The following is a 144179-nucleotide window of genomic DNA, read 5'->3' as shown; positions in this document are numbered from 1 at the left end:
GCTCAGAGTGGCTAACACCATTCTAAAAACAATTTCAAAGTTTGGAAAAACATTTTAATGTTGGAGGGGATTCTTATACTTTTAAATTTTGCATGGTTTTTATATTTTTTAATTTTTATTTCTTATGCTAAGATTGCAATTACCTTTTAGTTTTAGCAACAAATAAACTGGTGTGATTATTCCACCCCAAATTATTAATTTCCATGTAACAATCCAAGTTACCTGTTACTGGGGGCTAACAACATTGCTACCACCTGCTTGTGAACTTCCCAGAAGCCTCTAGCTGGCCTCTGTTGAAAACAGAATGCTGGACCTTTAGGTTGAGCCTCATAGACAGTCATTATAGTCTTACACTTATTCTTGGAAGATTATTTCTTATCCCAATTTTAAATACTATAGCATCAATTAATTGCAATATTTCTAAGGAAGACATTTTAAGAGATCCAGACATAAATAATTTGTCATTTCTTTTACTCAGGGCAAGAAAAAAGAACACGAGCATTTTCCCGCGTATGCATCGGTATTTTCAGACAGAATCCCCAACACTAGTGGCCATATTATCGGCAGCAGAATGAATACTGATCTTGGCAAAACTCTGGTAAAAATGGATTACTTCTTCAACTATGGAAGAAGAAAAAATAAACTTGGACAGGAACTCCAGCCTTCATAGAATAACAAAGAAAGCCCTACTTTAATACATCGAGGAGCAGGGTTCCTGATTTTTTCCCCAGATGCCATACTTTTAAAGGTGGACGGTTCAAATTCTACCTAAATAATACATGTAGAGATTTAAAGTTGACACCAAAGCATACTAATGTAATCTTGTGGCATAAATAGGGTTGCCAACCTCCAGGTGGTCGCTGGAGATCTCCTGGCGACAGAGATCAGTTCCCCTGGAGAAAATGACTGCTTTGGCAATTGGACTCTATGGCATTGAAGTCCCTCCCCTCTTCAAATGCCACTCTCCTCAGGCTCCACCCCCAAAATCTCCAGGTATTTCCAAAACCGGAGCTGGCAACCCTAGGCATAAATATGGTTGTTGTGTCTGATACCAACTTTTTATGTTTCACCATTTGAGAAGCTGGGGAGCTGCATCACATTCTGAGGACTCTCAAAGGTTGTGTTAGACAGCCAGGCCCACCTCTACTGACTCCACAGCATTTCACTGGTTACATTTGTCTCACAAAAATTCAGAATGTATTTAATCATAACAAACAAGGCCTGCCTTGAAAAAGCAGGAAGTTATATGGAAGAAAATTTCTCAAAAATAAATAATTTTATTCAAGGCCTGAAAGATTATGGTTCACTCCATATCTGACCTTGTGCGCCACATAAGCCACTGCAGGAAACAGATTCTAGCAAGAAGACTAGCTGATGACCTTCGGGCCGATTTAGCTGCCCTATGTTAACTGAGCAACCTGCAATGATTCAGTAGGAGATTGCTTAGGGACCTGGAATCCTGGACAAAGCCACTCTCGTCCAAATGAAAAGAGTTTTCAGAGAAATATACAAGATTATCTCACGATTCAAAGACGAGAAACTCTCAGTGCTCCCCCCATTCTCATAGAGTCCAATGAGAGCAAATGAGGGCAAGGAGGTTGGTTTGAGCTTACAGCTTGCTTTATTGGCCAAGAAGTCATAACTGGGTGAGCCAGGATCCAGACAAACAGCTCTGTGATCCTGTCACCCCGAAGCAGGGCAAATGCAAGAGGTTTTATAGACATTTGACATTCCAATACAACAATGATACATTTTCTTAACATCTGATGTTAGCTTGTCAACTCAACATCATTAGTTTCTTCAGCGCGTGCGTGAGCCTTGCTACATTAACGAATGGAGCCTATCTTATTGAGCAGCTCAGAGTGTTCCCTTGCAGGGTGAACCGAAAGTATAAAAAAGGAGGAATAGGTGGGAGGGAGGCTGTTGGAGAGTTCCCTTATGCGAGAGGAAAGTTTCCAGCCTTTGGAATGTGTGTGCGTGTACGTGCTTGGTGCTAAAGGAAAGGGAGGGGGCACTGGGAAGCAGCTTCTGCCAGCCTACAGCTTTTGCATGCATGCTTGCCTGTATGTCATACCTGTGATGCAGGTATGATTACTTGGCACAACACTAGGAAGATGGGTAATCATAAATCATCTATAACTTTCAGCTCCCTGTTGCCAAGAAGTGATGGTATTTACCTTAATAGAGATACTTTTAGGGTTTAGGTTTCATGGTAATTGACATAAGCCCTGTACATAAATTCATTCCAGCTAGGGTTGAGTCCATAGAAATGGGTTGGGACTGCATTTACTGCCTTTGTCCCCAAATTTCTCGTAGGCTGCTTCCATGCAGAGGATTTGTTCTGCCTTGGCTCTTAAACTGGAACAGGGTTTTTGGAGCATCTACAGGCAGTAATTAATCCTCAATTTGTTCTCATTGTTCCTTTTGTCTGTGGTAGTCCCTTGGTTCCCCCACCCCCCCTTTCCCAAACATGCTTTGTTCCAACCTTTCTGGATGGATTTCTCTGCCCACATCAGAAACCATTTCCCCTATGTTTCCCCTTGTATCCACCGTTCCCACAACCACCAGAGGCGTTAAAAAAATCAGTAGCAGGTTTATCACTATAGTGTCACACCACTGTTGCAATATTTCTACCACTGTTTTTTTTTTTAAAGAGAGCAAAAAGCACAGGTGCATTTGAAGCAGATATGAGGAAACGATGGGGATCAGAAGCAGCATACTCCAGATGCCTTTGGTACAGAAGGCTATGTGCATTCACCCAGATGGCTTTTGTCATTGTTTTGTTTTGAGGGACTTTGCATTCTGTTGTTTTATCATTGTAAATACGGTAAGTCAGTTCAATTAATGGTTGAAAACAGGGCTGCAGATTTTAAAACAAATAAATACAAAATATGAAGGAAGATCAGTTGTGTGTGTTTGTGTGACATATCTAATCTGTTTTTCAAACAGCAAAGTAGTAGACCGTCATCCACCATCATCCAATTGGGGCTCTTTCCAACAGTAACTAAACATGCGGTTAATCCAGCCTTTTAAAAAAAATAAGATAAACTTTGAGCAATGCAAGTGACATTGCCTCTCTCCATATGCACACATGTTCAGAGCTTTCAATCAACAGAGTGCTCTTATGCGCATCCTTCAAGACTACATCTGCAGAAACTCACATTAAATCAATCGGAGCAGGAGAGCTCCAAAGTTTTAAAAACCTACCTGCATGTTTCTACTCTTACAGCAACTGACAATAAAAATTCCTTACCTTCTTCCTAGATGCTAGGTGGAAGGCAAGTCCTAGTAACCACAGGGTCTGACAACAGGGGTTCTCAGATCATAACCCAACAACACAAAGGCAAAGTCAGAAGGCAGTCCAAGATCTCAGTCCAGCCAGCATGGTGTAGTGGTTAAGAGCGGTGGACTCTGATCTGGAGAACCGGGTTCGATTCCCCATTCCGCCACATGAGTGACGGAGACTCATCTGGTGAACTGGATTTGTTTCCTCACTCCTATACATGACACCAGCTGGGTGACCTTGGGCTAGTTGCACTCTCTCAGCACCACCTACCTCACAGGGTGTCTGTTGTGGGGAGGGGAAGGTGATTGTAAGCTGGTTTGAGCCTTAAGTGGTAGAGAAAAGTGGCATATAAAAACGAACTCTTCTTCACATATTCCAAAGGCAGAGTCAAAAGCAGTCTGAAGGTCAGGTAATAAGAATGAATACACAGCAGGTGAAGCTACTGGTGGGAAATCAGGAAGATCACAGCAAGTTGATCCCACATTGGTTGCAGCCCAGCCTTATATAGGAAGCTTCACTACAAGGGCTACTAGTTCCCACATTAGGCTCTTCCCTACAAGCTGAATCAGCTCCTCCACTCATGAGGAGTAATGGCTCCCAAATCCTGTGATGATTTATTGGTGTCAGGAAGCCACAAGACACTGCCTAGTAGGTTCCTGTTTAGGTTGCAGCTTTTACACAAAATTGCCAAACACCAGGGGTATGAATCCTCACACCTCAGTCTTAGCAGCCGCCACCAGCCCCTTTCTCTGTCCCAAACAGTTGGAAACCAAAGGGGCAAGCCCTTACTGGGATTCTAATTGGGAAAACCAACCCTGCAACGTAGGCCACCTACAGCATGAGTTTCACAAAACAATTATTTGGTAAGGGTAGCCACTTAGGTCAAGGAACTGGAATTAGATTGAAGCCAACCTGAAGACAAAAACACCACAAGAAGTACAATTAAGGTAATTTATTAAAATTGTGCAGAACACTTTCAAAATAACATAAGCAGTGAGATAAGGAAAAACAAGAAAACTATTTCAAATAACTGACCACAGTAAACACACTGGTCCAAGCTTTAGCAATATTCAGAGTTACACAGATTCAGAAAGGCACAGATTAATTAATTGCATTATAATAATATAATTGCATGTGATTATAAGTCAAATTGACCATTATTCTCCTTTGTGACTTCATTTTGTTGCTCTGTAATAAATTTTCCCTTCTACAAGCTGTAGCCTTCTCTTATGCTGTTTGTAAGATGTGGTCCAGGTAACCCCTAGTGGCAAGATTTTGTTTAAAAATTCTTGCTTCCCTTTGATAATCTTCCATTTTTGTACAGTTCCTTCTAACCCTCACGAATTGGCTGTAAAGTAAATCATTTTTTATATGAGCTGGGTGAAAATGACCAAAACTTAAAAAAGGAAACTCTTATCTGTGTGGGATTTTTTGTATATATTTGTCCAAATCCTATTGCCCTTTTTATTAATCATGACATACAGGAAATTGATATGATGTTCATTGATGAACCTACGAAATTCTTGCAACTGAGTACAGCTGCCTTTCCATATTAAAAAATACCATCAGCATATCTTCATCATATAGATAAAAATATTTGAAAAGGTTTCCTCTCTGAATATACAAATTTCTCCTTAAAATTTTATCTCACAGTAAGCACTACAGCCAATTACAAAGCGTGTTTCAAGGGGCAGGGACTCCAATGCTTCTTGATTTGAGCTTGGAGACTGCTGGTGCATAGATTCACAACAGGCAAGTGTGGGTCCAGTGAGCAACGAACCTCAGGTTAAACTCCACTGCATGAACACTTAAAGACTCTTCAACAGTGTGATTTCCAAAAAGGTTTAAGCACAGGTACTTTTTTCTTCTTCTAAGAAAGCAATTAACAACTGGGAAAGTGTATAGCTATGAACTGTTACTGCAGCTCAAACAACTGGAATGTGTTACATCTGGACTGTGTTCTAGGGTTGCCAACTGATCACGAGAGGAACAAAGAAAGAAAAAGAAAACCCTTGCCTGACCTGTTGCTGTTTCTTGACGAACTCCTTGACTGGCCAAAATCAACATGATTGTCACAGCATGGAAATGAGCATTATCTGCTAATGTCTGCACAAGCTGCTGTTAAATGCACAGCTAGAGGGGGCAGTTGGAAAGTTGGCAATTCCTACTTACCCTTATGTTTCTCCTTTATGTCACAGTGAGTTCAGTGGGGCTTACTCCCAAGTAGTACTGCAGCCTTATTTATTCAAAATGATAAGAGAAGGAAAACATGCAATTTCCCCAAATTCTGAATCTCTGTTTTTGGTTCTACAGTAGAAGGTACAGCAGTAACCCTTTTGGTAAGGAGGAGGTCTTGTTTTGTAAAAGAAAGTGTGACGTAGGGCTGCCACCTCACCATTATAAAAGAACCTAGCTTTCTTTTTTGCCTTTAATAGTAGTTTGCTGGGCAGGAACCAGAATGTCAATTTTTTTCTTGTCTGACTCAGACTCTCCTATTAAGTGCTGCAAACATCTGAACTCACATCAGTATGCAAATAACTAGACAGAATCTTTTATTAACTCTCCCCCCACCCATCACTCTGCAAGATTAGAAACTGCTAGGGAATCTAAAACAACTACTTTGCGTTGAATCCTGATACAAAACACTGAAATCTGGTACTAAAGATAAATTAACTTTTCATTTACTGCACATGAAAAGTTACTCCCAATCTGGTAAATTCACCCAAAGGGGGTTAACATACTTATTTTATGTTAATAAAAGTACTGATGGGGAATTTATTACAGGTTCCAACCACGGCTGCCCAATGATGCACTCCAAACAAAACAGAGCTGTTGAAGTAATCCTTTATTAAAAGCTCGAGCTGAGAGTTTACCTAGTCTAAGCCACTTAAAGATAGGGAAGTTCTAATGAGCTCGTTATGCATACAACTTTTATAGTTTTAATGACATCACAGTGTTACTAAAGGAAGAACTGCAAAAGAAAAATTATCCCAATTAGACATAAGCAAGTATTGATGCATCCATGCAGCTTAGAAATTGTATCTTGTAGCTTCAGGGAAAGTAACTCAAAATTCTACTCTGTACCTTCTCATCAGTGCCCAAGGATGGAGGCCTTGTTTTCTTTGACAAGTCCTTTTTGCATAGCAAAGCCAGCATAAAAACTTGTCAGGATACAAAGGTCGAAAACGCACGGTCGCTTTATCCTCCTTTAATCCTTCTTTTAGCCAGGATCGAACGCACATTAAGTGAAACGCATGCATTCGATCCAGGCTGAATCTTAGCTGAAACAGGGATTAAAGGAGGATAAAGCGACCATGCGTTTTCGACCTTGGTTCATTTTCAGCCAGAGAACCCTCTTACGCCGAGTTAAAATGCACTCACAGTACTGATAACTTCAAACATCCATTATATTTTTTGGGGGGTAGAAACCGCTGATAGTTAACTGGGCGCGTCAAAGGCTTAAAATTTTTGTGTGCTGTTTAGCTCGTGGTTATATGCCTAGGCTTGTACATTTTGCTTAAGGCTGTATCCGTGTAGATGCGTGACTTTGGGAAATAAGCTTGTCCCAACTTTTTAAATTGTTTTTACTCCGCCAAGTTGCAGCAGCCCTCCCCCGCCCCCCAACTATCTTGTTGCCCTGCAACACCAGGAACAAAGCAGCAATTTTGTGTTTGCGAGGCAAGGCAGAGCGCGGGAGGGAAGCTGGGCGGCCGCCTCTTCTGGGCGAGGAAACCGGTCGCTCCACGTGGCTGCTTCCCCGCAGCCGCTCTTCTCCTGCAGGGCGGGGTTGTTGTGGTTTTTTGGCGGTGGGGGGGGGGCAAGCCGGAGCAGGAGGCGGCCTCTGCGCCACAGGCTCGGTATTCCGGGCTGGGTGGAGGCGGCGCGATGCTGGCGCTGGCCGACTGGAGCACCGTCGCGGTGTGCGCGGGGCTCAAGCTGCCGCAGGCGGCCGCTTTGCTGGCGGCCAAGTCCGCCCGGGGACTCAGCTTGGAGAGTTTGGTGCTGGAGCTGAGCGGGTAAGGGGATCCAAACCGAGGCAGGGGGATCCGACGGTCTCGGGCACTTTTATGATGCAATGGGTAGATAATCTCATTGACTGCCCAGACCTCAACAGTGACATATTTAGACATAATTCCCAGTGGGTCGCCCTGTTAGTCTGTTTGCAGTAGTCGAAAAGGGCCAGAGTCCAGGAGCACCTTCAAGACTCACAAAAATATTTTCTGGTAGGGTGTGAGCTTTCGGGAGCCACAGCTCGCTTCTTCAGATACTGAAGAAAAGCTCATCCCCTACCAGAAAATATTTTTGTGAGTCTTTAAGGTGCTACTGGACTCTTGCCCTTTTTGACATATTTAGACATAGTAGAAAAGGGCAAGAGTGTTAAGTCTGCCTGCAGTAGTAGAAAAGGGCACGAGCCCAGGAGCACCTTCAAGACTCACAAAAATATTTTCTGGTGGGGTAGGAGCTTTCTGAAGAAGCGAGCTGTGGCTCACAAAAGCTCCTACCCTGCCAGAAAATATTTGTGTGAGTCTTGAAGGTGCTCCTGGACTCGTGCCCTTTTCTACTACTGCAGACACGGCTACCCACTGTGAATTATATTTAGATATATTTTAGATATATTGATTAATATTCTTGCTTGTCATATGTATTGGATTCGACTAAGTTTATTTGTCTTATTGAGTCTGCTTTATTGTTTTTGTATGTTAAACGGTTTTTACCCTTCCCTTCTTTTTCCTTCTGTACCCCCCCCAATTATAAAAATAAACTTTAAAAAAAAACGATACAGGGGGGCGGGGGGGCTTCTCTGACAGTGCTGTCCTGAAGCGGATAGCTTCCGGTTGGAGGTTAGGGTTGCCAACCTCCCCTCCAGGTACTAGCTGGAGATCCCCTGCTATTGCAACTGCTCTCCAGCCGATAGAGATCAGTTCCCCTGCAGCAAATGACCGCTTTGGCAATTGGGCTCTGTGACATTGGAGTCCCTCCCCTCTCCAGACCCCTCCCTGCTCAGGCTCCACCCCCAAAAAAACCCCGCAACCGGATTGGATGCCCTGGGCCTCAAGGCTGCGGCGGCCTCCACGCCCACGTGGGTGGGGTAGTAGTGACTGTTCTGGCTCAGTGAGAGGAAAATACTAAAACCAAAAGCAGTATTCATTACATTTTCGTCAACCTGCCCAAACCACTATATAAGATTTCAAGCGCTCCAGAACGCTTCGTCAGACTAATCTCTGGAGCATTCAAAAGCCTGTTTTGTGGTTTTTATTCAGCCCAGCCCCAACAGCACAAAACGGAGTGAAAACTTTTGAACACTCCAGAAATCATCAGGCTGAGTTATGGAGCGCTTGAAAGTTTGTACATGCTCTTGTGTTGTGTGTGGCTTGGGCTTAATAAAAAGGTGTTGATTTGGCCAGCGTGTAGTGCTTAAGAGTGGTGATTTGGAGCGGTGGACTCTAATCTGGAGAGCCGGGTTTGATTCCCCGCTCCTCCAAATGAGCGGTGGAGGCTAACCTGGTGAACTGGATTTGTTTCCCCACTCCGACATGTGAAACCAGCTGGGTGACCTTGGGCTAGTCACAGTTCTATTGAGAGCTCTCTCAACCCCACCTACCTCACAGGGTGTCTGATGTGGGGAGGGGAAGGGAAGGTGACTGTAAGCCGGTTTGATTCTTCCTTAAGTGGTAGAGAAAGTCAGCGTATAAAAACCAAGTCCTCCTTTTGGATCTACCTTTACAGCTGTGACAAAGACACACTACAAGCATGCCCAGAGGCATTTACTTTATTCCGATTCACTGAATCCTTTTCCCACTGGGAGGATGAGCACAGATGCTTATCCTCTGCCATGTTCAGTCTTAAGCACATTTTCCTTCCAGAGAATCAGTCTTATCACAAGTAAAATAATAAGTGGTGCTGTTGAGCATAGGCAGAGTGCATTTCCTTTGCCACCGACATATTCCAGGCAGCCTCTGTGTATCCCTTTCTAGGCCAAAAGGTGTGGCTTCCAGTATGGACATTAGCAATTGATTTTGGTTGTTTAGAAAGGTATTTTGCACAGGGGCCTGCTTAGCACGGAGTAGCCACCTTACCCAAGATATTCCAAACCCACAACCAGGAGAATACAGCAAAAACGGTCAAATGCTGCCTAATCTAGAGCCAACTGTGATAAATGCACAAGTAAACCTTAGTTCCTCCAGTACTTCAGGGCAGCTGTGCTGAATTCAGAGGTGGAGCTTAAAGGTCAGGTGTTGTTTGCGAAGCAGTACAAGTTCCTATGCCTTCATGTCCCAGGGCTGATTGCCCTCTTCGTGAGGGACCATCTGAACTGAGCCGAACATACCACATTAAGTAGTCAAAAAGGGCAAGAGTCCAGTAGCACCTTAAAGACTAACAAAAATATTTTCTGGTAGGGTATGAGCTTTCGTGAGCCACAGCTCACTTCTTCAGAAAGCTCATACCCTACCAGAAAATATTTTTGTTAGTCTTTAAGGTGCTACTGGACTCTTGCCCTTTTTGACTACTGCAAACAGACTAACACGGCTACCCACTGTGAATTAACACCACATTAAGGCAAATGTTACTGAAGTCGGTTGCTAGCACTCACCTTCTCCTCCTTGAAGGCTTGTAACTGGCCACTTGGCATGAGAAACCTGTGGTGAGCAAGAATTTTCTCCAGGTGACTAGATGAGGAAGCTTTAGTAAGATCCAATAGAATTGATTCTGGCTGGGGTGTGTACGCTAGGACACTTCTTGTGGGTTAGCATCTTTATCTGGACTAACTTGTAAGGAAAAGCCCCATCCCAAAAACCCGAGAAGGATTCGGAGTAGATCAGTTTAGGATGACACTGTAAGAAGATCCTACATAAGAACATAAGAAAGGCCCTGCTGGATCAGACCAAGGCCCATCAAGCCCAGCAGTCTGTTCACACAGTGGCCAACCAGGTGCCTCTAGGAAACCCACAAACCAGACAACTGCAGCAGCATTTTCCCACCTGTGTTTCACCGCAACTAATCGAATAGATATGCTCCTCTGATCCTCGAGAGAATGGGTATGGATCATGACTAGTATCCATTTTTACTAGTAGCCATGAATAGCCCTCTGCTCCATGAACATGTCTGCTCCCCTCTTAAAGCCTTCCAGGTTGGCAGCCATCACCACATCTTGGGGCAGGGAGTCCCACAATTTAACTATGTGCTGTGTGAAGAAATACTTCCTTTTCTCTGTTTTGAATCTCTCACCCCTCCAGCTTCCTGCTCCTGGGGGATGCCGGTCTTGCACGCCGCTGAGATTATGCTATTCCCAGCAAGGCCTCAGTGGTGGAGGGCCTGCCGGGAAACTGACCGAAGACATACCTTTTCTTTTCAGCTTCCTTGTATGCCTGCGATACCACAGTTACTACAATTATCCTCTGTCAGCATATGTAGAATATCCCATCATCATTGCCCAAGGTAATGGATGGCTTTTCCCCTCCCCATCATCCTTCATTTCCCCCTCACTTTGTTTTTACTCAATCATGCTGGTTATAATGCCTAATGTTCTGTTTCAGATGTCATTCTTCTTTCGTTTGTTCTGCACTACAATGGCAAAATGAAGCATGCTTTGCCATACACTGTCATGTATCCTTTTGATCATATCTTCAGTCACTTTCATTTATATAGCATTTCCGATAAGTTTTTTGCATTTCATTTGCATTTCTGTCACCACTGATATTCAGCAGTTACTTTTCAATAAGCATTTCTAATGTAACATGTAAATTTTTTCGTACAAAAGTTTTCCCAGGGTTTTGCATTTCTTGTGATGGCGTTTATGGATTTTTTTTTGTAAAGTAAATTTTTATGGAGTTTATGGATTGAATCTTAATTTGTACCATAGACTTGCCGGGGGACAGGGGACTTCAGAGCAGTTTGAAGGTCTTTGTTTAATGCTTGGTACTCATTTTGTCTTTCTGTGACTGCAGTTAGCAACAAAATTCGGTGCACAGAAAGTCTAACTTCTATGAACTATGGATGTGTAAATTTGCTTATCTGTTGTTCTTTTGTACTCTCAGTATTCTAAAGTGCCTTACATATCGTCTTGTTCTAAGTCTTACAATAGCCCCATAGGATAAGCCAGTATTATTAACCCCATGTTGTAGAGTGGAAACTGAGCCTCAGAGATTTTTGGTAGAGCTCGAACTTGAACAAGGGACATCTACGATTACAGCTCATTCTCTTAGCTACAACTTACTTCACTTTCTGCAAGGAATCCTATCCAATTCCTGTTCTGAACCGCTCGGAGAGTATCTGCTTTTACGTCATTAGGGCTAGCAATTTGCTTGTGTATTACACATTTTACAAAACTCAGCCTTTATTCCTGTGTCCAGGGCCAAATCCCTGATTGCAGAATTGCCGAGTGAACACAGCCCTGGCAATATACAGTGGGGTGGACCCCACCTTCCTCCAAGAAGGCCTCTTCCAACCAAGTTAAATTTCAGAGAGGCTTCTTAAACTGGAAGAAGGCTTCAAACTTTGTTGAGTGAATAGGTGTAGGATCCACTGCAGTCTACAAATGTTGATGGAATTGGGCAGGTTGCTATTGCAATTTTACAGAGTTCTCTATAGCATCAGAAGTGTTTACTGAGCATAACTGAGGATATCCACATAGCAAAAGAGGACCATAGCGGAAGCAACCTGGGCTACTATTTCTACACATTATGACAAGGAAATTTGGTGATAGGTTCTTCTGCATCAAAAACTGTTTGGACCACAAAATCAGGAATAAGGGAAATTCCCCATTGTTTTTTTGTCAAACAGAATGCATTGCTTGTGTGTATTTTGGATAGGTAACTAGTCAAATTAATTATTATAGTTTAATTATTAATTATAATAGTTTACCAGTACAAAATGCTCACTTTTCATTCTTATGCAACTTAACCCACAAGGCTAGATTTGTGGTGGGATGGTATGTGCTAGGTCTGCAGAAATGGATAGTGGACCTGGCTATGGTAAGTAAGTGATAAATTGTCCCTATACATATAACTTCTATATAATGGCTCTGATTTTTGGTGGGAAGACACCAGTTATTGTGCTTTGAATAAAGGATGGAGATGAAAGACCAAATACTGGTTGTCAAGGGCTCTGTTCTGTTCCATCTTTCCTTCACCTACATAATGGAATATAGCTATGTAGTAGAGTATCATGAGCGGTTTGTTAAGTATGCAGTGATCCGTAAAAGGCAGAGCTTAGCTTGAACAAAGATTAGCTTTAGGAGGTTAGGGAGCCCTGATTTTGGAAAGTTCAGCATTGTGACTGGCAATAATAAGCTTATCCTGTGAGCAGATTTAATCCAGAACACATGGGACAAGGGATCAGTCCCCTCACATAGTCCTTTACCACCAGGGAGCAAAATATCCAGAACCATAGGGTGGCTATCCTGAGAAAAGTGAAGAAACTTTGTACTTGAAGAAGACATTTTTAGTGTTAAAAGACAGATTTTAGTCAGTAGAGGACATAGATGATTGGTGCACCAGCTGGATTAAACTCGGCCATCTGACTGGCTAATCACTGGGCAACTGGTCGCCTGCCATTAATACGGTAACTTTTCCCTGATCTGTGGAGATTTCTGCAATTCTTATTATCACATCTTCATTTTTTTTCTTGGCACTGATGAAAAAAAGAACATTTGGTTGTCAATCCATTTTAGCCATTTCTCTCGTTTACATCTAATAAATATAAATAAATTTATTTAATACAATCCAAGACCAATAAAAATTGAATCAATACAATTTAAACAAATAACTTCCAGTATATAAAATAACTCAGGTTAAATTTAAGAACAATTAAAAATTATAGATTCACAGAATTAAGCATTATGTTTATAAAAAATTATAGCTTAAAAGCCTATCAGTGCATTCCTAAGCGGAATGCCTGCACCAGGCTCAGGAGGCAACATGGCTGCGCTGCCTCCAAAGGAGGTTTCAGCCCTGCTGAAACCTCCTGGTGCAAAAAAATCCGTGCAACCCTATACGCCACCTAAAAGGTGGTGTATCTCTGCAAAAATTAAAAGGGGTGTTCCCGGCCCGAAAGGGCTTTGGAGGCCGCCTAAAGGTGGCCCCGCCCCCAGGCCAGAGCCAGAACGTCCCGGGAACGCCTCCTGGAACGCCGGCGCAGCCTTTGCCGACATTCGGATGCTGCCGGAAGGCCCTGTTAGCTGCCCGGACGCCAGCACAAAGGGTCCAGACGCCGGCGCAGGCCCTTCCTGGCCTCCTAAAGGACTTTCGCCCTGGATGCCGGCGCTTCTCAGGAATACACTGTTAATATGGCTTACCCAAGTTTTCCTAGTCTTATAAGCTATCCATCCAAATTTGGCGACTGTAAGAGTGAATTCTTGATCATTATCTTCTAGCATAACTGAGGGAAGAGTCCTTCTATTTTTTCCAGGATGGCGGGAAACTACATCTCATATTGTGAGGACAGGAGGTATTGAGAGTTGTTGTTTTTAACTGTAGATTGAACCAGGGGCCTTCTAAATGCAAAGCATGTGCTCTATTAATTAGCTATGGCCACTATCCATCCTTCAGTCAGTTCTGGGTTTTTTTGTTCTTTCTCCTCTGCTTTCCTACAGAATTTATCCACTCTAGTTAGTGCAGCAAGTAAATTTGCTCAGCTCAGATGTCTCTGGCAGACTAAAGATTCTGCACAAGTGAGCACCTTGACTTGGAGTTTAGCTACATACACCTGTGCAGGTAAGCATGTCAAAAATGTTTTTCTTACAATGTCAATTAACATTGAGTATGGTCCAAACAACTCCTAATGTGCCTCTGGATGCAAAATAAAACACTTTTCTTGTGCACAATTTAAAATTTAATAGTTTTAGTATCTAAATCTAAATGGCAGTAGAACTACTCTTGGTAACAGGAGTCTAAACTCAAAAAAAGATTAAGGTTAAATCCAGACACTCTTCTGTTGAGTCTTCTTGTACTGGAGGAAGATTCTCATCCTAAGATTTGTTCATCCTAAGGTGCAAGCTGCCAATCATTTCTGTAACCGTAGCAGGATATGCTCAGTTTGGAAAGAATACCTTAAAATATAAGGATATCATTACATGGGTAACAGTTTACTAAAGCAATTCTCTACCTTGACTGCTTTTTTCACCTTGTGTTACCGTATATACCCATGTATAAACTGACCCGTGTATAAGCCGAGGTGCCTAATTTCTCCCCCAAAATGGGGAAAAATTAGGCACCCGCGTATAAGCCGAGGGTCGGCTTATAACCCCTCCCCCCCGCAGGTTTACCTTACAGGGCTCTCCAGCGGCGAGGGTCTGGTGGCGGCGCGGCCCGAGAGGGGGCGGGGCAGCCTTCCTGCAGCTGCAGGAGGCTGCCCCAGCCCGCTCCCGGCGGGGAGAAGCGGCAGCGCGGCCCGGGGGGGCGGGGCAGCCTTCCTGCAATTGCAGGAGGCTGCCCCAGCCCGCTCCCGGCAGGGAGAAGAGGCGGCGCGGCGCGGGCGGGGCAGCCTTCCTGCAATTGCAGGAGGCTGCCCTAGGCCGCTCCCGGCGGGGAGAAGCGGCGGCGCGGCCCGGGGGCGGCCGGGGCAGCCTTCCTGCAATTGCAGGAGGCTGCCCCAGGCCGCTCCCGGCGGCAGGAAGCGGCACGGCACGGCGGCAGCGGTAAGTTTCCCCCCTTCCTCCCTCCCCCCGTATTGACCCGCGTATAAGCCGAGGCCGGCTTTTTCAGCCCTGAAAAACTCGGCTTATATGCGAGTATATACGGTAGTTCCAGGATTTCAATTTACAATTTTAGGGCATTTGCAATGGAAAGTGTAGTTTGTGTGTTTCAGGGAAAGCATTGATTCAGATATTTTTGCATTTCTGGAAAAAATAAGATGCAGTAATTAATCAAGGTGTGCCTTAGAAATTGTTCTTCCACGTCTGATGGAAACAAGGACATTTCATCACCTGTAGCCTCCCAACCAGCGCAGGTATTAGTCCATAGGGCTTCACGACCCTGGGACTAAATTTTCTCTGGGTCAGAAAGGACTGGGGGCGGGGGGGTGGGGAGACATCTGTGATCCTCACATCTGTAAACTGCAGAATCCAAGGTATATGCACAATTCTCAGGTTTCTGAACATTTAACATGTACTTTCTCAATTACAGCAAGAATATTCACAACATTGATGACAACAAAGGATCTCACAGGTAATATTGCTTTTATTTGCTAACTTGTTATTGTGTCATCTTAAGTGACAGTCAAGTGCCTTTTTTGGGTGATAGTTTTTAGTACGCTGTAGTGGCCAAGTATGTTTAATGTTTTAGTGTTAGTTCCCTATTTTAATATAAAGGATTGAGGGAAAGCATCAGCTGTTGTGGGGAATGAATGAGCTGATGACTAAATACTCAGCGCAAGGGGAATTAGTATTTGAAAGATAAATAGGAATACGCCTTCCAATCCAAACCCTACATGCATCTGAGATGTACATCCACTGTGCATTGTAAGCTTCCTATTCCAATAAAAGAATCTGCACATAAATGTTTACTATCATGTAGATTCCTCCTTATTGGATCAAGGCAGAGGAATACAGGATTTGGGGTTGCCATGTACTTCAGTATGCTCAGTGTACCTTTACACTGAATCAGCCTGGTGTAATGGTTAAGAGCGGCGGACTCTAATCTGGAGAACCGGGTTTGTTTCCCCACTCTTCCTCATGAAGCCTGCTGGGTGATCTTGGGCTAGTCACAGTTCTCACAGAACTCTCTCAGCCCCACTTACCTCACAAGGTGTTTGTTGTGAGGTAGGGAAGGTGACTGTAAGCCGCTTTGAGACTCCTTAAAGGAAAAGCGAAGTATAAAAACCGACTCTTCTTCTTTAGCATACTATATGATTTGAAATAGAAAAGCAAGCTGGGTCAGTTTAACTAAACTCCTTCTTCCCCTTCCTTCCAGTTCTTGTCCGTTTAGTGGTCATGATGGCTCTTAATATATGGGTCACAGCAACTATACTGCATTACAGGAAAACTGCTAAAAAGACTGACTAAAACATGAGCTCTTCTGCCTATTTTAAGTAGTCTGGACCAAAAGGAAGGATGAAGCCAACGTAAAGGCCTATAATTAGGACTGAAAGTATTAAGCTCACAGGAAATTGACATTCCGGTTAATAGGAAACTATTGATGTTTATACAGGGAAAATGGAACGCCATTATATTAACAACTCCAAAAGACTTTTGAAATATGCACATGCTTCCTATGTGGTTCTTCTAAATAATGTTCATATTTGGATTCTACCCACGTACCATTTTTTATTCTTATTTACTGGAATATGTGCCCAATCAACTTTTCAGAACTCTTCATTCCTGAATGATCTTTTGTCTACACACTTGGGCCAAGGTATGAGCATATCTTCTACCATACAGCAAGACCTATTGCAAAGTATGCCAAGGCTACAGCATCTGCAGATATTTCAGATGCCTTTCGTGTGTCACAGTTCAGAAAATTAAAGCACAATTAAATCATGGCAGACCAATGCATGCTGTATAGAAGGGACTTCCAAGCCCATTACAATATTTTGAGTAGGAAGGTCCTTGTTCTACCCAATTGTTAAATCAATGGCTCCAAACTGCCAGAAGTTAGCAGAGCTTATTTCTTACTGAAGTAAATAGGACTTAGGAGGATAGCCTGCCTTTCTCTGGACTGGGCTAGAGTTTTATTGAACATTTATTTGGACTTTTACTTCACCTGTTAACAGAGACTAAGACTCTTTAAACACAATTTTGGCACAAGGGCTCTGTTGAAACATCAAGTATAGTCTAATACAGGTTTGATGCAAAAACCTTCCTGCTTCTGAAGCCAACATAAATTTAGTTCTTGCATCCAGCAGCACACCCTATGAACAGCAGTCCCAGTACCGATGTTAGAAAGCCACTGTTTGGACTGGACATGTGGAACTTTTAAATACGAAATCCAAGCAGGAATCTGTTCCATGAGAAAAAGGCCAAGCCACTGAAGAACAAAAACTTCATGGTCAGAACTACTTTTAGCTACTCCACTGAAAGTAACTGAATAATGACAGGAAGACATTTTCATTGCACTTTCATAAAATGCATTTATAACCTTTTGAAGTCAGTCATGAAATTCTGTATCTTTAGGAATCCATGGAATGAAATTAAAGTTTTATATGAAATGTTTGGTTTATTTATATGTTTGGTTGTACTATATTGACAAAATATACTCTAACAAATTTACTTCACGGTGGTTGGACAAGTTAGTCAGCCAAGTCTACTTCACAGGATTTCCTATGTTATTTTCAAGAGAAGTCTGTTTACATCCTGAAATTCTTGAAAGAAAGGATATTTAACAGGCAGCAATAGATTGACCCAATGGGAAAATACAACATAAAGAATTATTTAAAGGAGGCACAAACCTATTTGCCCATCAACTTCACTGGGTGCCCCTGAGTTCTAGTATTATGGGAGAGGAAGAAAAAACTCCCTCTATCCACCCTATGCATAATTTTATAAACTTTCACCAACAGGCATCTCTTTTGTAGACTGAAAACTTCCATACTCTTTACCCTTTCCTCATAAAAAATACTCCAGCCCCATAATCATCTTGGTTGACCTCTTCTGTATTTTTTACAGCTCTGTAATACCTTTTTCGAGATACAGCAACCAGAACCACACACAGTATTCCAAACAAGCAGCAATTGTAGATTTCTATCCAAGGATGTTACAGTATTGGCACTTTTTTCAATCACTTTACTAAAATTCACAGCATGGTGTCTACCTTTTTTTACTGCTGTTGCACAATGAGTCAGATTTTCATCAAACTTGCTTCTACAACCCACCCACCCTGATCTCTTCAAATCTGTCCAGATCCATCAGCATTTTTGAAGTTAGCATTTTTGTTCTAATGTGCATCACCTTACACTTAGCGGTATTGAACAACATGTGCCACATTGTTACCCAATTTAGAGAGACTCTCCTCTAATTCTTCACTATCCTCTGTGGTTTTTACCATCCTAAGTAATTTGGTATCACCTGCAAACATGGTTGCAACACTGCTCGCCCTCAATTTTGAATCATTTGTGAATAAATTAAATAACACCGATCCTTGTAGGACCCCATTGGTCACTTCCTTCCATTGAGAGAACTGTCCGTTTATTCTGCTTTTTTGTCATTTAACCAACTTTTAATCCATTAAACCACCTGCCTGAATCTTATGTTGGCCACTGTGTGAAACTAAGTGGCTTATTGGTTTGATCCAGTGCAGCTTTTGTTACGTGGGCCACATTGGAAGAATTGTCTTGGGCCGCACATAAAATTCACTAACACTAACGATAGCTGATTCATAATGTTTTAAGTATGTTTACGATTTTGTGTTGGGCTGCATTCATAGCCGTCCTGGGCTGCAGTTTGGACAAGTCTGCTTTAAAGCTTGGGTTACAGAGAATAACTGGGCATTCTTAAAACAAAGTAAACAAGAACAGTACTTATCAAGGACTCTTCAGTTTAAAAAATACCCTAAATCAAATTTTCTACAATGAAAGGGAAATTAGCCGTGGCTCTCTAAACTGTGGTAGTGACAGTCTCAGCCTAGTCAGCAGTGTTATCTATATATCTAATTATGAAGTGAGTCCCTGACTGCGGATACTTAAATCTACTGATAGGGGGCACTCTCACCCCAAACAGATTTTTCTTCAGACTCGGAACTCCCTGGGTCTGCAGAAAAATCTGAAATTAACAAGAGTGTTGTCTGCACATGTGCAAACAGTCTTCAGCTGTCGCCATGGAATACAGTCGGTCCTGGCTGTGTCGGCAGCAGACACCAGCAGTGGCTCCTAGCCTGCATTTCTGCAGTAGTGGGTGCCTGGGGTCACTCTAGGCTTTTACGTAAGTGGGGGAGGGGAGGAGGTGGCCTGGCCATGTGTATTACCCATGATTTAGAAAAACAAACTGATTCCAACAGGCAGGTATTGGGGAAAACAAGGTATGCAGTCTTTATTTGACAAAACAAAATATACCCTTTTATCTAGGCTAAGTAGTCTTAAACCAAAATAACCTTTTATCCAGGCAAAATAATCTTACGAGGATGGGAACGGAGCCTTGTTTACTCACCGAGAAGGTTCCTTCCGCTCTGAGGTAGAAGGCCATCTTGCAGCTTGGGTTATTCTCGCCTGTTGTTCGGGGAGGCAGGAGTTAATTTTTCTAGTAGCCTCTCTCCTGTGGGCGGAAATAGCCCAAGACTCCACTTGACTATAAACAAGCTTCTTGAGACAGGAGTTATGAAAACAGGTAACACAGATGATAACAGTAATAACAGTAATAACGAGGTACTGAACTGAGGTAAGTAACTGAACAAGAGAAATTCTGTGTCAATAACTGACTTGGACATTATTACTTCCCAGGTAAGCGTGCCACCCTGTAACTGTTTGGGTGGGCAAGATGGCCTTCTACCTCAGAGCGGAAGGAACCTTCTCGGTGAGTAAACAAGGCTCTGTTCCCGCTCTGAGGGAAGGCCATCTTGCAGCTTGGGACATCGAAGAGCTAGTTCCTGGGTGGGATTTGATCTTCCACTTTGACGGCATGCTGTAGTAACTTTCTACCAAAACTCGCATCAGCGGAAGCGAGGGTGTTAATTTTATAATGCTGTACGAAGGTGAAAATTGATGACCAAGTGGCCGCTTTACAGATCTCGTCTATGGATGCTTTGTTATTGTAGGCCACTGTGGTGGCCGTGCTCCTAACTGAATGGGCAGTAATTCCTTCTGGAACCGGTAGCCTAGATGCGTTGTAGGCCTCTACAATGCACTGCTTAACCGCCCTACCTATGGAGGGACGAGACATTTTGCGACCTTTATTTGGAGCTGATATGGAAATGAATAGATATTCGGACTCCCTAAATGGTGCTGTTCTATTGATGTACGTCCCTATAGCCCTACGTACATCCAGTGAGTGCCACTCCCTTTGCTTGGTGGTAATGGGATTAGCAGAAAAGGCTGGAAGATGGAGCTCTTGCTGCCTGTGAAATAGTGTGTTCACTTAGGGAACAAAGGTGGGATCTGGGCGAAGCACCACCTTATCCCTGTGAAAGACACAGAGATCCTTGCAAATGGATAGCGCCCCTAACTCTGATATCCTCCTGGCTGAAGTTAGGGCTGTGAGGAAGATAACCTTCATGGAGAGAAAACGGAGGGGAATGTCCTTCAAGGGCTCAAACGGATGCCTTGCTAAAGCTGCAGGTACCACATTAAGGCGCCAGGTAGGAAATCTATGGACTACTGGTGGATTTGACTGAGTGACTCCCTTAAGGAAGGCCTTAACTTGAGGATGACCTGAAATGGGGATGCCTTCCATTAGAGGAATCACTGTGGATATAGCAGCCACCTGTTTGCGAAGCGTGGCTGGACGTAGTCGTTGATTTGCCCCTTCCTGCAGGAAGTAGAGTAGCTGTGGAAGGTCGATAGCCACAGGGTCCATGTTTTTCCGTCTACACCATTGGACAAACGCTTTCCATGTGTAGTCATAAATTTGCCTGGTCGATGATTTTCTGTCTTCTAATATAGTAGCGATGACTTGTTCATTTAAACCCATGTCCACTAGATGTTGCCTCTCAAAACCCATGCGGTTAGCTTGTACCAGCCAGGGCTGGGGTGCACAATGGGTCCCTGTTGTAGAAGGTTGGAGGGACAAGGAAGTCTCCAAGGCTCCTGAACTGACATTGCCGTCAGTGCCGCGTACCAGGGTCTTCTTGGCCAGTCCGGTGCTATCAGTAGTACTGCAGCCTTCTGTTCCAGGATATTTCTGAGGACTCTCGGTAGGATGGGCAGAGGAGGGAAGGCGTAGAGCGTTCCCGATGGCCAGGGTGCCAGCAGGGCATCTGTTTGCTCCGCCTGCGGCTGGAAGTAACGGGAGTAGAAGCGAGGGAGTTGACTGTTCTGGTGCGAGTCAACCATGTCCACTTGTAGAGGGCCAAACTTGCACTGAATCATTTTGAACACCTGTGGACATAGGGACCATTCTGCTTTGTTGATGGAGCGACGGCTCAACTAGTCTGCTTCGACATTCAGTGTTCCCTGGATATGTTCGGCTTTGATGATTAGGCGATTTCTCTCTGCCCAGGAAAGAATCTTGCTGGCTTCCTGATGTAGCTTGGATGACCTGGACCCACCCTGTTTGTTTAGGTGGGCCTTTGTTGCTACATTGTCCGTTCTGATGAGGACAGATTTGTTGGAGACAATGTGATGGAAGTGTCTGAGCGCCAGGTAGACTGCCCTGAGCTCTAGCAGGTCTTTTTTCCTCTGGAGACCAAGATCCCTGAACGATGCGTCCTTCTGTTGTGGCTCCCCAACCTTCCAATGAAGCGTCCGTGAACACCTGCACAGGTTGCGGGAGGATGAACAGAAGTCCTTTTTGGAGGTTGGAGTGTTGAGTCCACCAGAAAAGACTTTTCCGGACTGGAAGTGACACCGTCACCGCTCTGTCTTTCTTGTGAGCTATGAGCTGCTGATAGGGTCGGAGTATCCACTGCAGAGGCCTGGAGTGAAAACGTGCCCATCGCACAGCAGGGATACAGGAGACCATAAGTCCTTGTAGACGTGCCAAAGTCATCAGTCGTGTCTGTCGGGCCTTGGCGATGTTTTTTGCCATGCTGGATATTTTGACTACCTTGTCCTCTGGAAGGATGAGTAGATCGAGGGTGGTATCTACAATTGCACCTAAGTGACGAATGTGTTACATTGGAACAAGTTGACTCTTCCCGATTTATGATGTATCCGTGTTCCTCCAGGATTTGCATCACCCTGAGTGTGTGAGCAGATGACTGCTGTCGGGACTGGGCGAAAATCAGTAGATCGTCCAGATAGGGATGCAATTGTATTCCCTCCTTTCTGAGTTCCGCCACCAGGGTCACTAGTACCTTTGTGAAGACCCTGGGGGCGGGTCCCAGACCAAAAGGGAGTGCCCTGAATTGAAGATGATGGCCCATGTAGGCAAATCTCAGGTATTTTCGATGATCTTGGAGGATCAAGATGTGCAGGTATTGCCTCCTGTAGATCTATGGAGGTCATATATGCACCGTGTTGTAAGGCCTCTATGATGGATGCGAGGGTCTCCATCCTGAAGCGCCTGGTCTGCACAAACCTGTTGAGGTACTTCAAGTTCAATATTGTCCTCCAGTTCCCGTTCTTTTTGGGGACTGTGAAAAATATTGAGTAAATACCGACTCGGTGTTCCTCTGGCAGGACACTTTCTACTGCGCCTATTTGTTGCAGGTGGGTAATGGCACTGATGGTCCTTAAGTGTTTTGCAGTGGAGTGGGATGTCGGAGATGGAACAAAGTGATCCTTTGGGGTGGTCTTTAGTTCTATTTGGTATCCCTGTTCCACCACTTGCAGCACCCAGGCATCTGGTTGTGAGAGCCTCCACTGTGGGAGAAACAGCTGCAATCTTCCTCCCACAGGCGCAGTGATGGTGTCACTGCTTGCCTGATTTGGGGAATTTGTCCCCTTTGTCCCCTCTAAATTGTTGGTTCTGGTTTGTGAAGGGATGTGAAAAGCGGCCAGGTCGTCGAAAAGATTGGCAGTTGCCTGACCAGGAGGGGCGTCTTTGGTTCTGTCTAAATCTTGGCAGGGCATGATTGGAACAAAAGGACTGCTGAAAAGGTCGGTAATCCTTTCTATGAGGTTTTGGCATGATGCGTTTTTTGTCCCTTGTCTCTACTAACATGTTATCTAACCTCTCACCAAAGAATTTACCTCCTTGCAGTGGGTAGGCAAGTAAAGGGGTCTTTGCCTTGATGTCAAAAGGCCAAGCCCTTAGCCAGAGAGCCCTGCGTATGGCAGAATTTGAAGCGACAGCTCTAGCTGAAAATGAGAGAGCGTCCAAGGATGCATCAGCCAGGAAGGCAGATGCCTTAAGGATTCTATCCACCCCATCTGCCACTCTTGGGTCCGCCCCCATGAGGAGTTGAGATAATTTCTTAGCCCAAGCATGTGAGGCCTGTGCAATGATTGCTGCCGTGGTATTGGCTTGCAAGGTTAAGGTAGCAGCTTCATGCACCTTTCTGGACGAGAATTCCATCTTACGATCTAAGGAGTCCTTTATGCTTCCCATGCCCTCCTCTGCAGGGAGTTCAGGGGACTGTAGAGCCGCCACAGGGGCATCCACGACTGGTAACTTGAAAAGTTCCATAGCAGCAGAAGACATACGGTACAGCTTTTTAGTAACAGCAGGGAACTGTCTGTTAATGGTGGGTTTATCCCATTCAGTTTGTATCACCTGCCTGAAATAGGCTGGAAGGGGAACAGTTTTAATTTGTTGATTTATCCTTGGAAAATAATATTTAGTGCCCTTTGGCCAGACTTGTGGTTTAGATTCCTCCACAGTCTCGGCTTCATCATTAAGCTCCAGGGCAGAGAGAGCCTTAGAAAGGAGGGGCTGATAATCCTCCGTAGAAAATAAACGTGGGATATTCCCTTCAACCATTGTGAGTTCAGTATCAGAACATTCTCCCTCCTGTCACTGCCTTCAGATGAGTACTCTGAGGCATGATCCTGCATCACATTAAGTGGATTTTGATTGTAATTACATTTCATTGCTGCCTTGGTTAGCCAGGGTCCTATGCCCTCTGCATGGCTGCAGCAGGGTTCTCTCCCACTGATTATTCCTGGGGAACTTGCAGAAGTTGAGGGAGAGTGGGGCTGATTTTGGGCGGCAAGAGCCTGTGCAATCATGGCCGCCACTTGTTCTAACGTTGCCGCCTGTCCCCCCGCTGCCGGTTGCCCTCCCTCTGGGTCACCCGGGGGAAAGGACACCTTACCAATGGCAGTCTTCAAACAGGGACAAGAGCTACTGGTGTGCGGTTCTCCCTCCGTAACCACGGAGGTGGGGAGACCGCCACAAGCTGCTGCAGCGGCGCCAGAGTCAGCTCTGGAGGACTGAGGCTTTTTCGCGCCCTTTCTGTGGCGCCCTTCATTTTGCCTCTTTTTTGAGGCTTTCTTGTGAGGGGCCCGTTCTTCAGGTTGGACGACGGGCGCCCCTTGCCTCTCTGAAGGAACGCCGGGGCGGCCAACGGAGGGTGAATCAGATAAGGCGGCGGCAGCTGCTAGCGAACGCAGGGAACGATCATGATCCTCCAACAGAAAACTATCCTCCTCCTGGCCGCCTAAAGCAGCCGTTCCTAATGCAGCCAGGGCTTGCATTTTTAACGACTTAACAACTACCTAATAGCCTTAGGAGAAAAGGACAGAAAGGTTCTTTTTTTTTTTTAAAGATAGATAGAATTGAAGAACACAGAAATAGGAACAATAATAGCAACAATAACTAATTTCTAAGCTAGCCTAAGTTAAGGAAAGAGCGGAGCTCTACCAATATGTGTGCTCCCCACGCGAGGCAGGAAAAAAAGTGTGGTCTTGGGCTATTCCCGCCCACAGGAGACAGGCTATTAGAAAAATTCACTCCTGCCTCCCCGAACAACAGGTGAGAATAACCCAAGCTGCAAGATGGCCTTCCCTCAGAGTGGGAAGTCGTGTCCTCTTTCTGGCAGCCCGTCCTGGTTCTCCAGATGCTTCTTCTCAGTCTCTCGCTCCTTATCTGAAGCTCCGCCCTCCCTCAGCAGAGAACTAAATTTATTTCCCCACCACCAGGTGCTCATTATTTAGTGTGGTGTGACAATTAACTCCCTGAGATTGCTTTCACATGGAGAAGGGCTGTATTGAGCACCACCTATCTCCTCAATGGCCCTGGAAGGAGGAAGCTGGGGGGGGGGGGTAGAGGAAGCTGCAGCTGGCTCTGCACCTTGCTGGCCCCGGAAGTGGTGGTGACAGCAGCGATGGCAAGTGGGGGGGGGGGTAAAAAAAGCTGTAGCAGGCTTTGCAGGAGAGGCTAGGACCCTTGCCGGGCCCAGAATTGATGGTGATTGGGGGGAAGGAAGTCAGGGGGGAGGGAAGCTGCAGCAGGCTTCACCGCAGAGGCTGGGAGCCTCGCTGGGCCCGGAATCAGTGGCAGTGGCGATGGGGGTGGGGAGATGGGATTCCTCCCCTCTCCCACGAGTTTCGCGGGCCCCCATTTGTCTTTTAAAATGTCCATGTATTCAATGGTGTTCACGTAAGTGACATTGCAAAGAGCTGATCGTTCTTTAACTGTTTTCCTTCAGAGTCCTCTCAATCGTATAGGTGTCAACTGCATGGAGAGCAGTTGACAGAGAGTGATGTTGCAAGGCTGATTCCTTGGACCACACTAGAATCATGTTTCATTCCTCTTGCAAACAACCAAGTATTGTATAATATACCTTTTAACCGAGGTCACTGTTGATCAGATTCCTTCATGCTCCAACAAAAGGACCATTAGAAGACACTATAGTACTTGAGAGTCTTTTAAAGATAAGCAACATCTTTGTTACTAGAAAACTTGCCCACGTTAAGCTACATGTATTTTCTCCGTAATCATGGTGAGTGCTATCTTTTTGTCATTTGGCTTTGTAAGTTATTTACACACATACTTAACTTTTAAAAAATTAAGCATCAACTTGCCAACATCAGAAATAATTTTATCTTATTCAAATAAGTTTATTTAAAAATATATATATATTTTCCAATTCAGAACTTCTCACAATTAACAATTTATATATAAAATATGTATGCCTTCAGTGAATGGAAACAGTTTTTATTGTACATATACTTGAAAACAAGTTTTTGTATGCAAAATATGCATATTTTTAAAAATATGCTGTACTCTGGCTGTTCAAAGCAAAGCAGGCAAAGTGATAAAGCAATCCTTTGGTGCGCATTGGGGCTTCAAGGATAACTGAAATGATAAAAAGTATAGTTTAAATTATGGAATGCACGGCTTTAAAAATGTGCATAAATTATATAATTGACTATACAGTTGGTAAGTGTCAGTGTACTAGTGGAAAGAGGTGCTTATAGGTCCTGTCTACCAGGACCTTCTCCGTTTTTATTAATATCAATGGGGTTAAGCATGGGAATGGATCCCAGCATGCTGTGAACTTAAACCTGTTGTATCTTACTCCTGCTGAAGCAAACGGGAATCACAAAGGAGTCCTAATTGGTGAATTGTTCCCTATGGGACTCTAGGGAGAGCCCAAGTCTAATTTTTATAGCTGTGATGTTAACACAAGTCCTGGTTCTCTTCTTCAAAATACCTAATTTCTGTTACTAAAGAACACAAATCTAGTGAAATGTCTTATTTCCTTCATTGAAATTCTATATTTCATTACCATACTATCACATACAACATATGCATATATATGTATACATTAAAAAAGAGACCGAGGAGGAGGCTACAACATGTCTTTTACTGCTAACATGTTTAACATAGCATACCGTAGTTGTATAAAACATGCATTTTTCTGGGATAAATTATGGACATGGCTCCCAAATTATATTTTATACAGTTTTTAAAAATCAGATTTAAGTGCTTCCAAGGCCTTTTCTTTCCCAGCTATGTTCTCAAAAACACACAACTGAAATTATCTTCCTATTCCTATGCGCTAAGAGAACAGTTTTTTTTTTAAAAAAAAGTTTAAAATGCATCTACAGTATGTTTCAGCCATTAAGGAGTTTGTGACTGTCCTTAGCTATTGTGCAGTAAGAATGTAAAAACTTATTTTCCCCCCAGAAATAAAAATACCTTGATAGTTATGAGGAAGGGGAGGCAAGTGATGTTTGGTAGCACTCAGTTAGGGGCATATAAAGTTATTGGCTAATATCGAGGTGTGTAAAAAGGGTTCAATGGAAAAGCTATGCCTATGTATGAAAGCTATATATTAGTTCTAATACTACCAGTTCATTGTTTCTGAAAATCAGTATTTGACCCCCTCCTCCTCTTCCAAACCTTTCAATATACATTCAGAATAAACTGACATTGATATAAACTATTATATGTAAACATAGTGCACTATATTTTTCTGTAACAAAGCAAAATCGCATTCTAAGAGCTGGTAAACCTCTAATTTCTCTCTCTCTTAAATATCTATAATGGGCATAGACTTTAAAGGGAACAAAATTAATTTAAGGCATTCAAAAACCAGTAAAACAGGGCTTGCCCGCAAAAAAATAAATGAAATGAGCATCTGCTTGGAACCCTTATTATACTTAATCTGCTGAGTGCCGACATGCAGCCTTCAATATACATGAATCAATGATATGAACTTCAAAAATATGGCTTTATACAAGTGCATAGTTGCAACTGCAGTGAATGGTATATGATTAATATGTATAAAAATAAAGTGGAAAGTTTTTTTAAAACTTCTTGCAGCATTACAGTACAATACAATATACATATATACACATACACAAACACACATACAGTATATGGTCACTTCTTTTAGGATGCAGTCATCAATGTGACAGAATCTTCTCCCCCCCGTCCCTGCCCCCATTCTTCTGGCACCCCTGCTGGTGGCATTTCTCTACTGCAAGCTGGACAAGGGATGAATTCTTCTTGTATTCCTGCACTTTTCTAATCTTTTTTGTGAAATGTAGTGTTTTTCCAAGAAAACCAGAGGAGCAGAATTTAAGAGTATCTTTGTACAGTTACAGCTCATTCCTAATTTGATCAGTCATCCAAAGGAACTACATTTAAAAAAAACCTTCAAGAATTATTAGTAAATTGTACTGCAGAAAAAAAAATCTTCCCTGTAAACCTCTGCTATAGATTTATGTATAGCTGTCTTTCAGGAATATATCTCTATATATATTTCATTAGTTTTGGGATACAGTATTTCAGTCTTCTTTCAATGGGAGGAAAATCACCTTCAACAGTGACTGCATTTACAGAAGGCAGTTAGCTGAAAAAGAAAAAAGAAACATTTGGTTAGCAGAGTATTTTGTGGTCTTCAGACCATGATATCAGTTGCATTGCTCTTAAAATGAATAGCAAATAACCACATTGCTACAGTTTCTTCTCACTCAACTGAATGAGGCTAAGCATATAGCATTTCCGCTTTCATACATACACAATAAAGCTCTTGCAACCAGAACCAATCTGGGACTTCCTTTGCTGTGCACTCAGGAAAGAAAGTAATATGTAAATAAAAGTGAGCCACTGACTAAGTGGTAACTTAACATTCTGTTCATGTAACTACCTGGGCAAACTAATCATTTGTACTGGCCATCCTCTTAAGCTTCCTATCCTGGCCAACACAGACTTGCATTTGGTACAGACACATCACTGCACACTACTTTCATGCATTTGCAAAGCAGATTGCTCTTCATAAATGCACCGTTCAATAATTTTTTAAAAAAGACACACCAATGCAGAGAAAGCCAAGTCATATGCAGATACTACAGCACTAGTAGGAAACACAAGATGCAAGTCGCCAGCTAAAAGAAAGAGTGTACCATGCTTAAAACGGATATATGTTGCTGCCCAACTCTGAGGATGCAGAAACATAATGGACTAAACAGAACTACAGCTGATTGTTTAAAAGCTGACTGCAGACAGTTAGCAATAAATACTTGAAAAAGCATGTTGTGTGAAAAACCCAAGATGGATCTATGGATTTTAAGAAATGCTTTTTTCCACCTCCAAGGAACATATTTTTGAATGTAATTTTTAAGTATATAAAATGGCTTTTGAGGGTGGGAATTTTAAGCTCACACGCTTTATTGGGATGGGCAAAATCCAAAACAGCATGCTTTGAGAAATTCAATCCATTCTTATTGATATTCACCCCATTTTCCTCTTCAGAAATCAAACACATCGTTATCATCATCAACATCTACATCATCAACATCATCAAATGACCAATCCCAGTCTTTAAATGCCAAATCAAGCAATCTGGAAAAGGAAGTTTTAAAGTTTATAAACCAGTTTGCTAAAAACATTCTCAACCTGATAAAAGGCATTGCAATATGCATTTTTTTCCTATTCTGTGTTTCGAAGAAAATGTAAACTTAATTGAGCATGTAGGTCAAATAAAAATAAATTCTATTGGCATGTGTCCAATTATCCACACAATCTGAGGGGGCGGAACGTCCCTGCTTCACCTTCCAGTTGCAGCACGCTGGGCCTCCTGAAATTTTGCTCTTGCAAATCAGCAGACCCCCAGAATCAGCATGGGGCAAAATGGGGAGCTGCAGTGGAACAGGGGAATCAGCAGATATCACTATTTTCCGCCTGCTTTCCCTTCACCTCAAAGCTCCTCCTACCAGCACACCTCTCCTCCATTCAGCTTTTCCAGCTCCCCCTTCCCTGCCTCTCCCACCCATCTGCCTTTATGTAATTCTCCATGTTGTTCTCCCTCCTTTCTGCTGCCAGCCTCCACAACTCCCACCCCTGCTAACCCCCACAGCCTCTCTAACCCACGCACCTTTATCTGCCCCCGTCTTCAGCTTTCCCACCAGCCTTGCCTTTTATTCTCCCGTCCTGCAGCTTCTCCCCTTTCTTTGCTTCTTCCTCTCCAGTTCCATTTAACTTTCTTCTCTCCATCCCACTCTGCTTTTGCTTTTCAGCAACCACCTTCCTTTTGGCTTGCCTGCCTGCCCATTGCTCCTTCCTATACCAATACACCTCCAGTTTCTAAGAGAAAATGTCTAGGAAATAAAAAAAATACTACCAAGAGCTCATTCGATAGTTTTGTTTATCCTTTCCTTTTTTTCTGTAAATGAGGGTTGTTTTTTTTTGCCAATTTTCAACCCAAGGTCAGTTAAGAAGTTCCTCAGCACTGCCTCTAATTGGCACGTGAATGATACTTAAAGAAATTTTGACCCTTGAACATTCAAATATTTACAAGTGGGGGCCCACGATACTCATGGGGAGAAATCTTTCCCCCTATCACAGCTGATTTCCACACCCAATTTCCTACTTACTGCTGTGGAAGGGGGGGAACTCGCAGAGGGAATCCCATTCCCACCTCCATTTGCCAAGGCTGTCGTGGCTTCAGGACCCTCCAATGCTGCTGCTGAGTACGGGGCCTGGAGCAATGGCTCCCATCCTCCACAGTTGCCTCTGAGATCAAGGCGGCTGCTGGCATCCACCGCTGCAGCTGGCCCAGAGAGGTGGCTAGCATCCTCCTCTGCCACCACCTCTGAGGAAAGGGTGGTTGCCGGCTTCCACCAGCCCAGAGCGGCGGCTAACATCCTCCACCACTGCCTCTGAGGCCATGGCGGCTACCGGCATCCGCTGCCACAGCCAGCCTGAAGTGGCTGCTGGAGTCTGCCACCACCACTGAGCCCAGGGCAGCTGCCAGCATCAACCACCACTGCTCTGGAGGAACAATTGCCAGGGTCCTCCACCGACATGGCTAGGCCCTCTGTGGCTCTCAGTGCACAGACAATGCAAATGTATTTGGGGGGATCTACCCCCATAAATTTTATTGTTAATTTCAGATTTTTCTGCAGACCTATGGGGTCCCCAAAGTCTGCAGAAAAACCTATTGGGGTTGAGTCTGTCCCCTATCTGAATTTAGGTATCTGCAGGCAGGGGGGCACACTTGGGAATTAGATATATAGATTAAAAAACAGGAAAAGTAAGACTAGTATTCTTTTACCTCTTGTGTTCTCTAAAAACATGTAGACCATTTTATTATCTTACATGAACTGTAACTCCAATGCCAGCAGTACATAATTTGATATATGAACAGGAACTGGTTTCTTTCGTCAGAGATAAGCTATCGGCCAGTTCCGAAATTCAAAATCCATGGAGCTGATTGGAGCCAAAGACACCAAAGTAGACTGGATATATTACGTTTTTCATTTAAAATAATAACAAGAAATGGAGAGTCAAAGGTTTATGCTCAAAATCTTGTACTACCAACAAACATTCCTTTGTATCAAACAGAAGCAGTTCCCCTTTTACCATTACATAACTGCGCTAGACAGTTTTCTTTCTTTCTTTCTTTCTTTTTCTTTCTTTCTTTTCTTTCTTTCTTTCTTTCTTTCTCCCTGTTCTTAGACGGAGGTCTTGAACAGTAAAACCGTAAAACTTAAGTAAGACCCATCTCTAAAAACACCTCCCTTCATCTCTTCTCTGTTGCTTCCGAAAACGAGTAACAAAATAAGTATGCTGAGGGTCAGAGTCCCCACCGATAGACAGTATATGGTTTTTAATGTTGTATTGCTTTATCTCGTATCTCACCTCAAACAAAGTTTCTCCACGGAAAGCAGACTCCAATATTTGTAAATAAATACCACAGACTACTTTTAATTTCCCTTCCCTTTGAGCAGTCAACATATAACTTAAAAGGGGAGCCTGTTAAATGGAAATGTTGCTCTGTCCTTGGAACTGCAAGATTCAGCACCACTACCAATTTCTAGCAGCAAATTGTTGCTGATGGGCATTTGGTGCTTCTGCCTCCCTGAAATGGTTGAGAGGTATTATGGAAGAGCAGAATAGCTGAACAACATTGACCATGAAATTACGAAGTTTCCTTTAGTAAACATTATGGGAGCCCATCCAAACAAAGACGCAAGTTGCACTTAGATCCACTACCCATCGTATGTCCCGAGGATTTCAGCTCAACTAACTTCCTCTGAACACATCACAACAAGCGGGACCCACAAGACTCACTTGGGGGGGGGAAATCCCCTCCCTCATCCTCTGGGCCAGCCAGCCTGCCACTTCTCTCTCTTTACCTACTCATCTGACTCATGCAGGGGGCAGGTCCTGCTCACCTGCATGCTGGGGAGAGATTATGGTGGCAGGGCTGGTATTGGCAGTGGTGAGCAGCAGCAGCAGCTCCTGCTCCTCCTCCCCTGTCCACCAGCAGTGCTGTCATCCACCAGCTTGCCTGCAGAGAGGTGGTGGCAGGACCAGCATGAGGGGGAGCCTCCCCAGTGGCTCCATTCAGCTGGCTCCTCCCCCCTTCCTTGGTCACAGGAGGTTTATATTTTTGGCACAAGTACAGAGAAGGTTCTTTTGTTTTTTGGGGGGGGAGAACCACATTTTCCAGCAAGCTTGGGGATCCCCCAGCTCTGCAAAAAATTATCCCCTCTCTGAACCTAACCCCCTTCTCCATCAATCTGCACACAGGGCCAGGTTCAGCATTAGATAGAGGATACCTCTCACAAATCTTTTGAACATGGTTTTTTGACATCACATATTTAGCCATAAATCTGCAACATTATCCTATACGTATCAACTGGACAAAGCAAGAAATGCACAAAACCCGCCTTTCATGCAGTTCTGAACAAAAAAATAAATTTTGTGTGTTCGCTAAATGACAATATTGTTTTTTTATTTAAAAAAAACACAAATGGCGCATGAATTGTAAGATTTAGAGAGAATAAGAGCATATTGTAAGACATTACACATTCTGTACATGTATATGCTGATAACATGTTTACTATTTTTTACACTCCCTGTACCCCCAGTATCAAACTAATTATATAAATGCCTGACACGAATATTGTCATTTAGGCTTCCTTACTGTTAGTTAACGTGCATTTGTGCTTGAACCACAGGACCCTATTACTTACTGTTGAAATGTTAAAACACATAGTACAGAAAAAAATCAATGAAGAATAATTCGAAGAACAGGCCCAGAACTAAAATCAAAATAAATAAGTGATAAAAAGGTAAGAGCCAAAAGACATGGTAGACGGTGTGTGTTCATTCACATTTTTTAACAAGTGAAAAAAGGATTCAACTTCCTCTCTCCAGTTCAGACCTAGAAATCACCAATCATACTGTAATACCTTCTGTAAAGATTTACTCTTGAAGATTATTCCGAACTGGCGTATAGTGCAGAGTGTGGTGGATAACTGGAAGGACATTGTAGTAAAGCTGCACAGGTTACCTAAAAGACTTCTGAACCCTGTGAAGCCTGCTGGGTTGGCTTAACGAGGCTCTTAGGACCACAGGTCTTAGTGGATTGTTGAGAAAAGGCAGTGGGCACTACCACAGAATGGCTGCCACAGGAGGCAAGACCAATCCCAAAATATCAGGAGATTCCAAGCGAAATGTCTTCCTATAACAAAGACAGCTGCCTGTATCAAACAGGTACTCCCCTACAGACCCAAAGGTGATGCCTCCTGGGGTGGTTCTGAAGCTCTTCCTACTCCAGTGAGATGCAGGAAAGCAGGACAGGCTCTTTGCTTTGGAAAAGAAGGAAGTGGGCGGTAGGGAACACAACAGCAGGCACCACTGCTGTAAGATATGAACAGTTATAAACCATAGCAAATGTACATATTGTGGGGAGGGGCTGTGGCTCAGTGGTAGAGCATCTGCTTGACATGCCGAAGGTCCCAGGTTCAAACCCTGGCATCTCCAGTTAAAGGAACCAGGCAAGTAGGTGATGTGAAAGACCTCTGCCTCAGACCCTGAAGAGCGGCTGCCAGTCTTAGTAGACAATACTGACTTTGATGGACCAAGAGTCTGCTTCAGTATAAGGCAGCTTCATATGTTTATATGTACAGCATTACCAAATTGTTAAAAGCAAAGCATTCAGATTTTCAAGGTGGGACAAAATGATCAATCCTGGCAGGGATCTGATTTCTAACAAGAAAATAATTCTTTATTATGCGAAGCTGAAAAGCAGACAATATTTAATAGTTGATTTCATGCTGCTAATGTTAGACAGGCTTCTTATACCCACAGAACAAGATATACATAGTAAGAGGTTTTCACTATGTAAATCTTTTTTGTGTTTTATTTCTATGTTTTAATGTGGAGTTTCATATGTGTGTTGCTGTGATTCAAAATGCAGGCCTAGAGTGAGAAAGAGGGGGGGCTATATGTGTGTTTGAAATGCATTAGGATTGCATGATAGCGGTACCCTAAGGAATGGGGTTGACTGGTGGGTTCAGAGAGCAGGAGAAAAGGTTAGTGTGTTAGGGAGAGGGAAAGAGATTGAGTGAGGTGCTATAGGGTGCAAGAGAAATCTGAGTTCTGTGTGGAAGTTACTAGCCTAAGTGGCAAGTGAGAAAAATTACACTTTGTGCAAGTTATTGGTGGCAAGTGAGAAAGTAAGCCTTTGTGGCTAGGTTTATTTAAGGAATAAAGAAACAAGAAGAACTGTACACCTATCTGGAACCATTACATGTATGCACCTATCTGAAACCATTAAGCTTATTAACCATACAGAAATGGGTTTATTTATGAGAAAACAACTGTTTTATTTAGATCACGATGGGTAGCCATGTTAGTCTGTCACTAGCAGTAGAAAAGAACAAGAGTCCAGTAGCACCTTAAAGACTAACAAAATTTCATACCCTGCCAGAAATTTTAAGTCATTAAGGTGCTACTGGACTCTTTTAACTGTTTTATTTAGATCCCCTTTTACCTCAAAGCCACCCCCACAAGCTGCCCATTCTGTCACTCTTCCATATGTAACTAAGCCATCCTGTTCTTCAGGTCCAACTAAGTATTCTTAAGGTGGCAGTGAAAATAAGTAGGGAATGCTAAAGAAGACAAAGAGGCCGCATGACACACGGCACCTCAGAACATTACAGAGAGGTGCCTTTACAGAGGGGACACATAAAGGGGTCTCACATAGAAAGAGTAAAAACTTTACACATAAGATACAAATACAATAGCCACCATGTTGGCTATGTTCAGACATGACAAGCCAGGGGTTGCCACTATTTGAACAAAACTGTCATATGCAGCAATCTAATTAGATACTTACACTTTGTGACCAGGTTTTGGGGCCAAGATATACAATATGAGTGACACGAGTGGGGTCACGGGTGCCTAACTCGTGTCACACATGTTTTGGCCCATAATTTGCTGTTATATTCAAACTGGCAGTGTGTGTTGGTTCTCGTAGGTTATCCGGGCTAACCGTGGTCTTGGTATTTTCTTTCCTGACGTTTCGCCAGCAGCTGTGGCCGGCATCTTCAGAGGAGTAACACTGAAGGACAGTGTCTCTTCAGTGTTACTCCTCTGAAGATGCCGGCCACAGCTTCTGGAGAAACGTCAGGAAAGAAAATACCAAGATCACGGTTACACAGCCCGGATAACCTACGAGAACCAATGAACTCTGACCGTGAAAGCCTTCGACAATATTTTGGCAGTGTGTGGTTTGTGGTTCCCCTGCCAACCGGTATTAAGCCAGATTTTGAAATCCTAGAGCAACCACAGGATGGTACTTTAGACATAGGAACACTCTATGGCTACTGTGAATTAAAAAAAACCATGAAGGAGGGGGATCATGCCAGCCAAACTATTACCCAGGTGAATTCATCTAACATCTCCATTGTCTTAATGCTAGAAATCAGGAACGTGTTTGACAAACTCTGATAAAGTTTCTAGAACTATTTTAAGGGTAAAATGTTTGCTTCAACGTATACATTTAACATGCATTTTCTCACAGTACAGAAGGCCATAAAGGGTTAAGCTGATTCCTCCCTCCCCACCTTATGAAGAAGTGGTGATAAAGCAAACAGTCTGATCTGATATAACGGGAATTCTGACTTCAACACAATCTATGTGTCTTGAAACTTTGCAGCCGAAGGAAGTCTCACTTTCAAAGCTCTGGTAACTTTGCTTTAATGGAACACATCAGCAGAAGACATATAACTAATTAATATGGAATGAAAGTAATTAAAAACAAAACAAGTCTTTACTGAATAAACAGATTTTACTAGTAAAAATAAAAGCTTGGATTTATAATATAGTCTTAAACCTCCATTGGCAGTTTCCACAATATGCAGCGAACCATTTCTTCTCTGAGCATCTTTGAAAAGAAGATTTGAATAGAACGGCAGCCTTATTAAGACAAGCAGGGTAAATAAATAAATACTGCCATGATGGATGCAAACACAAACAATTTTCAGAGAAACGAGTCTATAGTTCATATGAGCTGCCCAAAGCAATCATCTGAAAAAGAACTATTTAAACCTGCCATATTAATTATTTCCTGTGCAGGTATTTTTTACCTTGGTTTGTTTGGAGGAAGCTGTCGACTTGGCCGTCTGATAGACTGGTTTGGCTGTACCTTCATGGAAGTTCTTGGAGAAGATCGTGCAAAAGGATCTGGTGCTGGAGGCTTTTTGGGAATCTTTTTTACTAGACGGCTCACCCATTTCTGCTGCTCCTCTGTAGAATTGGCTAACACTAGTAGATTCTTTGCCGTCGAAACATCATAATTTACTGAAATGTTAAAATTAGCATCTCAGAATGCAGACATGTAAATTTAATTCACTGTATTTTAAATAAAAAACAACATATTGTTCCTACAGACAACAGTTGCAACCAACTAAAGCTGAGCACATTTCACCTCACTTAAAAGGTGCTTATCTTTGGTTGAATTGTGCTTAAATCTGTCAAGAACAACAAAAATAGGCTGGATGCCAGTAAGGCATTGCTGTCAGTGGAACAGAATGTTTCTTCTTCCCCCACTGCAGACTACTGATCTCCCCAAAATGCTACTCCTGGAGGGGGAGATGGGGCCCTTAGGAACAGCATGAGAGGCAAATTGGGGATCTGTAGCAGGACAACGGAATTGGTGGAAATGAACCCACTCCCCCTTTCCTTAGCAGAAAATTAGTCTGGATCTACCCCCCGTGGTTAATTTGTTGCTGTGATATAGAACAGTGGAATTTTCATAGTAAGCTTCAGGGAACCTTGGAATTGTTGGAAGAAGAGAGTCATGACAGTCTTCCCTGAAAGACAGCTAGCCACCTGTCCTCAACTGTCATGCAAAGCCAGAGGACAATATTGGACGTATTCTAGGATGCATAATCAATTTATGCAGGACAACAATGAAGCCCGGCAGGCCGTCCCAACACCCTGAGTGAAGCAGCTGCCAACGCTAGAACTAGCTCCAGGTTTTTATTTTACAAGACACAGAGATTCCTTGATAGAGAAGTCTAAGTGGAAAGAGGCTCCCGAAAACTCTTGCTATAGGAGTCATGCCAGCATTTACCCTTGTATTCTGAAAACTGCATCCTGTTCTTCCAACTATATTTCAGAAGTTACGGAGATGTAAAGGCATTTTGAGTTAACAACACATATGAATAGACTCTCTCCCCCTCAATCAAAAGTAGGGGAGGTTTTGAAGCAACTCTGCTGGTACTACACAAGTCACACAAATTGCACTGGGTTTGTCCTAACAGACCAACTGAAGTTACACTAAGTACTTATTTCCTACGTACCTTTGCAAGGTGCTATAATCTCTTCTTTTTTATCCATATGATCTTTATGACACTTGATATGGCAGCGTCGGCATTCTAAAGCAGGAGGAGGTTTAAACATGTGCCACAATGGCTTCATGCAAGCTTCACAATTGGTTGGGAAGTGATAGAGAGTAGGTATGAACTCGTGTCCTTTGTGACAAATATAATTTGACTTCTCCCCCACTGGCTCTACAGGAAATTCTTGCTCCTTTTTGCTTTCTCCTTCATTAGCATACAGGATCTAGAACAGCAACAACAAAAGGCTTAAGATACAAGGCATACTTCCTTGAAAGAAAGTCAGTGTTGTTGCGAGAAGCGTGAGTAGAAATGAAAAATGAAGGTAGAAAAAGAACAGCTAGAAGGAAAAAGAGTAGTGACAGACAGGCAATTCAGACAATACTGCAAATGTCCTGCCCATACTTTAGTCATAATATTTAGTTAAGGCATATGCAAATAAAGCCCCCAATATGCAAAGGCCTGAACTAAACCACCATTTCCTGTATTTTTATGAGTTCAAATACTGTACTGTGTTTACATAATTCAGACCTATACAGTTTGAGATTTATGGACACAAGTCCAATTCACACAGAACATCCAGTGTGTGGATGTCAGGCATGAAAATAATGAAAGCGCGTTTGGTAGGTGGCGTGGACTTAAGTCTTACTCCCCAAATGCCTGTAAAATGTTATACACATGCAAACCTACCCAGAAGTATGACAAAATTGAGAAATGAGTGATACAGAAGGAAGCATCCTGTTCGCCACTCTTAGGTAAAGGTAGTCCCCTGTGTAAGCACCGGGTCATTCCTGACCCATGGGGTGACATCACATCCCGACGTTTACTAGGCAGACTATGTTTACGGGGTGGTTTGCCATTGCCTTCCCCAGTCATCTATGCTTTACCCCCAGCAAGCTGGGTACTCATTTTACCGACCTCGGAAGGATGGGAGGCTGAGTCAACCTTGAGCTGGCTACCTGAAACTAACTTCTGTCAGGATCAAACTCAGGTCGTGAGCAGAGCTTGGACTGCAGTACTGCTGCTTACCACTCTGCGCCATGGGGCTCTTACAGAGATACAAACCCTACTTGAGGTTCCAACAATCTGCACCACCAGAGAACTTATGCAAGAACAGATTTCTATTGGAAGTGTGTATGCAGGAGCAACCAATTTTTAAAAAATCTAAGCGTACACAAGTACATAATTTTGACGTAAGTTACAGAGTAATGCAAAGAATTTTTCTCAGTTTACAGACTTTTTTTAGAACAAACACAGAGTATTGGTTCTTGTAGGTTATCCGGGCTGTGTAACCGTGGTCTTGGTATTTTCTTTCCTGACGTTTCGCCAGCAGATGTGGCCGGCATCTTCAGAGGAGTAACACTGAAGGACAGTGTCCTCCTCTGAAGATGCCTGACACAGCTGCTGGCAAAACGTCAGGAAAAAAAATACCAAGACCACGGTTACACAGCCTGGATAACCTACAAGAACCAATGAACTCTGACCGTGAAAGCCTTCGACAATATTTTGAATACAGAGTATTTTAAGAGAAACTGCACAGTCAAAAACATCAATTAAATAAGTCCTAGCCATTGACAAAGACATACCACTTCGTTCCCCCACCAGTCTTTTGTTTTAGAGTTACGAGTTTTGAAAGCCGTACCTGGAAAATCCTAGGAATCTCTTTGGAATCTGCTCTGTATACATCCGTCTGTGTGACTGGCCGGACATGGAATAATTTACTGTACAAGCAGAAATATGATAAAAATGTAAATAAAACCTGAACTATGCTACAAAGCGAGCAATCCTTCCTAATCTACTTCAGGAGGGCTTAGCACAGCCTCTAAATTAAGGGTTTAAAAGCATCCATTAACAAAAAAAGCAACCTGTGTTTTAACGCTTTGCCAACAATTGACAATAATCATCATTCATCATATGGGATTAGCTGGTCCCTTCAGGGCAGGGCAGGAATTTTTGGAGACTGTCTCTTGCAGGCTGGGGAGCTATGAAAGAATCGTTTTTATTGCCTGCTTCATACAGTATCAGAGATCCTAAGTTTTTTTTTTTTTTTTTAAGTAGACCTGGTTAGGCTAGACTAGTGGTCCTAAACTTTTCAGGCCACCCCCCCTCCCCTGGTTCCACAAACTCAGCCCCAGCGCCCCCTACCCTATAAAAAGCATTATTCAATAGGGGTTTGCATGACGCACTAAAGAAGATAATAACAATAAATTTTCAAAACAGTAACTATTAATTAAACATCTATTCAAAACCAAATAAAAACTTTTTAGCTGAAATTTATTCATCAAAACTGATTTACTTGATCCAATGGTACCAGCTCTTCAAAATCTGGAAAAAAATTCTTATCGTTTCCACCAAATTTGCCAGCATGGTGCCATAGCTTGATCTATTGTAAATTAGTGAACAACACAGTTGAAGGGTCCCACCTCTAGCGCCCCCCTGCTGCCCCTTGCCTCTTAGTGGCCCCTAGGTAATCCCACCGGCCCCCAGGGGGTGGTACTTCCCACTCTGGGAACCACTGGGATAGACTGGTAAGGTCTTAACTGAGGGAGCAGGAATGAAGATGGCAGTAGTGCTCACCGAGTTCAGAACAGGATGGGCTAATCCCAAGTTTTTGTAGGCCATTTACTGACTCAACCAGAGTTAGGGGTTGTTTATTTGAAAATAAATAAGTAAAAATGCATGTCTTTGATTAGTTATTCAAAGCTTTTAAAAAAAAGTTAATAAAATTTTAAAATAAATGAGATGGGCAGGAAAACCTCGGCACCTATTGATGAAGGGAGTTCCCCTAAAACAGCTGTTGTACGACCAGGGGAGGGGGGAGGCATAGGCAGGTGCTAAGCATCATTGATCTGGACCCTAGTTGCTGTATAGCATGCAGGAATGCTGGTAGGACTCAGCACCTCTCAGCACAATTCTGCGCAGACAATAAATAATGCGCCAAAAACGTTATTCTTACCACTCTCATTTGCTAAAACAATAATCATTATGATAATAATAATAAAAAATAAAACACATCAAATTTAACTACCTACCAAAAAAATCCTAATAGTATCATTCTCTCTTCTTGTGTGTGTGTTCTCTGAGTGGCCAGCAAATGAATAGAGAGGGATGCAACAAGCATGCCCTCCCCTTAGAAGGAAAAAACATTATGCTCTTTGTTCAGTTAGAAGAAGAGTTGGTTTTTACATGCCGACTTTCTTTACCACTTAAGGGAGACTCCAACCGGCTTAATATCACCTTCCCTTCCCCTCCCCACAACAGACACCCTGTGAGGTAGGTGGGGCTGAGAGCTCAAAGAGAGCTGTGACTAGCCCAAGGTCACCCAGCTGGCTTCGTGTGTAGGAGTGGGGAATCAAACCCGGTTCTCCAGATCAGACTCCACCGCTCCAAACCACCACTCTCTATATAGGTACATAATGTCATTTGCTTAAGGACCCAGGTACTACATTGCAGCCAAGATCCAAAAAATCAATTTTACTTTGAGATTATTCTGGACAGGAGGGACAGATAACATCTGGATGCCTTCTCTTCCTCCAGGCCTTCCTTGCAGAGGCCAAGTAAAGTATCAGAGCATCGTATTCAACTTCTCCTTTCTCATTATCCATATACAGGCTTCCTGGTTGCACTTTTAAGTTACAGTTTACTCACATAGTACACAACAGCTTTAACCACTCATATTTGCTTGTCTGTTAAAAATGTTTTTCTAAGGTCCAAGATTATTCATCTAAATTGGTAACAAAATTTAAGCATTGAAAGAGTACTTACTCTATGTCTAACACCATGTAAGGGTTTGACTGCTCTTTATCTTGCTCACTGTCATAGAAGAGGATCTTCTTGCTGCTTACAACTACATACTGTTTTAAAAAAACACACAGGCACAGCTTGAGTACAGGCACAGGTTTTGTCACAAAGGTTCGCTTTTATTTATAAGCCATCTCTCTTCCATGACAACGTATTTATATAGTAAAGCTATATCACAAAATGAATTGAGATCAATTATTTGAATAGATTAAAACATTTTAAAGGCATTATCCTAGTAGCTATTAATCCATAATTTATGTTGCAACTACTATAATAGAATAAACAAGCAGAAGACCAACATGAGAATTGAACAAGGAAGAGAACAATCTCCTAAAGCTATGATGTGGCAAGGTTGATAAAAACTAGACCAAGGGAGGGAAAAAGCATCTACCTCTGATTTACAGCTATGATGAGATATTTTACTGCTGGATTATTAAAATATGCAAATCTCTGTCTCCCACCAACTCTAGCTCCCTTTCAATCTGTACCTACAGATAGAGAATCGAAGATTCGGTGAAGTGGATCCTACTATCCTCTGGTCTAATGAGTCTTCCTCCAACTTTCCCCCACTTCTTTGGAGGAAGAGACACTTAAATTGGAGGAAGGCTCCTTGGAGGATGATTGGATTCCCCCCCCCCAAAAAAATGGCCAAAAATAGTTTAAAATATTTTCAACTTTTAGGTTTTTTTTTCTTAGAGCCAGATATTTTACAGCAGCCTCATCACAAAAGACCTTTGCCTGCTGAGGATTCTAGTTTTCCATGCTCCTCCCTCTCCATACTCCTAGGGAAAGTCAGCCAGTAATAAAGAGAAATAAACATCAAATGGAGAAAGGCAGCAGCTCTTCCTTCACTGTTTGAGAGAGTTTCTATCCCCTCCAGCTTTCTCTGCCTCTTGGGTGTGTGTGTATGTGTGTGTGGAAACCTCTTTAGAGAATTTTGTGTTTAGAATTCTCAACAGGCCAGCCTCTCACATGGTCAGCAACCAGACATATAGTTATCCTCTAGAGAAGCAGCAAACAAACCTTGGGGAAATAACCTTAGTATATTATTGCTGGCTGCTGAATCAAGTACAAATAAGCACTGGATATAATGTCAGAACAACATGCCCAAGAATTATGCTTTTTACCTTTTTAACCCATCCAAATTTTTTAGTGTTGTTTCGAACAGGCAAAGAGAGCCAACCTTCCAATCGCGACTCTGGAAAAAAAATGGAAGCAAACACTGAAGCCGGCAATGATTATGCTCTCTTTTGTTTTTGAAAGTCATGTCAGAGCAAGAAAAATGCCTTTTCGAAGTGATGTTCATCTACAGTCCCATTCCACACGCAAACACAGCATTTCAAACAGCTGAAGTTCAGAGACACCCCTCTCCCCCCACAAAAAACAAAGCTCTAGTCATAAAACTGTGCTACTGGACATTTCTATTAGTAAAAGCATTTATTATTATAAGGCAATGTTTGCTGCCAGCCATTCATTTTTCATCTGCAAAGGCACTGCCAGTAAATACACATATTCTCCTGTGACCACACCTTCAGAATACTTGAAAACAAGACATTCCGACTCAAAATATGCAGTAGTGAAATTCTAGGATGTACTGAGGACCCAGAGAGGTTACTGCTCCTGAATGCCTCTGGTACTCTTATTCAAACATCTTAATGGTTTTGTTTTCAGATGGATTAATTGGTCCCTGGCCAATACTGGGGAGCACCTTTACCCACATTAAGATTTTAAGCGTCAGCAAAGACTCTAAGACTTAAGAAATCCATGAACACATTATGCACTCTATCATCAGGGTGTTTAGACTTAATAGTCCCTGTAGATAGAAGAGGTCTCTCAGTGGCCTGTTCCTTTTTTTGCTTTTCAGCTAGTAGTGAGTCTCCTAGTTTTTTGTTAATCTCTTTTGTGATCTTCTTAATTTGGGTATTAGGATTACCTAGAACAGGGGAAGGCACACCACACAAATGCTGAGCAGCCATACAACCAAGCCATTTTGCTTGGCATAAAGGGATCCAAGCAACCAAGGAAAACCCTTGAGGAGTTGGCAGTACCACTTGAATCAGAGGTGTGGGAGAAGGCAACTGGCACGGCTTAAGTCGGTAATTGCTTCCTGGACCCACGCAACCATTGCCGGCATGTGCCGGTAGACAATGCATGTGTTTTTTTCAGCACTCAAGACAAGATATATAATACACCACAGTTTATATACAAAAGGTAGTTAATGAATTACCTTAGCACCAAGTTGATAAAATCAAGTCCTATCGATCTAAACTAAACGTTATCGGTAAAATGCATGAGGATAAATAAATGTATAGGTCTCAATCTACAGAACTTTGTAGAAATTTGTAAGCTCAACAGATTTTCACAAAACATTTTCCACTGGGGTTTCAGCCTCAGTAAATATAAATCTTGGAGAAGATGCTGGAGTTTACAAAATTATGTTATGGAATCAATATACACACGTCAAAATTAAGTGGCTGCTTACGGAAGTAACAGAAACCATGCCAAAGAAAAAGTAAATCATTACGCAAATGTCTACGTGGAGAACTAGCAGTGAGGGGTTGTAGGCAAGGTCACAAACCTGCACAGCCAGTAGTAACAGCGAGTTTCCATGTTGGGGAATCAATGCCTCAAAGGGGACAAGAAGCAGCCTGCAAGCCTAAGCACACTTTCCTCAGAGTAAGTCCCATTAAATAAAATGGGACTTACTTCCAAGTAGACACACTTAGGAATTCTCACACAATCACTTAGTTTAGGGATATATTCTGTTCCCATCTCAAAGAGCCATTTTGAATGCAGTATACTAATACAGATTGCTGTGTGTTTAACACTTAAGTACACAAGAGGCACACCATATTTATTCCAGCATTGTTACCTATGAATCAGCTTTTCCTATAAAAAAATTCTCATGCTGGGGCTGGCAGTCAATTTAAGATTCTCAATTCATCATCTGGCTAGTAACCAATTATGTTTTAATTAATTTGAATACCAAAATCTCACTATAAACACAGGTGTCTGTGAGAATACAGAACAAAATTTGAAATGACATGCCATTTAATAAACCAGAGCCAAGTGTGCCTTTCAATCTCAGCTTCCAATTACAAATTTGCGTATTAAAGCTACTGGTTAGATAAATTAAAATTTGAAGCCCCTCACTTTCTTATCTGCAGCTCTTTTGCTGAGGATGGGAACTGCTGATGAGTGGAACAACTCTGAGTGCTGCATGCATCTCCAGATAGCACCCACAGCGTCTAATTAGAATAAGTATCAGTGGATCTTTTTGATAAAGTGCCACTCCTTTCCTCATGCAGCGTATGTCCCTTTGATTTCAACTGCTTTCCATGTTAGTCACAAATAATTAGAAAGATGGCCTTCAAGCTAGAGCGTTCTGCCACTAAGCGGTTTTCGGGCATGTCACCTGTGCTGTCAGGTTCTGAAGGAACTGGTGTGGAAGGCAACGGTTCTTCCTCTGAGTCAGAATCAGAGTTGAGAAACACACAAGAACTGGAAGGCTTAGTGGCAATACTGACAGAGGTAGAAGAACGTTGGTAGGTAAAAGACATAGACTCCGTAGTGTGGGATTGAGTAATACGAACTGAGCACCCAGCATAGGGAGGAGGGGGGGAGTGCAGAAAAAAAAAGATTAATGAAAAAAATAGCTGAATATAATAATTATTTTTCTTCTTTAGTCACTATCAAACTTTATGAACCAAGAGAAAATGAACACAATAACTTTAATCTACTTCTTAATCAAAAAAACATATTTTTTTGGCTAAAATGTTGGGTACAGAGGGAAGAGATGAGAAGGAAAACTATCGCTATTGTATTTTTTTTTTGCAAGTTACAGAAGCTATCACTTTAACAGTTTTAATTTTGGAGGCAAAATAGAAAGATGCTGATGAAGGAGGAACATTACCAGGGAATCCATCATCAGCTTCTGCATCTCCAGGGCCGCTGCCTATACTGCCACTGTCCATGCTGATGTGTATCATCTGAAGCTGGGAGCGAAGCTGCTCAATATCGCTATCCTTGCTGTCCAGGGCCATTTGCAGTTCTATTCTTACCTGACTCTCTTCTGCTATTTGCTATAAAGGGATAATAGAGAAGGAGAAGAAGAGTTAGTTTTTATATGCCCACTTTCTCTACCACTTAAGGAAGAATCAAACCGGCTTACAATCACCTTCCCTTCCCCTCCCCACAACAGACACCCTGGGAGGTAGGTGGGGTTGAGAGAGTGTGACTAAGCCCAAAGTCACCCAGCTGGCTTCATGTGGAGGAGTGGGGAAACAAATCAAGTCACCAGATTAGCATCCGCCGCTCATGTGGAGGAGTGGGGAATCAAACCCGGTTCTCCAGATCAGTGTCCACCACTCCAAACTAGTGCTCTTAACCACTACACCGCGCTGGCTCTCCTCAGTTCAAATCAAACCCCAGCTCAGTAATACATTTTTACCACATCGTTCAGAAATGTTTTTTCTTTGCAGACTTACTCAAAGAGCACTGTTTCAGCCCCCACCCATGAGGAATGAAATACACATCCCTAAAATAGATTCTTATGAAGTGGCCTGTATTTGAGCACAGACAAGTTGCACAAGACCCAGGGAATGAAACAGAAGGAGTTAGAGGCCACAGGGATTTTGGTCATTACAATCGGAACGCACTGAATAGACAAAATTATTTAAAATATAAAGACTGTTTATAAGGTCTGAGAAATTCTGAAGCATTATTCAGGAATAATTTCTCTTTCAGCAGACTATTATTATACTGGAATAATTTCTCTATTATTCTGGAATAATTTTTCTTTCAGCATACCATTTGCACGGGTACTTACTGCGTTCATTTCATTAATCTCCTTCTGATACTTTATCAACATCTGAGTTAATTTTTCTCGCTCAGATTTCAACTCCATATGCAGTTTCCTGTTCTCTTTTTCTTTCCTTCTGACATCAGTGTCAGCACCTCGTTTGACAGGATCCTTGCGATTCATAATTTCAGCCAACTTGTTCACAGCCTTTAAAAAGGGAAGAGGGAAGGAAAATAAAACTGCTAAATTAGAAATATCGAATCAGAGGTCAATTCTTCAGCTCACAGTAGTCACTATTAAGCCATTTTCTAACATAAAAGAACGTAATTAACGTGGCTATATTTGCCTTGGAAACCCATAAAGAGTTTAATTTGGGCAATGTTGCTCTCACTTGTTTGAGTGAGAAGGAATGGGGGGAACAAAGCACAGCCAAGTTTTATGAGTAAGTTAGTACATAAGGATCAGGTTAAGGGTTTAATCTTAAGGGCCAGCACAGTTTTATATTACTCAAGTGTAAGCCTGACTTTACAAGATTGGTGTGAAGTGGTCACATATTCAAAACTTGTAGATAGCATAGATTTGTTAAGCATCTACTACATTAATGTATTTGCAGACACTGTTCTGCCTATTCAGGGATTATGTTCCTACTTCAGTGACCAAATACTAACACAGACAGAAACCCCTAACATAGACAATGTCCACAATAAACCATTTGCTCTCTAAGAAGGAACAGCAGTGTATGTTTTTAAAACACAGCAATGTTAAGGACGCTTTCCATGATATTAGTTTAAAACTACGGACATTTACATGGTTTTAAAATGTCAACATCATCTCGCCCCTTCTATTATTCCTCTCTCCCTGCCACCTATGATGGTGAACTGTTTTCTTACTGCATTTCTGGTTTATATTTTACCTGTGTCTTCAGGGTTCTTTCAGTAAACAACTGTTTCTCATATTGAGTCTTAATCAGTCCTATACTTGTTTCCTCATCTTTCACTCTTGCAATTTCTGAAACAAGAAAACGTAATGATGTAAATACATTTTCAAAGTCAATCTTTGCTCAAATAGGAATTACTTTTTTGAAAAAATAAAAGAACACTCACGTTCTTGGACTTCCTTAAGTTTATTATTCAGCTCTTCTTTCTCATTTGCAAGGTTAGCTACATCACTGGTAAGAGTCCTATTCGCTTCTTCCAGCTAAAATATAGAAATTAACAGAGGAATGTGTTACTCATAGAATGGGGTAGGGGGAAGAGTAAAGAAAGACAGGAAGAACTAAGCTATTCAGAGATTGTTCACAAGAGGAAGAGTGGTCACCATTTGAGAAAAGGAATGTTGAATGAAAAAGCATAAGACAAAATGAACACGGGAGGAAGAGGCAGTTAAAGGATAAGCAAACGGAGCTCTGTGGGAAGCAGAGGAAACGTGAGTACAAAGCTTGACAGACAGAAAATATAACAAAGAAAGTTCAAAAGTACATGATGGAATGAGTAGTGAATCAAACACTAAAGAAAACACCTGATAAGCTGCAAAAAAGTTAGTGATGGTCATGGACTAGGATTCAAAAGCTAGAATAGACAGAAAAGATACAGATCAGGTTCAGAGGTGAATATTCTTTGGATCACAATGTATGAGAAGAGGAATAGAAACTGGTATCTCCCAAACAGTTAATAAAACAAACAGGGTGTATTAATGGAACCAACTTCTACACACTCTGCTGCGTAAGCACTCAAAATTGATGGAACATGTGTTTGTGTGACCAGCTGCAGAGCTGTCATTTGTTCTGCTGTCATTTATGACAGCAGGTCACACTTCTTTGATTTTTTTAAATTAGGGCACTGCTATAAGTATTTCTGATTCACCATTACATTTCCAGCTCAGTGATACACCTTTTAAAAAAGAACTACACCAAGGCCGAAAGATAATAATAAATTATAGGCCGTGATTCTAGTGAGGACATGACTGGATAGCTTCTCCCATTTGTTTGAAAAAGCTCAAAGTATGTAAGTATGAACAGTGCATACTCTGAATCCCAATCCCAGGAAACATTTTCTCTGAGCATTTATCAATTCGCTTTTTCATCGTGCAACACATCTTGCCCAACAGATATCTAGTTGTTTTACTTAAGAACTCAGTACTGTTTCAGGCTGAATCATAATACTAGAGGAGCGCCTGTAAATAAAGACACTCTAGCTGGCAAAAGAAAACCTACGATAGGGGCTTAATGTGCACCACTTACAGATCCTATTGTGGAATCTTTTTCAGCAAGTTCCTGTTTGTGCCTAGCCATCATTTCTTTAATCTCCAACTCTTTCATGATCTTCTCTTTTTCCAAATCTGAGTACTGTTCTTCAGCAATGGAACGAGCCAACTGTTCTGAATCTGCCTTGGTTAAAGTGATCTCAAGTTGCGCTGCCAAGGAATCCCTGCAAGTCAAAGATGTGGTTGAATAAATTATTCCTGCCATTTCTGAACCTGAAATATAGTCATACTGTTAAGTTTATAGGGTTGCCAACTACCTGGAGAAATAGCATCTGGCCCCTTTTAATAGAGGGTTAATGAGCTGTTATTTACCAGGGAATGGTATTTATCTCCATGTTGTGAAATTTCTGCTGCTCTCTTTTCCATACATTTGGTCGCTGTTAAAAGTCACAGGACATTTTTTCTCTAGGCCTGTTGACAACCCTACGTGTGGTTGAGAAGCAAACTGCTTGACACCTCACCTCTCATCTTGCAACTCTTGTATCTTTTGCTGAATTTCTTTACAAAGTTTTGTCTTTTCTTCACATTCTTCTTTAAGCTCACGAACCTGTGTCTTGTATAAAGTCTGAAATTTTTTTAAAAAAGAAAACGGATGTGATCAGTGCTGTAATCAACTAATCAAGAAAGCATGTGAGGTAGGTGGGGCTGAGAGAGCTGTGACTAGCCCAAGGTCAGCTGGGTACCCAAGGTTGGGTAGAAGGTTGAGTATTTATATAAATAAATACTGAAAATATAATTTATTCAAAGCGCTTTGTAAAGGTTAAAAATATTTAAAAACATTAAAATAGCACAATGGCATTTCCTAGGGTTGATATCTGTAACCACAAACCAGATGCGTTTCGGCCTATTGGGCCTTCATCAGTGGTCAGTTAAAACCCATGTTAAGCCTGCACACATTTACAGAAATACATACATATACAAACAGTTTAAATCAAACCAGGCATGTGTATAGGTTGTCTGAAAAGACAGAATAATAATGGGTTAGTTTCTATCTAATAAAGAGCCCATTATATAAGTCTTGCAAGAGATGTTTGAAAAATACTTACAAAATCTATTACCAATTACTCAAACATCTGATCAGACTGGTTCTAGTTTAATTATGTTTTACAGTATTACAACAGATTGGAAACCTCAGTTCATTATTACTCTAACTGGAATAATTACTTTCCTATGTATATTAAATATACCAATATATAAACACATACCTGGTTTGTATATGTCTCTCATATACGATGTGTGCAGTTATCAACTTAGTAGAGCAATGTCAAACTGGTGATCCTATCCCACTCTAAATAGTGTTAAAAGGGTGATGTAAGCCCATCTGTAATTTGACTCAGCCCATCTGTAATTTGGATGATGCACTCACCTGTATCTCTATGAGAAATGTAATTGCAACTGATCCTGTGCACTCAAGCTAAAGGATTTTACAAGTAAATCACAATGTTGTAAAGCTTGAAAAGGTCTCTTAAAGACAAAGCCAGTCAATATCTTCATTTAAACCTTTTGGAGCCAAAGTTCTCAAAGTATAAATCCAGAAAGTCTCTCTTTTCCTTAGAAGCCTCTGCTGTAGATGAGACGTTGCTGGTACTTTTTCAATAATCCAGAAGCGGAGGACCTTATCTGTGTGAGTGAAGGTCAGAAAGTGCTGTACTAATGGCGCTATCAACATCCTTGTTCCTACAAATGGACCGTGTTCTTGTTTGGAGGTTCCAGCAGGGGAGGACAGCTATCGTATACCCTTGACAGAAGTGCAGCACTTTCTGACCTTCGCTCACACAGATAAGGACCTCCGCTTTAATATACATAGGAAAGTAATTATTCAAGTTAGATTAATAATGAACTGAGGTTTCCAATCTGTTTAATTATGTTTTACAGTATTACAACTAGAACCAATCTGACGAGATGTTTGAAAAATACTTACAAAATCTGTTACCAATTACTCAAACATCTCTTGCAAGACTTGTATAATGGGCTCTTTATTAGATAGAAACTAACCCATTATGATTCTGTCTTTTCAGACAACCTATACACATGGCTGGTTTGATTTAAACTGTTTGTATATATATTTATTTCTGTAAATGTATGCAGGCTTAACATGGGTTTTAACTGACCACTGATGAAGGCCCAAAGGCTGAAACACGTTTGGTTTGTGGTTACAGATATCAACCCTAGGAAATGCCATTGTGCTATTTTAATGTTTTTTAAATATTTTTAACCTTTACAAACCCCTTCAAATAAATTATATTTTATATATATATTTCTTTTCTTCTACCCTACCTTGGGTACCCAGCTTCTGTTTTTAGGTTGTGTTTTATTCCCCCTTTTTTCTTCCACTAGCCCAAGGTCACCCAGCTGGCTTCATGGGGAAACAAATCCAGTTCACTAGATCAGCGCCTGCAGCTCATGTGGAAGAGTGGGGAAACCAACCCAGTTCACCAGATTAGTGTCCGTTCCTCGTGTGGAGGAGTGGGGAATCAAACCTGGTTCTCTAGATTAGAGTCCACCACTCCAAACCACCAATCTTAACCACTAAACCATGCTGGCTCTTAATTTAACAATTCTTAATTTCTCTATGTCTCACAATGTACCGTCATTACCTTTTCTACTAACTGCAAGATCAAAAACATGGCTTCAAATTTTTAACTTGACAAGAAATTGCAGTGCATTAACAAGGAATAATATTTCTGTATTAAACTAGAGAAACAGAATAATAATGATCCCAATGCAGTACATACTGAAAAATATTGTTCTGCTTCAAGCTGGTCTTGAAGTTCCTTCATTTGTCCATCAGCATCCTGGCGTTCCCTATTCGGAAGATAAAATAAATACCACAGAAATCATTATGTAGTTCTTCTGACAAGCATGAATGTATTATTTTCTACTTCCAAATTCTCCCTCTCCTGTTGTGTTTCAATGAACGAATTGAGCAAATTCATGAAAGGCAGCTTTAATGCCTTCTCCTTCATATTGCAGCCCCCCGTGTCCCTGAAAAACTGCTTCAGAGGACTGAGGACCCTTAAGAGCAGCATCAGATGAAACGTGGAAGCTGCAACATGGAATAGCCAATTGGCTGTCTGCACCCTTCTGTACTTGTGTAAAGCCTTCCTTGAAGGGAACAAGAGTTAACAAGAGTGGATATAGCAATTTCTGCTAATTCTTCTTTTCCGCTGCAGCCCAAACATATCCTCCTCTGATCCAGAAGGTCTACCCAACCTCATAAGAAAAGCCATACTGGATCAGACCAAGGCCTATCAAATCCAGCAGTCTGTTCACACAGAAGCAACCAGGTTCCTCTAGGAAGCCCACAAGCAAGACAACTGCAGCAGCATTATCCTGCCTGTGTTCCAAAGCACCTAATATAATAAGCTTGCTCCTCTGATCCTGGAGAGAATAGGTATGCATCACAACTAGTATCCATTTTTACTAGTAGCCATGGATAGCTCTCTCCTCCATGAACATGTCCACTCTCCTCTTAAAGCCTTCCAAGTTGGCAGCCATCACCACATCCTGGGGCAGGGAGTTCCATAATTTAACTACGCTTTGTGTGAAGAAATACTTCTTTTTATCTATTTTGAATTGCTCACCCTCCAGCTTCAGCAGATGACCCTGTGTTCTAGTATTAAGAGAGAGGGAGAAAAGCTTCTCCTTTTCCACTCTCCAAACCATGCATAATTTTATAGACCTCTATCATGTCTCCCCTTAAGTGCCTTCTTTCTAAGCTAACCTCTTTCTAACAGCCCTAACCTCCAAGAATGGCTGGGGGAGGGGGCAGAGGGGCTGCAGCCCAAGGAGGTAAAGATCCCTTTTGCTAATGTTCTGTTTGCAGTGGGTTGAATCCAACCTCATGTCACCCAGGGCCCTTGATGCGAAGTGGAGCAAAACACGACCTGGTTGTCCTTCACAACTACCAATTTACTAAATATTTCATATACATTTATATCTATTTATATATTTTAATCTGCTGGTCTTGGACCGTATTAAAGTTATTGATTGATTGATATACATGTATTTCAGTAATACTAAATGCTACTTCAGCATGACAAAAACTCCATCCCAGAGTGGTTTGTGAAGCAGCTGAGCTACATGCAAACTGACAGAGATCTGGAGTATTAAAAAATTGCAGATTCTGAGTGGCCCAAGTACATGATTTTTTAAAACTTAATTTATACATTGCCTTTGTCCCCAATGGGGACCCAAAGCGGCTTACAACATTCTTCTCTCCTCCATTATATCCTCACAACAAGCCTGTGAGGTGGGTTAGGCAGAGACTGGCCCAAGGTTGCCCAGCAAGCTTCCATGGTAGAGTGGGGATTTGAACCTGGAACTCCCAGATCTTAGTTTGACATTCTAACCCCTATACCATACTAGCTCACAACAAAATTATTCATCTCACTAGACTGCCAATTCTTTTCCAGTCCTTTGAATAATGATTGTTTTGGAATTGATTGTTTCCTGTGTGGCTACAGAACACCTTAAATTCCTCTTTGTAGCAAGTAATTTTCAGCTCTAATGGGATATCACACAGTAACGATAAACAACCTTATTGTTGAGTTGCCTTACTTGCGGAGTTCATTATTTTGTTTTTCCAAACTTAGTTTGATTTCAGCAAGATGATTATTCTCTTGTTTTAGCTGCTTCTCTGACATTTTCAATGCATTGACTTGTTGTGTTTGCATCTTCAGGTCATTCTGCGTGAGGCAGCGCTTTTGTGTTTCCTGTTCTATTTTCAATGTCAAGTTTTTAACCTGGAAAACAACAAAATTAATTCCTTTTTAACAAACATGTTACATGTATGTACACTAAGAAGGAGAAAGCTATGTCAAAGGAAAAGACAGGCAACAGTTAGTTCCCTTGAACTAATAAGTATTACTACACTGCTGCAGAGAAACCAGTAATGCTTGAAAATTGAAAACCTGCAGAGAAAAAAAACACCATATACTGCTCAGATGTTTTACAGAATAATTAGGAGGAAGCTTAATTCAGAAGACTGAGACTTGAAAGGACAACCATGAAGGAACTAGAAAAGAACCTTAAGTGTAAGGAAGTGGCACTGAAGACCAAGAGCAGGATAACTCATACTATGGTATTCTCCATTACTATGTATGGGTGTGAAAGTTGGATGATGAAGAAAGCTGACATGAAAATAGATTCATTTGAAATGTGGTGTTGGAGAAGAGTTTTATAGATAATGTGGACCACCAAAAAAGACAAGGATTCTAGATCAAACCAAGCCTGAACTCTCCCTGGAAGCTAAAAAGACTAGATGGAGGCTACCATACTCTGGACACATCATGAGAAGACACGGCTCATTGGAGAAGATAATAATGCCAGGAAAAAAGCTGAAGGCGGTAGGAAAAGATGACTCAACATGAGATGTATTGACCCTATATAGGAAGCCACAGCCTTCAGTTTGCAAGACCTGAGCAAGGCTAGTAATGATAGGACATTTTGGAGGTTATTAATTCATAGAGTCTCTGTAAGTCAGAAGCAAAGGGATGGCATATAACACACAAACACACAGTTGAAATAACAAGCTTACATGAGAAGCAAAGGTGCAGATATAAAGTGCAGTCCTACATAGAAGTATTCCATGCTAAGCCAATTAAAACTAATGGCTCAGACTGTTGCCCAAGACTGCACTGCTAAAAACATGGGCTTGGATCTAGTCTATGAGCCTATCAGATCTGAAATCTCTATCCTCACACACACACACCATCACATCATATGTCATTCCAGTAAGGCTCCCAACGTGTAGGTGCTTGGTGTGCATGCACACAAATGCACAAAGACTGCTTCACGAAGGGAATGTCTTACCTTATTCTGCATTAATTTTTAGTAAAGAACTAATATGAAGCTAGGAGAAAGCTAAACAGAAATTTGTATATGTAAATAATCATGGGTTATCTTACCACAAAGGTAACCTAAAACAAAAGCCCCAAGTAGATAACAACCAGGAACAAATCTAAGAGTACTGCACGTTTCTTACTCATACTTACATCCTCATTCAACTTATCTTTTTGCTTAAGTAGCTCATTTATTTTCTGCTGAGATTGTTTTAGATCACAGTCCAACATAGAGCATCGTTTTTCAACTTCCAGCAAGCAGTTTTCTACTTTTTGCTTTGAAACTCTTTCCTCTGAGAGCTTCTTTTCCATTTCTATAAAATAAAAAAATACAAGCAAAGTCAGCATTTATCATTTTATAACCCTTTGACGCTCATACAATTTCATTTGGAAGTACCATTGATAATTGGACTTCTGTGAAGAAAAGTGATATAACTGAAGTTGAAAATAGTTATTACTGAAGGTCTTACATAACTGGAATCCTCCTAAATTGAAGATGCAACTCGTGTAATACTTTTAGATCATCCCCAGTCAGCTTGAAGTGAACAATTATTTAAGATGCATTACATAAGCAAGCCTCCTCGCCTTCCAAATTCACTGTCAGTTTCCCATTACTCTACTTCAAGACACGTTCTGACTCATTTACGGCCTACACAATCCTTTCTGAAAGCAAAATTACTTTTTGATGCATTGGTGCCACACAGTTTTATGCCTTATTTGTCTCTGACTAGACAGCCTGGAAACTTTTGTAAGCTCCAATGCAAGTCAAATTGAAGCATTAGGACCTGCTAACAGTCTAAGCAGTTTTCCGAGTAAAGATCTACAGGCAAAAAATGATTTCCCCACCAAGTGACGTCAACTCATATGTGGTATCTGCTGTGAAGCTGGCAAAATACCCTCATTTTGACTTCACTGATAACTATTCTATAAAAACATTTCAAATACCATTCACGTTAATTTTCTCTGATAAAACTTTTTCTCTTCTCCCCCAGTCACCCACTTGCTGGCTCATGCTGTTCCTGCTTCTGCAGCTCAGTAAGGGGGAGCAGTTCCAATACTTCCCTCCTTCCCTCTCTCGATGGCGCACTCAGGCCTCCACTGAGAGCCACTTCTCTCTCTCTCTCGGCACCCCCTTACAGTGATGCGGTGGTTCCCGGGCTCCCCTGCCATGGACAGGCTCTGCTGCCACTGCAACCGCTGCTGGGCTCTAAGGAAGTAAGAGCGTTGTCCACGCATGTGCAGACAATGCTTTATTTAGTTGGGGGGAATTTAACCCCCCCCCCCGGTTTATTTTTTAAAAACGTTCTGGATTTTTCTACAGACTCAGGGGGTCCCAAGTCTGCAAAAAAAACCATTGGGCAGAAGTGTGGCCCCTATCTGCAGATTTAAGTATCTGCAGGTAGGGGGCACACTTTATAATTACATATATAGATAAATACAATCATGAGTACATAATATATCATGTCTTTACCTTTCATGGCTTCAGACTTTGCTTCTTCAATAGACTCGTAGATTTTATTTTTGTCAGCTAGCCGGGCTTTTGTTGCCTTATGTTCAGCTTCTTCTTGTTCCAAGTTCTGCTGCATCACTTTTAGCTTGTACGTCATATCTATTTCCATGTTGTTCTTCTCCTGTTAAGGAAACATACAGGAATGCAATTGTTTGAATATAATCCCACAAGTATTTTTAAAGTAAAACTAGACACTTTAATAGGAAGACCTGACCAGTGGCAGGAGAAAAAAGATGGTCTGTGTTTAAGATTTCTAGTTTGATCATATTCTCTATCTTGTAATAGGAGATAACATATTTAAAATGCTAATTTGGCTACCTACCAGAAGTGTTATATATCCCCCATAACAGAAAGCAACTGAACTGTTTATTACTGCACAAAGAAAATAGTAAAAGCTGGAAAGAATTTGACTCTTCATAACCTCTAGCTGGCTAGCAAGATGGGCTGTTATGCTTGGAATGTGGGTAATGCCAGTACTTGACAACCTCTGGGAACTGCAAAACTCTTCCCATATCTCATTCCATGTCCCGATACACTTTCAGTTTCTCAGCTTTCATTGGAAAACTCCTTCCATCCAATTGATCACCTGTCCTAAGCCACAGCTTTCATCAACTGTCACCTCCAAGCCTACTAGAGCTCCCACAAATCTATTCCACAATTCCCTATACCAGGGGTGAGGGTTGGATACGACATAAATATCACTTGGTCGGGCCGGCCATGCCTTGCCAGCCCAGATTGAGTGTGTGTAGGGGGATGGCTGCGTTGGCTGGCTCGGGGGCCGGATAAGAGCTATCAAGGGGCCGGATCCGGCCCTTGGGCCTCACGTTTGATACCCCTGCCCTATATCCTTCATTTATTCGCTGATTAAAGCTGCTGAGGAAAAAAATACTTCAAGAAATGGCATTGCAAGACTATAGAATATAAATTAAGTATTATCACTCATAATTGCTGTGTGCGGAATGGAGCAAAAACTTGTAGAAGCCTTGCTTGATAAAAATAAATTGGACTACAGATATGATCTTTCAGGCTTGTTCTCTCAACAGAAACTCTAAGGAGGCCTATCTACTATTTCTCCAGAAGTGAGAGCATCGGCTATCTTCAGAAAAATATATCCTAGCAACAACTTATGGTTTAAAGCCAATGTAGAAGTCACAAGCTTAACAGACAGATTCTTTCATGGGAAAACGCCATCACTTAATTTACTGGTAGCATGTTATATAACTTTAAAGAGAGTGAAAAAAATAATATAATTACAACTATCAAGGTATGCAAAAATCAGAATGTCAACAGAATTGACTGTAATTTGCAAATGCAAGCTATTATATACTTCTTTTCTTTTTTTTACCTTTTCCAGATCTGTGAATCTTTCCTGTAATTGTCTTTTCTCTGTCTCAATTTTAGCTAATACATTCCTCCCATTTTTTACTTCTTCTTCCAAACTAGCTATTCGGCCTAAAAAAATATTGAAAGAGACCAATCAGTAAAGAAATGTTACTAAATATGTTATCAAAATTTAACATATTATGAACTGTGATTTACAAAACAAAAAACAATGTCCGAATAATTAGTAGCAAAGTAAAAAATTAAGAAAGCACATAAATTATAAAACTAAATCCCAGTTCCAAGAGCAGCAGCGCTGCTTCTTTCTAATATTCAAAGCAATTTCCAGCAGAATGTTTTTCATACCCTGAAGATCGCTGATAATCTCTGACCCATGAGTTCGATCTCTCCTTTCGGATTCCAGGGCAGACTGCAGGTTGAGAAAGTCCTTCTCTAGTTTGAGTTTAGCATTTTCCAGTGCACAGTTTTTATCTTGCAGATCTCTGTTATTAGCTTCCAGCTGCTGAATCTGCTTTGTACTCTCTGTCTGGTGCTTCCTGAACCTGGCTGTCGTATCAGATTCTGTACGCAGTAAGGCATTGGCTTCATCCAGCTATTGAGCCATGAAAAACATTTCAGACAAGTTATTATCAACAAAACTTTCACAAACATTTCCAAGGTGACATCAGAGCTGCAAACTGTCACCGACAGGGCAATTTTTATACACAGATTTGAAACAGTCAAACAGAAATATAGCTTGCCTGTCTTTGTAGTTGGTTGATTTTTTCATTTGATATCTGAGAGTTCTGATTCCGCCTTTTCAAATCTTCGAGCTGGTCTTTCAAACTATTAACTGTAACAAAAAAAATTTTGAATTTTTAATTCCATTGTGCTTATTTAATAACAGCTTTTAAAAAATAAATTCATAGCAGCAGGAAAATAATTTTGTTCACTTCTCACAATGCCTCAAGATCCTGGTCCACATACCATCATTTTCCAGATTGCGTTTTTTATCCGCTTCATGTTCAGCTTTCCGCTGGTATTCTGCATTTTTATGCTGGAGAAGAGCTTTTTCCCTTTCCAACTGTCTCAGTGCAGACTCTACATTCTTTCTTGAGGTTATCTAGAAATACATATTGAAGAACAGAAGGCATATTTTCTTTTTTAAAGAAGATTTATGAAGAATGGAACCTCACTACATTTAATGAAAGCACTGGGTTGGATCCAAAAAGCTTTCCCCACTGGTTAAAAAGGGAGGATGGGATTCCCTTTGACCGTCAAAAATAGACCAGGGATTGTGAAATTTACATGAACAAATGTCATGTTGGATGGAGGCTGTAATAAGGAGGGAAATTTGTCCAAGATAGAGGGGAAAAGCTGGCTTGATTCAATCAATTAAGCAAAAATATTTCCCATTTGGTTGCAGCAAATATGCTCAGCAGATGATCTTATGCAAATTACAGTCAGCCACAAAATTTCAAAACAGCAAAGAAGCCTCACAATTCTGTTTAATGGAAATCAATGGTAAAAATCTAATCCAAATGTAGTATAACATTAGGCACAATATGTGGCTTTTAAAGCAACCATATTTAGGATTTATTACATATGCTGAAATCGACAAAGCAACTCTAGTGATCTTATGGAGCTGAATTTATTTTTGGACATCTTTATCTATCTTTTGGTTAAGTATAGCCAAAACCCCCCCACTAGCATTCAATTCAGGTCTTCTCAGAAACCTAACAACCACACTATGTTTCTTACTCATATTTCTTTACAAGTACTAATGTATCTTTAGCAGATACTCTATCTTTAATAAGGTGGCTCCTACCACTTCGAGATTGAGGAATGAGTAACAATGCCATGTTGGCTACAATGACACCACTGTGAGCCTAAATGGATTGGCCAATATAGAAAAGAAATAAAATTCACAATTAAAATGTCATCAGTTTCTCCTGTGCTCTAGAGGTGACCTGATCAATAAACAATTCTTCCTTTGGTGACACTATTTCTATTCCTTAATTGGAATGAAAGATTGGATCCATAGTCAAATCCTGCTTTCAGAGTGCCAAAGGAAAGAGGAGCGGAGAGATCATTTGTCTTGAGCAGCTTTGGAGTAAAGCACCAGCATGGTGCAATGATTCAGTGTGTTGGTTTTGAATGTGGGTGGGTTGGGGAAAACGAGCTCAAATCCCTACACAACCATGAAACTCACTAGGAGGCTCAAAGCCAGACAGCATCCAAAAAACAAAACAAAACAGGTTGTTGTAAAAAAACCTGCAAGCTGCTCCAAGCTCTTTAAAAAAGATAACATATTCAACAAGCGACCTTTTGGTATTAACCTAATTTATCCTTCTGCCAAATCATGAGAACTGCATGCATTCAAAAACGGATAAGCAAAACATCTTACATTCTTCTCACAAATATCTGCAACAGTCCCATTTTTAGTCTATTAAATACTATTTGCTATAGCTTCATCACTATTTCAGAGCTGACAACATGTTCCCATTATCTTGTAAAGAAAAGAATAAATTAACAAATTTACTATGCTTTATATTCTCCACATTTAACGGAGAAAATAAGGTAATGGAGCATATGAAAGATACTGGCTTACCTCTTCATCCAATTCTTTCATTATCTTCTCTAGGCGATTATTAATAGTTCTAGGGAAATATTGAAGTAAGTGTTAGGAGAAAAGGACAGAATAAGGTATGTAAAAATATTTAACTTCATTTTTTTCTATTGTAAACCGATAGCAAACTACCTATATTCCTGTTAGCAATGTTAAGTAATCTGTAGCACAACTCCTTCCCTGTTGTCATGCAGAGTCCAAGCTGTGCTTCTGAAGGGAGGATATTTTTTGCACCTAAAAACTAACTCAAGAAGTTTCCAAACTGAGCTGTGCACAGGCATAACGCCCGTCTGTATGACGCATAAAGACCATGAGGAAGTAACAGAAAATTCTCCAAACACCCTAACAATGCCATGTTGGTTCTGTAAATTACACGATACAGCAATCAAGCAAAAACTAACTGAGCTAATCCTTACAGCAAAAGGCCTGTGAAAGAACAACAGTATTCTTTAAATGTACCTGAGATCTTTTCCTACTGTACTTGGATAAAAATGAACATTCAGTTGGTAGACAAGAACCATAAAATTCACAAGATAGGTCACAGATAGCAGAAGGAGCAGCAGAAGAGGAAGAAGAAAAAGAAGGGTTGGTTTTTATATGCTGACTTTCTCTACCACTTAAGGAAGAATCAAACCAGCTTATAATCACCTTCCCTTCCTCTCCCCACAACAGACACCCTGTGAGGTAGGTGGGCCTGAGGGAGTTCGGAGAGAACTGTGACTAGCCCAAGGTCACCCAGCTGGCTTCATGTGGAGGAGTGGGGAAACCAACCTGGTTCTCCAGATTAGAGTCCACAGCTCCAAACCACTGCTCTTAACCACTACACCTTGCTGAACTAGAAGGGGGGAGGGGATTGAATATTGCAGAACATAGTTTTTTCCCCCCTACTGACTGCAGAAAGGAAGGGGGAGAACAAAGGAGTTTCATCTACTGAAAAACAAAATCAAGGGATATGACTAAAATGCAGTCATAACCAAGATTACATAAGTTTTGCACACAAAAGCATTTAAAATTATTTTATATATAGAATTTAAAAAACAACAACCCACCAACCAAAAGGCTTGACCAACATGTAACATGGGCACAGCAGCACCGAACACTGAGATTATTTCCATAGGACTCGAAAGAGCCTGACTTCTGACATCTCCTGCACATGCAGGCAAGGCAACAGGCCATCGGGGGAAATGAGGAGGCTGTGTGCTGACACCCACAGTCTCTCCAGTCACCCCTTTCTGCCCAATGCAAGCTGTATGCGTTCCAAAGCACAACTAACTTATCCTGAGAAGAGACAGAGAGCTGAATATGAGTAGCCTGAACCCAACAAGTATTCAAAATCACGAGGTAACCAAAAAGCTTTAAAAACAGGCTGCCTTCTGGTGTTATGGCTCTCGATGCTGGCATCATTCTTTATTTGATGTCCCACTAAACTCGTCTTGTAAAAAGCTGTCCCACGTATGGGGAGGGGAAGGAAAAACTTATTACCTGCATTTCTGCTCCAGCTCTTCTTTGAGTTGTATTTCATTACGAAGCTGATCTTCTAACTTGCTTACTTTTTTCTGAAATTGTGCAAACTGGCAAAGGAAGACTCTGGATATTAAGTGCTTATCAGATGGAAAATTATTTACACAGATAAATTCTAGAAACCTTTAATCCAGAACCAAATATTATTGATTTGTTCATTATTTCTATAGGCAAGCACTGAGTGATTTTGTAGAACGCATGAAAATATATTGTCGAAGGCTTTCACGGTCAGAGTTCATTGGTTCTTGTAGGTTATCCAGACTGTGTAACCGTGGTCTTGGTATTTTCTTTCCTGATGTTTCGCCAGCAGCTGTGGCAGGCATCTTCAGAGGAGTAACACTGAAGGACAATGTCTCTCAGTGTCAAGTGTGTAGGAAGAGTAATATATAGTCAGAAAGGGGTTGGGTTGAGCTGAATCATTGTCCTGCAAAAAGTATCAAAGGTAATGTGCTAATCATTGTCCTGTAAGTATCAAGATAATATGCTAATGAGGGTGTGGTATGTTAATATGGAACCATTGTATCCTGAAGTGATCTGTTAATGTGTGAAATCCAAAGCTAATCCGCACGGCTATTGTGGACTGTAGTCTTTGTTAGTCTGGAGGTTTTCAGGACAGGAAGCCATGCCTTATTCATTCTTAAACTCTCTTCTTTTCTGTTAAAGTTGTGCTGATGTTTATGAATTTCAATGGCTTCTCTGTGCAATCTGACAAAATAGTTGGTAGATTTGTCCAGCCTTTCAGTGTCAGGACACAGGGTCTTATTCCAAGACACTGAAAGACTGGACAATTCTACCAACTATTTCGTCAGATTGCACAGACACTGAGAGACACTGTCCTTCAGTGTTACTCCTCTGAAGATGCCTGCCACAGCTGCTGGCGAAACGTCAGGAAAGAAAATACCAAGACCACGGTTACACAGCCCGGATAACCTACAAGAACCACATGAAAATATCTTTGTATTATAATATACGTAAATTAATTCAGCACATGTGCAGAGCAGAGGGAAATCCACTGACACACAAGAGTTGGATCCAAGGATTCCTTTCTGCTAAGAAAGAAGTCTAACTCTATTGGAGGAAGTCCTCTTCCAGTTGGAATAGAATTCCTGGACCTAAGCCATATTATAATGTTGTTTTTAAACCTTCCAATCTGTCCTGTATTGCATAAGGTATTTTAAATCATAGCTGTTGAAAAGTAGCAAACTTTACGAATTCTACAAATTGCCACATACATTTACAATATGTGGCATTACAAATGCAGATTCTGTTTGCTTTAAGCTACTTTAATCTTTGACAGTTAATTGAAACAGTTAAGAGACAAGTTGGATGAATTGCTTTTTAATGAAAGTTAAGAGTTAAGATTGGCCTTCTTATCTTGCTTTATCAGATGTAACATATGAACCTGCTGATTGGTTCATTTGCACTTGTGCTGATTATTTAGTTAAGAACCAATCACTTATCTAAGTAGTAATCACACGATTATGATAGAAGAGATTTAGAAAAAGATAAGACTGGTATTTTTCTATAAATATGCATTACTGGTATAAGCAAATCAGATTTCTCTGGATGGAAGTCTGAGAAGATTAGGTGAGATTTCTGGGTGTGACTTGGGCTTTTTGATCATCCTTACAAAGCAGTAAGACAAAACCTAAAACCTGGTTAGCTTTTAAAATATTACTCACTTTTAAAATTTGACAATTCTAGCATTTTACAGTAATTGTCGAGTTAATTTTCACATGATTATGCTTCCTACTGTCTTGCATAATAAAGAGAATGATTTCTTTTTTCAATAAAAGATAAACGTCTCTAAAGGTTTTCGGTCTGGTTTGCTGGTTATAGTTCAAAGAACGCAACTCATGCCTTTCTTGTCTGTTTTATCAGATTTAAAGTTTGATCAACAGCCCTTGATTGATAAATCCTGGAGAACTCTGCCGCTAAATAGCTTGAATTGGCAAAGTCTTTTTAAAATTGTTTACCCCAGATTCTCTAATTGGATGCAGGGGTGACAGTGTCCTGTTACAGATGGATTTGTGGTCTAATTCAGCAGGGCTCTTCTCATGTTTGTAACTTTGACACACTGATAGTTCTTATACTACTTTCTATTAAAATAGTTGCCACTACTCCAAAATTGGATAAACATTTTTTGGCCAGTGATAGCTCTCACGTACTCCACAGTGTAGAACATATTTATTTCATGCATAACCAACGTCTACATTTTTACAGACTGGCAGCCCATTCCTGAGCCTCAAGTACGAAATTCCTAAGGAGGCCAAGAAGGGGCTGTGGGACAGGCGGGGGGACCTGGACGCCATCCTCCCGCCGATGTCCTAACAGCGCACTTCTGGGATGTACCAGCGCCGGGCCAGGGGAGGAGCCGCCTTTAGGTGGCCTCCTAAGCCCTTGTGGCCTGGGAATGCCCCCTTTCCTGGAGATACACCACCTTTTGAGGTGGCATATCCCTGTGCAACCCTATGGAGTGGTTGCACGGGGTTTCCGGGGACGAGGAAGATTTTGGCCTGGGGAAGGGAGAACCTCCTTTGGAGGGCAGCGCAGCCCTCCACCTCAGGAATGGGCTGTACGTCTATCCTCTAAATAAATAAATAAATAAAATTTAAAAGAAATGCCACTATAGTAAAAAATAAACAAAAACAGATAATTCAAATACCACTTTATAAAAAAGAAACATTTGATAGTTTAAAATAACATGCTTACCTCTTCACTATCCTGTGAAGACAAAAGAAAGAAACGAGTGATTTAAAAAACAACAACAAGGCTGCCAATCTACATTCTCTTTCTATTTCAAAATTCAGGACGTTAAAACCTAAAACATAAAGCCATCTAATGGCCAATTATTCCTTTCCCTTTAATGGGAGTTATTCATAGATAATAATAGATCTGTACAACTAATGCTAACTAATAAAAAAATGAGTTCATGATTCTACAATGAAAGGATACACTATTCTAAATGAAACCTTTTGGGCGTTTAACGTTTAATTAAAATAGTGTCCTTACCTCATTTTTCCTACAGGATTCGTTTTCCCTACAGGGCTGAGAGGAGTCACTTAGCAACCTGTTGAAAACAATTCAAGTTTTCAAAAACTCTTGCAACCATGCCGATCAACTCATTTTAATAAGCCATCTCAAATCTTAATCCACTTTAAACTGTTCTCAGAATAATGGCAGTCTTATTCAGCTATCTTTTAATTTTCAGTGACCCAAAGATCTCTGAGAGCTTTCTTTCAAATCCACACATAGTTTATAATTTGAATGCCTACGTAAGTTTATTATTTCGTTCATATGCAGTAAAACAGATCTAATATGCGCTAAATAAATGTTCCTAACATTACATATTTTTCTACTTTTACTTTTTCTTCCCTTCTCGCCCCCAGATAAACACAAAATACTTACTGAATAAATATTTGTCATTTAAAAAGTAAAGCATTTAACCCTAAAAACTAAATATTTTGATAGAATTCATTGTTGAAACAAGCATTGTAACAACAATTTCAGACATTGCTCTTGACAGTGTGCAACTAACACCTGCGTCTGCCATCAAGTGTCTGGGTGTGATCCTTGATGCCTCCTTATCAATGGAGGCTCAGGTCACAGCCGCAGCCAAGGCGGTTTTTTACCGTCTCCACCAGGCTAGGCAGCTGATGCTGTACCTTTCCCACCCCAACCGAGCCATGGTGATCCATGCGACGGTCACCTCTAGGCTACATTACTGTAATTCGCTCTACGTAGGGCTGCCCTTGAGACTGATCTGAAAACTCCAGCTGGCTCAAAATGCTGTAGTGTAGGTTCCATTGCGAGCACATATTCAGCCAGTGCTTTGGCAACTACACTGGCTTCAGGTGGAGTATTGGATCAGGTTCAAGGTGCTGGTTTTGACCTTTAAAGCTTTTCACGGTCTGGGACCAGCATATCTATCAGGACAGTGTCTCCTGGTATGCCGCGTCTCCTGGTGGTCCCCAGCACAAAGACTGTCCGGCTGTCCTCAACTAAAAGCCAGGGCCTTTTCAGCCCTGGCCCCGACCTGGTGGAACTCTCTGTCAAATGAGACCAAGGTCCTGTGGGACCTAATGTAGTTCCACAGAGCCTGTAAGACAGAGATGTTCCGCCAGGCCTGTAGTTGAGGACAGCAATGGTATTTATCATCATAGCTGGCCTCCCTGCCCACCTCTTTTCTGATTACATTATTCCACCAACTTTTGGTGGGGCTGACTGCTGTCCCCCCATCCTGGCTCACTATGGCCCATTGCTTTAATAACGTGCGCCAACTGGTACAATGGGTTTTGTTGGCTTATTGTTAAATTTTACTGATTTTTAACTGTGTTATGTTTTTACTGAAATCTTACATAATGATGATGATTTGACCAGTGACTGTTAGGTCTTGGCCGGGAAGAGAGCAGGTTATAAATCTAATAAAATAACAACAACAAAAATAAATGTATCACGTACAAGTTCTCTCTATAGTAGGTAAATCCTATAAAAGGCAGCTGATTTCCAACAAAGGCTTTGGGGATTGGAAATGTTTCGACATCTCCTCTATCATCTTCAATGTCATCAAAATTGCTGCTATCTATGTCACTACTGAGCTCAGGTACAACTGGTGCAGCAGCTAAAAAAAGGGGGAGAGACCTATATTAGAACAAAATTCATTGACTATAAACCTCAACACAAAATTAAACAGCACATTCTATCACAAAGAGGCTGCATTTTAGCAGTCAGGCCTGCAAGGTCGCAAACAGCGCAGAGCGTGCTTGTTCCCAGCCACCTATACTCTGAAGTTTAAGGAAACTAGAAAAAGGAATTCTAGAAGCAGTAGGGGGGCTGCTGAGTGAGAAAATATGGATATATTCCTTTTTATTTTTAAACAGTCCTGGAGTTGAACTCCATTTTGGAAATCCTAATTGTAACCTCAACAATATTTGAAAAATGTACAGTAAAGTCAAGCATTATCCAATCCAGCTACTGGAATTAAATCAAAACTGCTACAAATTTAGTTATACAAGTAGAGTATCCCTTAGCCGGACATCCCATATCCGGACTGATCCGAAAACTAGACCCTTCCATTGCAGGCAGATTCCACTGATATTTGGGTTTTAAATTAAGATTAAACATTTAATTAGTTTCTAAAGCTGGGGTAACATAGTTGATAAGAGAATGAGCTGTGATCTATGAGGTCTGTGGTTAAAATTCTGCCTCTGCTATTGGCCTTAAACAAGCCATGCCTTCTCAGCCTTAACTGCAATATGGGGAAAATAATAATGCCCTACCTTATAGACTTGTTATCTTATAACATACACAAAAACATACACAATTACCTAAGCTAAGTAATTTATCAACACTGTAAAGTATTATCATGCCACCAAACTGCAAGTCTCCAAGCAGAGCCGATCATGGATAAGATTAAACTTGTAAAAAAATGATTACCCAGCCAAACTGTACAAAACTCAAGTGAACAGGTAAGGGGTAAAGTCAAAGCAGAGTGATTTTGAAGAAAAAAAAATACAAAGTGGCACTTGGTCTTCAAATCATGTCAAATGGATAACGTAAGAAACTCAGAACATTAAACCTTAAATATGTACGTTAAAAATAACACCAACCAGCTAATCCAGAGCATCCTTATCAGCCTGGAAGCCCTAGCAGATCTACAGAACTTCTCCCTGGAGGCTAACAGTGCGGGAAGCTCCACGTCCCTTTGCACGTGCATAGCTGCCCCTGCCACTGAAGCGCACCATGTGCTCATGGAGATCTGCACTGTAGGCAGTTACTATTGAAAGAAATGATATTTTTACACATATTTATATTTAAACATATGGAAAGTACATGTAAGATTTATTTCAGGAGCATGTCACATAGTTTCACACTCTACAGATGTTCAGTTGGAAAACTGAGTCCCTGACATTTGCAGAAAAATGTGGCGCATGTTTCCATAAAGAGACAGTTTTAAATGAATATTAACTCAAAGCAGCATTTTGTTTTTAGAAAGAAAAAAAAGGAACACATTTTTCTCCCAAACATAAAGGTACTTACTTTCTCGAATATTATCCCAATTCCATTGATCATTCTTAAAGAACGGATGGTTTTTAATTTCTTCTACTCCATTCCTTCCAAGACGCACATCCCTGAACATGGCAATTAAACCAAATTTGATATTAAAATAGACAGCATTCCATTTTCATTAAACATATTTTTAGATTCCATTTACATGCCAAGATGCCTAAACACAGAAGATAAGTGATCGTCCATGACAGCTTTTCATTAAGATCTATTGTAATTTGAATCTCCCACACAGAGAGAGCCGTTTGTTAGCACTCTCACATAGGCAGAATGGCTAGAAATCTCAATCTGCCACGTGTTAAATAAAACGTATTTCCAACTGGACTGTGCAGAAAAGGAACACAGGAAAAAGGCTTCATTTTTAAAAAAACCAAAAAAACCTTCCAAGTCTATGAAGTTTGCCAAACCACAGTACAAACATTTGGACGTAAATGACGGAAAAAACTGGCTTCCAAACACAGACCAGTTATTCAATATCTACTGAAGTAAGTATTTCAAAAACTGAATCCAGCACCTCTTACTTAAAAGCATAGCCACACATGCACATTTTTTCCTAAAGATGTATAATGAAGCCATTATACAAGCGGCAAACCCATTTCTTTTCAGAACAGCTTTTTCGTTGTTGAAAACTCATTAAAAAAAACAGGCTCCTGTATGAAAACTACTAAGTCACACGACAGATGCTCATTCTTAGTCATTTTAAGTGTTCCAGTGGCAATTGTGTATATAAAAAGGCGCTCTGTTTTAAATAAATTCACTGAGCACCATGTTTAATATAAACTGGGAAGGCATACACAAGTCTAGGGGAAAGAGAAGTAGACAAAGCACTCTTTTAATTAGCTCAGAGTTCTTCTCCACCATTCTGCCACTTCTTGCATATAAACACGGAGAGTCTAAAAGCAACTCCCCAAAATAGACCTTCTTCTGCTGCCTGAGTATGTGCTTGGCAGACAACCTAATCTTTAAAAAAATATATACTACAAATTAAATAAATTATGGGTTGATCCCTACAGCTAAGCAATTGGAAGGAGCACATGCATTTGGTCTGCATTCCCCTACACTCGGTAGACCCCCCCCCCCACAAAGGTTGAGGGATCCCAGTAAACAAAACCTTGCTAGAGCTGCAGTTAGGAGAGTGAATAAAGAGTCTCATTTGATGCATATCTTTGAGTTTTTATAAAACTCCCTTTCAATTCCACCATGCATTTTCTTAAGAAGAAAACATCACTTGGTAATTATCGCTGGAAATACTGATTTAAAACATGATTCTAACAATGAGTGGATTTTGCTATCATAGGATGGTTCCAAAATTATTATTCGTTAAAATCCTACTGATAGTATTCTTTGATATTACAGTTTACATCAAGGAATCGATTTTAGTAAAAGACAAAAATATAGATTTACATACCTGTCTGTTAAAAAGGCACAGATAAGATCCTTCGCATGTTTAGAGATTTCTACATCATCTGGGAAATGTAACGAGTTCTTGTGATCCATGATTTTACTGTATGTCCCCACCAACGAGTCAGCATAAAATGGAGTATCCCCTAAAATTAAAAATGTGAAAGTATTAACAATTGTAAATCAAATACCCAAACTGAAAAACAGAGATAAATAAGTTGAGGTTTTTTAAAAAAATACAAACCCATGAAGATTACCCAGCAGTTCCAACTAGTAGAAATAGGACACCTTGCATATTGGTTAGTATGCACAGATGGGGAACACGTTACTCCCATCCTGGAACAGCTCCACTGCCTACCAATACGCTTCTGTGTCCCATTAAAAGCACCAGTTTTGACCTTTAAAGCCCTACACAATCTGGGGCTAGTTTACTTGAAGGACCTTCTCTTCTGCTATGAGTCTAATCACCAATTGAGATCCTTTCAGGGTCTTCTCACTACTACTCCCATTTGATTTGCCTGATCGGCCATAACACCTGAAGGGCATCTCCCATTCTATCCAGCCCACCAGTTAAGATGTGACTCTCAAGTATTACTCGCTGTGCCCCCTTCCCTTCAGAGGTGAGGCGGGTAGCGACCAGAGACGGGGCATTTTCTGTAGTTGCATCTTGCTTTTGGAATGCCCTCCTCCCCCTTGAGGCTTGCCTGGCACATAAACTACTTTCCTTTTTGGCACCAGGCTAAAACACATCTTTTTTTTTTAACTCAGGCTTTTAATTGGGGGTTTTATCTTATCGGCTTTTTAATGGTCCGCTTCTGTTTTATGGATAGTTTTTATGCTGCCAATGGCTTGTGTTTTAATATTGTGTTTTTTAATTGTAAGCTGCCTCGGGTAGGACTCTGAAGAGGTGCCATATAAATATTTTAAACTAACAAACAAGTCCCTGCTCTTTTTCAGCGGCTCCAGAAATATGGAAGGCCCTACATGAGGCATAAGGCCCCCATTCTGGCCCATTTGTGTAAGAAACATAAGGTCATTGTTTTCAAGTGGACATCTGACAACTGATCTTTAAAGAAGGTTTCACCTGGGGGACGAATGCACAGCATTTCTTTCGGATACTGTTTAACTGTTGTTGCCTGCAGGTCAAGTAAGCCACGTTGAGCTGCTGTGATAGCTGGCAAAGGTGGCAAATAAGCATGCACAAAAGTTAAAACAGACATGCTAAGTAGTTATTCCAAAGCATTGCAAGTAAAGCCTCAAAGAATCCCCAAGGGCAGTGATAGGAGCTATGTGGGGGTCTGTAGCAGTAGAGGAGAATTGGGAAAATCTCCCTTTCCACTTACGCCACTCTGCCAACAGAGAACAAGCATTGGATCCAGTCCACCAACATGTATCCAACAAGCATAAATTAAGTCCCATGATTCTGCTGTTTTCTGTATACACAGTACTATCAGTCTAATTAATGAAAAACTCTGTGTATCCAAAGCATGCATAGTCTCACTAAGTATTTAATAATCTATTCAATGACAATTTGACTTTCTTTTTCTTGCTTTGAAGGCATGATCTCTAGGATACCAGCTAACAAACCACAATTTTTACAATTCAATTTCAATTTCAATACCTTTATTGGCACACCATCAAGCAATCAAACAGAGTATAACCACAATTTTTACCAAAAAACCACACCTTTTTTAAAACAGAAGCAACAGAAGTGACATAGAGCCCCTTTAGAGAAAGGAGCTTCAGAACAGTTATCTTCCTTTATTGAATCTTTCCGACCAAACTCCTAATAGTTTGCCGTTGAGTCGGAGAGACAGCATCCTACAAACCAGTGGTCTCTAACCTTTTCAGAGGCAGGATTCTCCTTTAACCTCTATGTGGCAGCATGGGACCCACTAAGCTACAAACCTTTGACATCACAGCCACAACAGGAAAGGAGGGAAAGGGAGGGGAGTTAGCACCTCATCAATATAAACAATTTGATCATTACAGTATCATTTAGCATCCAGAAGAGGAAGACGCGAGGAAAGTGAAATGACTGGGTCATGTACGCGAGGAAAGTGAAATGACTGGGTCATGTTACACTGAATAAGTGGGAAGCGTCAGCTCGTTTCATTGTCTTCATAACACAATCAAAAGTTGGAAGGCATGAGTCACTGGAAAAGACAAACATGCTGGGAAAAATTGAAGGCAGCAGGAAAAGAGGAAGACCCAACAAGAGATGGATTGACTCTATAAAGCAGTGGTTCCCAATCTTTTTTTGACCAGGGACCACTAGGACTTTTTTGTTTGGTGCAGGGACCCCGAGGTTCAAAATAAAAATTCTGAGAATTTGAAAATAAACTTTAATCATAACTGTTAGTTAAACATTAAACTTAGAGTAATATTTGAATATATATATTTTATAATAGAGAACTTTTAATTGAAAATATTAATTTATTATGGGTTTATAACTTTGTTTAGCGGACCTTAATTTAGTTCTCGTGGACCCCTGGGGGTCCACGGAACCCCGGTTGGGAACCAGTGCTATAAAGGAAGCCAAGGCCCTCAATTTGTAAGACCTGAGCAAGGCTGTTAAAGATAGGATATTTTGGAGAACATTGATTCATAGGGTCACCATGATTCAGAAGCAACTTGACGGCACTTCACACACACACACACACACACACACACACAGTGTAAAGCCAGGTTAGTGGGTAGCAGACCAAGAGAGCCAGGAACAGGAAACAAGTTGAGTACCAGGAGGTTGAGTATCCCTTATCCGGACTGCTTGGGACCAGAAGTGGTCCATATTGTGGAACTTTCTGTATACTGGATTATTTTGGAATTTTTGCATATGCATAATGAGATATCTTGGAGATGGGACCCAAATTCATTTATGTTTTATATACACTTTATACACATAGCCTAAATGTAATTTTTAAACATTTTTTTAAAATAATTTTGTGTACACTGAACCATCAGAAAGCAAAAGTGTAAATATATCACCAGAATACCTGTATCAGCTGTTAAACAAGAGCAACAACAAAAACAACAACAACAAACAACGGCAGGTTTTCAGTCTCCCCCTGTGATGCAGTGTACACTGTATTTTATTTTTTTAGGTGAGAGGAAACACTGAAAGCAGGCAGCACGAATCTGCCTGCATGCCGACTAGAGGGGTCTGGTTGTCAGATCACTCTGGATATGGGATGTCCGGAGAAGGGATACGCTACCTGTATAGCTTAATAACGAGGAACAAGTTACAGGTTAAAGTCATAGAGAAATCTTCTATACCGAGTGTCCGCACTTTGTTGTACCTGCTGTTCCTTTCAGATCGCAAGCAAAAAGAGGAAGGAGGCATGGTGCCCTTATCTCTGCGCATTGCATACTTAACCTTCCAGATGGCAGCAAAATAAATATGGCAAATCTGCTAAGGTTTGCAATCCAACTGAGGGTCCTGACCCATGGGTTGAAGACCACTGATATAAACAATTTGATCGCTACAGTATCATTCATTTCATTTATTACGGTCATTTGACCAGCATTATATTGCTACAGTATTATTTAGCATCCAGAAGAGGAAGGCGCAATGAAAGTGAAACGATTGGGTCATGTTACACTGAATAACGTGGGAAGTGTCAGCTCATTTCAGTGTCTTCATAACCCAATCAAAAGTTGGAAAATAGGAGAATCCTGGTGGGGGATGAGAAGGAAGAGAAGGCAAAGTTTATAGCTCCTAACAACACCACTCTTGCCTTCTTAGGGAGACCCATCTCATATGTGGAAAACCCAGAGCAAAAACCAAAGGAGGATTAGACTTCAAGCCTGAAGGCATCATCAACATCATGCTCTTACTGCAACGATAATGGACACAAGCAACTTTGAAGCAACGTGCAGACATCTGAGAAGATCGAATCACTATTGAGGGAGAGAGTAAGAAGAATTTACTACTCACCAACTAGCATCTCAAACAGAAAAACTCCTACAGACCACCAGTCACATTCCCGTCCATAATAACCATCACCCCCTTGTGACTTTAACACTTCAGGCGATATGTAGTCAGGTGTTCCAACTGCTGTATCACAACGCACCATACCTGTCTTCATAATTACATAAAAGATAACAATTCAACAGTACAACTGATTAGTATGGTGGCTCGGTAACCTACATTTCTGAAAAATAAAAGTAACTTTTCGTTAAAAATAGTATAACTGTATAATAGCCGTCATATAAAATCACTTTCATACAGTGCACAATGAAAGTAAAAACAAATCTTGCTAAGGGGACTGAAGAAAATCTAAGGAGTCAAACAAAATAAGCAAAAGTTGAGAATGCATGCTATATCCAATTTACAACCCCAAAATGGAAATCTTTGCAGGTGATCCTAAAATAACAGAAGACAATACATAGAAACACCTTTGCTTAAACTGGGCAACTGAGTCCAGTTGTGAATACTTTCTCGATGCGCCAGTAAAATAGATGTCAGATTTACAGATTAAATTTTACCGAAAATAAAGAACTTAAAATAAAGTGTGTCTTTCTAAATATTTCAGCATTTTACTATACTACACACAAGAGTTATGTAGCATATACAGGCTGAGCTGCAATCAAGAAGCTGCTATCACAAGCTCAATGTCTCTCAGCTGCAGCTCCCACCCATCCCCATAAGCAACACACTGGAGTAGACCCAACCCTTATCCTCCCATTCCACTAAGCAGAACTCTGAAGCCTAAGGAATCTTCCTCCAACTTTCTTCCAGTGAAAGAAATACCACTTAAGTTGGAGGAAGGCTCCTTAGGCATAAAGAAGGCTCCTTAGAGGAAGGATGAATACATGCCATAAATGTTGGCCTACATTGTAGGGTTTTTCTACTGATTACTAATGGTGATAATATATTGGATAATGCATGCAAAGTGCTTTGGATGCTCAAAACTGCTTTATAAATGTTAAGTATTACAAAGTGTTCATCATTAAAGGTTAAGCATCTTCACCTCCAAGTAAGACTACTTATATCACTTTCTTTCACACTTCAAAGATCATTGTACAGACAGTAAGGTCGACCCAATTACCAAGGATTAATGCACATATTTTAGATTGAGAATAAAGCAGGCCTGATGGGAATTCAAAACATTAAAAACCTACCGTATTATCTTCACTTCCGCGATGTCTGAATAAATGCTAATTTCCACCTCTTTAATGAAACGGATTAAAAAGAGAAAGCTAAATACAAGGCACTGCTTCTTATAGCAGGTTTTATCATCCATTAAAAATATTCTACTGCCAGTACTAAAATGTAATTAACATTCTGGATGTACCACAAAAGAGAAGAGATTTTATCCAGATCCACGAGAAAACCTTTGCTTTAAATTGCGAGTTACAAGATATTTGTATAAGTGTGTTACCCACAATACATTCACAGAGGGGGTATAGTGAATAGCAGGGAATGAGTTATTTAAAACACAATGACTTGTCTCTTCCCCTATAACCTCATCATGCTGCCAATCTGTACGTGTAAGTGGAGGGAAAGCTCCACCGTGCCTGTGGTAGAAGTGGATTGTGTCCATACAGAAAACTCATTTCATGCCCTCATTAGATGCTAAATATTGCCCATGAGACTGCAAAGATGGAAAGTTGAGTATGTCTTTGAAGAAGAACCTGAGGTTATAATCAAAATATCATGAAGGAAGGTTGGGAGAAAAGATGGAATTCTTCAAAAGACCCAGCTCTGTGGGCCTAGAGGCAGGGGAGGTAGCAAGGGTGAAGAGGAAGAACAAAACACTGAAGACGACTGACGAGAAGAACAGGCCACAGCTTTACTGAGTACAACCACAGGAACATTGGTGTAGCACAGGAACAAATTCAGCATTGGGCGACCCGCCTGCTACCTGATATCACCCCATTCCCCCCAGCCCGCTGCTGGGGGAGCAAATGTGGCAGGGCAAGTCCCGAGATCCCACATGGGCACAAGCCACTGCGTGGTTCCCTTGCCACCTGGTAGTGAGAGCCAGCTGACAGCCCCTGAGCTGGGCATGCTGATGTGGCCCCACCCCAAGACCCCTTAAGAGGGTCCCCAGAACGGGGAAGGTGGGCATGCAGGCACAGCCTCCCCAAAATGGACCCGGTCCAATGCCCAAACCGCCACAAGAGCCAGGCAAACCCAGCCTGCTTCTGCCAAAGCTCCTATGACTGCAGTCAACAAAGCTGCCCATCGCAAATGCCATAAAGCCAAATCTCCTGACCTCATTCCGAGAGATGAACACCTAAGCGGCTTGCTGTGCCACAGCCAGCACCGTGACAGGGACGTTCTCCCAAACCCAGTAGGCCACGAATGCCGGCGCAGCAGCACTGGTGTGGAGGGGGAGAGCCTGGCCCCCAATGGACATGGTGGCAGCCACCCATCGGGGGCGGGAAGAAGGGGGAAGAGGGAGCCATTGAAGCCAGGCCTGCTACCTGCTGCTGCTGAAGAGGTTGAACCGGCATTTCCAGCGTCCTCATTGGCAGTTTCCAGAACCGGCCAAGACCATGTAGACACAGTTGCACTGGGAGTGGGTTTTGTGGACCTGATATGCAGCTCTATGGGCTGTGCCTATGTTTTCACCGGCGTAACTTTGCACTGGCAAATGTGTATGTTCCCATGCTGATAGGGCTCAGGGAGCCGATTAATGCCAGCCCTGCTCCCAGCCCTGCTCCCTTTGGCACTGGCACAGGCCCCTACACTGGAGGTGTGCCGGCATGCCTGGGTAGTGCAGCTGCACTGGTGCCCAGCGATTATGCTGCTGCACAGCGCTGTTGTGCCGGACTAAGTGCCTTAGCGCAGACATAATCGCTTATTGCAGTTATACTGCCGCTGGGGTCACGCCACCTCCACAGCGGTTTCACCGCCCCCCCTTGTGGACTAAGCTTTAGGAGTATTTAAGAGTGAAGTCTAAGACTGCAGCTGAAGCAAGGCCTCCATTGGTAGCTATGGATGAAAACCCACAGCTAACAAAGCAGATGCCTGCGTCCACTCAGCTTGCCTCACTTAAGAATGTATAAATCAGTGTTTCTCAAACAAGGGTCTCGGACTCAAACGTTTATTGGAACTTTCTTGAAGGTTGTCCCAAAACCAGGAGGCAGAAAGAGGGTGAGTTGGAAGAGCAAGCTCTGGAAGGCTGGATGGCAAATTTGGGTTTACTTCTGAGTAGTGTGCGAAAAGTCCATTAAATATAGCCTGTAGCTCAGTAAAGCTACCTATTTATAAATAGTAATTATGAAAAATAAAATATTCTTGTTAAGTGTTTACTGAGTTTAGATCCCTGTGTTTTACACTGTGAAGGGAGAAAGTAGCAAGAAGGGGCTTTGCAAGCATGTTCCAAAGAGTATGGTAAGTTTGGAATTGAGAGCTACTTGGGAAAGTCTAAGGAAGACTGGTTGAAACATTTAAGGTGATTATAGACAACTTCGCAGAGCACAGATTCTGCCATAGTTTTAAAAAACTTTTCACCATTCCCTTTTCCCTTATTTTTACATATGCATATCCAACTCATGTTCTAACAACACTGGATCAGATCCTAGTTTTGTTCCACCAGCGTAACCACATTTATGCTGACAAGAACAGTACTTGTGCTGGCAGAGGAGCAAGTGGTGATTTCCACAGATATCCCTCTCCTACTGCAGACCCTACATACCTCCCCAGGCACTGTTCGGCAGACATTGACCAAGGGTGGATTGGCCATTAAAGCGATGGTGGGCCAATGGTCCCCCCCCCAGTATTATTAACATGATGCTGTTGATTGCATCGCTTCTACTCAAAATAAAACATAACATGCTGAATTGGTATGAGAACAGCAACTAAGCAGCCATCGGTAATGGGATTCCAAAAATCAGTATGTCATTATAAACCTTGTTTTGTTATGTTTCTTCCCTATTTTTAAGTAAACCAAAACAGAGCCTAATTTTGCAAGTTGGGTTACAGGTGCCTGAAAAGTGGTAGACAGCTCCAAACTGCTTGGTGGTTCTACCATGACTGCAAGTCTCCATAAATCAGTCAGTTAGTGAGCCACAGATTCTGCATTATGAATAAGATCCGAGAAAGATGTGTACAATGAAATGGGAAACAGTGCCTAGAAGCACAAGCCACCCATAACTCTTTGTTTGCTTTTTTAAAAATACAAAATACAATGTCAACTATAATCAAGATTTACCACCACAATAATTTTGCCTGTTAGTAAGACTCCTGAAAAAACCTGATTGATAACCCCCCACACTTAACCATGCACTATAATTCAGAGAAAAGCCAAGAGAAAGGTCTTCTAATGTCAAAGCTAAATAGATTTGGTCCTGTAATGCTGGCTGGATGGGAGGGTTCCTGGAAAAAACACACACACTGCTTTAGAGCTCTTCTGAAGAAGAGCAGGATGGACATCTATTAATGGAAGCCTTGGTACCTACCGTGAAGGCTCTTTCTCTTCCGAGGCGAAGGGCATCTTATTGTTGGGTGTTTTCCCGCTGCTCCCAGGAGGCAGGACCAAAAAACGAACTTCCTGTCTCCTTGGCGGGAAGACCGCCCACCATCCTCAGTTACTGGCTTGCCTAGCTCCTAGAGAAGTGCTAAACAAAGACTGAGAACGGTATACATGTAAGGTAGGAAACAGGGTAGTTAAAAACACTAAACAGTGAACCTAGATGAACCCGGAGGGTTAACTGGGAACTGGACCGCATAACGAGCGGTAACTTGACACTGATTGACACCTGCAGGGTATTGGCAACTTGTAATTGAAGGAGAGGACATCATCAACTTCCGGATCTTTCGCCTATTAGGTCAAGATGCGTCTTGGTCTGTAGGTATGAAGATCCTTAACCGGGTGGGCCAGATGCCCTTCGCCTCGGAAGAGAAAGAGCCTTCACGGTAGGTACCAAGGCTTCCTTCTCCTCCGAGGCAAGGGCATCTTATTGTTGGGACCTTCTAGAGCTCCCAGATTGGGTAGGTCAATTTTCTTCCAGCATGTGCTGCAGGACCCTGCGTCCGAAGGCTGCCTGAGCGGATGACCAGGTGTTAATCCTGTAGTGCTTGATGAAGGTGCTGATAGTAGACCAGGTAGCTGCACGACAGATTTCTTCAACTGGGGCCTGTCTGTTGAAGGCTGCTGAGGTCGCTGAGCTGCGAAGTGAGTGAGCGGTGATGCCTTCTGGAGGAGTGACCTTAGCGGCCTTGTAGGCCTCTAGAATGCATCGGCGCAGAGTGTAGCTTATGGAGGCGGAAGACATTCTGAGTCCCTTGTTGGGCTTGGAAATGTTGATGAACATAGCATCGGATTTCCTGAATTCCTCAGTTCTATCGATGTAAATTTGAAGAGCTCTGCGCAAATCTAGGGTATGCCACGACTTTTCCGCCTGGCAGGACGGTTTTGGACAAAATGAAGGTAGACAAATGTCCTGGGATCTATGAAAGGAGGAGTTTACTTTAGGGAGGAAGGCTGGATCCAATCTCAAGACGACCTTATCTTTGTGGAAGGTACAGAGTCCTTTATGGATTGAAAGGGCTCTGAGCTCCGAAACTCTGCGGGCCGATGTAATAGCAGTTAAAAACAAGACCTTCATCCGGAGGAATTGTAGAGGTATCCTACGTAGCGGCTCGAAGGGAGCCGAGGTGAATGCTTTCAGGACAAGGTTCAGCTTCCAAGTGGGGAAGCGGTGGATGGTCGGAGGACGAATGTGTGTGACGCCTTTCAGCAATGCAGCGATGTCCCTATGTTGAGAGGTAGGGACGCCCCCTACTGAAGGAATGACAGTTGAAATGGCTGCAATCTTTTGATTTGTTTGAGGGTGGAGGCCGATAATTTCAGCCTTACGCCTTCCTGGAGGAACTCCAAAATTGAATTGACCCCTGGGTTTAGGGGGTCGACTTTCTTTCTCTGTCCCCACCTGACGAAGGCCTTCCAGGATGCTGTGTAGATTCGCCGTGTAGAAGGCTTACGAGCTTCTAGAATGGTAGTCACCACGTCATGTGAGTATCCGAATGCTAGGAGTCTTGCGCGCTCAAGAGCCATACGGTCAAGCAGAACCACTGGGGCTTTGGGTGGTTCAAGGGACCTTGCTGAAGCATAGTCGGAGTGACTGGGATCTTCCATGGTTCTTGTATGGAGAGTCTGCGGAGGGTTGCAAACCAGGGTCTCCGCGGCCAAAAGGGAGCTACCAAGAGAACCGTGGCTCCCTCCTGTTGGATCTTGCGTAGAACTCTGGGAAGAAGTGGAATGGGCGGGAAGGCGAATAATAGCCCCTGAGGCCACGGGAGAAGAAGTGCGTCTGTTCCCTCTGCTCTCGGGTGGTAGTACCTGGAGAAGAACCGAGGGGTCTGGTGGTTGGTGGCAGACGCGAAGAGATCTATTGTGGGTTGACCGAACCTGTCTGTGATGGCTTGGAACATCATCCTGTTTAGTGACCACTCGCCCTCCTCTACTGTCTGGCGGCTTAGCCAGTCCGCTTTGGTATTCAGAACTCCTCTGATGTGTTCTGCTCTTAACGAGAGGACGTTGGACTGTGCCCATTCGAAAATCAGTGAAGTTTCCTGGTGAAGCTTCGATGACCTGGTGCCTCCCTGTTTGTTGATATAAGCCTTCGAGGTCATGTTGTCTGATCGTATGAGGACGTGGTGGTGTGGAAGGTCGACTGAAAACGTTAGTAATGCCAGCCTCACCGCCCGAAGCTCCAGGAGGTTGATGTGGAGCTTCCTCTCCTGCGGAGACCAGCGCCCCTGTGCTACCTTGGAGTTGAGGGTAGCTCCCCATCCCTCCAGACTTGCGTCCGTGAAGAGCTGCAGTGGATCGTCGTGGAGATACTGCTGACCCTTGCATAGATTGGATGGGTTGGTCCACCAACGAAGGCTGTTCTTTACGGAGAATGACACTTGGATGAGTTTGTGTGTCTTGTGGGTGATATCCCTTTGGAAGGGACGGATCATCCACTGAAGGGGACGAAGGGGGAATCTTGCCCATGGTACGATGTTTATGGATGAGACCATGTGACCCATGAGCTTCGCTAGAGTCTTTAAGCTGGATCTTTTGTTCAGAATCGTGGCCTTGGCTAAGGTGACTATTTTGTGGATCCTTGGCTAAGGTAGGGAAAGGACGTTTGTGATTGAATTTATGTGAACTCCGAGATGGATGACCTTTTGGGAGGGTTCCAATGAGCTCTTTGCTAAGTTTAGAACATATCCGTGTTCTTGTAGAACCTGGGCTACTCTCCTGGTGTCCAGTAGGGACTGATGACGAGATTGGGCGCATATCAGGATGTCGTCCAAGTAAGGGTGGACTTGAATGGATTCCTGTCGGAGGGATGCCATGATGGTGACGAGGATCTTGGAGAAGACCCGGGGCGCTGAGGAAAGTCCAAAGGGGAGTGCCCTGAACTGGTAGTGATCCTGGGCATAGGCAAAGCGGAGGTACCGTCTGTGGATAGGGTGGATGGGAACGTGAAGGTAGGCTTCTTTGAGGTCCAGCGCCATCATGAAGGTTCCAGGGAGGAGGGATTCCACGATGGAACGCATTGTTTCCATTCGGAAACGCTTCTTTTGGATCCTGCGGTTTACAAATTTCAGGTCCAAAATTGCCCTCCAGTCCCCATTTGATTTGGGGACCGTGAAAAAGATGGAGTACACTCCCTGAAACCTTTCTTGGGCTGGAACCGGCTCTATGGCTGCCAATTGCTGCAGGTGGAGAATGGCCCGAAGCGTTCTTAGCTGTTTCTTTTTCTTTGTTGGCCATGGAGAAAGGATGAAGCGATCCGGAGGAGGGGTGATAAATTCCAAGAGGTAGCCCCTGGAGATAATAGGCATAACCCAATTGTCGGGGTTTGATAGTTCCCACCTGTTTGAGAACGCCTGTAACCTTCCCCCAATGGGAAGAGAACTGGAGTCATTGGGAATTTGATTTGGAGAACTTGTCGGGTTTGTCCGAACGGGTTTGTTGACCTTGTCTAAGGAATCTGCCGCCCTTACGAAATGGCCGGAGGTTGTTGTGATTGCCCCAGGAGCCTTTCCTGGACTCAGACCTGTACCTGAAGGGGACTCTGGGGTTACGAAAGGACTGATATCCAGATGGGCGGTTGTCCCTTCTCAGTTGTTTCGGCATCACGTGTCTTTTATCCCTAGTTTCCACTAGGATTTTATCCAATTTTTCTCCGAATAGTCTCCCCTCTTGGACGGGGTAGGCCATCAATGAAGACTTGGCTTTAAAGTCAGCAGGCCAAGCTCTGAGCCATAGGGCTCTTCTGACGGAGGTGACAGATGCCATGGATCTAGCTGAGAAAGAAATTGCATCTAAGGATGCATCTGCCATCAGGGAGGTTGCTTTAAGGACTCTTTCCAACCCAGCTGAGACCCGGTGGTTCTCCTCAGGAACCAGTTGTATAAGTTTCTTTAACCAGAGATAGGATGCTCTGGCAAAGATAGAAGTGGTTGCATTCGCTTGGATGGCCATGGCTGCAGCCTCGTGAGCCTTCCTGGTTAAAGACTCTGCCTTCCTGTCTAATTGATCCCTGATGGAGCCGGCGCCATCCTCGGGAACTAGACCAGAGGTTTGTAAATCAATAACAGGTGCCTCCACTAGAGGGACCTTGAGAAGGGACATGGCATGAGGTGCCAGGGTGTAATTCTTTTTGACTCCTGCAGGGATTTGTTTGCCTGAAGTGGGGTTGTCCCATTCGTCTTTGACTGCCTGCAGAAAAAATTCTGGAAAAGGCACGGTGTTAGTCTGGGGCTTCTTTCTAGGGAAGCACTCCTGTACCCCTCTTTTGCGTTTTGGGGTAGGTTCCTCTAAGGCTTCCTGATCCTCATTGAGGTCCAGTGCCAGTAGGGCCTTAGCTAAAAGATTCTGAAAATCGTCCCCAGAAAATAGTCTGGGCTGTTGCTCATCTGAAGGCGGGATGTCTTCGTCTGAGTCATATTCCCCGTCTTCGCGTTCGTCTGGGTTTGAGGACTGATCCTCTTCAGAGGAAAGGGCCTCATCCTGAACAACTGTGGCCTGTACAGAAGCCTTCTTGGCCGCCTTGGTGGGCCACCTAGAAGTAGATGGGCCAGGTTCCAATTCGTCTCTATCTGTGCTAACAGGGTAGGAAGAGGAAGAATGTGGGGAGGTCTGCTGAACCACCCAGGGGAAGGGGGGGGGGAAGCCTCATTTGGAAGGCTTGGAAGGCCTGCCATTGCCTCTGCAGGGCCAGGTTAACCAAGTCGCTAGCCTCTTCATTGGAATACATTCTCCCATCACCCACAGCGCTCAAAGGGGGGGGATGCCACCTCCCGCCTGGAGCCCTCCTACCGGTAGTCCAGTGAAGTTCAAAGGCTGCACCGAGGTCGCAGGCTGAACTGGAGCTGTTGGAGCGCCTGAGGGTCTGGAGGAACCGGTCTTCGGTTTGTTGGAGCGTCTCTTTCTTCGTTGTGCGCCCGAGAGCGGCGCAACCTTCGGCGCTGATTTTCGCGCTTTTTTTCTTTGCAGCGCTGGCTCTCCCTCTTCCCCAGAAGGCGTCTCCGCGGCTCCCTCCCGCTCCGATGAACCGCCAGGGCGGTCATTGGAGGGGTTTTGGGCGGAATGGACCAGCCCGCTAGCTTGGTAATCTTCCACGGAGAGGAGGTCATCCTCCCTCCCCGTTGCTGCGTCGGCCATCTTGGCTGCCCGGCCGATGCCTTGCACCCCGCTCTAACCCGCGCTAGCGGGGAGAGGGAAACGAAAAAGGGGGGGGGAACGAACAAGACCAACGGGGAGACAGACAAGGAAGACTCACGGTAACAAAGGAATGGAAAAGGAGGTTTTGAATTTTAAACGAGCTGGAGCTAAAACAGGTCGCTGCTCTCCGGACAAGGCAGGACAAAAAACTGAGGATGGTGGGCGGTCTTCCCGCCAAGGAGACAGGAAGTTCGTTTTTTGGTCCTGCCTCCTGGGAGCAGCGGGAAAACACGCAACAATAAGATGCCCTTGCCTCGGAGGAGAAAGATATATTTGCATTAATAAATGCCACGTAAAATAGTAACTATAACTTTTCCCATAACAAATGAGGAATGACATTACACACAAATGAAGCAATAAAGCATGTGTGAGCCAAAAGAACAAGGCATCAATGTACTGACGGCATCGGCACTGGCATAATCTACAGATCCACTTGCAAAGAGGCTGCTTTTATTTGTATCTGCACTCAGGCAACCAAAGCCCCCTAGTCAGCCCAAATGCCAACCATGTTTTAGGCACCAGGGAAGGGGTTCTCAGTGCAAATGGTTAGCAAATGATCTATTGCTACCACTTCCCCTGAAAATGAATCTCCATTGCCTTAACTTGATCCATGCTCTAGAAATCTTACTAATAAAATAGTAAATGCATTAGTAATTAACATGCTGCCCCATTCAAACTCCATAACTGCATTCATTTCATCTTTTGGAATTGCTTTTTATGTGCTAGCTTTTCATGGCAGTTTCTGGTTTTAGAAACTGATGCCATAAACTCGTCATGATGTTGTGACAAAAATATGAATAACCAAGGATATGTTGGATATTTCCACAATGTCAAAATGAGCTCAAACAGAAAACTATCCAAATAGATCTGACTGATGGATTTATTTGGATCTAACTTTTAAGTAAGTCATCTGAAGACCACTAGGGGATGCTATGAGAACAACTGTATGTAGTAAATATGCGACAATTACTGTTCACATTATCAAGCCTTCCATTAAAGAGTAGTTAAAAATGCAACAGCTTATTAGCACTGGAATCAGGTATTACCTTGACCAATCAGAGTTCTTTTTAAAAAAATTTAAACTCTGAAAGCTGAAATTTATCCCTCCCCCACAACTCTCTCACGGCCATAAACATACTTAGTCAGATGTTAGGTTCCGCTACCCAAAAATATTTATTTTCAAAAGGCAGTAGAACTAAATTATCAATCCAAATGTAACCTGGTTCCAGAGAGCAAAGAAAATCCAATACTCCTCCATTCTGTCAGGTAAAGGGTTCACCGTGACTTAAAAGCTCACATTCACCTTTTACCAACAGCAGTAAAAAAAAAAAAAAAAAATTCAGTCAATTCTTTGATGTAATCCAAGCAATAATTTTTGATTAAAAATTCCTCCTCAGTGAACAACAGGAGAGGCTCCTATTTTAAGGATTCCTGAACTTGGAACTTTAGTTTAGTGCAGACTATATGTGTGTGCGTGTGTTAAGTGCCGTCAAGTCACTTCCGACTCATGGCGACCCTATGAATCAATATCCTCCAAAATGTCCTATCTTTGACAGCCTTGCTCAGGTCTTGCAAATTGAAGGCTGTGGCTTCCTTTATTGAGTCAATCCATCTCTTGTTGGGTCTTCCTCTTTTCCTGCTGCCCTCAACTTTTCCTAGCATAACTGTCTTTTCTAGTGACACTTGCCTTCTCATAATGTGACCAAAATACGATAGCCTAAGTTTAGTCATTTTAGCTTCTAGGGTAAGTTCAGGCTTGATTTGATCTATAACCCACTGATTTGTTTTTTTGGCAGTCCACGGTATCCATAACACTCTCCTCCAACACCACATTTCAAAGGAGTCTACTTTCTTCCTGTCAGCTTTCTTCATTGTCCAGCTTTCACACCCATACATAGTAATAGGGCAGACTACATAGAGGCACAGAATCACATTTCTATTTAGGTGCCACTCTGGGCTTAACGTCCTTGCAGCCCCACAAGCAGCTATTTGGAAAAAAAATAAGCTGTATAGCCTAGCTGAGTGAGTACAAGCCCTTCCATGAGTCTTTTTAGCAGCTCTCTGGATCATTACCAAAATTACAGTTAATTTGCTCTTAATGTTCTCTAAAATATTCTGTACGCTAATAATAACTGGTAAAGCACAGTGATTGAGAGGCCTCTTTTCACAACAAGCAGCACCAAAAATAGCTGTGAGGGTTAAGCTGGCATTTGGTTTTTTTTTATTTTATTGAGATCTTCACAATGCTCAAGGGAGGTATCTCATTACAATATGTTTTATATCTTTCTTAGGTTACCTGGGAGGGGGGGGCTTTGAGTTTGGGTTCAAAACCTGAAACACAGAATTGCATCCTCAATATAGACATCAGCTTTTGTTCTCTCTAAATCTTCAAGGTAAGATAACATATCATAATATTTGTTTTGTACGTTCTTCTCCTTCCCTTGGACAATAGGTGAAGGGATCAAGCTAGACCTGTGTCTTGAACACGGAGAATAAACTTTAATTTGAGTATCTCAAAACAAAAGTCCAATAATACTTGACATGTAAGTGCTCTTAGAACATCCAAACCACTTAACAGATTATTAAGCAATCCTTCCGACAACCCCATAAATTGTAGCAAGGAGACTGAGATAGAGTGACTTGTCTGAGGCCACCAGGGCAAAGGTAAGATATAAAACTGGCACTTCCTGGTTCTCTAGCCATTACTCGTTATTTTAGAAAAGATATTCAATGAACTGGATACTTACTTCATCCATTTTCATACATGTGCCAAAATCTGCCAGCTTCACATGTCCATATTTATCCAAAAGCATGTTGTCAGGTTTCACATCTCTGTGTATCAATCCCATGGAGTGAATCGCATTGAGAGCTAGGACAACTTCAGCTGTATAAAATTTGGCCCACTTTTCAGGCACATCGTAATTGCTCATAAGGTTCACAAGATCTCCACCAGGCATGTATTCCATTACCATATATAAGTATCGGTCATCTTGAAAGGCACAAAAAAGCTGCAGCCAGAAGGATGGACATTTGTAAAGAGGTTTACCAGGCAGGTCAGCTTTCAATATACTATCAAATCATAGCCAATTTAGAACACTGTGGAAGCTTTTTTCCCTTATGCCTTAATTTTAAGGATAGTTTTGGTATTGTAGAGTTATTTAACTGTACAGGCATACTGTCTATTAAACGGTTTGCGTGAGTTCTAGAACAGTTGTTTGAAAAGGCACTATGAAGCAATAGTGCAATCTGAGGAAATTATATTTATAAACATTTATATAAGTGAATTGTTAGCCTACATCTGTGATTTTTGAATACTACCAATTTACAGTTGAATTTACATTTTTTTGAACACAACCCTACAATGGCAATCAAGACAGCAAATCCACACAGCTGGAAGGGGAATGCTGCCAAATTCTACTCCTTTGGGTTTACCTTCTTAAGAACTTATCTCACAGTGTAATGGAGAAAATAAAAAGCGAATGCCGGAATGCATGTGCTTTTACAAGACCAGTCTAAGAGACGGTTCTTGAATGGGCTGTGGACTGCACTGGCTAGTGACTTAAAGGAAGCTGCTGTTGAAACAGTAAATGAAAGATAAAGAGCCCTAAGGGAGTTCTTGCTAACACCAAATATATACATTGCTTCCTATTTTCAAGTTCTGCACATGGGTTGCATGCATTTCGAATGCACTTGGAATTAATTTAATCATTCTGGGCATGTAAAATTAATGATAACCTGAACTGTACACGTTACTAGCATGTGAGCCTAATTCATTTGTTTTGGTTTTAAAATAACCCAAATAAAGATTCACAGTATAGTTTGCTGGTTATACTGTTTCCAGGTCCAAAGGCATTGCCATTTTCATAAAACTTTCTGAGATACACAGCCTGCTCTATTTAAGAATATTACACACTACAGAAGAAAATAAGGGACAAACTCCAAAGCAGCAGCATACAAAGCTTACTTTTTGGCACTGTGCTGTTTTCAATGTTCTACATATTGCTTCCACATCATACAAGTACACTTCAGTTACTGATTTACAACACACAAATGTATCTGAAAGAACCACATATTGGCTTGGAGGATTTTGACAGATGGACGTTATTTTCGCTGATTTCCCCCTCCTGCTGCAAGCTTCTGACTCCCCGCTCATGGGACAATCTCCCATCCACTGGTGCTAGGAGCACCATTTCAGAGGGCATTATGGGCTACAGCAGGAGGGAGAAGATGAGGAAGTTGTGTTCTGCAGGTGGCAATTATTGGTGGGCCCAAGCCATTACAAGTTCAGCTTAATAAGGAAAAAGCCAGCTGGATTCTAAACTAGCAGAAATCTATCTATTAACCACTACCACAAAATTACATTAGTTTTAATGCTTCTTCAAAAGAGCATCTCAAAGTGCAAAAATTCCAAATATAAAAAAATTATCCTTACCTGAACTACCCATGGACTGTTGGCAAAGGCCATTATGTCTCTCTCTTCCCAGAAAAAGGCCGAATCTGATCTTTTGATCATTTCAAACTTACTAAGAAGTTTCATTGCATAAACCTTCTGTGTTATTTTATGGCGAACCTGTAGATGAAGAACATTTTTTTGAAAAGTTTATTAAGACTTCAGAAAAGGACTCTCTTGCATTTTTGTCTTCAGTAATGGTAACATACATGTCTGAAACTACTTCCATCAGTAACAAAAATCAAACCCAAATAATTGATTCTGTGTAAGCAAAAAACTTCCCAGCAGATCTAAATGCTTGGAGAAAAAAACCACCACACTCCCAAGAAATAGTACTGGGGTTCTGCAAAACTATGCAAATGCAGAAACCAAGTGATCACAAGGCAGATCTGAAAGTAACACATTCTGATGAATGAGCTACCAGACATAAACAGGTCAACCTGAACTGGTGTTTTCTTTGATATCCCCCTAAAAATGCCTCTAAAGATGCTAGGAGATTCCCAGTTGGATCTTTTTTTTGAAGCCACTATGCAATGCCCTGATTCAGATTGGAGCTACATGGGGGGGGGGGGGCAGGACTATTTTGCCTACAGAAACTTATCTCTGTGTGCTATCAGTCTTGGAAAAAATAAATAAATAAATACAAGTGCACTTACCCCATCCTTTCACAGACCCAATCTGAATCAGGCACTATGTGGCTCTTGTTTAGATTTTAAAATATGTTGGGGAGATAAGAACATAAGAAAGGCCATGCTGGATCAGACCAAGGTCCATCAAGTCCAGCTGTCTGTTCACACAGTGGCCAACCAGGTGCCTCTAGGAAGCCCACAAACCAAACAACTGCAGCAGCATTATACTGCCTGTGTTCCACAACACCTAATACAATAGGCATGCTCCTCTGATCCTGGAGAGAATAGGTATGCATCGTGACTAGTAGCCATTTTTACTAGTAGCCATGAATAGCCCTCTCCTCCATGAACATGTCCACTCCCCTCTTAAAACCTTCCAAGTTGGCGGCCATCACCACATCCTGGGGCAGGGAGTTCCACAATTTAACTATGTGCTGTGTGAAGAAATACTTCCTTTTATCTGTTTTGAATCTCTCACTCTCCAGCTTCAGCAGATGACCCCGCATTCTAGTATTATGAGAGAGAAAAGCTTCTCCCTGTCTTCATACCATGCATAATTTTATAGACCTCTATCATGTCTCCCCTTAACTGTCTTCTTTCCAAGCTAAACAGCTCTACGTGTTTTAACCGCTCCTCATAGGGCAGTTGCTCTAGTCCCCTGATCATTTTGGTTGCTCTTTTCTGTACCTTAAAAATAAGATCAGAAATAACTCCATAAGACAGAATTATCAAAAACAATCACCACTTTTATACATCAAGACAAAACTCTGTCTGTGACTGGTATGAATGAAACCAGATAGCTACATGCAGATTGACATAAAATTGGAGCTTGAATCAACAGTTCCCAAATTCAATTGTGTTCTGTGTGAGAGACAGTGGGAGGGAGAATGATCACAATCCATAAGGGGTAGCCAAAAGTGCTCAGGAGGCAGCACGACCCCAGCGCCAGCGTAAGTGCCTCTTGCGTTAGCATAAGAGGCATTTACAACAGCGCTGGGGAGCAGTGCGGGAGCCGCTGCAGGGGCTCGTGCAAAAGGGGGCAGGGCCAATGTTACTCAGGGCCCTGAACCCTTCTGGGACACCCACTTTCTCAACCGTGAAGTTATACTGGCAAAAACCATGGTGAAGCCCACTGAGCCGCATTAAAGGGTTGCAAAAATGACCCCCCCATCAATGTAGCCACGCCTCCAGGGCCCCAAGTGGCTCTGGAAGCTGACCTAGCAGCTGGTCAATGGGACAGGGATGGAAGGTGGCCAGGCCCCCACAGCAGCAGCCAATAGCAGAGCCCCACCCCCTTTAAAAGCACCAGTCACTCTGCATACACCTGGCAGGTAAGGCGTGCGGCTCAGGACGCTGTCCAAAATCCATGAGAAGAGCAGACTTAGAACGCATGCTGGGCAGTCCTGGCAGCGAAACATGGGCATGGAGGGTGCATTTTGTGCTATCCCTGACAAACTGCACTGTGGCATGCACCCTGGGCAGGGGGCCGGCACCTAGCACAACAGGTCTGACACAGGGCACAACACCCCTCCACAGAGAGCAAAGTCTGCAACCCATGTGTGGACGAGCTCTCCCCAAGGGTTTACTTTGCAGGTTGAAGCTCCGAGCAGTCAGCAGGCAGCAGCCCCACAGCATCCTGACAGTGACATGCCGTGCTGTGGTCGGCCTCCTGCTGCCTGGGGGTGGCAGCAAGGGGGTGGCCACACCAGGTGGCCAGGTGCGAGGGAACCTGAACACATCCACGAAGCAGGGCAGGCCTGCAGGACGACTGGTGAAAGGCAGAGGTGGGGGGTCTTGGGAGGAGGGTGTGAACTGGGACCCCTGCCACTGACAACAGGGAGACCCCCAAAAGGGGGGGGGGGAAGCTGTCTGCTCAGAGGCTGTGGGCTGCTGAAGGCCCATGCAACATCTGAACTATTCTGCTGCAGGAGACAACAACCCTCCCGGGTGAGCTGCTGGAAAGGGGAACAAGGCGTCAGCTGCGCTGACAGACCAGAACCGCAGTCTTATAGCTTTGATGTGAATGAGCCCCGCCACAGAGGCCAGACCAGCGGTGCTGAACCAGCAACTGAGGCACCCATGATAGATCACAGAATGGACCACCAGTCGACGCCAGGATCCAGCATGATCCTGGGCACCCACCACGCATGCGCTTACCAGTTTCTTCAACAGGTGCCGAGCTACCAGCCATTCGTGGAGCCTGATGGCTGCAGGAGTGGAAAGCTGCTGTTCAGCAGACAGAGGCTCAGGGAGCCAGTGAAAGACAGTTCCCTAACCCTCCCAACGATGGCTGCGGCCACCCCATGGGGGTTGGAACCAAGGGGGGGAGAGGACATGAGGAGCAAAATGAACGTGGTAGCCGGTGGGTGAGGCCAGCCTGCCACTGGGCAGACGATAGCAGCGGTGGGTCAGGGTTAGATGTGCCATCTAGCAGCCAGGCTCTGTCAGTGACCACATTGGGCTGGGCGAGCAACCGACTCGAGCAACTGTGCTTGCCTGGGCTCTTGGGATGGGCTGGTGGCAGGCGGCTCCATTCTATTGCACCTCAGCTCCCAGGGCATATTATCAGTGCCAGCTGCTACCTTCAGAATGGCAGTGACAGGCGGAGACAGAACGATGGGACCTGGGGTGGCAGTTGGGGGCTCAATGGTATTTGACCTCACCACCAAGCGGGGCAGGATGGGTGGTGGCGGGGCTACTCAATTTTAAGAGGGTGTTGGGTGCTGTGGGCAGGGTCAGCCTCTGCCAGCTGTGGCCATACTCTCAGGAGATGGGACCGCAGAGCTTGGATCATCACAGGAACAGCCATCTGAACAGATGAGCTGTTCCCGTGGCCAGCCCCTGAGGCTGGTCACACCAAAAAAGCCCTGGTTCTGTCTATGGACAAAGCCATCCGGCAGCAGCCAGCTGCACATGGCGGTCGCGCATCTTTCCACAAGTGTCTGAGCACACTATCCCCTTTCACTATGCTGAGGATCAAGGGACCTGCATGTACAAATGTCATGTGGGATAGAGGCTGCAGTAAAGAAGGGGAGTGGATACGATTGAGCCAAAAAAGCTGGCTAGATCTAACCCAAAGAATATTTTTCCTTGAGAACATCTATTTTATTCATGTGCAAATTCAGCAAGAATGATTGAAGAAATCTTAGTCAATTACACATACAAGTTTTTATCAAGTGACAGCTATATTAATTGCCTTTCCACTTCCTTTGCATGCTCATGGTTTGTCATACTTCCAGTATCACACACGTCTGAGGGGAACTGACCACCAATGCATTTAAGGAGGGTATAAAGTCAAGCAACTTGCCCTTAGAAGAGTGAATAAAGGAAGAACTGAGACTATTAGGAGGCCACTGGTTTTTGTACAAGAAACTGTATTTTATGATACATCTGCATATTTTAAATGTTGTATGCAATATGAGGTGAAGATGTTTGAGATAAATTAATGTTGTGATTATTCCTAAATACAAAAAAAAATTATTTATTTGTTTAAAACATTTATTGGCTGGCTTTCTTCCTTATGAAGCTCAAAGAGGCTTACAAACGTAGATAAAACATAGCATAGAATACATTTAAACCATAAAACCAAAGTTTAAAATTTGCTCATGTGAAAATTCACTATCACTGAAATGTAAGTACAGTGGTTTTATGGTGATTCTGTTTCTTACCAGCTGTACTTCTCCAAATGCTCCTCTTCCAATCACTTTAACAACATCATAGTCTTCAGCTTTCATTTGCAAAGCTCGAATTTTTTCCACAATTTTCTCAACTAAAACAAATTTAAAGAATGCCATTATAATGTACACAAGGGTGTGGTCACATACTGGGTCATCTATCTATACTTCCAGAAAATTACATTTTCTTAAAATGGTTTATTTATTTCATCTATACTCCACCTTCCTCCCAAATAGGGACCCAAAGTGACTTAGATCATTGTTACCACCGTTGTTTTATCCTCATAAAAACTCTTATGAAGTAGGTTAGGCTGAGTGTGTGTGACTGGCCTAAACTCACCCAGAAAGCTTCCATGATAGCATGGAAATTCAAACACAGCTCTGTCAGATCCTAGTGCAACCACTCTAACCATTACACTACACTTTCATCTTTTCACTGTTCAAACGGAAATTAAAAGCCAAAATGTAGAAAAGGCACACCCCACTTGTGTAATATGTTACGCATTTGTTATCGGTGTGTTTTTTGTACAGCAAAAGATCAGGATATGAAAGCACTGTCCTTCTCAAGTTTCTAAGAACTTATAGGGTTGGGTCCAGTGAGCCATGATCCTGGCATCCACAGATCTTTTCTGCATCCCCCTCCCTCCAACATTTCTAGCTTTGGGGGGGGGATGTTCCTGGTGTTGAGGAACCGACATGAACTAACAGCCACGCCCTTCAGGAGGCTGCTGTGAAGAGAAGAAAGGGGGCAAAATTATCCTCTCTCCCTCTTCTGCCAGTGGAGCTGCGGTGACAGAAAGGGCAATTTTGTACCCTCCCCACTGCAGCCTTCCCACGTGTTCCATGTAGTTCGTGCAACCCCAGGAATAATTTTTTCTAAAGTTGGGAGTGCTGGGAAGATGTGAACGTGAAGATCTCTGACTATAAGCACCTTCTACTAGCTGGCCGCTGGATCCCACCCTACAGTATCCTTGCAGAAATGTTCATGCTAGGGGAAAATTTCTCATTTTCACAAGCCTCCCAATCGCACTTAGTGATCCGCTGACATCAGGCAGCATTTTTATATCTACTGGCCAGAGCTCTTAATAAAATGATTATCATTAGAAAAAGTTTGGCATTTCAAATAATTAGGTTCCCTATCTATACAATATAGAACAAAATCTCAGGTACGATGTAGTACTCCAAATAGCAGCAAAAGGATTTTAAGAAGAGACTAGATGGCCATCTGTCAGCAATGCTGATTCTATAACCTTAGGCAGATCATGAGAGGGAGGGCACCTTGACCATCTTCTGGGCATGAAGTATGGGTCACTGGGGGTGTGGGGGGGAGGTCGTTCAGAATTTTCTACATTGTGCAAGTGGTTGGACTAGATGACTCTGCTGGTCCCTTCCAACTCTATGATTCTGACAGTTAATAATAGTATTCTAAAGTCTTGAATAATTTAATGAAATACCTTACATTAAACACATATTGACAACTTTTTTTCAAATATGATGAAAACACAAGTTCCTCTTTTAAAAATTAGTCTGGCTTTTTCAGATAGGCAAAATGATAAATGGAGTAATTCATAACATCTCTAATCATTCAGTATCAATGGACAGGGACAGCATGCAAATGAAACTTACATCTATTTAAGAAGTTATCTATGTTCTTGTTTTTCCTTAGTGCTGGATAATCCAGATCAAGAACCAAAGAATTCAGACCATCCTATAAAAAATAATTTTTAGAAAGTTAATTATAATTAATTTTACAGAAATTCATCCATCCCTACTCCATAGCTTCTTAGACAGAGATGACGTAATATTTTGCTACAAACAGATTACAAAGCAATATGTATCTCATACCCAATTTGCATACAACCCATATTTTCAAATAAAATTAAAATGCTGCAGAAGCTCTCTTACTATTTATTCCTAGTTTTACAAACCATTTAAAAACATAATTGTAACATATGTATGTGTCTGTATGTATGTGCAGTCAGGAATTGGGGAGAGAAGGGTACACAAAGTAATGAAGCACCACTAGCTAACCACAGAGGAAACATAGGAGAAGACAATCTCTAGGAATTCTATTCATGTGCCAAAAAACAACCAGAATCGGTTGCTCATATCCTTCTGCACTGCAAACTGTACACCTCGGCTAGAGAGAAATATACAGAACCCCTCCTAATCAGCAGCCGAGCCCAAACTGATGCAGGGCTTGTATGATATCTACTAAATGATTGCAACCCTCATGTAACTAGGTCGGTAGCCAAATTCCTTGTAATCTCATTAAGTATGCTGTACTAAATGGTCCTCCGTATTTTACATGCCCTGTCAGATGTAGATATATTAGATTTTGCGGCCTTCTGTCTGGCAAATTTTAAGCAGAAACTTGTATCTATGCCATTAAGGTTTTTGTATTTGTGCAATCAGGAATTGGGGAGAGGAGGGTACACAAAGTAATGAAGCACCACTAGCTAACCACAGAGGAAACACACGAGAAGACAATCTCTAGGAATACAGGGCCCAAGTTGTTTATGCCTCTAGCACAACCTTGAACTGGGCCCAGAACAAATACACTCTCTGCATCCTACTCCAGGTAGGAGAAGAGGTGCAGAATTTGGAACCAGTTGCAGCAACCTATCACAGAGTAACCAGACAGGAGTTTCTAACAAGTGGGTGACAAGGAGCAAGATCTAACAGGCAATAAAAGAAATTACTTCTTTATACACTATATAATTAACATATGACATCCAATACCACAGTAGTAGTAGTAGCCGCTATTTAGACTGCTTAACCGAAAACGGATATGAGGCTTTATAGAGGGTAGATCAGTTGCTATTATCTAGAACCTCTAAATGAAGCCTTCATATGCCGTAGTAGAAAAATAACTCTGAATACCAGACACTGGAGGTAAAATGGGCAACCATCTTCCTTACGGCCCATTTAAAAATTCCAGAAGCATCTGGCTGGTCACTGTTGGGAACAGACTGAAACTCTGGATACTCACCATAAGGGCTCCTTCTGCTTGGAGGTTCAGACGGCATCTTGGTATGGGTAATTCCCACCAACTGCTGAGGGAGGCAAGACCAATTTCTTCAACTTCCTGTCTCCCGGGTGGGAGTCACCCCAGCTCAGTTTGGTTACTTCATGAGCTGATGAACCCGAGGACAGGAAGGAACAGAACAGAGATAAAATAACAACCAGAGCAGGTAATTCACTGTTAGAAGCAAACAAGTGATATCCAGAAGGGCGATATGATGGGGTTAAGGAAGGGTTAGAGCAAACATCTTCTCCCCGCAACTTGATCTTGCTTTCCATAAACATTTTCCTTTTCTTCCTTACTCTTTTTTTTGGGGGGGGGGACAAGATGCCCTCCTAACCTCAGAGTAGAAGGAACCCTCATGGTAAATAGTACGTATCCAAGGTTCTGTTCTCGCTCTGAGGAGAAAGTCAGCTTGGTAGGGGACTTGCAATAGCAGTGTCCCAAGAAACGGGTGGGAATTAACTATCTTCCACCACATGCTGCAGCACTCTAAATGAAGGCGGTGTTGGCCAAGAAGAAAGAGTTAAGTTTGTAGTGTCTAACAAATAATGAGACTGAAGACTGTGGGGCCACCTTGCATATTTTCTACTCCGAGGCTTGATAATAAAAGGCTGCAATAGTGGCTGGACTTCTCACAGAGTTGGCCGTGATCCCTGCTGGAACCGGAATGTTGCTTGCCTTGTAGGCATGGGAGACACACTGTCGAATGGCATAGCAGTTGATGTCTGATCTGGACATCTTCTTCCCTTTATTCGGGGCTGTTAACAAAATGAAATGGATCCGTCTTTCTGATGGACTCAGTATGTCAGAAGTAGATTCTGAAGATCCTCCAGAGGTCTAAGAAATGCCACTCTTTCTCCTTGGGGTGGCTAGGATGTACACAGAAGGATGGGAGATTAATCTTTTGACTCCTCTAAAAGGCTGAGTTAACCTTGGGAAAGACAGGGGGAGTTTGTTGCTCTTCTGCAGGATCTCTGGTTGATAGGGCCAGAAGAACGACTGGAGTGGTCTGGCAGGTAATCAGGCCCATGAAACTGTCCCTATGCAGAAGTTCATTAGGCCCTGAAAGTGGACCATAGACATCAGTTGGGCAGTCTTGGCTTTAACCATATCTTTGGCCAAACTCAATACCCAGGAGACCTTGTCTTCTGGGAGGTACAACATGTTCTTGCACATGTCTATGATCATGACAAGGTGTTGTAGCCTATGCAACGGGGTAAGACTGCTCTTCTCCTTGTTAGTATGAAACTATGGGTCTCCAGGAGCTGAATGGCTCTTTTTAATATATAATTTTTTATTAATTTTGATAACACAAAACAAACAAATACAATAAAATTAATATATAAAAAGAAAATACAAAAGTATCTTTATATACTAATTATTACATTCAAAATTACTTAATTATAAAATCCTAAAAGATACCCCTTCACCCACCTTAAAAAAGTGACCCTTCACCAGACTTCCGGAGAAGTGTCTAAACAGTTTCTATAATAAAATACTTATTAAGAATATAATATAAAGATATTAAAACTAGTTTCTATAACTCGCTAAAAAATATAGTAAAATCCATTTTTGCCAGTTTATCCCAATATGAGGCGGCCTTTAACCATGTTTTTTTAAATTCTTCCATATACTTTCCATAGTTTGGCCATCCTCATATACATCCATAATTTCTCCAGTCCGCGATTGAAGGTTTACTCACTTGCTTCCAAACTTTAGCTATCACAATTCTTGCAGCAGCAGCTGAATGGCTCTGAGGGTGTCCCTGGTCCCTACCTCCAGAGTTGGAGAGTAGATAAGGATGTTGTCCAGATATAGATGAATGTGGATTCCTTGCTGATGGATCAGAGCCACCAGTAACTACGAATACCTTGAAGAAGACCTTAGGAGCTAATGCCAGGCCAAAAGGCAGAGTCCTGAACTGGAAATGCTGACCGTTGTAGGCAAAACAGAGAAACCTGTGATGACCTTGAAATATGGGGATGTGCAAATAGGCTTTTGTGTGCTCAGTGGCGGTCATGAAGGCCTTGGGGTGTAAAGCTTCTCCAGTGGCTCCTGGAATTCACAGATATGAGGATAATCCTTCCCAGAAAGAAAGGAACCAATACATCTACTTACTTATGGAAGATAGGTCTATCAATGGCTACTAGCCATGGTGACTAAAGGGGCAGTACGTCTCCACATTCAAGGGCAGTTAACCTCTGTATACCAGTGCCAGGAGGCAACATCAGGGGAACACCTTAGCCTTTATGCCCTGTTGTTGGCCCTCCAGAGGAACTGGTTGGTCACTGTGTGAAACAGGATACTTGACTAGATGGACCACTGATCAATCCAGCAGGGCTTGTATATTCCTAGTTTGATTGCTTGCATCAAATAAAAGAACACTGTAATGTCCTGACCCCAAATAAAGGCCTCGAAGATATTAACAAAATAATCAGGCATCCCATAAAAAACAACTTACTTTATTGGCATCTCTGAAAGCCTCAGCAAAGAGGGCTACCAAACAATCAGCCAGCAAACGACGACGACGACAACAGAGTGCCGAGAAATCATTAATAATACTCGGCAGCTGTGCTGTGCTGAGAGGCAGTCTCGAGTTAAAGAGACATTACATCACATCTCTCATTTACAAAAAAAATAAAAAATAAAACACATACATAGAATGAATTAAAACATGATTAAAAACACATATGTTATATAAATAAGGTGTGTATCTCTCTGGTGCAAAGACAGGTCTGCAATTTGATGTTACATATCTGGGACACCTTTCTTCAGCCTGGAGAACACGTGTCTCACACGGTACCTTATTGTCCTGATTACTCTCTTCCACAATTATTTAGATATATCACATATAAAAATGCATACTAACTAGTTGCTATAACCATAAAACAGTATTGATTTTAAAAACATTATACAACATCCAAGTGTTCAATTACAGCTTTCTCAAATATTTAATTTATCACTGCTATTCTTCCCCCACACTCCAGATGCCTTCTCCTTTTCCATACTGTTCCAGCACTACCACTGCCGACTTTCTCCTGTTGCCTTCTTCACCCAAGCATCTCAACAGGATTTACTGAGGTTGATAGGCGTAGCATTGCAAGGTCTTCTTTTCCCCTTTAAGTTGAGGCATCAAGGGCAAACATCATTTCAAAAGTTTGGGCTTTTAAAAAAAATCCTTATTTTTTACTTTTTAGATTTTTCTGCAAAAGTGGGTTCTCCCCCCACCCCCGCAACAAGTTTGTAAAAACATCTCCCCATCACTGGGTGACCTCATTTGCGTATTTTTGGTCTGCATGCTGGGGGTCATGTAAAGAATAAGACACAATATCTCACTTATTTTTAGATAACACAGCCTCACGATTCCAGATTTTTTTCTTTTACAACATGCAGCCATGACAAACTTTTGTATAGGTGCTAATTAGAATCAACATTAGAAGATATGCCTTTTTAAGAGTTTCCAGTTTCTTTCTGCTTTAGTATGCTTCATCTCCACTGCAATGTTTGCTATGGAGGGAGAGAAATCTTTCTCTCTGTCTATAAACCTGAATCAGTGCAGAGATCAGGTTGTTCTTTGGCTTCTAATAGGAAGGAGCGAAGGCCACCCAAACAGAGAAGCCTCCTATATGTTTGTGAAGGCTGCCATCAGTTAAATGTTGGGGTAGGTGAGAAGAGAAGACTCACTGGAAAAGATAATAATGACAGAATATGAAAGTCTGTTCATATTAACTATGACAGGTGGATTTAGATTCAGGGGATCTAAGTGTTAAGCTAAGCTGATGTAATAACCTGGAAAGCCCCTAGAAGGCCTGAGACTGAGTTAATGAGTTGCACCTGTAGGGTGACTCAGCCTGAAGGTAATGAGTTGTACCTGGAGGGTGACTCAGCCTGTAACACTAATTGCTGCCTGGAGATGGCATCTGTATATAAGTATTTGACTCCATGAGTCTTATGTCGGGAGACAGTGGTGGAAGAGTGTGTGTATAGCACTGTGAATAAACAACTGCATTTTCTACAAGCTCTACTGGTACTGGTGGTTATTCCTGGGCGTTGGCACAGTCCGCCAGCTCCCGCAACAGGGCTCTGGGCCCAGTTTGCTACGCCTCACGGGACTAGTGAGAGTAGCACAGCAGCATCCAGGATTCCAGAAGCCATAGAAGCTGTAGAAGCAGTGGGAGATTGAGTGGTGAGATGGCTCAATCTCAAATTCCCTTGGAGAAGCTGACCCAGGACAACTATGCTACGTGGTCGGTGAGATTGGAACATTATCTCAAGAGGGAGGCTCAGTGGGGAGCCGTAGAGCATGTGCCTGTAACTGCAGTGGAGCGGGAACGGGACAGTAAGGCTCTAGCTAATATAATTCTGTCAGTAGACAACAGTCAATTAGTCTACGTGTCAGGAAAGGCAAATGCCCGGAAGCGTGGGAGGCTTTGAAGCAGGTGCATCTTCGGACTTCAGCCGGGACTATCCTCTCATTAATGAGGCTGTACCGAAGCCATAAATCACCCCACACGCCGGCAGCCGAGCACCTCAGGAATCTAACGGAGATTTTCAGACAGCTAGAGCTGAGGGGGAAGAATTACACACCAGAAGACCGAATGCACATTATGCTAGGATCCCTAGATGAAAGCTACCATGTGCTGATAACATCTCTGGAGCGTATGGACGCAGCACGTTTAATGCCAGAGTACGTGTCGGGGAGAATCCTGGAAGATGAAGCAAGACGGTGGGAGAGCCAGGATGAGATGGCCGCAGCCCAGGCGAGACCGCATCCGGTAATAAGAGCAGCTCATCAATCATTGCGGCAGACAGCAACCCAGCAGTGGGAGGGTCACCCGAGAGAGGGACATCCCAAACAGTCTACGCCGATGGCAACGCGGATGACTTCGCCGATGACTTCGCCATGGACATCGCCAAAGACACCAGGATGGGAGGCATTCGTCTACCCTGCGCAGAGTTTGCAGCAGAAGCAAGCGCGTGGAGCTGGTCGGAGGAGCGGTGGCTTCAAGGAGGAACCGGAGGAGTGCGTGCTCTTTGCCAGGAAATGCTTCAGCTGTGGCTCAACGAAGCACTTCAAAAGAGACTGCCCTAATGAGCTGGCCAAGAGACGTCAGCGTAAACAGACTGAACATTCCTCACATACCTCTGTAGTACTGGCAGAGGCTGGAGAAGCAAGCAGCCTCTGGCTAATCGACAGTGGAGATTCCAAGGTTTTTGTTAACTCTGCTGCAATGTTAAATGCAAAGAAATGTTCTGCCAAGAGTCATGTAAGTTTGGCAGATGGGAAGCGTTTGGAGGTGGCATGTGAGGGGGAGGTGTTTTTTCCTGCGTTAAATCACACGTTCAAGTCTGTGCTGTGTGTCCCAGGGCTTGAGAATAATCTATTAAGTGTTTCAGCCCTCACCCAGGCTGGATATACGGTGGTGTTTCAGGACAAAGCCTGCCTGATTAAGAAAAATGAGGCTGTGTTGTTAAAGGGGCACATTAACAAAGTTGTTTATGTGGTGCACAGTGGCTCAGAAGAGTCTAATGTGGTGGAAGCATTAAACCCTAAACCACATGATGGCTGCCAGCATCTCCTCCACAGGAGGCTTGGCCATACATCATATTCTACTCTTAGTAAAACCCTAGAGGCATTAGGGGTGAACTGAAAGTAAATAAGTGCAACTCTTTCTTGGACTGCACAGTTTGCAAATCAGTGAAGAGTAGGAGGGGTCCAGTGGCAAAAGCCAGCAGCAGGGTTAGTAGCCAACCCCTAGAGCTTGTGCACATGGACCTGAGTGGCCCCTATCCAGACAGTGTGTCCAAGAATAAATATGCATTATGTGTGGTTGATGACAGGACCCATTTTGGATGGATTTATCTCTTGAAAAATAAGAGTGAGGCTTGTCAAACTATCAAATATTGGCTTGCCACGGTTGAAAGGCAATTAAACCTCAAAGTAAAAAAGATACAGTGTGATAGGAGTGGAGAATTGTTATCACATGCCCTGACTCAGTGGTTGGAAAGTAAAGGCATTAAGCAGAGACTTGCTAATCCCGGGGTGCCACAGGAGAATGGGGTCGCAGAGCGCAGAAATCAATACTTGCAATCAATGATGCAAGCTCTGCTGGAAGACTCTCAGCTCAAACCTAGATTTTGGGGAGAGACTGCAAATTACTTGATCAACCGCTTGTGGACCTCAAGCATAAATGACATCCCCTATAAAGTGTTATATGGGAAGAACCCATCTTTAAGGCATTTGAGGATTTTTGGGTCTAAAGCTTGGGTCAATATACCTTTGCATCAAAGAAGAAAGGGTGGCAAAAGGTCTAAACAATTACTTTTCCTAGGCTATCAGAATACAGCCAAATCCTACAGGTTTGGAGATCCCCAAAATAAGATCACGTTCAGCAGATCAGCAAGCTTTGGGGAATCTTTAAACTGGCCAAGGCTGCATGGGGAGGAAAAGGAGCAGGAAACAGTGCAGTTGCCTTTAAGTGAACAGGCAGAAACCCAAGAGGTAAACTTTTCCCTGCAGAGGACTCCCAGCAGGCAAGCTGCAAAGTCTGAAGATTCAGAAGGAGGGGAGGTGGGGAAAATGGTAGTCAGACCATGAACCTGCTAGTTACCAGGAAATTCTTTCTCTGGGAGATAAAGAGAAGAATTTATGGCTTGAAGCGATGGATGTGGAGATGGAAGCTCTGAAGGAGCATAAGGTGTTCACTCCCACATCACTTCCAAGCGGGCAGTCAGTAATAGGTTGCAGATGGATTTTCAAGGTTAAAAGGCTTGCAAATGGTGCTGTGCAAAGAAAGGCCAGGCTTGTTTGCAAGGGATATAGCCAAAGAAAATACCTGAACTATGATGAATGCTTAAGTCCGACGATTCGGGCTGAATCTGTTAGATCTGTGCTGGCAGTAGCAGGGTTAAAGAATCTAGAGGTATGGCATTATGATATCAAGACTGCATACCTCAACGTTACATTAAAGGAAACAATTTTCATGGAGCAAATTTCCGGTTACAAGCTAAAAGACGGAGGAATGGTGTTAAAGTTAAACAAGGCTCTTTATGGTCTCCATCAATCTGCCAGGGAATGGTATAATTGCTTTGACAAAGCCATAAAGCAATTAGGTTTCACCCAGAGTGTGGCTGACTCCTGTCTGTATTCGAGAAGCACGGGGCAAAGCTTGTCATATCTGATTGTTTTTGTAGATGATATTTATATGGTCACCAGTACAAAACAGGAACAATTGCAATTTCAGAAGGAGTTGAGCACAAAATTCAAGTTGAAATGTTTGGGACCAATCCAAAGTTATTTGGGGGTGGAAGTGACCAGAGACAAGAAGGGATTTTATTCTTTGTCTCAACCAAGAAAAATACAGCAATTGCTGGAGAAGTTTAATTTAGAAAATGCAAATGCTGTGAATACCCCAATGGTCACAGGGTATGTGAAAGATGAGACAGAAGGGCAAGAGGAGTGTGACAGAGAGCTATATCAGTCTCTTGTCGGTAGCCTTCTGTACCTTGCTTGCTAGACAAGACCAGATATCTATCAAGCTGTACACTGTCTCACTAAACGAAATATGTCTCCAAAGCAAAGAGACTGGAAGGCTGCTAAGCGGGTTCTTAGGTATTTAAAGGATAAGCAGTTAAACCTGAGGGCAGAGGGAGGAAGTCTGACAGCGTATGCGGACGCATCCTGGGCAGATGAAAAAGATTCCAGATCAACAAGTGGGTACATCTTGTTTCTGGGGAAGGCACCAATTCACTGGAAGTCCCTTAAGCAAACATTTGTGGCTACTAGCTCATGTGAAGCAGAGTACAGTGCCATTAGCGAGTGTGTGGGACAAATAGAATGGTTTGTGTTCTTAATGAAGGAATTGGGTGTAAATGTATCTCTGCCGGTACAAGTGTTTTCAGATAACGAAGCAGCGCAAACTCTTGCTATCGAGCAGTCATTCCATGGCAAGAGCAAGCATGTCAAGATAAGGTATCAAAATGTGTCGGCTGCAATAAACAATAATCTGATAACAGTAATGAGATGTGCAGGTGTAAACAATATTGCAGATCTGTTCACCAAGGTGGTGGATTGCAACAGTTTCTTGCAACTGTCAAAGCAAATATGACAAACCTGAGAAGGAGTGACAGAATATGCAAGTCTGTTCATATTAGCTATGACAGGTGGATTTAGATTCAGGGGATCTAAGTGTCAAGCTAAGCTGATGTAATAACCTGGAAAGCCCCTAGAAAGCCTGAGACTGAGTTAATGAGTTGTACCTGGAGGGTGACTCAGCCTGAAGGTAATGAGTTGTACCTGGAGAGTGACTCAGCCTGTAACACTAATTGCTGCCTGGAGATGGCATCTGTATATAAGTATTTGACTCCATGCGTCTTATGTCGGGAGATAGTGGTGGAAGAGTGTGTGTATAGCACTGTGAATAAACAACTGCATTTTCTACAAGGTTTACTGGTACTGGTGGTTATTCCTGGGCGTTGGCACAATCCGCCAGCTCCCGCAACAAATAATGCTAGGGAAAGTTGAAGGCAGCAGGATAAGAGGAAGACCCAACATGAGATGGATAGACACCATAAAGGAAGCCATGAACCTCAGTTTGCAAGACCTGAGCAAAGCTGTTAATGAGGGCATTTTGGAGGTCATCGATTCACAGGGTCGCCATGAGTCAGAAGCAACTTGACACACACACACAAGGAGACAATAGGCCAAGGTGTAAGGGTTCACAAGGAGCTGGAGACATTCAGAGAGATTGTCAAGTACTTGACAAAGCCACAAACTCTGTAACAGGCTTAGAAACAGTAAGCATTATTTTCCAATGTTTTTAAAAATAAATTAGCCCAGCCCATTCTAATTAGAGATGGGGGGGACATCATTCATCACCAGTTGTTACACAGATTATTACATATTACATAATATTTTATACAATAAAGGTGGTATGCAGAAATTATCGATAATATGGAGAGCCAAACATATTTATAGTTCTGCATAGCATTCTAGAAATTCAGCGATCACCTTAGTTATCATAATTGTTGCTAGAGGATCTCTTTCAGATTAAAAAAAAACACTTGTAAGAATATTTAAAAAGATATCTCCCACTGGTTTCAATGCAATTTAGTCCCATACAATTTAGTCTCATACTCAGGATCAGTGCCTAGGGTCATGATTTAAGGCACTAGTAGCAAGTGAAGGTTTTCATGTGTACTACACTTATGAATCCTAATGTATGTGTGGGGGTCAAGAGATTATGCAGTACAACAGACCGTCCGTACTAAAGATAAGTAATCCAGGAAATGACATGTCCTCTGTCTAGGCCTCATAGATGAAACACACTTCAAGCAGGAAATATGTTATTAAAGCGATTTCACTGTTCACTTCCTCTCTCTCCTTTTTTTTCTACAAAAAGTTGAAAGCCAACCAAACTAAAAATAGCATTGTATAACCAAAAAAATGAAACAAAAATCCAAGGCAAAGGAAAGCACAACATGCCTGTATGCACTAACATGATTAAAACAATGCACAGTTTAAGCCACAACTACCTGATTAGCATGTACCAATAATTAATACTGATATGGAACTTCCTGGATTTGGAGAGATTGTTTTCTGCACTTTTAAAACATTTTAAAAGGTAAAGGTCCCCTGTGCAAGCACCAGGTCATTCTTGACCCATGGGGTGATGTCACATCCTGACATTTTCTAGGCAGACTTTGTTTACGGGGTGGTTTGCCAGTGCCTTCCCCAGTCATCTTCTTTTTACCCCCACCAAGCTGGGTACTCATTTTACCGACCTCGGAAGGATGGAAGGCTGCGTCAACCTTGAGCCGGCTACCTGAAACCAACTTCTGTTGGGCTCGAACTCAGGTCGTGAGCAGAGCTTTGGACTGCAATACTGCAGCTTATCACTCTGCGTTTTTACAACAATGTAAAAGCCTATGTAAATGCCGAAGAGCTACCATTTGGGGCACCACCCCCAACCTCAATAACAGCCTATCTTGGCATGGAGCTCTCTCAACTAAGACCCGCAGTCCAAAAAAAATTGCTCAACTGGACAATTGACATTAAAATTGAGCAACTCCATAGAGATCTGGTCTGCTTAAGCTTGTGAATATACTCCAAATAACCACACAGTAGTTTTGGAAACAGCCTAATTTACTTTAGGCTATAATTATGAATGTTGCTTCTTGACTGAGTGCTTCTCTACGAATGTACCAAGTAGCTTGCAGCACCTTAAAAATAGACTGCCACCACCACAATGAGGCAGCGGAGATTAAAAACAAAACTTACAGCCGCACAAAGGGACACTAACATTCCACCAGACAGTTTTAAGACACAATAGAGTAGTCCCTACACAATAGTAGTCCATGGGGAGAAATCACAACAGAATGTCTGAACAAATAACAACAACTTCACTTGACACCTTAAACCCAGAAAATGCTAGGTGTTAGGCCCATAACGATGGGGAGAGTATTCTATAAGTGAGGTGCAACCACAGAAAAGGCCTCATCTCATACACCTTACCTGAGCCAATGGGAACACATAGTTCAGGTCCTCAAATATCATTCTTAACTAGGGGGTAGGTTGTTATGGGAGAAGATGGTCCGTCAGATACCCAGGCCCTTATAAATGGCATGTTTCTACCCATTTTGCAGACTAGTAGGTAGTATAAATACAAACTGTCTTAGTTGAATAGCCTGGGGTACAGAAAGGCATTTTACGCTCAAGTTCAGTATACACTTGCCTGAGTAAATTCTGTGAAATTTGCTATGAAGCAAAGTATGTTGAGGATACAGATGTAAAATTTCTTGAAATTTTAAAGCTAAAGAATAAAGCCTCCCCCCAAATTTTTGAATAACTGAAATATATTTAATACTTTCCGTCTCTGATCAACTGCTTCAGCAACAACAACAAATTTGTAAGTGAGAGGAACCACCTGTTATGCCTCCCAAACAACTTTGCACTCAGCAATAACCTTCTGGTAGTCACTGGCTCCAAACATCTCCAGCTATCCTCAATCAGGCCCAGGGCTTTTTTGGTCTTGGCCCTGGCCTGGTGAAACTGTCAAATGAGACCTGGGCCCTGCAGGACCCGAAGAAATTCCGCAGGACCTGAAGAAATTCCACAGGGCCTGTAAGACTGAGATGTTCCACCAGGTTTATGGTTGAGGTCAGCAACAGTTTCCCATCAGCTAGGCTCCCTTCCCCTCCTTTCCTTTTCCCCTTGCCCCCTTCCTTTCCACCCTGTTCGCTTGTCCTTTTTATTGTCCCTGTCTACATTCCCACCCCACATGGACATCTGTGTCAGCTCATCTACTCTGCATTTGCATGGTTTCTCTCTAGAACTGAAATTGAATTTTATATGGTTATATTTTTAAATTGTAGCCACCCTGAGCCCGGCTTAGGTTGGGAAAGGGTGAGGTAAAAGCTAGACACCCTGAGCCTGGCTTAGGTCAGGAAAGGATGAGGTGGAAGTATAATAAAATAAAAAGAAATAAAAGCACACAAAACTGTTCTGGACATACTGACAAAATTTAAAAGGGTAAATATCTTCAAGCAAAAATATGAATGTAACCAACATCAGAGAGAATGTGTTAAAAATGCTGCATGCTATACTACATTAGCATTTGTACCTTGGCTTTTGACAATCATGAGAGGATGAAATAGAGAACACAAATTCTGTAGTAAACAAAAGCATATTCTGTTGTGGACAGAAACAACCTAACATAGTCACAACAGGGATAGCAGCATCTGTGGATATAAAGTTTAACATTATAAATAGTGAAAATAGTGAACTCTTCAATAGTGTATTATAGCATACTAAATGTGGATAAAACTGGTCATATTTAAATAATAACTGTATCCATGAAAATATTGCTTATGTTTATAGTCTGCACATCAATTGTTGTTCTCTAATGCTGTAGACTGCCTTACATAAAACTCTTCATATCACATTCTGAGTGAGTAAAACCTTGGCTTCAGAAGTATTTTAACTGCTCCAAAAACAGAAAATATTTCATATGTTTTTTTCAGTACTCTGCAAAATTTCCATTTTGCATGGGGGGGGGGGAGATGATACAATGGATAGTGTTGGACAAGCTGGGGGATGCAGATTTAAATTCCCACTCCATTTACTTCAGTGTTTAACACTGCATCCATCAAAAGATCTTTCTGTCTAATCTTATTTACAGAATTGTTGCAATGATAAAATTGGGGATGGATAAAAAGATAAGAACCTACTAGATACCCTGGGACCCTTGGAGGGAAAAATGGATACTGCTAGAAGAGATTCTCTGGATAATTATGATTTATCAAGAACAAATTGTGCTCTACAGCTTTCTCACTTTTAAAAGGGAAGGGGCTGTGGCTCAATGGCTGAGCATCTGCTTGGCAAGCAGAAGATCCCAGGTTCAATCCCCGGCATCTCCAGTTAAAGGGACTAGGCAAGTAGGTGATCTGAAAGACCTCTGCCTGAGACCCTGGAGAGCCGCTGCCAGTCTGAGTAGACAATACTGACTTTGATGTACCAAGGGTCTGATTCAGTATAAGGCAGCTTCATGTGTTCACATTTCTATCTATACATATAGCTAGAATACAGTAAGAGATCTAAATAAACTCAGCACATCACATAATAACCAAAAACAGTATTGGTCCTCGTTCAATTATCACATTGTCTTCACACAGCAACAATTGTAATTACCTAACCACTCAAGATAATCCTGAAACACAGTAAGGGCAGAAGTCTCAGTAAGGAGGGCTCAAAAGTTACCTTTCCCACATTCATCTACCAAATACTAATTTACCAAGACCAGTAACTTTCTAGTTCTCTCAGAATACAAGTAAACATAACAATATTTGAATTACTGATCTTCAACAGTTTTGGAAATGCGCCATAAATATGACAATTTACAACAAGATTTCTTAGGTGGATGGAATTTGCATGAGTTAATAGACGCATGAAATCTGAAATGCCAATCATCAACTACAACTACATGCAAGACTTAAATTTCCAAGTGTCTTGTTTCAAGAAATAGAAAAGAGCAAGAGTCCAGTAGCAACTTAAAGACTAACAAAATTTCTGTTAGTGTATCTGATATCTGAAGAAGTAAGCTGTGATTCACAAAAGCTCATACCCTACCAGGAATATTGTTAGTCTTTAAGGTACTACTGGACTCTTGCTCTTTTCTACTGCTACGGTCAGACTGACATGGCTACCCAACGTGATCTATCTTTGAGAAATAACATCACTGATAATCTGATCCTTGTTAGAGACAAGCAAACTAGAAAATATTCATACTATATTTTATGCAAATTAAACAGATGCCAGCCAATTTTTAATAGGATCTTTTATATGGCAGAACTAAGTTACATTGACTTTGATATAACTATGCATAGCAGCCAAAGTAATTAAATCCAGTTTTTAAAGTTTCTTCTTTTAGCCCTTCCCACACTTCATCTGCTACTTCTTTCCCCTCACAATCAAGGAGCATATCACACATCCATTCCTATGTCTATTTTAGTTGTGGTACTGAAATCATGAAGAATCAACAACCTAATATATTCTATTCTGAGCAGACACCAGCTTTTCTTTATGAATTTTTTTTAACTTAGCTTATTGTCAGAAAATGTTCAGGAGAGAAAGAAAAAGAAAACTTACAGTGAGCATACAAACATTTTAAATCCACTATATACAATGCTCTAAGATAGCAACTTACAATCTTTTTTTCTTGAGTCCCACGAGACAGACTCCCACTTCACAATGCAACCCTCATAATGTGTGTTCTCTAGCTCTCTCTTACCAGGCAGTTGAGAAGGACCTGCAAACAGGTCTTCATTCCCCTTCCAAAGGCCAAGACATGAACCTATTCTGAAACCTACTGGCTAGAGTCACTACATAATAGGACAAGAGCAAACCGATACTACACACCTACCCAAGATTCAGAGACATTCAGGTAAAATCCAAAGTGGAAAGGCAGACCCAAGTAAGCCATTCTCAGACCATTGGAGGATCAGAAGGATAAAAAATATTTACAAAGATGTCCCATATACCGTGTTTCCCCGAAAATAAGACATACCCATAAAATAAGCTGTAGCAGCATTTCTAAGCATTTGCTTAATATAAGCCATACCCCGAAAATAAGGCACCCCGGGGCTGGTGTAGAGAAGACCAGGAGGAGCCCAGCTGAGCAGATGCAGTCTCCCGCGGCTGCTTCAAAGGCCCGGCAACCAGCGCGCCCGGGGCTGGGGTGGAAAAGACCAGGAGGAGCCCAGCTCAGCAAAGGTGGTCTCCCGCAGCCGCTTCAAAGGCTCTGCAACCAGCGCACCCAGGCCTCTGGGGGCAGGGAAGACAGGAGGAGCCCAGCTGAGCAGATGCAGTCTCCCGCGGCCACTTCAAAGGCCCGGCAACCAGCGCGCCTGGGCCTCTGGGGGCGGAACCGGAAGGGGGTGGTAAGGGGAGAACGGGAGCCGAGAGGGAGGACAGTTCTGATTCCCTCGTAATAAGTCATCCCCTGAAAATAAGCCATAGTGTCTCTTCTTGAGGAAAAATAAATATAAGACAGTGTCTTATTTTCGGGGAAACACGGTATTATACCTTCTCCCAAGGATAGTGCATTGAAAATGGTTTTAAGCACTCAATAGTGTTGAATTTCCAGAGGTCAACTTTGTGTTAATTCTCCAAGAATATATTTAAACCTGCTCTTTTTTCAAACTTGGCTTCAAAATTTCCATCACCAGCTGAATAAAACTGATTTCCATTTTCTCGGTGGATACCGAGAAAGAAATACATAACTTCTACCTATTGACTGTCCCCCGACATTTTGTTTCACTTTAGCAGAAATGTTGCTTTACAGTTCCTGACTAAGTTGCTATCATTACTGGCAAGAAGGAACATAGTGTATCTGTACACAAGTATCTGTGTAAGAATTTTCTACTTTACTTTGTGTATGCTGGGTTTACACGCTATGAACAGAAGGTTCAGACGTGATGCTCAAACTACCTATACAAGTAGTAGTATATGAGAGAGACCCTCTCAGATCCTTCTGAACTGCAAGCTGTAGGATTTGGTGGTTCTAAAGCCATCACAGTATGTCAACGAAGGCAACCTGAGTGCTGTAAGTACATAAGAGGAGCCTTCTAGCCCCAAAGTGACAAAATAGTTTCTATCCCTGGTGAATGGGTAGAAAAAACTCTCCCTCAAAAACAAGATGCCATTCAGAGAGAAGTAGCCTTTCTTAGAGAGCAGACATGTTTTAGACCGCAGGGAGCCTTTTGCTGGTAACACAAGGAGACAAGTAAAGGGACTTCATGGCGACTGATCAACTGTATGCTTTTACTCAGTGTATCATTTGTTTGCCTATATTCTTTAGGACAAAAAAATATTCCAAAATTGGAGTTGTTTGGTCTTCATAACCTCAAAAAAAGCCTCATGCGTTGGCTCAGGCTCATCAAGGTATAAGAAAAGAGGCAGGAGGCTGCCTAGCTGAGCATCTCGGTAACAACTGAGAATTTCCCCCCCTACCCTCCATGTCGAGTTAATTAAGGATTCAGATTTTATTTAAGTGACTATAGACCTCAGACAGGAATTCTATTAATGGCCTGCTGGTGGCAGCAGAAAGCAATTCCTATTTGTGAAAGGAAATGAGTGGGATGAAGCCGGGAAAGGCGAACTCTTCACTGTGGTCTCACAATTTAAGACCTGGACCAGTTCAGCAATCTCTCATTCTCCATGGTAAAAAACAAACACCTGAGGTGCTATTTTACCACAGTGCCTATGTTAGAAGAGGTTACGCATTGCATAATGAATTACTTATTTAATTTATGGTCTGACACTCTAATCATTATACCAAGCTTGGCTCTCAGAGTCCTACTCTGCCATGGAACTTAGCTGGGTGTCCTTGAGCCAGTCATACCCTCTCAGCCTACCCTATCTCTCATCGTTGTTGTGAGTAAAAATGGAGATGGGGAGAATATTGTAAATCATTCTGGATTGCAGCAAAATTTTACATAGGGTTAGAGACAAGTAGGGCAATATACTGTTATTAGGTTTTACACAAGGGTTTAATTTTTTGGAAAACTATCTTTTTCAATGTTTGTTATAACATGTTCACTACTTTGAGAGCTGGTTAATAAACAAATAAAGAAGGCGTAATGGTTAAGCCTAGAATCTATACCCAATGAGGCTACTGCACCTTTTAAGGATTTAAGGTAAACTGTCATCTGTGGCTTTTACTGTCAGTGCAGCATTCTGATCTGGCAACCATAAGAGGGGCGAGCAGCAGGGGGTAAGACAAGACTTCCTTATAAGACTTCCTTATAACGAACCAGCTGGCAACTGGTTATAACTGTAGTAATTCCTTAACAAGCAGGTCTCTTTAATACTTACATAACGATTTCCTACACTGGTTCTCTCCCCTAACCATCATATTCTTTAAAAGAAAGCGAAGAACATAAACAGTGAAAGCGCAAGGAGAAATTACAAAGAAATGGTTGTAGTTAATTTGGAAGGCTTTCATTTTAATAATTCTGAGATTGGGGAAGAGCTATCTGCATTGGCAGACAAGGACATCTATGCTTGCAGAATTAAAGAAGAGTTTACTACTATATATAAAGTCAATGCACTCATCATAGCTAAATATATGAGGACTAGTTCCCTGACGCATACCCTGGTGCTCAAAAGGACACACAATACTTTGAACTAAAAACACATGTAGTCCTGTAGTTTTGACTTCATACCCTCACTTTGGATATGCCTCACTGCAAATCCTTTCATTGGGCACCTAAATAACATTTCTAGAAATATTACTTCAAACTGACTCATGATCCGAAAATATATCCCACACTTTTTTGGAAGCAGGTATCTATGGTGGCTGCTTGCTCATCGTTCAAGATTTTAGTTCTAATGAAATGCACAAGACTAAAACATCTTATTTTAAAGCTTACCTCATACATCAAATTTGTAAGGAAATTATAACATTTGAAGCTCCAAAGAATTTTGTAGTAAGGACAGCACTTTTTTTGTACGTAAGAAATCTTCCCAATTAAAGGAAGATTATACCAAAAGGTTGTATCACACATGAATGTTTCTCTGAACAGCAATTACTACTATACTCTGCAATATTCATGTTTTCCTCTATATACATGCTCTGCTCCAAATTTATACTAAGTAGAGAGAGGGCTGGGCAATTGACTTGTAACCTATTTAACTAGAGCTTGGATAAAGACAGCTGAAATTATAATATATAAAGACTGATGACCATTGGTCAGAAAGAGTGGCTGCTGGCTTGACCTGCTCCCTTCTTATAATGGATTATGAGATGATTTAGAAAGAATCCAACATTGAAACGGAGTGTTGTAACCACTCTGTAATGGATCCCTTTGCTTTTTCTATGTGGGGGTAAAACTGGGCTGTTTAGCTGTAATTGGTGATTGTGTAGTGTGTCTATGTGCCATCCTACATACATGTCTTGTGCTTTCGCAGATCCATGCCACAAAACACATTAGAATATACCCAAGAAAGCTGTCAGATTTTGAGAATCCCTAGATGCCTTGAAGAGTGGGGCAAATGTCTATCCTGTTTGCATGCATCCCTAAAAAAATCTGCTAGAAAACTGAAAGTTTACAGCAAGTAAGGAGGACAAACTGTATGATTGTACAGGGGATTATCTGGAAAAAGAAAAAAAGAGAGAAAACAAGCAAGCAACCTGCTTTTTTTTTCATGGTCTCCATTCAGTCACATATAAGGGAAACTTGATAGCTGACATACCTGCAGGAAGTAGCTGATTTCCTCACAACACCAAGTGTGTGGAACTGCTCTACCAAAAGCCACTTCTGGGTGTGCAGATATTCAGAATGCTTTACAAAAATGAAATGATCATTGTATAGCACAGGTGCCTCCAACGTGGTGCCTGTGGGTGCCATGGCACCCACCAACACCTTTCCTGGCACCCACCAAGTGTTGATAGAAAGTGGGCAAGGCCAGAGGTGCTTCTGATTGGCTGAGTAAATGTTGCTTTGGGGGCAGCTGCTACCACAGCACAAGGATATTCACTAAGTGACTAAAGGTAAGAGGTGTTATGTACAAGAAAGTATTTTAAAGCAGTGCGTTCATTTTAAAAAGCATCCTGTTACAGAGTTTGTGCTTGGAGTGCTGAAGAGTTACTATCAGAGTTATGCATAGCCTCACCCCTGATATTATGTGGTTGGCTCCACCTCCTGCAGTGGCCATTTTGTAACTGGCTCCACCTTCTTTGGCAGCCATTTTGTGATTGCACCCACCACCCTGTGGCAGAATTCCAAAGGCACCTGCAGGGTCAAGAAAGGCTGGGGACCCCTGCTGTAGCAGTTTTATAAAAGTCTGGACATGACAAGAAGCTAAATTGTGCTGAATCAGACCATTGGTCCATCAAGTTTACTAAGACTGGTAGTAGCTCTCCAGGGTCTCAGGTTGAAGTCTTTCACATCACCTACTACCCAATCCTTTTAACTGGAGACTCTAGGAATTGGACCTGAGACATTCTGCATGGCAAACAGATTCTCTACCAGTGAGCCACAGCCCTTTTCCACCTTATTTTATTTATTTAGAAAAAATATGTGCTACTGTTCCAGAGACTTGCATGGAACACTGAGGAAAGTCAGGCAAACAGGATGCAAATTTATCTTAAGTATAACACACACACACACACAAAAGCATGCCCTGCAAAGGTGACTGTTGCTCTCCCTGCATGCAAAGTATATAGTAGCTGCATGTTCTTGTCAACTTGGGAATTTGGTGAGTAGGGTGGGGGGAGGTCATCCTATGTGATGTGAAAAAATAGAATTCAGTCCTTGATGAAAAACAACCTTGGCCTTGTCTATATGAAAAACAAGGAAATCATACCGACACGATCACTACTAGAAAGGGAGTTTTGAAAGACAAAAAGGATGCAAGTTACAGGATACCATTGCTAAGATGGTTTACACTTTAGACAGTACAAAAGAAAAAAACCTTCCATTCCAGCTGGAGTCTAAAAAATGGGTGCAGGTTTTTAACCCATTTAAAGAAGCATTTCTCCAGATCATGTTTGTTTGGTTTTTAAAGTAAAAGAAACTCTAAACAGGGCAGTGAAGAAGAAAAAAGAAAAGATGCTGTCATATGCATTTTGTAGCAGTTTCCCTCCCACTCTACTAATTTCGAGTTGCTTTTACTTTTAAAAAAATCTCATAACAAACTTTGTAATAAAAACATTGGATTTTCAATGTTTTGAGAAGAATGCCCAAAAATGGAATATGGTAACAAGAGCTATGGCAATGCATGAAGCAAACAAGTTAGCTTGCTTTTAAAAAAAAAATCCCTTCTCTGAGCCCAAGGAAACAGTTTAACTAAAGCTTGATCCTTCAGGCTAGCTGGTACATGCTGGAGATCTCTGCAGAGGGGCTGGGAAAATAAGGCAGTCAGTGAGAGATTAGGAACTCATCCTTTGCTGACCAGGAAACCAGGATTGGCAAGGACTCCACTGGACTGCAAACTATAGCATGATGCAATCTGTGGGAGTCATCAAGTGTTGTATGTAGTACTTCTGAACTGAGGAGGCAAAGTACATAGATGATCTCTCCTGCCTTGTGGATGTGTTGTCTAAGTAACATGGTCCAACCCTTCTGCACAGCCAAAATCACTTGGCATTGACTGAGGTCCACAAAAATGGCCCTACAATGTGAAAATGTGAGACAGGTAGGAAGAATGCAGAGTGATGTGTTGTGGCCCTACAAGGGTTTGTGTGTGTGTGTCAAGAATCCTGAGACTGCACAACAGACTGGCAGGGAAACCTGCAAAGGTGAAAATGGGATGTTGTCCTCAATCTTACTCTCCAGAACAGACCCCAAGGCTTGAACATCTAAAGTGATGCTGTGTTCTCAGGTACTGTATGCACTCCTCCAGACTATGCAATACAGATTCTAGCACTGCAGAATCTAAGAGATCAGCAAAAAACTGAGGTTGGAAAAGATTGGTATAGATAAAGCAGGTACTGAAAACTTATAGACCGGTTGATATTTACAAATCCAGTAGTAAAGACTGATGTGTAGCAACTAAAAGAACTTCAGATGATGTGCATGATTTGGCACAGTAAGTTTCCCCCACTTTGGTTCCAGACTATCACCACCAGCATTGCATAAAACCAAGGGAAATGCAGAGTCCTGATCTTTTGAACACTTAGATAGTATCTTTGAACAGCACTTCAGAACAGAGCCTTCAGAAGTCATAATAGAACTAAAGCCAACCCAGAGTTTATACTAATGACTCTGAGGAATTCAACCCAGGAACACTGTTTTCTTCAAACTCAATAGCCTGGGGCTCTGAGGGCTAGTCTGAGATGGCAGCTGCCAAAATTCCCCCCCTCCAAAATTGCCCTAACACTACCTTATTATCTTCTTCAAGTCATATCAAACAGTAGTTACAGTCTTCTTTGATGGCAACTCCTCCTGGGCCCTCTTCTTCTGCAATCACAGAACTCTTAAAAATATGCCCTTTGCACCTCAGGCATGTGAGAAGATGTGGCTAAAATCATCACCAAATCAAGCTAAGTGCTAAAAGAAAAAGCTCTTTAATGATGTCATGATGCAAATAAAGAAAAGATGCTAACCCTCACTGTAGACACAATACAACAAAGAGAATAAATTCCCTTTCCTATTTGCTAGAAAGAGCTAGAGTGGCGTAGTGGTAAGTTTTTTATTAGAATCTGGGAGATTCAGGTTCAAACCATCACTGTACAAGGAAAGCAGGGTTGCACTTACCTGCAACTGATGTTCATCAAGGGTCACCTGTGCAGGCACACATTGGGACCGTGCATGCACAGGCCTGCTGCTCGAGATGTTTTTCCAGCTATAAACGATTAGAGGGTGCAGTGTGCCGGAGCCATTAGAACCGTTCCTGCCTAAACAATCACGTGCTGTGGTGCTACTGTGCCTCTTCCCTCAGTTCCTCCTGAGCAGCTGGAGTGACAATTTAGAAATAGAACAAGTAGAGCTCACAGCAGAGCAGGAGGGAAGGAATGTGTGCCTCTTCAATCTCTTCGCCCTCTGACTCTGGAACTGGGGAGTAGCCCAGAAATTGTAGCTGATGCTGTAGTGGCAGCAGGGCAATGATGTTGCCTGCCATGGCTTGGCATGGATCTAGATGGTGGCACATAAAAATCGCAAGGCACACACGGACTCAAAATCTCTTTCTCAAAGGAAAAGGAATAGGAGCAGCAACTCCCTGTCTACAGCTCTAGAAAGTTCCCGGATTGGGCTTCAGGCAGGAATAGAACCCATATGTGGGACAATGCAGAGACACCAAGAAACAAAACACAACTTTTCAAAGCTATGGACCAAATCTGGGTTGAGGATCTTTGCTGCTTATTGCATTGTAGCACAGTTCACAATGGACAATTAACGTATGACCTATATAATGCAAAGGCTCAGACTTTAAACCTTTCCCTTTATTTATAGTCTTTATTTAAAGTCTGCCCAGGAAACGTCAGGATGTGACGTCACCCCATGGGTCAGGAATGACCCGGTGCTTGCACAGGGGACCTTTACCATTTTTAAAACATATTTATTCCTGGGGAAGACACTGGAAAACCACCCCGTAAACATAGCCTGCCTAGTAAACGTCGGGATGTGACGTCACCCCATGGGTCAGGAATGATCCGGTGCTTGCACAGGGGACTACCTTTACCTTCTACATATTTATTCCACCCTTTCTCTAAGGAGCTCAAATGATGTACAGCAGGGGTGGGGAACCTTTTTTCCGCCAAGGGCCATTTGGATATTTATAACATCATTTGCGGGCCATACAAAATTATCAACTTAAAAATTAGCCGACCAAGCCCCAAGCAGGCAGCTGCCCCAGATGACTGCCCCCCCCCGAACGGGCAAGCAGATAGGCATCCAACCAGTGACGCACTCGCCCACCTGGTGGCACAGGATGGTCTGTTGCACCAGCCAGGCATAGCAGTCCAGCAGCATGCCAGAGTTGCTCCTGCTCCACATGGTCGGGGCCAGATTCTACAGCCGGCTCCTGCTGCCTCCGCCTGCAGGGATGAAATGAGGACACACTGGCTAAGAACTCCCCCCCACGCATTCTGGCCCTGCCTCCTTTAACCCCTCCATTGTTGCCACTTCTGCCCCCAGCCCTCTTTTAGTACAGAGGGAATATGTTTCTCCATGGCCTGGGTGGGAAAGAGTTAGCATAGTTTCTTGGGCGGTCCTAGCAGCTCCCTAGCTAATGACTCTTCTGCAAGGGGGGGAAGGTTCCTTTTCTCGGCAAAACAAACTCACATCCGCCTTGAATAGAGGCTATTCCTGTCCACGGGAGGGGGCGGATCACCAGTCTTAGATCCTTCTGAGCTAGAGATCTGCCAGGACCCACAAAGGGCAAGACCAAATGATTTCACAGGCCTGAAATTCTCCACTCCTTATGTAGAGGATTCTCCTGTCATTCACTGTATCTTTACAATAAGCCTGTAAGGTAAGCTGAAAAAAAATAACTAACTGGTCAAGGATCATCCAATGAGATTCATGGCCGAGTGGGTATTTGAGCTTAGCTTTCTCTAAGTCTGAAAACCTAACCATTAAGCTCTGAAGCCACTTCATGAAAGTTGATCAAATGAAAATATTCTTAAAAACAGGATGCCAGAAACATGGATATGACTGAAATTATCCTATATTTTTCTAACACATTTAGACAGCCCTCAATGACAATCTAACCACTACAATTCATTGGCGCTCAACAAAGATATGTAAGGAAGCAAGGGTTGAATGAACTAGCGAACAGGTATAGTTTCCTGTAATTCTGAAATAAACAGGTTATCTACAAGTCAGTTCTTTAAAATAATCAGCAGAACCCACGACACAGCCTTGCCCAAGATTCTCACTTGCAGGTAATTTTTTACTTGAAGAAGTCAAATCTCCATATATTTAGTATATTTTTATTCCACCATTCCTCAAAGAAACTCAGAGTGGTATACTTGGGTCTCTCTCCTTCTTAATTCTTTACTCACACTCACAACAAACCTGTGAGGTAAGTTCAGATGATAGAGTGACTAGCACACAGTCACCCAGATAATTTGATGGCATTTGAACCTTGGTTGCCCATACCCCAGTCCTAGATTCCAACCACTACACTGGCTCTGAATATGAAATCACATTCACACACTGATGGTGTGGTACAGTCCCGTATGCCCTGCTGAATGTTTGGATCAGCTCTCATAAGTTATTCTGAATTGAACATTCTATATGGTCTAGTGTAAGTAATTTGACAAACATGTAAAAAGTCACTGAAAAGTTTCAAATTGAAATTTTCCTGCAGAGCAGCAGAGAATATTAACATAAAGTCACACCTATATCCAAGTCCTTACATAATGGAAAATATTGGATGTAGGCTAGCGTGGCAAGGGGGTGGGGGAGAAATAGGTTTTCTGATAATTAAATGCTAAATCTTGGTGTATGTGGCTACAGCTAAACCTAAAATCTTCTTCTTACCTCTTGGTAAAATTTGACATCCAGTGTGAATTTTTTAGGGAGAGACTTACAAGAGTATTTAAAAGTTCCGAAAGACTTCACAAACATCTTCAGCTAGAGAGAGGACTTGAACGCAGGACCCAAAAGCGCAAAGAGGTTTGAGAATTACCAAAAACAAGGCATGACAGAAATAATAAAGTGTGTGCCAGTAGTCCTTTGAATCAATGTCACTGAATTTGGACGGCAGACGAAATTTAAAGGCTGGTTGGTGGTGATAACAGAAGTGCTAGGAGGCTTTATTTAGTAAGGCAGTCTTGGCTATTCGTCTCATAAGAAAGGCCCTGCACTCCAGATTTTTCCATCAACAAAATAAAAACTAAATCTCACTCTGGAATCTCTATTGCAGATTCTTTGGGTAAAATGAATCTATCAGTAACCTGACACCGAATGAGAGCCTTTGGAGTCTGAACATTAAAATGTTTACGAACGGAATCTGATATTTTTAATACTTCTGAAGAACTAAACCCTGCTGAAGAGCCAGCAATTTTCAAACTCAGGGCTACACAGCTATTTCCTCCCACCCCGCCCCCAACTTTAACATACGGGGGGGGGGGGAGTGTGACGTTCCCAACCTTTCAGTAACAGCTCTATGTAATGGAAAATATTTTTTGAATTAGACACTGAACACAGTTAACTTATGATCCAAATTCCAGTAAGGAAGCTTGTCATACCATTGCTTTTGACAAAAGCTAATCAGTGATTTTTTTTGTTTTTTAAAGAAAAAAATCTAATCCTCCAAAATGATATTTTAATGAGCAAGTTGAGATAGTTAAGACTTTAAATATTTAGCTTCGAATAGTAAGTTTTTAAAAGTTTAGTTTTAATCCTAGCCAGGATTCTCAGAATTAAACCCTGGCACATTATCAAGGAAGTGTACTTATATTAGGATAAACAACCTGAGGTTCCCAACATCAAATATACACAAATAAAATTCTGCCTTCTGCTTGCATTAGGAAAACAGTATGCAACCTAAAGCTCCTTGCATGGAAATATATCTACTAAGCATACTTCTTTTCTGTCTGCAGACTAGACTCAAGGGTAGTTAGGTGGGTAGGGAACTGGTTGGAGAACCGCACTCAAAGAGTAGTTGTCAATGGCATTTCATCTGAATGGAGGGAAGTGTTCAGTGGGGTGCCACAGGGCTTGGTTGTGGGCCCGGTACTTTTCAATACTTTTATACATTATCTGGATGAGGGGGTGGAGGGACTACTCATTAAATTTGCAGATGACACTAAATTGGGAATAGTTAACACCCTGGAAGATATAGAATTCAACAAGATCTGAATGCACTGGAAAAATGAGTGGACGTGAACAAGATGCAATTCAACAAGGATAAGTGCAGAGTTCTACATCAAGGTAACAAAAAGGAGATGCATACATGCTGGATGGGGGATACACTTCTGGGTAACACTGGGTGTGAACAAGATCTAGGGGTACAGGTGGACTGTAAGCTGAATATGAGTAGTCAGTGTGATGCAGCCACAAAAAAGGCTAATGTGGTCTTGGGGTGTATCAACGGAGGAATAACATCCAAGTCGCAAGATATCATAGTTCTTCTGTACACTGCATTGGTCAGGCCGCCCATGGAGTACTGTGTGCTGGTCTGGAGGCCTCAGAATGGAGTGGGTACAGAGGAGAATGACTAGGATGATCTGGGGCCTGGACCACCAAGCCCAACAAGGAAAGACTGAGGAACTTGGGAATGTTCAGTCTGGAGAAGAGGGGGTTGAGGGGAGACATGATTTAAGTATATGAAGGGCTGTCACTTAGATGAGGGCACGGAGCTGTTCCCGTTGGCAGCAAAGGATAGGACTCGCAGTAATGGGTTTGAATTACGGGTAGAAAGGTACCAGCTGGATATTAGGGGAAAACCTTTTTACAGTAAAAGTTGTTCAACAGTGAAGTCAGCTTTCTGGAGAGGTAGTGAGCTCCCCCTCACTGGCAATCTTTAAGCAGAGGCTGGACAAACACTTGTCAGGGATGCTCTAGGCTGATCCTGCATTGAGCAGGGGGTTGAAGTAGATGGCCTGTATGGTTCCTTCTAACGCTATGGTTTTGCCATAATGGCTATAAACCAGAGACTTGGTGCAGCAAATAGATGTTTTTCCTTTACCCATTTGACTGCAGAACAGTTTGTGAATGAAATTGTTTGCTTTCCATAGCTAACATCCAAGCCCAGGGCCATGAACAGTTATCTGGTTCCATACTTGAGGGTCACATTACTGGATCACAGTAATATGTTTCACATCAAGGTATCCACAGAAATCCTTGGAGAATTAACAACAACAAGAAAGAGCTGAGGTTGTAGTGAACCAGCTAGGGATTCAAGAAGGCCAGATGAGAGGAAGGAGGGAAAACAGCAGATGATCACTTCATAAAGTCTCCCAACTGCTAAGGAATAAGTAAAATTGTGGAATAAGTAAAACAGTACTGAACATCCCATTTGCAGAAGCAATACACTGATCGTGTTACATAACAACGTACAGCTCTCTGCACTACCACTACTGCAATGAACTATTTACTCATCCTATGGTATATGCCTGTTTAAAAAGTCAGGAGTGTCTTTTATTCAAGACAAAGGAGTTTTTAAAATGCAAACTCTGCTCCATGGATTCTCATACAGTGAAAGGATTACTAATTGGCTTCAACTCTCATGAACAATGTAACATAGAATAAAAGTCTTCTCACAGAGGACTTCTTGGGATCAAGAATTCCCTGCTTCCCACATGTTTCATAAGCATTATGAGCTCCCTTTACACAATTCACATGAGCTGTTTTTTGTGTTGACCAGGATCTACTTATAATATGAACTGGCTATTTGTGCAAATTAAAATCTTAATTTTTAAAAACTTAGCTACAAAGAGATTTCACCCACGCTAAAGTATAGTTTATTGTAAGCAGGATCCTTTAACGTAATTTCTGTACCCCTTAATGTGTCATGTTAATACTCATGCTATGTTTCAGTACTATCTGGTGGTTCCAGACTTCTAAAATCCTAATGCACTGGTTATTGAATGTCCCGTTTTGTGGACTGTACTGACTATGTGAATAAGAGACCCGTGGCTCAGAGTGGTAAGCAGCAGTACTGCAGTCCAAGCTCTGCTCACGGCCTGAGTTCGATCCTGACGGAAGTCGGTTTCAGGTAGCCGGCTCAAGGTTGACTCAGCCTTCCAGCCTTCCGAGGTCGGTCAAATGAGTACCCAGCTTGCTGGGGGTAAAGGGAAGATGGCTGGGGAAGGCACTACACAAACCACCCCGTACACAAAGTCTGCCTAGAAAACGTTGGGATGTGCCGTCACCCCATGGGTCAGGAATGACCCGGTGCTTGCACAGGGGACCTTTACCTTTACTGACTATGTGTAATCCGCCTTGAGTCCCAGTGAGAAAGATCAACTACAAATAACATAAATAAATAAAAATCTAAGAAATTCCATAAAACAAATATAAGTAAAAAATAAAATTATATATATAGAAGTCAATGTGCTTATCTTCTTCAGTTTTGAGTTAATTAGTACAAAAGTTCTTCACAGTACAGTAGTGCTTTTCCTGAACGGGACAATCTGAAAAATGTTACATAAACATTGTCTTGTTTTTTAATTAACTTGCCATCTATGTCATCTCTTCAGAAAAAAAGCTGCATGAGAGGCAGGAACTCTTTTGCTACCAATTAGCAGAAAATGCAAGACACTTTTGAAACTCTATAACACACACACATTTTTCTTTCAGTGTCATAGCCAGTGTAGGCCAATGGAACGGGAATAGTTTCACTGAAGGAAACTAACAATGTCAACTCTCTAACAGTGTTATATTTCTAAGGCCCAGGGATTATGATCATGTGCTCATTACTAACTTAATGGAAACTGGACTTTGTAATAAAATAGCCAGAGTGGTCCAACAAACAAAGTATGTTAAAACTACTATGCAACCTCTTGACAGGTGGGCAGGAAAATATTCTCAAAAACAGGATTCCAGAAACATGGATAGCACTGCAATGCTTTGACATTTTTCTAACACAGGGGTCCCCAATATGGTGCCCATGGGTGCCATGGCTTGCAACTCCTTTTCTGAAGCCTACCAAGTGTCTTTAGAAAGTAGGTGGGGCCAGATGGGGGGTTTGCACAGCAATGCTGTGGCTATTGGAAATTTGATTGACTGTGCAGATTTTTTAAAATGTTACTCTGGCAAAGCTCAGAGTTACTCAGATAAGTGTCTGTGATGCCAGCTGATACAAGGGTCAGAGGCAGATAGCGTAATCAGAAAGCCAGTCCAAGGTCAGGCACCGTTTTACTCCCACCCAATTCCCAGGCGTCAGTATCAAAGGGGCAATCCAAATTCAGGGTCAGGTCCAGTTCCAAGGTCAGAGCTTTGGTAGTTCAGAAAAGTTCAGGGGATCAAAGAAGCACACGGTACACTATGTGGATGCGAACAAGTTGCTCCTGCACAGAACTTGTTTTGCTTCCTGCTTAAATCTTGTTCAGGTAGCAGGCCAGCTGTTGCTCATGAAGCAAGCCTGGTGGAGCACACCAGTCCTCATTATCACTGATGGCTAGTGTTCTACGCTGGCTCATTAACCTCTTGCTTCACCTTCGGTCTTGCATTGCCATTCTGAGCCTTTGACACCTTTTTTCCAGAGGCTTTGGTGACCTGTTTGATCCGTCCGGTGGTGGTGCTGGCCGTGCCTGGGCCTCAGGCACAGCTGAATCCGCTGAGCCAGAAGGCTGGGAACATGGTGAGGTCTCTTCTGCTTGTGGCTGCTCTGCAGCGTGCTGCTGCTCCTCTGTTCTGACCCTACTTTCTGTCTCCATCTCTTCTTCATCCGACCTCATCCTTTTCCTCATCCACAGGCTGACCCACAACAAGACTGAAAGTAAGCAGCAATAGCCACTTCGTGGCTGGCTCCACCTCCTAGGGCAGCCATTTTGTTGCTGTGCCTACCATGCTGCTGTAGAATTCCAAAGGCTCCCACAGGTTCAAACCCCTGTTCTTACACATTAATGCAGTTCTTACACTTTTCAGTCAGTTTCCTTCTAGCACAGGCAGAAAATAGCAACTTGAAGCTACTAAATTTGACCTTTCACAGTATTTACTTAGTATGTTTCTAGACCACCTTTCCACTCAAATATCCTCATGACAATTCAAAACAGGGTTCTTCCACACTGAGACGATTCTCTGTAGTTTTTGTTGCTAATGCAGAGCCATTCCCAATGGCAACAAAGCATCCACACATAAGCTTTCCCTATATTTTCCTTGTCTTAGCCATCCATGGCTACCATTTCCCCCCGCCGCTGTAGAGTTTTTCTTCAGCCTTTAAAATACCCACAGTAATAGCTATGTTGCAACAGACTGCTATAGCAATAATGCACTATTTCCTGGCTTTCACGTGTTTCTTTTGAAGTCAGTCTCTAACCCTTTGGGTTGCAGAGTTGTAAGGAGAAATTGGTATAAGAAAAGAAGGAAAGCAAGTTTGGACCTAGTACTTTGTTACAACAAATTGTGGGAAAACTATAGCAAAATAACTATCACTGACTATTACCTATGTTCGCTCACACTCTAACCAAACTTTTCTCCACCACCACTGTAATCCCTCATCCCATGTATTTTAGTTCCCTAATCCCACAGAAATCTGAGGGAACATCCACTCTTTAAAAAACTATCCCATTCACTTATTGTTTGAGCTCTGCATACAGATCCTTCTTCACCATATGACTATTACTCGGCACAGGCTTTGTCTAAGGGAGTAGATTTGTTTGTTTAAAATATTTGTTAGCTGCCTTTCTCCCTTGCAGAACTCAAGGCAGCTTACAATATAAATAAAACTTTATAAAAACAACAATTATAAAATCCATAAAATCACAGTTTAAAAACTCCAATTAAGACTGCCAGCAATAAAAGCTAAATCAATCATAATGCAGTCCTAAATAAAACTGTCTTCAATTGCCTCCTGAAGATTGACAATGAGGGGGCCAGACACACCTCCCTGCGGAGGCTGTTCCATAATTGTTGGGCTGCCATGGAAAAGGCCCTCCCTGCGCACCCACCAAACGAATGCCTTTAATTGGTGTGACAGTTGGCCATCTACCCACAATCTTAATTCCTGGGCAGGAATGTAGGGAAGAAGACAGTTTTTCAGACACTCTGGTCGTAAGCCACGAAGGGCTTCCAAGGTCAAAACCAAAATCTTGAATTGGGCTTGGGAGTGGATCAGTAGACAGTATAACTTCTGCAGTACTGGGGATATAATGCTCCTGATAGCTGACCCTGACCAGCAGTCCAACTGCAGCGTTCTGTACTAGCTGCAGCTTCCAAATACTCTTCACAGGTATCCACAAGTATAGCACATTGCAGTAGTCCAGTGTAGATGTAACTAAGGCAGGGATCACTGTGGCTAGATTTGACTAACCTGGTATCATCCACATATTGGTGACATTGCAGCCCATACCTCCTGATGACTTCTCCCAGTAGCATCATATAATATGGAACCCTGGGGCACTGCACAGGTCAACAGCCACGAGGCAGAGTGGGAATCTCCCAACACTATCTTCTGAGACCAACCCCCCTCAATAGGACACGAACCACCATAACATGGTGCCCCTTAGTCCCAGCCAAGGACCAAAACATATAGCATATGAATGCATTAAGAATGATAACCTAAGAAAGATCCAGCCAACAATGTACTACAGCCTATAACAGAAGCAGCATTCACCACAGTTTAGAAGATGAGAGCATTATTTCATCAATCAGCATAACTAATCTGCTATGCTCTTGACCAGGCAGAGGCAAATAATTGGCCTCACCTAGCTCAAGCAACAATGGCTTATGCTTGCTATGGTGCAAAGTATGGAGCAAATGAATGAGGTTTCTTTAATGAGCTTCTCTCCCCCATCTTCCATTCACAGTATATTAAGGTTCTAAAATGAAGATGAAAAGTTTAGATGTGAGATCACCTGACAACCCAACTCATGCTCATTTCTGCATATAATACCCACTCTCTCACAACCTACTCAGTGCTTAGAGGTGCAGCTGAAAGTCAAAGTGTGCTGAAATTGCAGCTAGCATAGAAAGGGTAACAAAAATGGCCCCCTTTCCATTCCTGCTCTCTACTTCCTTCCCCCCCCAGCCTAAAACACATGACCTCCCACACATAATATACTGGCAACAGATTCAGAACAAAACAGTACAAAACTAATCTATGGCACCCACTGCCAGTGATGATCCCTAAATGACTTGAAAGGATTAAATAAGAAAAAGTAAATAAGAAAATATTACAGGGAACATCCAACTAATAGCCTTTGACAGACTTAATAGCTATACTGGAACCTGCATTTTCATAGGCATGTTCCCAGGTGCTGGGTCCACTATCATCCTTTTGCCCTGTTTGTGAGCTTCCCTGGCCTAAAATTGATATTTTATCTAAATTGGTATAACATTTTTTTCTTTAGTTCCTTTAAAAGGCAACTTACAATATAACAGGAATAGGTGTTAGGCTCTGCAGTCAACATGCATTTAAGGTATTTACTAGAATATCATTTCCTTTTAACAACATGAAATACAAATGTTTTAGATTATGCATCTTTTTAGCAGATGAAAAAGGAAGTCATACTTTTGTTTGATATCAGAAGATTCAAGGATAACTAAATTTGCTTCTTGATGATGTAATAAAACTTGCTTAACTTAAAAATATAAATAATGAAGATAATACACTGTGTATCTATGTTTAGATTTCAGACTGATTCTCATGTAATTGTTTATTATTTACTCATACTTTCCTTACTGATAAAGCAAAACATCTCTATATACAGTAAAAATTATTTCATTTTAAAACTCTAACATATGACACACATCATCCCAGTGCCAAGTTTGGCAAAAAAACAACAACCCAAAAACAAAACAAGAGCAATTCAAAAATCACCCCCATCTACCTTAAAAAACGAATTCCTGAACAATCTTCCTTCCTGTTCATTCACTGCCCACGGCTAATTTAGAGTGCAAACTGATGACAGTCATTTGGGCTGCTTTTTTTTTTACCCAAGTGTGCATGCACACACCCACCCTACTGTGACTACATGGAGAGAAAACTTTAGCCATGATTTCCATTATCATGGGCCTGCCCAAAAAGGATGCTGCAGCATCACCACCTACTTTGTGCAATTATTTAATGTTTCCGCAATACCTCTCCTTTTCATTTGCAAGGGGGGGGGGGCAAAAATTACCAGGAGAACTGGCTCTCGGGCAACACCTAACTTGGAAACTCATTTAATCACACAAATCTCAATGAAAACAAAGCACATTTTTAAAACAACAATCTGAAGTGTTAACAAATAACATATATTAAAAAAAAACACCTTTCGGTGCTATTCTCACTAGAACTGCCACACATGCCTCCTATGTAACTATACAAATCTTCAACACTACCAAGATTGCCAAGCTTTGTCTTATATATTTGCTAAGATTAAGTCTTTTAGAGAAAAACATTAAATTCCCCAGAGAAAGCCAACACTACAAATTGTACATTACTTAAACCCAATAGCAAATATTTCCAGAAGGAAGAAGGCTACAGTAAGTTTATTTTTATATTTTCCTGTCACAAGAATCAGAAATGAGCATGTGGGGGGAGTCATATCCTGAAGCAGAATGAACAAATAAGGCTCTCAGACTTCCTCCCATCACAGCTGCAAAAGGTCCCATATTTTTCACCTTGAAGTCAACATTCTTCCTATGCAACACAGACAAAGCACACTAGAATAAATACAACCTTAGTTTATATACTGATTATTGGTAAGGAGTCAACATTCTGAATTCATCTTAAAGGGAACCTCAATGATTTCACCTAAACAATAACTGCCACACAAGATGCTTCACTCTACACAAAATACAGTATTGGGCAGGTATTTGTACGGATAAAGTATATCTACCTAGCTGAATCACAGCTGTTAATTTCTGCACTCATAGCAGTACATTTTCCAGCCACCACAATCACTGTTGCCAGCTGCATCCATGAATTGATGGCTCACAGATTATATTACCCACTAAAAGCATCCCTGAGTCAGTTAAGGCAGCTTCACACGCGGAACTACTACTATACAAGAACCATGTGCACCAATCTTGCTTGACAGTAAACAAGTTATAAGATAAAAATGAAAGATGGTTTGGTCACGTAATTCAGTCAAGAATTGGCAGAATTAAAACGAAGCTGATGTATTCAGACATGAGATTCATTACAATGTGCATAACCTTTTACTGGAATGGGTAACTCTTTCAAATATGGCCTTTTATGCTGGGGTCACCCCTGCCAACTGCTTCAGGGTTTCCTTTTGATTATGCATGCCTTTTCCGCCCGTCAGAGATCACCTCGCTCTCCCGTATTTTGCCCGTGTTTTCCAGATGCTGTTTTAGCCAGAATCTGGAAAATGCGGGCAAAATGCGCGGGGAGAGCGAGGCGACCTCTGGCGGACGGAAAAGGCCTGCATAATAAAAAGGAAGCCCCGAACCCTAGACTGATCTTGGAAGACAATCATTATATAGCATCACTCCTATGGTTTCAAATATAATTAAGGTGTAATTAAAATTATGTTGAAACTGTGATGAATAATGAAAATTAGGCTCTTTCAGGACCTCTACCTATCTGGCTTTTGTGATATTTGACTACAAACAATTCCAACATGCAAACTGTCCAGGCACCAGAATTCAAGGAAGAGTGTTACTTCACTTCTTGTGACCATTCTTACTAGTATGATACAATTTCAAGCATACAGGACACTGTTGCAAATTTAGCTAGAAAATTATGTTTCATAATAATTTACCATAATTCCCTGGAGAAAAGAAGTGTAAACTATTTAAAAACGACATTAACATGCTATGAGAACAAGCTGTCAGCACCTCTCCCATTTCATGAGAAAAGTCAGTCATTTTCATTCACCCATTGCACAAACAGTAGGAGAAGCAGAAGAGTCAATAATCTACAAGTCCTGATGACATGTGAATAAACTACCATGCTACAACAACTTTTACTTAGGCGTTAGAATGGACAGTTGACACCTGATCCCAGCCTTGCTACCTTTTCAGTTTGCAAATGAGACTTCAGAATCAGTGCCTGATATGCTGTTCTTTAAGATAACTAAGAACAACAAAGGTTCTAATCCAGCGTTCAGAAAAGCACACTACTAGTAACAGAAAGCAAATTCAAATGGACTATCTGCAACTGGACAATCGTGGCATTTTACATACATGTATTTTTTCCTGACTGCTTCACCAATTTTTACAGGGTTTGTAATATGCAAAGCTACTGGTGGGAAGCATTTGTTTGCATACTCCTGAGTCACTGGAGAAGACAGTTCTTTATTTACACAATACTAACTAGAGGAGATAGGTGAATCAGCAGAAGTCATGATCACAGTGTATTTGTGGTGTAAAGCAACACAGGTCTACTTTAGCAGGGCAGCATGTAACTGAATTCCAACTTCTAGGTTATATTTTCATAAGAATGAAGTAGTAAAGCCTTTTTTGATGTATCTATCGTTTTTGTCTGATCAAGAGGAATCAAACTGGGAAGATCTGTTGAAGCGCGAGCCTCTACCAAAGGGTTCTCTACTAGTTGACCACTGGGTTCTCCTGTGGTTGGGTCTGGACCAAGGGAGAGTGTGGTAGGAACTTAAGGAGGTTTGCGAGAAAGGTCTCCTGTCATCCGTCCATAGATTTCTGGGCATGGCCTTTTTCTTGTCTCTGGTTTCTACCAGGATTCATGCTAGCTTGTTTCTAAACAGTGTACTGCCTGGGAAGGGATAGACCATCACTATCGACTTGGAGTGAAGGTCAGCTTGCCATGACTTCAGCCACAGGGCATGCCTCATGGCAGCTGCCACAGCTATGGAACGAGCTGCAAAAGTCATAGTGTCTAGGGATGTGTCTGCTAGGATGGTGTCAGTCTTGAGGTCGCAATTTGCTCTCTCTGCTGCTCTTCTATTGTCTCTGGGGATTAACTGACTCGGTTTACATGTTCAGGCTATAGAAGCCCTCGAGATGAGGGCTGCCATGGCTGCTGCTCATATTGCTAGTACTGAAGCCTCATGGGATTTCCCGGAGGTGAAATCTGCTTTTCTATCTAAGGAATCTTTTATAGATCCCATACTATCTTCTGATAGTAGATCTGTGGATTGCAAGGCTGCAATGGGGGCATCCTCCAACGGGATCTGCAGCAATTCCACAGCGTGAGGGGTTAAGAGTAGAGCTTTTTGGCAGCATTTGGGAACTGTCTGTTAACCAGCAGTTTAGCCCATTTTGCTTTCATTAGCCTTTCAAAGTATTCAGGAAAAGGGACTGATCTGTCTGAAGATGGAAAAAACTCTTTGGTCCCCTTAGGCCTGGATGTACTCCCCTAGGGTTCCTTTCCAGGACCAGGAACCTTGAAGAGATCCAATGCCAAGATGGCCTTTGCCAGCAGGGTCTGGTAGTCTTTCCTGTTGTAGTCTAGTTGGTGCTCTTCCATTTATTTATTTTTGCGATTTGTAGCCTGCCCTCCCCAGCCAAAGCAAGCTTCAAAGGAAAATCCCCTTCCTCCTTTTGTCTGATAGGGAAGAGGAAGTAACATTTCCTGGGAAATGGCTGGGGCAGATGCCTGAGACTTGGAGGTGCCCCTGGATGAAGATGGAGGGGAAGGCATCTGAATATGCTGCACCTATTCCATTAGTGCCCTCCTGACTATCTCCATAATGTTGCTGGAACCAGATGGCTACCCTCCCACAGCCTCAGGATAGGGGTGGTGGTAGCACGTTACCCCGTTGTGAGTGCTCCATTTCCTTCATCTGGTTCAGGGAGATATTGTCCAAGGGGTTGGACCTGCCATCATTGCCGCTCAAGGCTGAACTGTCAGCCATTGGGCCGTTTTCTCCATCAAGGCCCTTTCAGCACCCTTTTCCTGTGGAGCAGTTTGCTGCTTCCATTTTGGTGCCAAGGCTCTTTTGCCTGTTCTTACTCTCCTCTACTGCCTCAGTGGCTTTTGGAAACCACATTGTCTCATGGTGGCAACGAGGACAGTAGTCCTGGGTCTACGTCCTTGCCAGAAAGAAAGCCATGACAAGCCTTGACATTCTCCATGGGGGGGTGGGGGGGGAGAAGTAAGCAGAAAAGAGGAGTGAGAAAAAGGACCATGAGAGAGATTAAGGCTGAGAATTAAGAATGGCAACAAGGACAGGCCTTGGAAGGAGGAAGAAAATGGGACAGAAATTGGGTAGAAATAATAGCTGCTGTGGAGAGCTATTTCCCAGCTGCTCTCCCTGTGCAAGGCAGGAACTAAACTGGGCTCAGGAGTTCCCCACCTAGGAGACAGGAAGTGATAAGTTTAGTCCTGCCTTCCTGAATGACTGGTGGGAAACATCCAAGGTTCAAGACGCCCTCCTCCTCAGAGCGAGAAAGGTAGGGAGCAATGACGTTAGATCTAAGCCAGCAATTTTCTACCTAACCCTACTACTGCCAGTCCTGTCAGCTGGAGACTACTGTTTGGAAAACATAAATGACAGAAGGATATTTAGGGTTGCTTTGTATCAAGGACAGGCAGGTATCTGAGTGACAGGGATGTCTGACACGACATCCTCCTGAGAACAGGGCAGAAAAGATGGGGGAAAGACCAATTCATTGTCAGTGTTTGTCTTAGCCACGGAAAAACACCATGGTTATCACTATACTGTTCTTTAGCCAGTGTAAGGATATTGAGTCTACCTTTCCCTGAAGCCAAGGGAACTAGCAGTTAAAAGTAGATTTACCCCTCTTCTTAATACTTATATATCAGTAGACACATTCAGCCCTCATAGCTCTGCTCTAAACACAGCACTGAATGGTATGTGGTTGGTTCTGGTTCACTTGCTCCTTTCTTCCTAGTATTATAGAATTCTGGTTAATTAAAGGAAGGGGGGAGAAAATAGACTAGCATTGTACACACACTCTTCTAGTTTTGAAGAGACAGCAGCTCTTTAACACTAAAAGAGGTGGAAGGAGATTAATCAGCAGAGTGAATGGGCAATTTGCTTCTCATTTATTTATTTACATGGTTGCTCTAGTCTAACCACAATTTCTTCATCCTTTCTTCCGCTCAGTAGTGTCACTTATGTTATTTAGGACGACAGGAGATGCAAATACATACAATCAATTATAATCAGAGGGACTTGCTAGAGAAATGTTTCTGTCCACCTCTTCCTTGGTGCATGTTGTGGAAGTCAGGAATTGGTACTGAACTTACTGATCTATACTTCAATATGCACATACTTTGTGTTACCCATTTCTTACCTAATTCTTGTGGACACATCCAGTTCTCATTACTAACAGCAATTCCCTCAAAATGTTTAATACATATTTACCATTACAATCAAGGTAATTTACATTACTCTCCATTTTTCTTAGCTCTTCCAGCAGCATATGTAATTTTCTACCAGTTACTCTTATACTGGAACAGTTTCTTTACGTTCTTTATCTCATTGTCACTCATTCATATTTTCCTCAAAATGCATTCTAAGACCAAGAGTTGAACCACTTTGCTTTTGCCCCAACCATGAAGGCACCCAAATCATGAAAGGGAGAAAGACGGGATTTGCACCCACAAACACTGCTATGGTCTTATACCCAGCAAAGGGCTTCCTGAAGCCCTGACCTATGTGCCTTTAGCAGATGGAAACTATGGGATCAATCTGTGGGTATAGGAAAGCAGCCCTCTGCCTGGGTTCATTTTAAATTTCCTACATAAGAATGTTGTGAAAGCAAAACACAAGAAAGACTGCAAATCACTTCAAGCTGAAAATTACTGAATGAATGATTACAACTACTGGTCCACATACAACATGCTATGTATTCTGTATTTATTTCATGACTTCCTAAAATAGTATCATTATGCTTCCATCCATGCATTTAATGTACATCTTTTTTCCCCATTTGTTTAACTGTAATACCTTTCTCAGGCCAATCTACCTATAATTCCATAAATTATACATTTCCATGTATCAAAGTGGATAAATGGAGTGTCTTTCAAAATTATACCCTGGATTTCACTATTCTGAATCTGACTTTGATAGTCAATCGGGTTTTTTTTAATTCAGCACAATTTATTTATATACTTCACTTACAGTCAGTCTTTCTCACTGAGACTCAAGGCAAGACTTGATTCTTCAAATAAAACTTTAACAACAGGAGGCAATGTGTGGAGGATCAGACCCAGCAGTTTCACTCTCATGACAATTGTAATTAAAATCTAAACCAGGTCCTTCAAAGCTATAGATGAACCTCTTAATAGTGATGGGAAATTCTGAAGGTTTCTCTTGTAGAATTGAAATCTGCCACAAAATACATATGAATAAAGTACTTACCTAGCTCAAACCTCATTAAAAGGAATATTGACACTTACTGTGAGGATGCATTTTCCTGCCTGAAGGGAAAAGAGGGAAGAGTGAGAGGAAGGGAGGAAAATTAAACTGAGATTTATGGCACTGGCACCCTCCAGAGCATGCTGGTGCTGCACCTCCTGGTAACAATGTAGATGCTTCTATTTTGCTCTCCAGAGTCATCTGGCTACTTTTAGGCAGGGGCAGCCTCCGAGGTGCTGTGGAGCCCTTAAGCACTTAGGCTCTCTCCTGTATGCACATTTGCACCTCTGGGAAACAGGCAGAAGTGCGTCTGTGGCAGATGTTGCTGGAGATCTGGTGCTATTACGCACTCCCTGGTTTCAAAGATTTTCCTCCCAAAACGAATCCTCTTCTTCCCTGTATAGGCCATGCTGATGCCCAGCCTTGTCATCCTATTGTATATCCAGCACAGCGTCACAGTGGCTGTGTTTGAGGGAAGGGGCCAAAGTACGTCTGGCTCTCTGTGGCTGCCTGCACTTTCGCGGGGCTCAAGCAGCCTGGCTGCAATGGGAAAGAGTCCCGCCTTCCCTATTTTGAGAAAACAGGGCATTCCCATCCTCCATGGAAATGAGACCGTCCATGGCTTCCTTGAAGTCTTTGTCCTTTTGTTGCCTCAGCCACTCCATTCCTCAGAAGAGAGAGGGGGCGTGAGGGATAGCAGAATAGGAGAAAAAAATGAAGAAAAGTATAGGCTGTGGAAGCCCAGCTCTGGATTTCCCACAAAAAACTGAGCTCCCTGTCAAGGGAGGAAACAAAATGAGGAGTTTGGAGATAGGACGTCAGAAACCATGACCTATCTCCTTGAGTGATTGGTGGGAATCACCAATGCTAAAATGCCCTCCCCCCTCAGAGTAAGAATGTTTACACCCAAAAGGCTCTGCCAAAACAAACACCATATTTATGTTAAAACCCAACACTACATTATCATGTACAGATGTTAAAATTATACAACTGAACACCTCACACTAGTAAGTGTGGAAGTTGCCCTGCTCCCACTCTGGGTGCAGTTGCAACCTCTAGCACTGTTGCTTCAGAGACCTTGTAAAACAACCTTCAAGTCACTACCTTGGGGCAAAGGAATGCAAGGGCTATAGAGCAGGTACGACTGTCCATGGCAACTTGCATAAGATCCTAGGAGCTCAGCTTCCCCTGCACAGACACAAAGAAGTTAGGGGAAAGGAAGCTTGAGGTGGTGGTGGAGCAAAGATAGGTAGCTCTAGCTGATTGCCTCACATGTAACTGCTGAAACACAACAGATATATGTACGTTTTTTTCGGCATCAAGTCACAGCTGACCTATGGTGAATCTGTAAAGTTTTCAAGCAAGAGACATTCAGAGGTGGTTCGCCATTGCCTGCCTCCACGTCATGACCCTCGGAGGCAAGCAATGGCCTGCCTCCGAGATCTCTCATCAAAATTCCTCGGAAGTCTCCTATCCAAATAACAGTCAGGGCTGACCCTGCTTAGTTTCTGAGATCTGATGAGATCAGGCTAGCCTGGGGCTATCCAGGTCAAGGTATATGTACGTAGCAACTACCACTAGGAATCAAGTGTGACAGAATTAAACTGATTGTGTAGCACAGCCATTTATATAGCATCTGGTATTAAAATCTCTATTAAAAGATAAACTCAGATGTTTTTTCCCTTTATCATACTATTTATTCAAAACTAGCCATTTTAAAAATTTGAAAACACAAGACTCATGTCTCCTTGTAAGAACAGAGTAAATTGCTCACAAATGAGTTGTGTTATAACCTCTGATCAAAGCATACAAGTGGTATTATATGTGTTGTGATGATGTATTAAATAAGCTAACGAAGCATCAATAAAGCACATAACTTGTCCTTCCAGAAATCTATTACATAGAATTCAAGAAAAGTCTGACATGCAAAATAATCCTATACAGGTTTACTTATCAAGTTTAAAGGGAACTTACTTTCAAGCACATACATTATTAACATTCATCGGCTCAATGCTGCAAAAACACAAGCCACTTTCTGTTACGGAGAGCGTGTTGGCAAGTGAAAGCTCAATGTTATTCACTAGACCAGTTATTTGTATCTTAATAAATGGGTGGGGGGAGGAAATCTGAATGAAAATAATGGTTATCTGCATTAAATATGCTGGGAAACACAGTTTCAAGAGACCAAGTTTTGAATTTTAGTGGCTCTGAAAATATCTAATGGCTACTGCAGTCAAAGCACAACACAAGCTTTTAACTGAAGTTAAAGTGCCGCAGACAGGGCAGTGGGATGTCTGCCAGTCCCCCTCCCCCATCAATTACTTCTGCTCCCTTCACCATTGTTCAGCACAGCTTCTGATGGAAACTGATCATGATTAACACAAACTCAGGTTGCTTCAAACCTACTTTCTAGGAGTTTAAAATATTAGACTTTGACAGCATGCACATGAGGACACGCACAGAGGTGTCTGCTTAATCATGTGGTGCTTTGACACCATTATGAACTATGGTGAAAGGAAAGTCATGGTTGAATTTACATGGAAGATTAGAGAGAGTGCACAACCCCGCAAACCACTCACCGTCTCTTAATGTTAGGTAAAGGCCAGAATTATGCTATATCTGTAGTCCTTGAATAAAGACCACAAAATCATGTTCAAAATAATTATCTCCAAAGATGACATATTAAAATACCGCATACACTTGTCTCCAAAAAGAGATACTATCTTAGGTAGGCATTTAACAATCCTTTATTACTACACAGCTATTAGTACTCAAGAAATAATCCAAAATCAGCATTCATAATGCATACTGTTAGGACAGCCCCAGAAAATTGATAGCGGCCATTCCATTCAAGTGATTGCTGTAGGCTGCCAGACCATATATCTTTAGTCAAAAAGAAGAAGAAGAGTTGGTTTTTATACGCCGACTTTCTCTACCACTTAAGGGAGACTCAAACCGGCTTACAGACACCCTGTGAAGTAGGTGGGGCTGAGAGAGTGTGACTAGCCCAAGGTCACCCAGCTGGCTTTGTGCGTAGGAGTGGGGAAACAAATCCAGTTCACCAGATTAGCCTCCACCGCTCATGTGGAAGAGTGGGGAATCAAACCCAGTTCTCCAGATCAGACTCCACCGATCCAAACCACCACTCTTTATAAGGTTGGCTATTCAACAGGTCAATGTTAAGGACTGCTATTATTTCATTGCAGTTGATATAGTCAGAAATCCAAGAATTCCCTTGGATAGGCAGCAACCTATTACCATATTTTTCGCTCCATAAGACACACTTTTTCCCTCCTCAAAAGAGGGGAAATGTCCGTGCGTCTTATGGAGCGAATGCCGGCTGGGCGCGTGCGTGTCGGGACGGCGCAAGCCAGCGTTCCCCGCCCCAACGACCAGCTGGGAGGCGGCCGCGGCCACACAGAGCGAGCCGGCGCATGCGCCCAGCCGGCTCTGTGCGCCCCGCCCGCCTCCCAGCTGGCCGTCGGGGCGGGGAACGCCGGCTCGCGCCATCCCGACGCACACGCGCCCAGCCAGCATTCCCTCCATAAGACAAGTTTTTAGAGGAGGAAAACAAGATTTTTTCTTGTTTTCCTCCTCTAAAAACTAGGTGTGTCTTATGGAAAGGTGCGTCCTATGGAGCGAAAAATACGGTACATCAAGTGATAGTAAAGGTAAGAACAAGGACTCCTATCAGGCGATAAGGGGGTGATCCAGCCACTCTGCTCACCAATATCTGAAGCCTTCCACTCAGCCAAACTGGCTCTTTGGAGAAAGCCATCATAGGCAGGATGGAAAGTTTCAAACTTTGTTGAATGAGTAGCTGGATGCACCCCAGGACTGTTAGAACAACCAAACCTGATCAGACCAATGGCCCATCTTGTCCAGTAGACAAGCGTTTCATAGAGTGGCCAATGAGATGCCCCACTTCAGCATGGGTACTGCCTCCAAACAAGGTCATCATGGCTAATAGCCATTGTAGTACCTATCTTCCACACAGCCTTCCTTTAAAAACAGTTCCCTTCAACAGTATAAAATAACCATAACTGAATGTAAAACTTACCTTTTTTCTTTTAGAATAGCTACACTTGTTTTATTTTTAAAACAACGTCTGCCATTGCGTAGGTTATCATGAATAAATGCCAAGGAATAGCAAATTGGGGCATGCCAGATGGAAAGCAGGAGAGATCTTTAAGTAATTACTCTATAAACAATGAAATCTCTTGATAACATCCACATATATTGGTTCTTGTAGGTTATCTGGGCTGTGTGACTGTGGTCTTGGTATTTTCTTTCCTGACGTTTCGCCAGCAGCTGTGGCAGGCATCTTCAGAGGAGTAACACTGAAGGACAGTGTCTCTCAGTGTCAAATGTGTAGGAAGAGTAATATATAGTCAGAAAGGGGTGGGTTTGAGCTGAATCATTGTCCTGCAAAAAGTATCAAAGGTAATGTGCTAATCATTGTCCTGTAAGTATCAAGATAATGTGCTAATGAGGGTGTGGTATGTTAATATGGAACCATTGTATCCTGAAGTGATCTCAGGACAATGATTAGCACATTACCTTTGATACTTTTTGCAGGACAATGATTCAGCTCAAGCCCACCCCTTTCTGACTATATATTACTCTTCCTACACACTTGACACTGAGAGACACTGTCCTTCAATGTTACTCCTCTGAAGATGCCTGCCACAGCTGCTGGCGAAACGTCAGGAAAGAAAATACCAAGACCACGGTCACACAGCCCGGATAACCTACAAAAACCAATGAACTCTGAGCGTGAAAGCCTTCGACAATATCCACATATATATTTGCATATTTCACAAAAACAAATACAACAGTTTAAAAACAGCTTTATTTCATTATAACAGGGTTGGGGTTTTGTGCAATTAATGTCTCTATTGCAGTTTTAATAAATATTTAAATATATAGCCCAATTATGTATTTCTGATCAAATGACACATTCTATACATATAAATATATATTCCTTTTTAAAGTACTACTCAATTTAGAATGTCAATTCATAAATTTTACAACATTGGTTGCATTCCAATTAAGCACACTTGTTTAAAATAAATTTAACTAACGCACACTAATTCCCATTGAATGTGTATATCTATTACATTATTTCAGAAGTGGTCAACCAAGGTAAGATTTAGGAACCAGGTTCAAAAATGTTGCTTATATTAAGATGAGTGAGCAATCATTCAAGATTTTAAAGCAAACCAGCAGCTCCAATTTCCATATATCTATATTAACAAGTTCAGTGAGTAGCAACAAAGTACACTAGTTTTCACTTCTCCCAACTGTCAACAAGTGTTTACACACTTTAAAGTAACTAGTGTTCCTTCCCTACACCATCCTAAGACACTACAGAAAATGATGCATTAATTTTAAGAAATTCTGTTGCAAATTTCATCTGACAGACATTTGAGAAATTTCCTATTTGTAGCTGAACCAGTATTCTTTTTCTTTCTGATGAACTTGCAATACTTTAAGATACGCAGTAAGATATACTAAACATGGAATATTTGAAAGTATAATTATTTTCTGCACAAAACCACAATGCAACAAACCATGCTTGAAAATTTCATCAGAATCAACTGGATTTCTATTCCAGTAACAACATACTTCAAATCAAAGTTTCAGTTCATCCAAAGATCTCACATAAACAAAGTTTTTACCTTAATATTTCATGGAAACAATATATATGAACCACCTAAACCCTCTGCATACAGTATACAAATGCAAAGTACTCACTACAAAGTACTCGCAATATCTTGATTACTTATGCAATAGTGCTACATAGAAACACTACTAGCTTACAAACATGAATGTAAGGCTAACTTTTCCTAAAATTACTTTCTGCGGTATATTGGCACCATGTTCATAACAGCTCAACAATGTAGCAGTTGTGAAAGAGGGAAGTATGGGAAAATTCCGGCAGATAATTAAGTATTTATCTGATAATTTATTGTTTAACTGTTGCATCATCCTAATTATAAGTTGCTCCATTTGCCATAGGTCAAGAATTTCACTAGCTGAAAAGCATAAAGCTCATGAGATGGACAGTGGAGACAAGGACTGTTTTTGCTGATTACAAACATATAGTCTAGAAATAACACTCTGCAATACTTCCAAGCAAGTGTCATGAATGTCATCGTTACATTATGGAGTGTCTGTAACAAGCATACCACTACTCAAGGTATCCGTACACCCTCCAGCACAGACATACACATACTGTTTAGTCAGTTCCTGTACTTTGGCCAAGCAGGACTGAGTCATTTTTGAAAATGACTCCAGCTGCTGTTCTCCCCCCTCCCCAAATGCCTGCAGGGAACAACTCTTGGAACAGAAACAAAAATCCCATTCCTCTTTCTCCCAAAGTAGGCATGAAATTTCTGGCATTCCAAAATGCTATTTTCCTATAGTAAGAGTTTGCTAATAGTCAGGGGGTGCAAACTTATATTTAGAATTAGAGGGGGATATAATTTGTCATTTTCTTAATGTGTCCCTCTCATGTATCCTTAATTTCTCAATTCTCTGTACATAGTACTTGCAGGCAGAAGATCAACAATAGTCTCCCATTTAATAAAAACCAACTTCTTTCAGGAACCAAAGATAAAGGATCACAGACAGTATCAAAGAAGTATGGACTAACATCTGATTACAAATAGTTTGGCCTGGAACTAATCTAATTGAATTAAATGGAAAATCCACTATGAAAATGTTTAGGATCCTGACTCTGCAATCCTATGCCAAAGTTTCAATGGGCTTAAGACTGGATCACCTCTACATACAACAGCAAGTCAGCAAATGCCATTGGGATTTCTAATGCGTTTTAGTACATCCCCGAAAATATATTCAGAAACGGTAAGTGGGAGTCTAAGTTCCCCAGGCTGAACAAATATAAAACTGTTTTCACTATAGGAATCCTTTGCTCCCCCACCCCAACAACTCCTGTTTGCAGATCTGCATTTCTTCCTTTGCTGCCGCTTCCTAACTTTCTAGGGGGGGAAATATTTCAACAGGCCCAGCTGAATACCGTGCCAGCCCTCTTGGTACACCCCAGAGGGAAGGAGGGAGGGGGGTCCTAAGTGCATCGTCCACCAATCAAATTACTCAGCCTAAAAAAAAAAAAACCCGCTCAGTGTCAAGAATTTTTCGGGCGGCGGAAAAAAAAAAGCACACAGGGTGGGAATTGTGTTTTGAACATGCACATAGAGACCCTTTATGTCCCAACGGAAGATTCTCCAAACCCACGCGTCCAGAAGCTGTATCGGTCGCCGTTGTCGCCCCCCCCCCACCCGCCCCCGGTCCTCCAAACCAGAAGTGGGAGCAGGCTCCCTCCCTGGCTACCCAGCCCTTTCCACAGGGGCTCACATCGCCGGAGTCCAAGTCTCCCCCCCAAAAAACGAGCCCCCCCAAATCCCCTCCCTTTTCAGCCTCCGAATAAAGTCTCCCACCAGCCCCCCCCCTTTCTCCCCTTCTCCAAATGTCCCCACAACTCACCAGCAAACTTTCCACGTTGACCGGAGATCGGGGATCCCGGATCATCGACTCCAGCTTCGTTTGGCGTCCCGTACTGAACCCTTCTCCGGGCTCCGGCGGCGGCGGCGAAGCGGACATTTTCCCCGCCTGCTGCGGCGGCGGCGGCGGCTGGTGGTTCATCCTCCCGCTCCCTGCGGGGCTCCCTCCTCTTCAGCGGCTTCCCTCTCCTCTCCTGGGGCGCCAAGGCGAGGCGGGCGATGGCCGGCTGGCAGAAGAACCGGGAGGAGCAGCAAGCGACCGCCGCCTTCCGACGCCAGCGCCGCCGGTGCCCGCTTCGGGGCCTATGGGGTCGCTGTTACTGCCGCCGTGGGGGTGGGGGTGGGGTGGGGAAGGGGCAGCGTTGATCAGCCCCGGCCTGAGAAACACAGGAGGGGGGCGTAAGCAGCGGCCGCCCTCCCTCCTCCTCCTCCTCCCCTATTGGGGGCGAGCGCGGCCGCTTCAGCTCCACCCGCCCTGTCGTCGACGTCCCCCCCTCTCAAGCATGAACGGGCGGGGAGGGGGGAGAGGAGGAGGCCGTGCAGAGAACGGGAGTCCCCCCCCACACAAGCCGCGGCCTCCTTCGCCCCTCTTCCTCCTCGCTCGCTCTAGGCGGGAAGGCAAGTTGCGGACGGGCCCCCCCTCCCCGCGCTCTTCCCCTCGGCCATTTTGCACCAGGTCAGTACCCGGGGGTGGAGTGGAGTGTGGGGGGAGAGGGAGAAGGACGGCGACGGCGACGGCGGAGGAGGAGGCCGGCTGGCTCCCTCCCCTCCCCCTCTTCCTCCGTGGCGAGGAAGGGAAGGAGGGCCTGGGTCACCGCCTCGCCGGGCTCCCTCTCCCTCCGGAGCTTTCGGGCCGCCCCCCCTGGCAACCGTCGCTCGTCGGCTGAGGCAACCGTCGCTCGCCCGCTCTCTTCCCGCCGCCCCCCCCCCTTGGGATAAACGGTCGCTGTGATTGCCGCTGTGGCCTCCGCTTTACCCACAACCCTCTGCTGCCTCCGTCCGAGGAAACGGACGGGGCGGGGGAGGGCTCAGTTCCCCGCGCCGAGAGGCTTCCCCGCACGGAGGGGGGAGAGGGAGGCATGCACGGAGCTAACTTTAGTCCCCGCGGCTGTGGGGAGCGATAAGAGTGACGCTGCGGTTGCTGGCGGCGGTGACGCGCGTTTTAACTTCAGTCGAACTCTCGCGAGAGGCTGGCTGGCGGGAAGGCCGCTGCACGCGAAAACGCATGGGGGGGGGCTCCGCCTTGAGTTCGCCGCTCTCTAGATGCGCATTTCCCCCCCCCCCCCCACCATCTGAATTTTCAAAACTCTGCATGGGGGCTTATTGTTGAGTTTGGAAAATTTGGCTGGGGAGAATGTGCATGTGGAGAGCTGCAACTCCAAGGCGGAACCCCCCCATGCGTTTTTGCCCTTTGCTTCCCCCCCTTTTTTATATATATATAAAAAATTATATATATATATATATATATTATATTTATATATATATATAAAAATTTTCAGTAATTACTATAAATTTGACAATACATCCTATATACCAATCTTTGACTCAATAAAAAATATTAGGTGCACGTCTTCAGTATTAAATATAATTAATAATAATTGACTTCCCCACCGACTTCCTCCCTCCCTCCAAATATCTGGTGTCTCCTTTGTATTAATATTTTCTAATCCTTATAAGTCATTATTGTAATGTTATACTTCCCCCTTATTGAATATATTTCGATAAGCAATAATAATATTATATCCCCCCCCCCCCCGCTTTCTTTCATTCCGCCAAAGGGACGACAAAAATAAGAGGGGGGCGGCGGCTAAGGCGACCCTGAAAGTTAAAATGGCTCAATTGAGGCTATGGTATTTTGGTCGCATCGTGAGAAGGCAAGAGTCACTGGAAAAGACAATCATGCTAGGAAAAAGGCAAGAGTCCAGTAGCCCCTTAAAGACTAACAAAAATATTTTCTGGTAGGGTATTGCCTTTCGTGAGCCACAGCTCACTTCTTCAGATACAGCTAGAATGTGAATCCATCGGTCTTTAAAGACAGATATGTATACTTTTTCTTTTCTTTTCCTTTGATGTAATTGTTGTGGCATGACTTCTACTTTTCTCTTGTTTTTTTTCTGTTCTGTTTATATTCATCTTTAAAGACAGATGGGTTCACATTCTAAGCTGTATCTGAAGAAGCGAGCTGTGGCTCACGAAAGCTCGCACCCTGCCAGAAAATATTTTTGTTAGTTTTTACGGGGCTACTGGACTCGTGCCCTTTTCTACTACTGCAGACAGACTAACACGGCTACCCACTGGGAATTATCTTCATGCTAGGAAAAGTGGAGGGCAGCGGGAAAAGAGGAAGCCTCAACAAGAGGTGGACACTGACTCAATAAAGGAAGCCACAGCCCTCAGTTTGCAAGATCTGAGCAAGGCTGTGGAAGATAGGACATTTCGGAGGACTTTCGTTCATAGGGTCGCCATGAGTCGGAAGCGACTTGGCGGCACTTAGCACGCACACAAGCACACGAGGCGACAGCAAGCGACGACCTGGAGCCCCGGAGGCGGTCCCTTGGACGAGGCTGGCGTTGTGGCACGCAGACCATATAAAGCTTTTCCAGGGAGAAGAAGCGACGCGAAGATCTCCTTTTTGCTTCTCCTGAGTCAGCTTCGCAACTTGGTTTTAATAGTGGAGGGAGGGAGAGGGGGGGAATTCCGCATAGAGTTATTTTTCGCTTGCACGGCAGCAAGTCCTGCGAGGAGGGGACGACGTTAGCGCCGCAGCCCTGCGCAGAAGAGTCAAAACTTTTAATTCGGGTTAAAGGCGAGAGTCGGCGCTGCATCCAATAGCGCCCGTGGGTCACGTGTCTGCATTCCCGTGCAGACCTCGCCCGTGGGGTTAGGCGGGGGTAACTCTGCATAGGGTTTGCACTGTGAATTACCTGCTCCCCACCCCCAAATTGCAGCGAACGATCCCCGATTGAATGGTCTGGGGAATGCGCCGCTTCCCCCCCCCCCCGGTCCTTATTCACTGCGATTAGAAAGGAAGCTATTCCTTGACGCTTTTTCGGAAAGGAGCAAGAATAATAGCGTGCTATCTGCTGTACGCTGTGGGAACATGCAGGGCGTGCCAGACATTTCTCCCCATCTCTTAGCTGCTTGCAGAGCGAGCCTCTGTATGCTTGTACTTGGAAGCAAGTTTCCTTTAGTTCGGTGGAGCTTACTTCCGTGAAAACATGTCTGGGGCAGCAGCCTTGAGACCTATATGGTAGCACTGCAGCGCAGTAACTGCTTTAGAAACCGTGCTTAATTTCTAAGAATGTGCTGCCATCTACCCTGCTTAGTCTTTAAGACGTAGTTAAAAGTTAGCATTTCTGTTCAGCATTTTTGTGTGATTTTGAAGGTGTTTTATGCTTGTGTTCTTAAATTTTGTGTGCGCGCTTATCTGTTTATTTGTTTCTTTGGCTTTAAATAGGCTCTAGCGCTGTGCTGGACAGAGCAGGATAGAAATGATATAAATGCATCTATACTTTTGGGTTTTCCAAGCATGTTCACATATACAATCTCATTATAACAGCCTTGTAAAAGCGTGCTATAATTATTGCAGATGAAAGGGCAGAGGATGAAAGGCCACCTAGTTGGTTTATGGCAGAGATGAGCCTTGAGCTGCAATCCTAAAAACAGGTTCCAGAGAGCAAGCCCCACTGAATAGAATATGCCTTGCTTCTGAGTAGACCTGCTGAGAAATGGTTCCCTGGAAACTTCCTGTGTTGCTGCCAGTATACTGCGTTGGTTCTCAGTGGTATGAAAAAGGCACTCTGTGTGGGCTGAAAGGTACTTTTATTATGCTAACCAGGACTTTAATTGGTGGAACAGTCGGCCATCTACCCACACCACTACCTGTGGTGTAGTGGTTAAGAGCAGTGGATTCTAATCTGGTGAACCAGATTGGTTTCCCCACTCTTACACACAAAGCTTGCTGGGTGACCTTGGACTAGTCACAGTTCCTACAGAACTCTCTCAGCCTCACCTATCTCACAAGGTGTCGGTTGTGGGGAGAGGATGGGAAGGCGATTGTAAGCCGGTTTGAGTCTCCTTAAAGGTAGAGATAATCAGGGTATAAAAACCATCTCTCCTCCTCCTCCTGTTTAAATATTATATTATATTTTTATATTCTTATAATATATATTCTTTTTAATTGCCTCGTTTCATCTTTTTTGTTGCCTCTTTCTTACTTTATTTTGCAGCAGTTTGCATAGGCAATCCCTGAAGACCACAGAAACCTTTAAAGTCACTTGCATCAATTTCCACAGACATTTATTTGGTACATTTTTATCCCACCCTTCCTCCAAGGAGCTCAAGTGACATACATCATTATTCCCCTCCTCCATTATCTGTTCACAATAACTCTGTGAAGTAGGTTAGGATGAGAGAGAGAGAGTGACTGGCCCAAACTTTGTTTGCAGAGTAGGAATTTGAACCTGAGACAGTCAGAATCGAACCTACCAGTTTAACTGCTGCACTATGCTGGCTCTCATATAGGAAGAAATGTTTACCCTTGAATCCTAAGTGTACTTGTTTCCAAATACAATCAAATGAACTCACTGAGATTAGCTACTAAGTAGCTGTGTTTAGAATCAGTCTATCATATGACAACTATTTTATAAAGACACAATCCGGTCACAATCTGATAAGTGGCTACATAAAAATCATACCTCTTACCCAATAATCTGGTTCATTTGCCTTCAAGCTGTGTTTATTGGCTTGACCTGACAGAACAAATTTTACTGTTTCAAACAATGCAAAACTAAAAATGCAGTGGCAGAATAAGCAGAATTCTCTATCCAGAA

General features: G+C 42.5%; 3 protein-coding genes across 3 annotated transcripts in view; 2 read left to right on the top strand and 1 right to left on the bottom strand.

Annotated features, from left to right (window-relative positions):
* Positions 1-672, top strand: part of C10H2orf50 (chromosome 10 C2orf50 homolog) — a 2978-nt gene extending 2306 nt beyond the window's left edge. Inside the window, exon 3 of the mRNA XM_056856156.1 lies at positions 479-672. Within this exon, the coding sequence (XP_056712134.1) occupies positions 479-670 (192 nt within the window). The 3' untranslated portion in view covers positions 671-672. The remainder of the gene's footprint in view (positions 1-478) is intronic.
* A 6499-nt stretch (positions 673-7171) lies between these two features.
* On the top strand, positions 7172-16333 carry SLC66A3 (solute carrier family 66 member 3). Its single transcript, XM_056856769.1, has 7 exons — positions 7172-7302; positions 10641-10723; positions 10822-10891; positions 12201-12258; positions 13878-13998; positions 15409-15450; positions 16195-16333. Exons 1-7 carry the CDS (start codon positions 7172-7174, stop codon positions 16284-16286), a joined length of 597 nt encoding a protein of 198 aa, XP_056712747.1. The 3' UTR covers positions 16287-16333.
* Positions 16334-25795: 9462 nt separating this feature from the next.
* On the bottom strand, positions 25796-139451 carry ROCK2 (Rho associated coiled-coil containing protein kinase 2). Its single transcript, XM_056856236.1, has 34 exons — positions 139331-139451; positions 92552-92633; positions 90920-91020; positions 86605-86742; positions 84920-85180; positions 72431-72575; positions 68501-68639; positions 67066-67157; positions 65488-65647; positions 64039-64096; positions 60988-61076; positions 59488-59536; positions 57864-57999; positions 57638-57729; positions 57243-57489; positions 56902-57008; positions 55518-55677; positions 54200-54360; positions 52764-52948; positions 50939-51008; positions 48665-48768; positions 48181-48367; positions 47045-47138; positions 46855-46949; positions 45969-46148; positions 45054-45222; positions 42268-42338; positions 41105-41193; positions 38982-39060; positions 37304-37565; positions 36086-36299; positions 28939-29045; positions 28019-28053; positions 25796-26048 (listed from the first exon to the last, which is right to left on the bottom strand). The coding sequence occupies exons 1-32, from the start codon at positions 139445-139447 to the stop codon at positions 28952-28954; spliced, it is 4227 nt and encodes a 1408-aa protein (XP_056712214.1). The 5' UTR covers positions 139448-139451; the 3' UTR covers positions 25796-26048; positions 28019-28053; positions 28939-28951.
* Positions 139452-144179: the final 4728 nt, after the last annotated feature.

Source organism: Euleptes europaea, chromosome 10, assembly GCF_029931775.1.
Source record: "Euleptes europaea isolate rEulEur1 chromosome 10, rEulEur1.hap1, whole genome shotgun sequence".
Lineage (NCBI taxonomy): Eukaryota > Metazoa > Chordata > Lepidosauria > Squamata > Sphaerodactylidae > Euleptes > Euleptes europaea.
The sequence above is the reverse complement of the archived record's forward strand: the minus strand, read 5'-3'. Positions and strand labels throughout refer to the sequence as shown.

What these genes read in the sequence shown, in the direction of transcription:
- SLC66A3 (XM_056856769.1), top strand. Translation starts at nt 7,172, where the DNA reads ATGCTGGCGCTGGCCGACTGGAGCACCGTCGCGGTGTGCGCGGGGCTC. An exon ending in GCTTTGCCATACACTGTCAT is followed by an intron (nt 10,892 to 12,200) that starts GTATCCTTTTGA and finishes CCACAAGGCTAG; the next exon opens with ATTTGTGGTGGGATGGTATG. An exon ending in GACAACAAAGGATCTCACAG is followed by an intron (nt 15,451 to 16,194) that starts GTAATATTGCTT and finishes CCTTCCTTCCAG; the next exon opens with TTCTTGTCCGTTTAGTGGTC.
- ROCK2 (XM_056856236.1), bottom strand. Translation starts at nt 139,447, where the DNA reads ATGTCCGCTTCGCCGCCGCCGCCGGAGCCCGGAGAAGGGTTCAGTACG. An exon ending in ACCTACTATAGAGAGAACTT is followed by an intron (nt 64,097 to 65,487) that starts GTACGTGATACA and finishes TGTTTTCAACAG; the next exon opens with GTTGCTAAGTGACTCCTCTC. An exon ending in ACTTAAGGAAGTCCAAGAAC is followed by an intron (nt 46,950 to 47,044) that starts GTGAGTGTTCTT and finishes TTCTTGTTTCAG; the next exon opens with AAATTGCAAGAGTGAAAGAT.